The sequence below is a fragment of the Pecten maximus genome, chromosome 2, assembly GCF_902652985.1.
Source record: "Pecten maximus chromosome 2, xPecMax1.1, whole genome shotgun sequence".
In the NCBI taxonomy this organism is placed as follows: domain Eukaryota; kingdom Metazoa; phylum Mollusca; class Bivalvia; order Pectinida; family Pectinidae; genus Pecten; species Pecten maximus.
Window position 1 is genome coordinate 40164486 of NC_047016.1, and position 144179 is coordinate 40308664.

Below are 144179 nucleotides of genomic sequence, written 5' to 3' on the forward strand. Positions count from 1 at the left end.
AAAATTTACTTTTACGTCAAGAAATCAAGATTACAGATGGAGAAACAGATGAAAATACAGACGAAAAAGGAAAAGAAGAAAACTAAAAGGCAACGAGATAACGTCAACTTAGCTAGGACATTTTTCATCGTTTTTCTCACTTTCCTCATCTGCTGGACACCTTACGACTTGACATTATTTTTCGACAGGGATGATCGCTGGCCATCTTGGCTATATACCGTTTTTCTTCAGATTGGTCATTTTAATAGCTCGCTGAACAGCATTCTTTACGGCGCCACCAACAGAAACTTCCGTGAAGGCTACAAACAATTCCTGAAAAAGATTTGTTGTAGTTGTAAGCTCGGCGTAGTGGTTAAGATCAGCGGTGATAAGAACTCGATGACTGACTCCAGTTCAGGATATTCCAGTACAACTGATAACACGCATCACAAAGTACATCCTGCATCACACTACGTCTGAATGTCTATCTCAATGAATTACGGATATACATTGTAACTGGTCTTATCTACATAATATTTGTAATACATTTTATATATATATATATATATATTTGAACCGAGTAAATTTGAAAAATATGGAGATATCTGACCCAAAAAAAAATAGATTTATTTTTTCTTTATTTATTTATTTTCGTTTGTTATATATTTGCATCTGGTCAGTTTGAAAAATACAATGATATCTGATAAAAAATGATTTTTTTTTCAATTTTAATTTGTTATACAAATGTATATTTGAATCTAGTCAGTTATACGGTGATGTCTGACAACAATATAAACATATTTCTTTTATTTCTTTTCATTTGTTTCATATGTTATATGTATGGTGATATCTGACATTAGTCATTATTCATTAATGAAATTGTTTTCAAATTTATGTTCATGTAAAGAGTTGCTTGATACCTGTATGTGATATACCTGTACACTGTATATATTAATAACTAAATATTATTTTATACTTTGACTTTTGCCTAACTTTCCAGCATGACGATGTAGATCAGAGAAGGACTTCCGTTGATATTTGTGAAATGGAGCATTTTCCGGAACCCAGTGTAGCTTGGAATTTAATCAGAGATTCAATTTCAACCGAGAACAATGACATTTGCTTCAGGCGTGACCATGCGCCTTTAACAAACACGTCTATTCCATTGTTTGTCAATCTTATTAAAATCATCCATTTATAAGCATCCTTCAGACAAAGTAGTAAATGAGGCCATGAATCGATGATTTAAGTCAAATGAGTAGAGGAACTTTTCCGACAGCTTTCATAAATCTTAAATCAACATCACAAATGATGAAGATTCGAAAAGTAAAACAGGAAAGCAATGTACATGTATTTACCACGTGCTCACTACAAATTAGTCAGGATTAATATTGTTTATTATTACAATCATATTGTTTTGACACTGAATTTGGACCAGTTTCATCATTATTCCTTAAGGAAATCCTTTAACTTTTAACTTAGAATTGTCCATATGTATTATGCATTACAGAATTTACGGAAGGTTCCCTGACTAAGATATTTTTCTTAACATTTTGTAATGCCTTCCTAAGTTTTATGTTATGGAATTCCCTAAAATCGTTGATAAACTCCCAGCCACAGGAGCTAGACACGTTCCTATAACAAGAATGAAACTTTCACCCGTCGGTCAGGCAACCCTATATCACTTATTATTTACATTTAAAAAAAAAAAGTGATATAAGGGTCGGACCCTACGGTTTATCTTTCATTCTGGGTGAAAAGAACGTTTCTACGGAAGGCGGTTTGTGCCATATGAAGTAAACTTTTACGTCGTAATTACGACTAAGCTATCTCGTAATTACGACTTAGTTTGTCGTAATTACGACAGCTGTCTCGTCATTACGACTGAATATGTCGTAATTACGACATGAAAAGTCGTAATTACGACATACTGTCATGATTACGACATGAAAAGTCTACTTCATGTGGCACTAACCGGCTTCCGTGCGTTTCAAGCCCATGTGTAATGTTATATAGAGTTTTATATATAATTGCCTTCCATACTATCCTCGGTCCAAGATAATAGCTCTACCGCTTATTAAGTGCGACTTTCACATGGGTCCGATCATGTTTTATCAGTGCGTTTCTGAGATATATTATTTTTTACAGAATTTTAATCTAGACCCCCCCCCCCAAAAAAAAAAAACGTCCGAAAATGTGCTATACACCAAAAGGGTAGGTCCAATTACACGTAGACTGTAACAAATTACCAGGTCCCTGTGCTATACACCAATGGGGTAGGTCCAATTACACTAGACCGTAACAATTTACCAGGTCCCTGTGCTATACACCAATAGGGTAGGTCCAATTACACGTAGACTGTAACAATTTACCAGGTCCCTGTGCTATACACCAATAGGGTAGGTCCAATTACACGTAGACCGTAACAATTTACCAGGTCCCTGTGCTATACACCAATAGGGTAGGTCCAATTACACGTAGACTGTAACAATTTACCAGGTCCCTGTGCTATACACCAATAGGGTAGGTCCAATTACACGTAGACTGTAACAATTTACCAGGTCCCTGTGCTATACACCAATAGGGTAGGTATCGCCACTGATGAAGATTAAAATTCGCTAGAAATACACCCCACCTCTTTCCTTCTTAAATAATCACCGGACTCTGTAGCAACTTCTCAGATCCCAACCTGTGGTACAGTTCACTAAAAGATTGCAAATAAATATTCATAAGAGAAATTATGGCGCGGGAAAGATGTTATAATTAAATATTTTTGCCTAGCCAAATTATTTTTGCCTAGGCAGAAATCGAATTTTGCCTAGGCAAATATATTTCTGCCTAAGCAAGAATAGTTTTGCCTCGATTTCTGCCTAGGCAAAATTCGATTTTTGCCTAGGCAATAATCGAAACAAAATTATTTTTGCCTAGGCAAATATCGAATATTGCCTAGACTGAAATATTTTTGCCTAAGCAATATTCGATTTTCGCCTAGGCAAGAAATAATTTTGCCTAGGCAATGATATCTACCGTTTCAATATTTAGAGTGTGTGACGATAGTCGAATTTTAGTTATTTCTCTCAAGTATTCAACTGATATGGACTTTTTCAGATAATTCTGTAAACTATAATTGTTGTAAACATGTTGATATAAAATTCCTTTAGAGGACAATATTTTTTTTTTCTACACACTCTTTCATATAAATCAAAACGTCTTTCCTTTGTCATTTGAAGATCATTAATGTCAACCTTTTGTGATTCCCATTTATATCCGAAACCTATTCTATGTAATTCTGCCTTGATATTCAACATCCATCTATCATTATTTTCTAACATGTCGTCATAGCAAGACTGTGAAATATAATTTCGGGAGTTTCTCAGTTTCATCCAATATTTCATAATTCTAATTTTTCGTAGCACTCTTAATGGATACCTACCTACTTCAAGATAAACCACATCGTTACTTTTACTTTTACGTACACCAAGCAATTTATTACAAAAAGTAATATGTACTTAAAATGCTATTAATATATGTAGCAAATACAGTTGTGTTCCAACGTTGAAATATTTTTTTCGGCATAGCCGTATAATATTCTTTTGTCCCCGGAAATGACGCGACAGGTAGCGTTACTGGTCAAGATGAAGTATGTGATTGGTCAATGTAGCGGTAAATGCAAAATGCAGATATGCAGTTAAAAACGGAACAAAGTTAAGATTGAATGCAAGCTGAATAAGTGGATGCATCTTTTCAAATGACACATTAATAAAATTATATTCCTGATTGAAATGCAGCCGTATTCAGTTTTCAACAAAAAAAAAAAAAAAACACACAAAAAAAAACAACAAAAAAACAAACAAAGAGAAAAAAATATGTTCTCTCATATCTCGCCATGTTGGATAGAGTTTGCCCATGTAAGATAGCTATGTAAGATAAATCTATCTTACATAGCATTTCACGCGCGCGGAGTAATCTGCTAGCAAGGGGGACAACTCTCACAACGTCGTCTGCTTGTGTTTACATCCGACAGTCCTTATCGTCGGTGTCGGTTTTGAAACGTTGGACTTAACTATAAAAATACATACATTCTTAGATAAATATATATCATATCAGCAGTAAATAAATAGGGCTACACGGTTAAACGATTAGACATTTCATCTGAGCGAACATATAACTCCGTTACTGTAACAAACAGTAACACTTACAGTACAATACAGACTTGCCTACCCGACAGATTTGTCATTTGTCATTAAAAACATGTAAACACACACAATCACCTGGCAATGACAGGAAGTAAAATAAAAGCCATACATAAAAAATATAAAAAAGAAAATGTCAAACGTCACAACCTATGAAATGGTTCCGTTTGCGTCAGCAGGGGGCCCTGGAATTTGTTTACTCTACTGTACTGTCAGTAACTGTTAGGCCTACTCAGTAACCTGTGTATTTGGAAGTTGGGAATTGGCTCTTAAATGAACGAACATTCGGTAAAAATGACACCCCTCGATGTTCATATAAAAATATTTATTTTAATTGTAACTCAGAGTCTATATTTGTGTAGAGTAACCATGAAAACTAACTGCCATCCTAGCCTTTCAATATGATCATCGTTAGCCTATCGACTGACCTACCTTCGTCATTCCATCAAGACAACCGGTTAAACACATATAATCCTATGTCACAGAAAAGATCGAATATTCGTATAGAGTCACTGTTCGCTGGTTCACACACGAAGTTGCCAAAATCACAGTGCATTTAAAATTACCAGCCACGAAACATCGCCGCGTCATGGCGATAACTCTCAATATCCTTGAACTATAAATGGAATTCCAATGACAGTCGTGACGTCATGCAGTGACGTAGTATTTTATAAAAAAAAATTGACTTGACATTTAAAAGTACAGTGTGTTCTGTGAAATGATTAAATATGTCGAGGTGCAAATCAAATTATATGTGAAGTTGGAAAACTCATTTCAGCGTTGGCTTTCAGTATTGTTGATAGAACTTCTTTTTCTCGGATGTTGACAATTTGATCACGGCCACGTAAAAGTCGGTCAAGTTACGGTTATTTTTATCGGCGAATTGTTCATTCGTTAATCACTTAACCACAAAATGAATGAAATTTGTGCGCAAACATAGTTTGGCAAAATAGGGTATGATCTTTCAGAATATCACAAGTATATTTCGCCAGAAATTCGGTAATGATATGAGAGAAAAAGACTCTTTCATTATGTGTGTATGTAGGATAGGGATATTCCACCCTCGGGATCACAAAATGTGGTAAAACCCTCGGCAAGCCTCGGGTTTCACCACATTTTGTGACCCCTCGGGTGGAATATCCCTATCCTACATATACACATATGAAAGAGTCTTATATTATTTATATGAGCTTATCTATACACAAACTATGAATGCTGTCCCTAGTTGATGGTTTTAGTCAAACCCACTAATTGATATAACTAGTCATTACGTGGTAGGGAACGCAATCAATCGGTCGGTTAAAGTGGGACAAAGAAAAATCCGAAGACCTGTTTCTTAAGAAGAAATTTCAGCTCGCCCCGCAGGAACCATCAGCATCAGAAACAAGTCAAAATGGTACACCTGATGTAACAAAGTTCTCTGGTGGCGCTAACATTTTAGAGCATTCAGGACATAAAAGATCAATACCAAATGTATGCATTTTATATACAAAATTTGCAAGATATATGTATTACATGAGAGGTTGAAGCAAATTCTAAATAGCACACAAAACTTATTTTCAATATAATTTCAAAATTAGTTGTCAAATAAAAAAGATGCCAGATACATATACTAATATAGACTTAAAAACTTAATATAGACTTAAAAGTGTTTCGATAAGTTTAAAATGAGCTTTGATACAAAAACGCTAAGTCCTAAACATAGGAAACTTAAATTAAAAGAAAACAAAATAGAATAATTCAATAATATTTTTTTGTAACTTTACTCCACCTCTCTTGTCTTGAACAATCAGTCTATTTGGTATTGTACCTTCAAAATAGAGCAAATTATTTTCTAAATTCTCCTAATTTTCTTCTGTTTATCTCTCCTACCATTCCCTTTTACAATACATATTTATTTTATACAATTCAGATTATCTTTTTTATACTAAACAGATTATATTTTTAAATATGTCTCAAGTACACGTATTGGCTTTTTTGCAGTTAGACGTACATGTAAAACCATTTCAGGTAAAAGTAGATTTCAATTGATTCCACGAGGAAAAGGAGTATCTGAAAGCTCTTTTACACATGTCAGACAATCTAACAGCTATATTCAGATAGGTGCTGAATGTAATCTATATAGCATTGTTATATCTCCTATCCCTTAAAAATGTATTCATTATCTTATATAAGATATGTTATCACGATAATATGCCGAAACACAATACAAAATAGAATTATAATTTAACTCATTCCATTATAACAATTATACACAACGAGAAAAACTTTTTTTCCAAAAGATTTTTGTATGTGTGTCTGTGTATTTCGGCACAAATTGCACGAAACTTGTAGAAAAAATAATCTGATACTTTCTCAATTAAGAAAAGTAAAATAAGCGCCTATATCATCTATTGTTAAACGTACATGTAGTGAATGAGCGAATATTAAAAAAATTGAGAAAATATCTCATTTACATATTTAAATTGCTCATTTAAATATGATTTAAAATTTGGGCATAGTAACTTTATTTTTTTCTGGGGTCTGATCTAGCCCACCATCCTCCCTTTGATGCCACTACTTACAACCGGAAACCAGGGTGAAGTCTGATTTACATATTTGTTACTGCTAATCTTAAAATGAATAATAAAACATTAACCAAAAGAACAGGTCCGGAGTCATATATGCGCATAGAGTACAAAATTCACTATTGGAATTTTCCTCACTACATGGCAGTTGGCAAAATGCAGAAATGAATCAATACTTTTAAGGAAATCGTTTGCTTTCAAACGTTAGGTGAACGTTACTATACATATGCTTAGGAATGTTATTGAATATAATGAAACACAGCTTTCTGAACGCAGATAGACACAGAAATCTAATTTTCAAATGTACAGATTTTGATATTATATATGTACCCTTTGTCTGATCTTCAATGAAATTGGTAAATTAATGTATTTGTAAATCATTAGGTTTGCACACCAACGCTGTCACGAATGTTTTGCCTTATATATGAAGGCTGCTAAATAGTGGGATTAACGTCTTCAAACGAGACCAAGTGTGGTTTTCCTGGCTTGCCTGGGTTGTCACATGAACACAGTTCCCTGGTAGTTAAGCTTCTGAACTCTGACCCCTATCAGAGAGAGTGTCCTAGGCTCGGCTATAACCGGAACAAGGACATTAATCCTCGTCAATCAACCCCTATACGAGTATAATGATAATCGTTATAATTCCAACTTTTAACTTAACTCTAGAACAGTAAAATAATCAACATTAATTTTAGGAATTACCAAGAAAAATGTGCTAAAGAACTAAGGACACTTTCCAAAGGTAATCCCAAGGCTTTTTGGAAACCACTTAATAAGTTCAGCCCAACAAAAAAGAAGAACCCGTGTGTACCTTTAGATATTTTTCATAGTTACTTTAAAAAAATCAATAATGGTAGAGACGACGACGATGATGACGACGACGACGACGACGACGATGATGATGATGATGATGGTGGTGATGATGATGATGATGATGGTGGTGATGATGATGATGATGATGATGATGATGGTGGTGATGATGATGATGATGACGACGACGATGATGATGATGATGTATTAAATAGTGATATTACGGAAGCTGAAGTATTGACTGCAGTTAAACAGTTAACAAGGGCCCAATGGGCCCAAATCGCTCACCTGCAATGCAGTGATCTTTTCATATATGGATCCTGCAGTTATTTGAAAGCATGCTACAGGACCAATATAATGTCTCTCTGCACTTTGGCTTTTCACTAAAAGTCATTTAAAGATTTAAGCATACTTGATCGACGTGACCTTGAATGAAGGTCAAGGTCATTCATTTGAACAAACTTGGTAGCCCTTCACCCCAGCATGCTACAGACCCAATATCAACTCCCTGGGACTCTTGGTTATTGAGAAGAAGTTGTTTAAAGATTTTAGCCTTTTTGACCCCTGTGACCTTGAATGAAGGTCAAGGTCATTCATTTGAACAAACTTGGTAGCCCTTTACCCCAGCATGCTACAGACCCAATATCAACTCTCTGGGACTCTTGGTTATTGAGAAGAAGTCGTTTAAAGATTTTAGCCTTTTTGACCACTGTGACCTTGAATGAAGGTCAAGGTCATTCATTTGAACAAACTTGGTAGCCCTTCACCTCAGCATGCTACAGGCCAAATATTAGGTCTCTGGGACTCTTGGTTATTGAGAAGAAGTCGTTTAAAGATTTCAGCCTTTCACCCCAGCATGCTACAGACCAAATATCAACTCCCTGGGACTCTTGGTTATTGAGAAGAAGTTGTTTAAAGATTTTAGCCTTTTTGACCCCTGTGACCTTGAATGAAGGTCAAGGTCATTCATTTGAACAAACTTGGTAGCCCTTCACCCGAGCATGCTACAGACCCAATATCAACTCCCTGGGACTCTTGGTTATTGAGAAGAAGTCGTTTAAAGATTTTAGCCTTTTTGACTCCTGTGACCTTGAATGAAAGTCAAGGTCATTCATTTGAACAAACTTGGTAGCCCTTCACCCCAGCATGCTACAGACCCAATATCAACTCCCTGGGACTCTTGGTTATTGAGAAGAAGTCGTTTGAAGATTTTAGCCTTTTTGACTCCTGTGACCTTGAATGAAAGTCAAGGTCATTCATTTGAACAAACTTGGGAGCCCTTCACCCCAGCATGCTACAGGCCAAATATTAGGCCTCTGGGACTCTTGGTTATTGAGAAGAAGTCGTTTAAAGATTTTAGCCTTTTTGACTCCTGTGACCTTGAATGAAAGTCAAGGTCATTCATTTGAACAAACTTGGGAGCCCTTCACCCCAGCATGCTACAGGCCAAATATTAGGCCTCTGGGACTCTTGGTTATTGAGAAGAAGTCGTTTAAAGATTTTAGCCTTTTTGACTCCTGTGACCTTGAATGACGGTCAAGGTCATTCATTTGAACAAACTTGGTAGCCCTTCACCCCAGCATGCTACAGACCCAATATCAACTCCCTGGGACTCTTGGTTATTGAGAAGAAGTCGTTTAAAGATTTTAGCCTTTTTGACCCCTGTGACCTTGAATGAAAGTCAAGGTCATTCATTTGAACAAACTTGGTAGCCCTTCACCCGAGCATGCTACAGACCCAATATCAACTCCCTGGGACTCTTGGTTATTGAGAAGAAGTCGTTTAAAGATTTTAGCCTTTTTGACTCCTGTGACCTTGAATGAAAGTCAAGGTCATTCATTTGAACAAACTTGGTAGCCCTTCACCCCAGCATGCTACAGACCCAATATCAAGTCCCTGGGACTCTTGGTTATTGAGAAGAAGTCGTTTAAAGATTTTAGCCTTTTTGACTCCTGTGACCTTGAATGAAAGTCAAGGTCATTCATTTGAACAAACTTGGGAGCCCTTCACCCCAGCATGCTACAGACCCAATATCAAGTCCCTGGGTCTTTTGGCTATTTAGAAGAAGTCATCTAATTTTTTTTTAGCCTTTTTGACTCCTGTGACCTTGAATGAAAGTCAAGGTCATTCATTTGAACAAACTTGGTAGCCCTTTACCCCAGCATGCTACAGACCCAATATCAACTCCCTGGGACTGTTGGTTGTTGAGAAGAAGTCGTTTGAAGATTTTAGCCTTTTTGACTCCTGTGACCTTGAATGAAGGTCAAGGTCATTCATTTGAACAAACTTGGTAGCCCTTCACCCCAGCATGCTACAGGCCCAATATTAGGTCTCTAGGCCTTTTGGTTATTGAGAAGAAGTTGCTTGAATGGAAAGTTGACGCCGGACGGACGGCCGGACGGACGGACGACGGACGCCGCGCCACGGCATAAGCTCACTTGCCCTTCGGGCAGGTGAGCTAAAAAACAGCAAAGCCCCTGGTGTTGATACAATTTTAAATGAATATTTTAAAAATCTCACCACCTGAAATGATAAATATATATTGCAAACTTTTCAATTTTATTTTCAACACAGGTAAAATACCTGACAGTTGGACTATCGGTGTTATCAATTAAACCTATGTACATTTGTATAAAAACAAGGGTAACGAGGAAGATCCCGATAACTATAGAGCAATAACCCTTATCAGCTGCCTAGGCAAACTGTTTACTTCGATATTAAATTCTAGATTAAATGCATTTAAAAAAAAATCTTATCTAAAAAAAACAAGCAGGATTTCTAAAAAATTACTCTACGACGGATAACATATTTATAATGCATATATTGATATCAATATACCTTGCTAATAATAAGAAATTATACTGTACTTTTGTTGATTTTCGGAAAGCATTTGATACAGAGTGGCGTATAGGTTTATGGGATAAAATGAGAAAGAGTAACATCAAAGGAACATGTTTTAGAGTTATTCATAACATGTATGGTAATATAAAATCTTGTGTACAATATAACGCACAAACATCCGATTATGTTCCGTGTTAAGTTGGCGTTCGCCAGGGCGAAAATCTCTCACCGTTTCTTTTTTTCAGTATTTTTAAATGACTTGGAAGAATATCTGGCATCAGAAGGAGTTAACTCCCCTGAAACCATTACGCATAAATTATTTGATAATCTACAAATATCTATGAAAATCTTTAAACTTCTGTATGCGGACGATATCGTTTTTTTTCTGAAACACCAGAGGACATGCAAAAGGCTCTAGACATATCTCAGAAATACTGTGATACATGGAAACTTCAGGTAAATATAAACAAAACAAAAGTTCTAGTTTTTAGTAAAAGGAAAAACCGACGAGTTTTTAACTTTGTATTAAATGGGCAACTTTTAGAAATAACAGATACTTAGCATGTTGTCACCTTGAGATACAACGAAAATTTGTCATCCGCAATAAAGAGATTGGTTGACCAAGCCCAGAAGTCTATATACTCTATTTATAATAAAAAAAAGTACGCAATAATGCAATACCTATAGATTTACAATTGAAATTATTTGACTCGTTAGTTGAGCCGATATTGTTATACGGTTCTGAGGTGTAGGGATATGAAAATACCAGTCAAATAGAACAAACACATTTGAAATTCTGTAAACGAATATTAAAAGACCGAAGTAGTACACCAAATTTTATGATTTATGGTGAATTAGGAATATTTCCACTTGTAGTGAATGTTAAATTGAGAAAGTTGTCTTTTTGGAATACACTTATACAGAATGAGAAAAAAATAAGTACTGTAGTATGTTATATAAACTTATCTCAAAGTTACATAACGAAGGTGGTCATATATTTAAATGGTATCGTTTATTAAAAATATTTTTGATGAATCTGGTTACTCAAACATTTTTATGAATAATATACAAATGACTGATGGTTTCTATAAATACTTAATGAAGCAACGTATCCAAGACCAGTTTATACAGCAATGGTATTCAAATCATATGTAGGTTCCCCTTGGTCCCTCGTATTGCATTTTGGGACCAATTTGCCCTGAAAACAACCTGGCCAACAAACAGCCATTATCGCTAAATCTCAAATTTCATATATAGCTAGGATTCCCTTGTTTGAAAAGTACTTGAGGGATGTCTCAATTTGCACAGATTAGTAAAAGGAAGGGAAAAATAGAGAGAAGATCAATCTGACATAGAACCTATAAAGATCATTCAATGGTGGGCGGCTAAGATCCCTCTGGGGTCTCTTGTTAATTTCTTATTAGTTTCTATGCAATTTCAAATTTGAAGATACCATAAATATTTATATCATTGTTGCAATGATGCTTTTATTGTGTTATTGAAGAAAAATATATATGTTTAGAAGTCTTTCTGTCAATTCAATTTTAGTAATAATAGCGATAAATGTAATGTCAATATTTTCATTTGTCCATCTTGCCATGGATTGTATAGTATTTGGAAATCCATGTAACACATTTTAATGTGTCTGGGTGACTAATTAAATCTTTATTATTATTAGTAGTAGTATCTATACACTTCTGCCAGTGGTGTTTAAGGGCCTCAATGCCACTTTTATAGAACTCGTTTTCCTTCCCTGTTCATAAAGTCATCCACTGCATGTATGACATCATCATCGGACTTAAAGTGGGTGCCTGAAATATCTGTTTTCAGTTTTGGAAATACATGTAGATGAAAGTCTGATGGAGGAGATCAGGTGAATGAACCCAACTTCATACCATGGTCCCTGTAAATGGCTTCTGTGGGGTTTTACTGGACATGGAGGGGAACTAACACATCAAGTGTTCGAATATTTAAAATGGCCGTCTGTCACCTACTTCATCCTGATCAGACTCAAAATTGAATGAACACAAACCTTAGTTCCTGACCCCAAGTACTTGTGGCTCACAATAATCAAGTGGATCGCTTTTCAAATAAGATATATATATTTGATCAAAGTACACCAGTATTAATTCAAATTTGGCTCAACTCCATAAAACTTTTTTCTGTTTCCATGGAAAGTAAAAATCAGAAAATCACTGTTTACATTCCTTTCCAGGCTTCATCTTCAAAACTCCTCATTTAGTGTATATATTAGGTTGGTTCCTTTTTCTATGTGATGACCTTTCACTTTCCATTTTTCCTGTTACCACAGTAACATAGTCAATGACACAAAATTACTGTTGACTTTCCTTGCCAGGCTACAACTTCAAAACCGTTCCATTAAACTCCACAAAACTTTCTGTTTATAAAAAGTTTAGTGCCCTAGTTGTGCCTTTTTAAGTGAAACACACAAAGGATCTCGTCAGATATAAATTCTTCTATAGATCATATTTTGGTTTACATCCCAACAACTGGGCTTAGTTACGGGACAATGCCATGCTTTGTGACTCCTCGTTGTAATATATTTCGGTCGATGGACGTTTCATTGAAATATAAGACCTGGAATGGTTTCTCCCCTTCTTATTCATTTTTACATGAACAAGTAAAAGCAGAAAATATTTCATTCAATAAGACAACAAACAATCTATATGAATATGTATTTATTTATTGTTCTGAAATTTTGATCTTTGTTGATGTATATATATCTTTCTGGATTTCTAATGCTTGGTTTGTTAATTAAAACTCTTCTTTTTACTGTAACAATCCATTGAGAATATTTCACTGTGAAATGAAATGTATTGCCAAAAACCTTATAAACTTATTAATCCTTTTTTCATTTTGATGGACCACATACTGGTAGTGTACCTCCACATCAAAATCTTATGATAACAGCTGTTAAGTGATAGTCAATACTTAAATTGACCAAATAAATATATGAATAAGTATTTTTTTCCTAGGAAAGTTTTGACACATCAGTTTGTTTTCCTGGTTTAATTGATGTCACAACCAGCTCGATCCATGCTATTAAATTTTTAAACATCTTTTCCATTTTGATCTCCTAGCTTCGGGCTGCAGCTTTTACTTGGGCTTGTTGAAGTTGCTGTTGATATTTTGCTAAACTTTCACGGCATGTTTCTTGTTTTTTCTCAAAATCTTTAATAGAAACTTCGTGTCTTTTTCTGAAAAAAAAAGTTGAAATTATCAGTAAACAATCTCTAAATCATGTTACACTGATTCTTTTTTATGATGAAAATGTATTTTTAGACATATTTAGATTTAATTTTAATGTTTTGTTGTGTTTATTGCCTGGTAAATAGACTTTCACAAACATACTTTGAAGCATGGCTGAGGAGAAGTAAAGAAAACTGAGCAGACAGACTAACGGATGGATGTAGAGAAAACCTATAGTAGCCCTGGTTTCACTGGTAGGGTAGCACACCACAGTAAGACAGCCTGGCCATGGGCAATTTTTTTGTTAAGCAAATAACTCCTGTATTATGATATGCATAAAAAATGAAAAAATAAATGTACACTATAATTGGTATATTCAGTATGAAGTAGTACATACAGGCTTCACATTTATTAAAACAAAAATCAATAAATTGGTTCCGGATTTTAAATATCCGGATTTTCCGAACGTGTGTTTACACAGGAAATTTAGTTTTGCCTACAGCGCAAAATGGCAGCCCACAGAAAAGGTAAGATAGCGGAAAAACTTAATTTACAACATATGTCCAAACAAGATTAATTCTGTCTTTGGGATAGAGATATTTAATTTTAAATAGGTTTCAGAAAAAAAATTGTGTAGAGAATTGTGCCATTTTGGGTCAAATATCATAATATTTTGCAATTTTTGAGAATTTTTTAAGCTGTTACCATGGTATTCACAGCTCTAAAAATCACAGAAAATATCAGTTTACTTATCCTTCAGAGCTCTATTAAAATTGCAAATGTTGTACAGATTTCAAATATATATACTTTATTGGAGGTTATATGTAAGGTTAACTGGCAATGTTTACATATCTAAAACATGTGCCATATTTTTCAGAATTTGGCATTTTTACTGTACACTGCTACCTTATAAGGGCTGAAAAATGTTATTTTTTGGAAATTGTGCTTAATTATGCTTGATTAAGCTTCATTTTAATTCATTATTGCTCAAAAATGCATAAAAACAATCTAAAACTTGTTTATTATCTGGCTTGTCATATTAGAGGAATCAAGGGAGGTAACTTGCATATCTACCCATTTTAAGGGTGGGTTAATTAAGCATAATGTTAACGAGTCAGTGTAAATTGAAAAGACATTCTATGTTTTATAACAAACCCAATATAACTTATTGGGTATCTAACAAACCATATAGACTGAATTCTGGTTAGTTTTACCTGATTTATTACTCCGTATCCATGGAAACTAATACAGTAAGTGTTATTTTTTGAAATATTTGGTGAAACCATTATTTTCAGTTTATTTATACAATGGTAAGCATGTAATTTCAATGGCTTGAGTGTACGGTTGATGCAATATTGTCAATTATGGTCATTCACTTAGGTAAAGCAGAAAAAATAGCATTTTCCGCATAAAATGGGATCAGCGGACACTTTCATATGATCATTGGTACATATCTGAATAACCGGGGTGGAAACAGATGATTGTGATGTCATAGGCATGACATTTTGAAATCTTGGATGTCATGCCATGATTTATCAGTTAGAATATTGCATGTGTTGCTAAGCTGAGGTTTGGAAAGGAATTTGGTTATTTATTATGACACCATTGAGTATTTATGACGTCATAGATACCATCTGATGACGTCATAGTTACTGATGACGTCATGGTAACTATGACGTCATATTACAAGGCTAAATTTGATAGTTGTATAGTATTTTTTGCTTGATTACATGCACAGAGACTCAAAGTACCACATTCAACTCAAAACACAACTTTATTCAAGAGATATACAGAATTATGGGAGTTTTCATCTTTAAAATTACCTCCCCTTATTACTGGATTGGGAGAAAAAGTTGTCAAAATACACCTCTCAGGGAAATCAGCAATACTCGGTGACTATTAAAGATACACAGTAACCGGATATGTCATTTTGTTCGTCGGAACATGTTCTAGACATTCATGGGTTTTTTAGTAAAATTAGAATTTAAAAAAGTGATGTATAAGGTAGCACACCACAGTAAGACAGCCTGGCCATGGGCAATTTTTTTGTTAAGCAAATAACTCCTGTATTATGATATGCATAAAAAATGAAAAAATAAATGTACACTATAATTGGTATATTCAGTATGAAGTAGTACATACAGGCTTCACATTTATTAAAACAAAAATCAATAAATTGGTTCCGGATTTTAAATATCCGGATTTTCCGAACGTGTGTTTACACAGGAAATTTAGTTTTGCCTACAGCGCAAAATGGCAGCCCACAGAAAAGGTAAGATAGCGGAAAAACTTAATTTACAACATATGTCCAAACAAGATTAATTCTGTCTTTGGGATAGAGATATTTAATTTTAAATAGGTTTCAGAAAAAAATTGTGTAGAGAATTGTGCCATTTTGGGTCAAATATCATAATATTTTGCAATTTTTGAGAATTTTTTAAGCTGTTACCATGGTATTCACAGCTCTAAAAATCACAGAAAATATCAGTTTACTTATCCTTCAGAGCTCTATTAAAATTGCAAATGTTGTACAGATTTCAAATATATATACTTTATTGGAGGTTATATGTAAGGTTAACTGGCAATGTTTACATATCTAAAACATGTGCCATATTTTTCAGAATTTGGCATTTTTACTGTACACTGCTACCTAGGGGACTAGCAAGTTTTGATCTGTAACTAATACTGAAGTTACATACCAAGTGACCAACTTTCACCAACATACACCTTGAAGCGGGGCTGAGAAAAGTGCAGAAAACTGAAGTGGAAAGACTGGCAGACGGACGGATGGAAGGACGGACGGACAGGGAGGAAAGCTATAGTTCCCCCGGTTTCACCAGTAGGGGACTAATAACAACACATGGTCAGGACTTATCTTGGAATAATTTCTTACAGGTTTCGTTTAAATTGATACACATACTACTAAAGAAGAAGTTTAAAATGTGTTTCTTTACAAAATACAAGATTGTGCAATCATGTTATACAATGGCTGCTGTAGAATTTATGTTGGAATTTAGTCCACTAATGAAACTTTAAAAGAAGTTGATGAAATATGTATTTTAAAGATAGGGCCTGTGACACAACTACAACCAGTTACACTGTAAGTTATTTAAAAACAGTGATGAGAAAAATTATTTATGAAACAGGGAGACCATGGAGGAAAATATATTTGAAAATCTGGGTATCATTACGATGAGTCAAAGCTGAGTTGCAGCTGACCGGAAATGGAAAAAAAAAAGGGTCGTTTTAACAAAGTGAGTTAAAAAGCTATATGACTCACTGGTTGAACATGAACCCTGGTTTTATTTGTTCGGGCAATTCATTTCAAACTTAAGATGTGTTTTTCAATCTAATCATAATTTTAGTTATATTGACAAGACAATTTACAGGGATTTTGGGGGCTGTTAATAGGTCCCTTATTTGAAATTACTTCATATTTAAGCCAAATTCCAAAATTTGTCGTTTACTACTGAAATATCTTTTCCAATTCACCAATTTTCAGAGATGAAAGCAGCTGAATGAAAAAAGTCTAAAATCCCAATCTGTAGTGCGTTTTCTATGATGAAATATCAAAATTATAGCCTACATGGGGAAAAAAGTCTGAAATCAGACTTCTATCTGAAAATTCTCATGCCTGAATTCTTTTGCCAAAATGAGGCAAAAAGGCTGCATCCCAAACCAGTGAAAAAAGGCCCAGATTTATTATAGAAAAATTACATTATAAAACTAGTCCTAAATGAATTAAACCTTTCTGAAAACTGATCAAATGTTTAAGTTCCCAAGAGGGTCGGTCAGTCAAGTTTAGATCGAGTCTAGTTTTATGTGTCTTTCTATTTATGTAAAGACTTACATTTCACCCGCGATGTAGTCTATTCGTTTCTGTACATTTTGCTTTGCTTCTGGTATGCATTGTTTAACCAGAACAGGACCGATCATCTTGTACACATTTGCACCCTCTTCTAAACGAGCAAATTCCTGAAAACAAATTAAATTATCAATGAAAATTCATATGTTATTTGTATAATATCAGGATTTTTTTTTTTTTAATTTTAGATGTCATAAGGAAAGTTTTTTATATGTATGATTATATTAAGATATGATCAAAATGTGTAAACATTTCAATAAGTACAATGTACAATGTACCTGGTAGTTTTCACCTTAAAACAAATTTAAATGACAAAAAGGGAAATACACTTATGTCTGAAATAAAACGGAATTCTAATATTTACTAAATGTGAAGCTACTTGTAACTGAACTCACCTCCTTTACTAATGTGTTCTCATTCAGTTGGCCATCAAGCTGCTGTCTCTGACTTACAACTTTCTGATAATCTGAAAAAAAATCATAGTACGTATGTTAGACCAACATTCTCATTTATCAATCAAGTAAACAGAAAATGATTTCTCAAAAATTATATATCATCCTCTTTTTAAATATCGATCAGTATTTTGGTTCTGATGAAAATTTCATCACCTTAGCTTCTTGACTGCTTTTAATTATTTTATCATAATTGATGCAAAAGTTATTATTGCTTGTGCATAGGGGACAAACACAAACTTTGACTCAAATAGTGAATGGGCTTTATTGCGTAGCACAAAGAAATTGACTATTTAAACATTTTTTAAACTTTAATAGAAATAAGTCAGCTAATTACCGGATTGGGAAGAATATGGTTAATGTCATTGGAACATGGTTTAATATGTATCACGAATGTGAACAAAATAAGAAGTTGCCAAAGAAAATCTCATCCATTCTTTTAGCCTGAATCAATACCATTCTTTTTGTGGAACTTATTGTTTTTTTATTGTTGTATATATTCCTATCTAGGCATCATTTTCATTTACTATCTGAAATATACATATCAGTGCATCATTCTACCGATCAAGCTGAAGGGAAATTCTCACTAGACTGGAAAGCGACTGCATTTATGTATACTAGGCATATATGTATATGTACACTAGACTAAACTTGTTGATGTACTCAGTCAGGTAAAACACATGTTAATTTGTCCCTATTATACTTATATTGTTAAATAGCTATACCAAACTGGCGAAAGCAAGTTTTTTTTATTATCTATTATTTATAACGATTTAGTGATACATTATTATATTATTAAGGTGGAGCATGATACTTGTATTTACTACCTATAGTACGCAGCATAAATTTTGATAATGCTGTAACGGAATCCTAAAAGAATATATAATTATAACATTAATGCAAATTAGTTGATATCAATATATGACTGGTGTTGATCACTGATCAGTGATTGGCGAAAAGGTTTTGTTTGAAAAAATTATCACGAAGTTAACAAGCCGACAAACGCTTGGTCTGGATGGCAAACCTCCTGCACATGTAGTCAGGTTGTCTGTGTCAAGACAATTTCAATAACATCCTTACATTAGGGTTTATCTAAGTTGTGCCAAGTTTTTTTTTGTAAATGTAAAAAACATTGTGAAAAAGCTCAAATTACTAGACAGTTAAATAAGAAATTATGAATACAAATTAGTTTTATCATTTCTTATCATTTGAACAAAAGCAAGCCTGGCATAGGCAAATACTGATGATATAATTATTGTAACTAATCCACAAATTTTTTTTTAGATAAGCTCTCTGTTTTTTATTCTGTAGATTATATAGAGGTTACACAACGAGTGGTTGTTGGATATGGAATTTATTTCACACGAATAAGTTATTTTTGAAAAGTTACAAAAGACACGAGCTTTAGCGAGTGTTTTTTGCAACTTTTAAAAAATAACTTACTCGTGTGAAATAAATTCCATATCCAACAATTTCGAGTCGTGTGACCTGTTTCTACCACAATAATATCGGCTTGAATCAAAGGGAAACATGGCCAAGTATAATTTCGCATATGCAAATAAAGTAATTTCGCATATGCAAATAAAGTGTACCGGTGACGTCCGGGACCCGGTGATGTGACGTCATTAGATTATTGATGACGTCAATAACAATTGCAGCTTGGGTCAAAGTTCACCGTGTTAGCCAATCAAAATGCGTACAGAGTTTATACCACGTGTGGTATAATTATAAACAGATTGTTAATCAACGGCTGTAATGATTAACTGATGGTCTGAGAGTTGAATAACACAGGGTATTGTGGTAGAAATTCTTATTATAAACTAGGCTATTTCATATGATTCAAATATTTTTTTTTATATACTGTGAAATATAATGTGTTTATAATGTTTCTGTAAGTTCTATATTTATATTATATCGATCCTTTAAACAAATATACCACATCAAAACACTTTGGGGGGGGGGGGGGGGGGGGTCATCATTGATACAGTTTGGTTATTTCTCAAATCTTGGCATGGATCGGCATATATATAAGTCTACCAATGTAAAGCACCTGGTAACAATAATTGTAATAAACATAAGGAATATTTTAATATAACGTTATGTAGACATGTAAATATGGGTCTCTCATTTTTAATTAACAACTTGCGATGGTACAGCACGTCATACCTAATGCGGGTACATGCTGTTGCGTTTGAAACCATTGTTTATTTGGAATCTAACAGTAACACGAATATTTACCCCGTTTACGCACGAGGTACACACACGTTTCAACAAGTTTACACTACAAGAGGATTATGAAGATTTTACGAAAGTAAACTCGGTTTAAGAGCAATACAAGTATTAAGATTGGTTTTATCTTCAAAAATAACTTACATATAGAACACTTTGAATATTACCTTTCTGTAATTGTTGATATTTTTCTATGTCAGCCTGAAGTTTCTTCTGAACGTCAGCCATCTTGAAGCCGTCTATGTCGTTCTGTGTGACAACGTCTGATTGGTGGATATCATTACGGTACCCCAATGAAAAGCCGTGTAACAGTTTTGCGTTGCTTGCTATACTAATCGCACCTTAATTTTAAAGAGTTACAACTTAGAGGTAACCGGTCGTCTGAGGGATCCCGTCGTCTGAGTATCAACACAGTTTCATCAACACAAGGAAAAACGATGAACAGACATCGCATCATTCGTTATCTGGTAGGCAATTCTGAAGAGTGAAATATATCATTAGCCAAGAGATATTCTGAAACCCATTTGTTTTTTTATATGCTCTAAATTAATTCTAGTAAATACTCAAAATAGCCCGAAAAACATTCGGACAGATGAGGTAAATCAGCTGTAAATTACTGATAATAAATGCTCGTGGTAGACCCAAAGCAAACTTGCCAAATATATATCCAATACTGGGGTATTGCTTTGTTACTAAAAATAGCCAAAATCACTTAAAGCTTAAATAAAAAAATATTTTGCATATTGGAAAGTACCAAAAATTGATGCAATACTTCCACTAGGCTACAAATTTCTAAGTAGACAACACTTTCAGGAAACATCTTTAGTAAAGTTTTATTTACCTTGTCATCAATTGCATGTTTAAGCGTTTTTGGCCATGTTTACTAATAACAAATCTATACTCAAACTGGCGTATGATATATGCAAGTTTGTGTATAATAATATTAATATGCAAGTTGGTGGTTTTCACCAACTTGATAATAAGGATCAGTTGGATCACCTGTATATATTTGAAGATAATGTCATGTCATAATGGGTGCTAGGCAAATAGAAAAGATTTAGTGAAGGGAATGTAGAAAGTATGGAAGTTAATTGTTTTTTGTTGAGGGACAATTTGAAGTGTAAAAGTTCAAGGAGTAGTAGTGTTCAGCCAGCCGGGATTGAACCCGCGACCCACGGCTTACTGGTCTGCCGGTCTACCGACTGAGCTAAAGGGAAATTCCCCCTAGCCGGAAGCTAGGAGGCGACCATACAACTATGTACAGTATTTACAATTAAAACCCGGCCTGCTACACTACTCCCTCCTTCAAACATGTTCGCCCCCGAACACACCAACCCAGGTTCTCTCTCCAAGGGAAGCCTCTTGCTTTCACTTGGAGTGGTCTGTGGCACCAATGTAAAAGTTCAAGGAGTAGTAGTGTGCAGCCAGCAGGGATCGAACCCGCGACCCTCGCCTTACTGGTCCGCCGCTCTACCGACTGAGCTAAAGGGAAATTTCCCCAGCTGGAAGCCAGAAGGTGACCATACAACTATGTACAGTATTTACAATTAAAACCAGGTCTGCTACAGAAGCAATCAGAAGAGGTTTTAGAGGTAATATATCTGGAGACAGGTTATTCCAATTTACTATGCTGTGAGGGGAAAAAGGATTGTTGTCATACCTCTGTTCTACAGGAGATCTAGAGTGTTTGATATGAGCTCTGGTGTGTGTGTCTTGTGTGGCGGGATGGAGGTATGAGGTGGTATTTTCTAATATTGACTTTATCATGTATAGTTGTATGTGGTGTTGCCAGTCACATGACTCTCCTTCTGTCTTCAAGCGATTCCTAGTAAAGGTATTGAAGCCTGTCACTAACACCTGGGGCATATCTAAAGTGTGGGTGAATAATCTGGCTACTCTACACATCGCCATTTCTATTTTGTTTATGTCTGTTATTTACTGTTTAGTGTAAGGGTCTAAAACTGAGCACTCATATTCTAGGGCTGGACTGACAAGTGTTTCTTGACAGTTGTAGAAGTTATCTTCAGATTGCACCTGAGAAGGCCTAAGGCGGAATTGGCTTCACCACAGATGTAATTTATATGATGTTACCACTAATTAGTGACACCTAAGTATTTTATCTACCAAGATTGTTCTAATTCTCAATAACCAGGGTCATGATATTGAAACAGTTGTATGCTATATGATGAAAAACTATCACCTTTGTTCAAATGAATGAATTGACTTACATGTAGAGAAGATGAAAGTTGGATTTCTAACAGGTTGAGGATATACAGACCCTTTGGACCTCTTGTCTGAAAGTTGGATTTCTAACAGGTTAAGGATATACAGGCCCTTTGGACCTCTTGTCTGTTCAAAAGATGGTGTGGTTTCCAATTACTTCTGCTGATTAAATATCATCAAAATATCATTGAACTTTAACCAAATTAATTGATGTAAAACATTATGATAGTGAGTTGAGCTGTCTGGAGTAATTCTGGCATTGGCATGCATGCTGTAGCATCAGATTTATTGAAATGTAAGCATTGAATGATCAGTAACCTTAAATAGTAAAATAAACAATAATATATTTTAAGGATGTACTGTTTCTTTCAGTGGAAGAGTCTTCAGAATCGACCAAAACTGGATAGTATGAGAAGTTTGAAAAGTATCCCAAGAAAAACTCCATCAAATATGAGAATGCAGTTTGTTATAACAGACGCATCAATTGTAGTAAGTATGATAATATGTATATGTATGTATTCACAGATGTGAAAGGCTTAAAGAACTATTTTATTTTGTATGAGCAATGGAATTAAAAGAATCAATATGCAGTTCATTTCATGGCATCTGTGATTATTCAGAAAATTATCCCAAATCCTTCTGTAGCAATATACCTCAAATTACCTTGACAAAAGTGTTGAAAATGATATTCAAATATTATATGGTCAGTATCAAAATATGACCTGAAATGTGATGGCTTTCATTCAATAATATGATAATATTTATCATGAACTTATAACAGCATATACATATTGGAGGTTGAAACTTATATCATACCATTGTAACATTTTGTTTACTGGTAATTTTCTTTCTTTCTTTCTTTCTTTCTTTCTTTCTTTCTTTCTTTCTTAAAGTTTACATATACATGTATTTACATATACTGGTATCTGAACAGTTTGAAATATAATCAAAACTCCATTAACATTTTGTGAATAGTTTATTAAAGAGGCTTACCTGCAGACGGACCGGTAAACGGCACATCTCCGATCACTAAATAAACTTCAGTACACGTTTCTATGTGACAAAATTAGAGGCTTTCCGACTTTATTTCTTGAAAACAATTACAGAATATGTATTTAAAAGACGTTTTAAAATTCAACCTGAGAGGGAAATGTATGGAATATAACGGCAAATCTTCTTTGTAAATCGCCGCTGCCTTTGAAGTTATCACTGTGCAGCACTGTGCACGTGCTTGTTTCTTTGATGTGTCAATCAAATTAGACTTATTGCGGGTTGCGATTAAATAAATAATATTTAAAAATGAGGTTTTAATATCACTTTTCAGCATTTTATAAGGAAAATAAAATGAAAAACTCAACAATTCCAACAATCTGTCATGTGTAAAAAATCTTTTTCTATTAGCCAATTTTTCTGATCTCTCTGTGGGCAAGCCTCTTTAACTTATCTTTACTCATAAAGTAAAATCATTGCATTTTAGGCAGTTCCTGCTGTGCTGTGTCTGGGAACGTTTTGTTTTTATATGGACCTACAAAAAGAAGAAACGTTTTTAGAGGAGCAATCGAAACATGAACCTATTCCATTACCTTCAAAGTAAGTTTTGCTTATCGTTTTTTTTTTTTTTTGATAATGGCCTTTGTTATAAACTCAAACCAATTCAGCAATCTTTATCTAGATTCTGTGTAAAAGTTTCGTATTAAAGATATGGATTTGCTTTGGATGGCATGCGACAGCTTCTTGTATGTTGGTTAGTGAGGTAGTCACCAACTACTACAAGGAGACCCCACACCTCAAAATGACCCCGGCTGTTCATGGGGTGGTAAACCCAGCAAAACAAATAGAAAGAGGTCAGAGGAGCTTCATAAATGCTTGTTTTCATATTTCAGCATTAAGAATCTTGAAAACAAAGAAATGAAATACAGACCTATACAAGTAATTGGGGAATTTGATCACATGATGGAAAGATACATCGGACCTAGGAGGTTTCTTAAAACAATGAAGCGAGATGCCAGGATCTTTACGCCTTCTGAAAAACTAGGAATGTTGGTTATTACACCATTCACTATTAAAGACACAGGGTAAGTTTGTATCTATAATGTTAATTAGACACTGCATATTGTTACAACGTAGGCAGGGTTAATTAATAGTTGACACAGAATAAATTTAACCCAGAAACATTGGAGTGTCACACCAAAAATAGGTCACTGTTACCTACATTTTGACTTAACATATAACCATATTCATAATGACAGGAAACTGTATGTTTATTTAGGTTAATTATATATAATCATAGTATCAGAATTTAATTAAACACTTTTAATGCTGACCCTATCTGATGGGAAAGAAATCTACTTTAGTAGGAGGAATATTTAACACTCTTTAAAGCATTGAACTCCAACCTTCAGGTGTAAAGTATACAAGATTGAAATGAAATATTGCCAGGTCTTTTTGGCTTCTGCTGAATCCATTTTTTTACTTTTTACCTAACTTTATAAAACTTAGTTTACATTAACAATGTACATCAGATTACACGGCTATCCATAAATTTCTACCAGACACTTTACAGAAAATATTTTGAAATTCAGTAAACTGATATACACAATTTATTAATAGTTGAATATTGTATTTTTGACTGATAACTTCTTATCATAATTATAGATTATTAATAGTTGATATGGATGTTAAAAATCTACAAAAACTCAAAATACAGCATTTTTGCAACATAATTTATTTTTAGAAATATTGTTAAATTTAGAGCATATTTTCAGAGATTAACATAACTTTTTGATGGGGAGCCAATCATTCGTAGAGTGAAATGTTACAGTACGTAGTTGAAAAAAGGTTTTTTATTCATTTTTTGGAATATCTTGAAAATTAGATTCCTCCCTTGACTTTCCCTGAAACTTCATTGAGTTGATTATTTTCATAATGAATAATCTTCAAGAAATTGTGAAGTTACAGTTTCTGATGCACTTATAATATTTCAGAAAGTCAAAAAACTGTGCATAGTTTTTTGTATGGATGGAAGTGTATATTGCAGCCAAAAAGACTTGTCAATCTGATTGCAATCTCAATACACATCATACCTCAGTGGACATATACTTTACTGGTTGTTTGTTTGATGAAGGTGGCAGAGTGTTGTCACTAAAATGTCTCGCTGAAAATTCTAATACTGATCGTGACATACTGTTAAGATATTGAATAAACTGACTGTATTTTCAGACAGAGAATACTAATAAACAGAGGCTGGATACCAGTGACCCAACAGGATCCAAACTCACGGTTAAAGGGGCAGGTAATTATTTTATTATTAAAGTGGGAAAAATGGTTTTAATATTTTATTATCTGAGGGCTTTTTGGGGCCGTTAATGGGCCCCATTCCCAATTGAAATTATTTCATATTTAAGCCACATTCCTAAAATTTGCTGTTTACTCCAATATTTCCCAATATTCATCCAAATGAGACAAAAAGGCCTCTTCTCAAACCAGTGAGAAAAAGCCCTGATTATTAAAGAGGGAAAAAATGGTTTTCAAATTACCTATAAAGAGACTAAAAGAGACGTTAGGTTATCTATGCCCCTACCACAAAGTGATTGGAGGTATATAGAGTTACCCCTTTGTCCAGTCATCCACAGTTCTGTTACAAATTAAGTTTTTTAGAGTTTGTTATTCTCTCAGAGATACATGTAGGATGCTGACATTTTGGGTAAAATTTATTTTTGGATGACATATCATTATTGTTCAGTCAAATTTGAAAATTGTAATAATTTATTTTTTCGAGCTTCTAAAGAAACTTAATTGTCACAAATTTGTTTTAATTAATTGCTAGTGATAGGATGATGATATCTTACATGAAAACTCTTCTTTTTTTTTTCTTTTTTTTTTTTGATAAAACGTTATCTGTGTTGCCAACTTCAGAAAAAAAATTATCCCAACATTTGAATTTGAATATTTTTTTAATGTTAGTTAAATTTTATGTTCATCTCCATTTCCATCGAAGTCGTAGCAGGGATTTGCATGTTTTACAAGCATTCTCTTGTTTGGATTATCTTCTTTTTGATATTTGAATTATAGGATTAGGAAATGTTTTTATTTCTTTGATTATAGCTGTCCGAAACATGGATATAAAACTTCTATGCTACCTTTACACATTAGGCTTATACATCATACATCTTTCAAATTGATACAATGAATAATTATCCAACCTCCTATTTAGATGCTCCTAGATGCTGAAAATTGAATATAATATACTGAAACATCTAAAATTTGATAAATGAAGGCAGTGATATTAATGACATATTAATTTTCTTGTCAGATTAAAGGTGAAGTGAAACTTGTCGGAATTAATATTCAACATTCTGAGCAGGTGAGTTGGAAATTTGTTTCTTTGAATATATTTACCAGTAATTATGCCTTTTTTTGATAATGATATGATATAAAGATATTGTAGATCACTCATATTTCGCGTAGGATATATTTTCAAATCCTTTACGATTATTTGAACGAAAATTACATCTATGGATGGTGGCCAAACTATTGGTTACCGATATCAGAATCTTGCCGAGTCCATGACTCTAATACCTCATAATTTGCGAGCTTAAAGTCATTTCTAGATCTAAATCATGTATTAGCAAATATATCTGAAGAGGTAAGTTCGCGAAATGAAGTAATTGCAAAATCTAAGTGATTTAAAGTGTGCTTAAAACAGAATGAGGTAGAGTAAATCTCTATAATGGCCCTATATTATCAAAAGTTGGATTAAATACATGACAACATTTTGAGAGCAAGACTATAATAACCTATATAGATATACATCTGATGGATATCCATTGAAATTTTGAACAATAAAACTGAAACTGATGTGGTCCAAAATCTGATGAAACCTGATTGTAAAATATATCTATTGAGTTTATGAACTTGGCCGAAGTCAAATCAGAAATACACTGTAAACGAGAATTTGTTGATAAGTTAACCACCTAGGGACCAGAGAATTCATTACAATCTTTATATACAGGCTTTAAACAGAATAATAAGCTTACGATTAGTCAAATTGTGCATTCTATTTTGTAGGACAGTTTAACTTCTTCATCAAGTGAAAATCCCAATGTGTTTTCTAAAAGAGACTTGGAAAGCCTAGCTCAATCTACCAATAGCCTACCCATCTACCTGGATGCTGATGTTGGTATGTAACTGTGTGATGGATATTATACCATATTTTAGCTCTGTGAAGTTCATGAGTTAGAAATGATTGTTATTCATATTTTTCTGACGAAATGGCAAGATTTCATTTGTGGATTGTTTTACGGCCAGTCGACAACTGGATTCATTAAGGGCAAAATAGCAAAGAATACTGGTATCTGGGCTGTGAAGTGTTGATGCCCAATCTTCTAGCCATCCATCCATACCATAATAATGTTTTTCTACACAAGATGTTCATATGAAAATAGGTAACCATTAAGCCTCTTTTATATTCAAAGTCATAATCATAAGAATCAGTTGTGCTACAAAAATTGATCAAATCTGCCCTCATCCTTTTGTCATTTTGATGTTTGGTGAATATATGATGTCACAGATGATTAGTGGTGGGCCGATTATCGATTATAATCGAAAATTAATCGAAATTACCAAAATACAGCGATAATCGATTGTTAAATTCAATAATCGATTAGTGAAATTTCCATTGAAAATATCTCCGGTAAAAAAAGCGGCGTTTCCGGAATAAGTGCCCTGTGTTGGTTTCTTTGTTAGTCACTGTTCCGGTCACAAAAACGCTTCACGCACTCATATACAGTTATAAAGCGTCTGTTTAACTCATACGCTTGAACAAAATGGAGGCACTTGGCCTCAGACCACAATTAATTTCCCTCTTTGTTCTACCAAAGAAAAATCGAAATTAAAATATTTCAGAAGTTTGCAAAAAATATGGCTTTCACATCACGTGTAGAACTATTCAAGCTGAACATACAGTGAGCTGGAAAGTACCCCATGACCGGCATTTAACAAAGTTATTAATATTTAAGTGTAACCACCCTATTATATTGTAGGAAAATCCGGAAAATCACAAAATATTACTACTCAAGCCTTATAACTCCCCGTGTCCTGCCTCACAAACAAACATGGAAATGGTGTCAAAACAAAATTCTGCCACTAGATTAAATATTGCACTATAAATATATGCTAAAATTATGTCCATATATGTAACAGCTACGTCAGGAAAAAATATTTAGCAACAGTCCTGAAATTTCAATATGTACTACATTCGTGTACAACGACCCGGAAGTATAATTGTGGTCTGAGGCCACTTGAGACGGTGACATATGAGGCGGAATTATTCCACCATCCAGGCGCGAGTACCTAATTTAGTATGGAAATATTTTGGATTTGGAAAAGTAAAAAAGGGCCTCCAAATAAAGAAAACCTCGATATGAAGGCGGCAGGTTGTCGCCTTCACTGATATGTTAATAAAGATAAGTTGACGTATTTTTTTTCTCCCGTATGATGGCGTATCAAGTGACTTGTTTCAGTTTCAATTTGAATTTCAACGTTTGCCGGTGATATTCATGCTAAAGTAAACGAAACCAAAAGTTACATACTAACTGGTCTGTTACGTTACAACTTTGAACAATGGCTTTAGTTTTGGATTACGTTGACATGTTTCAAATACTGGATTTCTGTACCAATTAATATGAGTATTATACAGATTGTGGATGGGAAATAATAACAACGTCTCGTATGACTTCTTATATTTCTATTAATCTGGTATGTTCATTGGAAACTTGTTAATATTGTTTTAAACTTTTAATCATGAATTCACAATACATTTTTTCAAATATTCCTAATACATTTAATAAATAACTCTGATTTACATACTATCCGATTATAATCGATAATCAATCGGGAGGGGCTCTCCGATTATGCCGATTAATCGATTAGGAAATCACATCCGATTCCCAACACTACACCATTAAACATTTTGTTTTAGCGTATAGTTTATTTTAACAGCTAGCACCGTGGAAGGTGGACCAGTAGGGGGTCAGACAGCTACGGATGTCAAACCCTACTCTTCATACTGTCTTGCCTTGTTGTAAGTATAAACTTATTTCAGGTATCTCCGATTCTGTGGTTAAATGGATTGACAGTACTGTGTAAACTTGTTATATAATATTCCTAAATACATTTTAAGATCCAAGTCCAGTCATGTCATGGTGTGTCATCCATGCACCAGGGTTATTTCACTTTTTCTCAGTGGTAGCAAGATATAATTACGATCATTACCATGATGGAATGTTAGATGTCAAGTTAATTCGGTTAAATGAAGGTTATATAACCCATGGTCACAAAGGACAAACACGCAAAAATGTTTGAACAACTTCTCTTGAATAACCAACATGGCCATATGTGTCCAGTCGCTGGAGAATGTTAAGTAAAAGGAACCTCTTATTTTGAAAAAAAAAAAAAGAAAAGAAAAAAAAAATTGATGAGCTTCAACCCACTTACAAACTTTAGTCAATACTTTTGACCTTTGACCTTTCTTGAAGTTCAGAAATGAAATGAATAAGTTTAACAGGTTTGCAAAACAGGCCCATTGGTCAGTTTATCTATGTATTCAAGGCTTTCGGATGAAGTAGTAGACATGATTTGTATTGATTTATAAATTGAAAAAAAAAAACTAAAAAAAAACTGTACTTGTATCATCAATCAAATGTAAAGCTTCTAAATTTGCTTGTATGAAATAACATGTAATTTCCTCTGTATATTTATCATTATTATTTTCATTTCAGGTATGCTGTCTGTTTATTGTTTTATATGGGTCAACTGAAGAAACGGAAATCTGCCAATTCAAACAATAAAATAAACAGTTTATTTACCTGAATTGATTTAATTCAAACACAATAATTGTACCTGTATTAACCTTATTGATGTACATAGATGCAAGCAATATTTTACCTTTTCTTCCTTTTATTTGACCTTATATGAACACATCAACAATGTTTTTTGTCGAAATGTCAATGTTTTAATAAAAGATCTAGAAATCAGCTTATTAAGAAATATTGTTCCAAAACTCTTTGTTTGTTTGAATATATTCAATTGATAGAACAAATAACAAAAAAAATGTCAAATTTTGCAAAGTTATCAGATTAAGTAACAAAAAGTGAGAGTTTACTTAATGCAAGCATCAATGTCAAGTGCAGCATCTAGTGTAGCAAAATCAACCATGGGTATCCCATGATGTGTGAGAATATGCAAGAGCCACAAGTGAAATAGATAAATATTATGAGCATCATATGTAATCTGAGAATGACAGATGTAATGTGAGCATAATACAGATGTAATGTGAGAATAGTACAGATGTAATGTGAGAATAGACGTAATGTGAGAATACAGATCTAATGTGAGAATACAGATGTAATGTGAGAATACAGATGTAATATGAGAATAATACAGATGTAATGTGAGAATAATACAGATGTAATGTGAGAATAGTACAGATGTAATGTGACAATAATACAGATGTAATGTGAGAATAGATGTAATGTGAGAATAATACAGATGTAATGTGAGAATGACAGACGTAATGTGAGAATAGTACAGATGTAATGTGAGAATAGTACAGATGTAATGTGAGAATAGTACAGATGTAATGTGAGAACAGTACAGATGTAATGTGAGAATAGTACAGATGTAATGTGAGAATGACAGATGTAATGTGAGAATGACAGATGTAATGTGAGAATAGTACAGATGTAATGTGAGAATAGTAGATGTAATGTGAGAATAGTACAGATGTAATATGAGAATACAGATGTAATATGAGAATAGTACAGATGTAATGTGAGAATAGTACAGATGTAATGTGAGAATAGTACAGATGTAATGTGAGAATACAGATGTAATATGAGAATACAGATGTAATATGAGAATAGTACAGATGTAATGTGACAATAGTATAGAGATGTAATGTGAGAATATAGTACAGATGTAATGTGACAATAGTACAGATGTAATGTGAGAATACAGATGTAATGTGGCAATAGTACAGATGTAATGTGACAATAGTACAGATGTAATGTGACAATAATACAGATGTAATGTGACAATAGTACAGATGTAATGTGACAATAGTACAGATGTAATGTGACAATAGTACAGATGTAATGTGACAATAGTACAGATGTAATATGAGAATACAGATGTAATGTGACAATAGTACAGATGTTATGTGACAATAGTACAGATGTAATGTGACAATAGTACAGATGTAATGTGACAATTGAATAATACAGATGTAATGTGACAATAGTACAGATGTAATGTGACAATAGTACAGATGTAATGTGACAATAGTACAGACGTAATGTGACAATAATACAGATGTAATGTGACAATAGTACAGATGTAATGTGACAATAGTACAGATGTAATGTGAGAATACAGATGTAATGTGAGAATAATACAGATGTAATGTGAGAATAATACAGATGTAATATGAGAATAGTACAGATGTAATGTGATAATAGTACAGATGTAATGTGAGAATAATACAGATGTATTGTGAGAATACAGATGTAATGTGACAATAGTACAGATGTAATGTGACAATAGTATAGTACAGATGTAATGTGAGAATACAGATGTAATGTGAGAATAGTACAGATGTAATGTGAGAATAGTACAGATGTAATGTGACAATAGTACAGATGTAATGTTACAATAGTATAGAGATGTAATGTGAGAATACAGATGTAATGTGACAATAGTACAGATGTAATGTGACAATAGTATAGAGATGTAATGTGAGAATAATACAGATGTAATGTGACAATAGTACAGATGTAATGTGACAATAGTACAGATGTAATGTGAGAATAGTACAGATGTAATGTGACAATAGTACAGATGTAATGTGACAATTGAATAATACAGATGTAATGTGACAATAGTACAGATGTAATGTGACAATAGTACAGATGTAATGTGACAATAGTACAGACGTAATGTGACAATAATACAGATGTAATGTGACAATAGTACAGATGTAATGTGACAATAGTACAGATGTAATGTGAGAATACAGATGTAATGTGAGAACAGTACAGATGTAATGTGAGAATAATACAGATGTAATATGAGAATACAGATGTAATGTGAGAATAGTACAGATGTAATGTGAGAATAGTACAGATGTAATGTGACAATAGTACAGATGTAATGTTACAATAGTATAGAGATGTAATGTGAGAATACAGATGTAATGTGACAATAGTACAGATGTAATGTGACAATAGTATAGAGATGTAATGTGAGAATACAGATGTAATGTGACAATAGTACAGATGTAATGTTACAATAGTACAGATGTAATGTGACAATAATACAGATGTAATGTGAGAATAATACAGATGTAATGTGACAATAGTACAGATGTAATGTGACAATAGTACATATGTAATGTGACAATAATACAGATGTAATGTGAGAATAGTACAGATGTAATGTGAGAATACATATGTGATGTGAGAATAAGACAGATGTGATGTGAGAATATCGGGTGTAATACAAGAGTAATAGATAAATATCAATGAGAGTTTTAAGATAATGTGCTGCAGTGAGAATTGTGCTTCAAGAAAAATTATGAAATGATTTTGAATGGGCACAATAAGGTTTTTTATTGTAGATGAATACAATATGGGATGTTTATCTACATACGCTGCAAGTATGATGTGTCTAGCTATATATTTATATATATTGTATTGGTTTGCTTGTTTACTGTACTGATGAACTGAATGGTTTTAAGTGATTTTAAAGAACTATTATACTGAAGTGATTTGTGATAAGCCTGAAGAAATGTGAGGATGGAAACATCATACTGAACTGTTATTAAGATAAAATACTTGTGAATTATTAGTTGTTTTCTGGTTTTATTTATTTTTAGTAACTTGCAATGGTAATGAAAAAATATCATTTAGTTACATCTCAGTTTTTCTTCTGGCAATGACAGGGATGAACAACAGTTTTTTTGTATTTATTCACTAATGAATATATGATACTACATATCCCTTATTACTAAGTGTGTATGGGGGTTACCTAATATATGAATTGAGTTTTAGTTGAGTCTGTGGCAAACATTTAATAATACCCCTCCACCATTACATGTTGTAAGAGAAAGTACTCTAAGACTTACAACCTTGTCAAACTATGGAAATTATTACCCAACACAATTATATCGGATGTATCCATCTCTAAGCAACCAGAATCACAAGAGATCCCAGAGGGATCTAGGTACTCCCCATAGAAAATTCTTTATTGGTTCTATTAGAGATTGATTTTTTCGCTTTCCTCATAAAATGACCATATTGTGTGGACTGTTCTTTACTTTGTTAATCCGTCTCAATACTGAACATGTACAATTCTCAATAAAGAAGAAACCACAAATGACTGGATTAATATCCATTAATTACTCAGAAATGTATGGTAATAATCAACTTCCTTCTGTCAAAATCAAACATGGCAGTCTGTTGGCCATAGTGTTTCCTGATTTGTTTCAAAATTAAGTGTGCCAAAATTAACTATGGAGAAAGGGGAACATATACATGACTATGAAATTCGAGGAAAATCCATTTGGTATTTTCTGATATAATGTTAACAAGGATTGTTTATGGACGGACTACAGACGAGGGCCATTTTATCAGCTTATCATAATCAGCCAAATATACACAAACATCTTATCAAGTGTTATAACAAAGACAGTAGTTTTGTTCATACAAGTGTTTTATTTTATTTCCTTGACACATGGAAAATATATATTGAATTGACCCTCTTCAGCTGAAATGCTGCAAACACTACTGATAATTTGACCCCAAAAAAAGTCATAATGGCACATATTCTAGCAGATAACCATTATATAATTGCACATTTACATTATGTAATAAGAAAATAGCAAGATGGTACATCTCCAAAATGTTTATAATGATGTGGTCTAAAATTGGTAGGTAAACAGTAGATACAATCTACAGGTAATTCTCTATTATGACCAGAAAATCATAAGTGAAATACATGTACATGTTTTTTGCCAGTAAATACAAGCAGTATATATGGGTGAATTCCATTTATAATGTGATGGTATGCTATTCTTACATTAATCTTGCGTACATTCTTACAACCTCTATCTTCACATACATGAAAGAATATATACAACAATGAAGTGATTCTTTACAGTTTATTTAGCCAATATTTTAAATTACTGAATTAAATGCCACGAACAGATCTGTTTAGTTTAATTTGTTTTTCACCGATAATTAGTTTATACTTATGGATGAAAATGGACCACTTACAAAATATATTTATGCTGATCTTCCATCAAAACATACTTTTAAACAAAAGCATTATACATGTACTTTAAATTGGTATAACATATTTGCATATAATTTTACCATGAAATGAAATCATCTTGTTACAGGCATAACTTGCTCACTCACAGCGTCATAACCAAATACATTTTACGATAATGCTTAATCTGTACATATTATATGGTGCATGTTTATTAAAATTGCTGATAAAATACTGTGCAAATGATAACAAAAATACGCCTAATTTAAGCTTCGTTATTGATAATAGAAGAAACGCAAATCATACAAAAAATAAATCTAATGTTATAATCTTTATTTTTTTATTACGAAAAAAGTTCAACAAAAGAAACCCCCATGAATTGAACTTATTAATTGAATGATGATCAAATGATTCATTAAGTTCACCACATAGTGATCAGATGGCACCGTGCATCACATGCTTTGTATCTTATATGACAAATCAATGTAAATATATAACCTAAAGTAAAACACAAATAGAAAATTACAAAAATCATTACAAACTAGTGATGGATTAATATGGGAAAGCAGACACTGATATATGTATGATGAATGTAGTCTGATATTGAATGTATTCACGTTCATTGTCATACGATTTGGCCCGTACGGTGATTTTGTAAAGTTCGGTCTCCTCCAGGCGAGACAACGGATACACAATACCTGTTCCATCCTCAAGTCTTATTTCAAAGTTGACATTAATGTCATTTCTGAGAATTGTAAAGTCCGTCTTGGGAAGCTGTACATCATTTTGATCAAACGCAATCAGACGAATTAGATCCTGGTATGCTAAAATACCACTAGGAAGAGCAACTGTCCTAAACTCGATCACGTCAGCATATCTTGCTCCAGGAGGACACGGAACATCTGACATGGAACATTCTAACACACAGTAGCTGCAACAGGAAAAAGAACAATTTAGAACATGTTTGTATTAAGCCAAATCTTCAATATGAGGATTCCTTGTTTTAATTTGATTCTAATTAAGCAATCTAGACCTTCATCTTCAGACTACACACATCTTACTGGTACATATGAATACTATATCGAAGCCATGTTGATGTTAAGAGTTTAAGACATGTTGATGGCTACTTACCCTGACTGTGGGTTACGTTTGTAGTTCAGGGGGCAGGGTGTCTGTATACAATGGTGACTACCACGAGTATTGAAGCACATCTGGTCAGGTCCACAGTCAATTCTCAATTCGGAACACTCATTCACATCTGCAATAAAGAATAGTGTAGTCTAATAAGGTATGGATGTCCCCACCAGTAACCAAAGAGAAAAAGAATTTTTGGCTTTGTTGATAAGTGAACTTTCGTGACTTTTCAGATCATATTATGTATTGTTTGACCAATGGTGGTTGTAGTGATTAAGTAAATTACTAGCTGGCCTGGTTTACATTTCATCTAAGGTGAAGTCACTTTGAGATGCACTCAAGATTGTATAGTGCTCCCTTGATCTATATTGTATTTTCCTTTGTATACTGGGGGTTAGTGCACCAAAAATGGGCAAAAGTGGGGGATGGGCTTATCCCTGAATAAGACCCGATGCAAAAGGGAAAATTTCGGCTGTCATCTTGGATTATGATATGGAAGAGTAGCCCAATCTACATCACTTATCTATGACTGAAATATTAAAAATAAATAATGCTAAAATCATCATGGTATGATTTGGTGTACTTTTTATTACTAAGATAACATACCTATACACTTGCGTCCATTGCGTGAGACCTTGTAGCCCTTAGGACATGTACACTTGAAGCTGCCTTCAGTATTTATACACTTGTGTTGACATATGCCAGGATCCTCTGTACACTCATCAACATCTGTAAAGGAAGAGACGCAATACACTAGCCTTCATTTAAAATATAACATTTTAATATACAAAATAAATCTCACTCACATAAATATAACTCTGAATTAATATAATTTGGTAGAAATAATTTACTTTTTGTTGTAAAATCACGGCTTGGTTGTTTCATTTTAAAACCTTTGAAACTCCTATGACCTTCAGACATGTGCTGGTGCTTACCTAAACAGGTGTGTTGTGAAGGGACGTAACGCATCCCTAAAGGACATACTCCACATTTGTGCTTACCTAAACAGGTGTGTTGTGAAGGGACGTAACGCATCCCTAAAGGACATACTCCACGTTTGTGACGCTGTCGCAGGGCATGTCTATACAAGGTGGAACAGTGGTAGCCAATGCGACAGGGTGGGACCCCCGTCCTTGGTGCCCCCATATCATTTTGAGGCTGCCACCTTTGTTGGGTGGGGATATTGACAGAGAACACCTGACTTGGTTCTATGAATTCTAAGCCTAAAAGACAAAAAGAAAATAGCTATTCATGATTGAAAGCTTTCATTTTGTCCAAAAAATTTAGTAGCTTAATATGCTTTTGCAACAAAATTCAAAGCTATTTTTTCCAATTGCATTTTTCCATTCTTAGATTTGTTAGTATAATTAGAATAATCTTGATGCATTAGTGCAAGTTAATTTTGAGATAAAATGTGTGGCAAGTATGAGGCATTGGATCACTTCCAGTTATATTTAGATTGCGGTGCTCTGCAGTTACTAGTTAGTATAGGTTCATTTCATTTATCTACTATTGGGAAGCTTTAAGCAAAAGTAAAGGTATGTACCAGCACATGATTTTCTGTCGGCCAATCGGATTTGTCCCGGAGGACAGATGCATTCAAATCCACCAAAGGTGTTCTGACATCTGAATGTACAAACCCCTGGTTGATCAACACATTCGTCCACATCTGAAACAAATGCTTCCATCTTCAGCTCTGCTGAATTTTTCTTCAACATTCTTCCTTTCATTTAAGGAAGTGTGATAAATTACAAAGACAGCCTATATCAAAAAAAATTCTTGGGGGTATTTCAGCTGTGGTCCATCTTCAATTTGGGCATTTTACATCATTTGTAATTCGTAAGTCCCCCAAGAATTCGTTTATATCTACTAATAAGTTCACTCGACTCAGTTACATGGCCTGGCCAACAGGAACAGCTTTTCTATATATATAGCTACATATACAGTCTACGCTAGCTTAAATTCAGTTTTAGTGTAAATGTATCTATTATAATTATATTGGCCAGGTCATCTACAAGAGAGAGTTAAGCACCACAGCTGTTATAGCCCTTTAGCCCAATGTATTAGTATAATAAATAGTCGTATAACTTCAGTCTGTGTTTGAGTTCTTTGTTCATAAATATAAATTTATGTGTTATACATAAATGCTGTTTATGAACTAAGACGATCTGTTGCTAATATCTACGATCCTTGTATCATGTATGTATAGTAGTAAGATAGTTAGTAGTAATAGCAGAGGATACATAGTGATTGGTCAGCTTGATAGCAAGTACGTGATTGGTCAGTCCAGTCACGTGATTGGTCATTCTCTTCAGCAGTTTTTTCGGTGAAGATAGAAGTTTTGCAAAAAAATTATTACCGCCACCTCCCCACCACACGACCATTTCAGGTGATGCCTGGGGTTATAGCAGCTGTTTTTCTATTCGAAATTCATAAGGCAGTCTAAGTGAGTAAACACTTGCCAGCTGTTTCCGAGCATGGACAAATCGTACCGTTTTTCCCCCTTCCTTATTAAGGGAGTTAGGGTTTATGGCACCCCGCTCTGCAGCAATTAATGATTACCGAGTGGGGCATTTTACATCATTTGTAATTCGTAAGTCCCCCAAGAATTCGTTTATATCTACTAATAAGTTCACTCGACTCAGTTACATGGCCTGGCCAACAGGAACAGCTTTTCTATATATATAGCTACATATACAGTCTACGCTAGCTTAAATTCAGTTTTAGTGTAAATGTATCTATTATAATTATATTGGCCAGGTCATCTACAAGAGAGAGTTAAGCACCACAGCTGTTATAGCCCTTTAGCCCAATGTATTAGTATAATAAATAGTCGTATAACTTCAGTCTGTGTTTGAGTTCTTTGTTCATAAACTGATACTAATCACCCTTTTTACCCGGAAGCAGATTTAAATTGTGATAAAGACTGAAAAAAAACAAGATTACTGTCTGGAATTTTTAGGTACTTTGCATTTGACAACAAGCTAGGCAGTCCATCAATTACCATTAATTATATACAGATCTGAGGAATAACTAACGAGCCTAGTATGATGAAAAAGGCATGTAAAACGTACAATTATAATCAAAGTACTACATGTATGATCATAGAAGTTATATGATACAACCAGTATGATATTTAAGAGTGTGACGTTTTGATGACTACACTGTCACGTGCACCTTCATCAGACTACTGGCCAATGTTAAGCGTACTAGCATTGTACACATAAGACAGTGCTAGTACGCTTCACATTGGTCATTAGTCTGATGAAGGTGACAGTGTAGTCATCCAAATGTCACACTCTTAAATGTCATATTGGTTGTGTTATATAACTTCTATCATATTAACTTTACCAACCTGAAGAAAATGTTCCAGAAAGTACTACATGTATCGTAAAATGATACCTTTATATCCAAAACATCCCTCACATTATTACACCAATCCCAAGATGTATTTGTTTACAAATCTTGAAATTCATATGAAACACTATACATCAGATAATCCCTAAATAAATCTTTTCAGGGAGAGTGTTAAGAGGTCAAAATATAGGTCACCACAACCTACTTTAGTTAAGCAATAGTAAATCTTAAGAGGATTTACGTTGTACCCGTATTCTGAATTTGATCACACCAGGAGAAATAAGACTGCCATAGGCCTATCTTGTTTTTTTCCTTCATAAATGAGGTCAAAGGTCAAAGGTAAAAGCATTATTACAATGTCCAAATTCTTTTCAATGATATAATGACCCCAATGACTATAACAACTGTCTTGTAATAGTCCCAAGAATTTTTTTCGCTATATATATATAATGGCACCATATATAACGACCACCTGCACAATAAAACCAACATCTGGTCGTTTGAGTCCCCAGAATCGATCATGGGAGTTGCTTCTCCTTTGACCGTGATTTTTTTTTTGATTTTCGGAACTAGCTCGGGCTGTATAACATTTGGTCACTTGTGCCAGAAGACATTTGTGATTGAAGGATGGTTTTGGAGTACAAATCTATACTATACATCATATCTATACATGCACTTAATAAGGCTCAAATATCTTTTTATTGAATTGGTAGTATATGTGATAATGACATTGGTAACATGGACCATAAAGCGACAACCATGATCCTGCATGTGTTATCTAGATCACAGTAACACTGATAGATGAAGCTAGATCACAGTAACACTGATAGATGAACTACATATACAGGGACATCATCCTGTCAAGTGAAAGTGTAATCAAGGTTAATGACATTTGATGTAAGACTGCATATGTAATACAGAGGACACAGTGACACAGTACATGACCTTACCCTCTGGATGTGTAATCTAGGTCACTTTTACACTGATGCATGACCTAAATATGCAAGGATGACCTAATTGCCCTCTAGACGTGTAATCTAGTCCATAGAGACACTAATACATGACCTAACTATACAGAAATAACCAAATTACCCTCTGGACATGTAATCTAGGTCACTGTGACACTGATACATTACTTACCTATACATGGATGGCCTTGACCCCTGGATGTGAAGCCTGGATCACAAGTACACTGGTAGCTACCCTCTGTGTTTACACATCTTTGGTTAGCATAGCACTGATGTAGATTTCCCCTGCACTCATCAATATCTGTCAAATAAAGATATATATCACAAATTACCCCAAATAAAACAAGAGGCCCCAAGGGCCTTAACGGTCACCTGAGATTTGAAATATTTCGGCCAACTAAATTGACCCTTTTTGACCCCACCCATCAGTCCTAATGGGGTCAGTCTATGAAGAGTATTTGATTCTAACATATAGTAGATAAGAAGATTTTTGAAATTTCAGTCAATTTGACCCTTTTTGGCCCCGCCCACCAGCCCCTGGGGGTCAACTAGGGCCAACATGTACATAACATCAAACTGTAATCCCATGCTGATAATTTGAACCAAGTTAGAATGAATTCCAATACAAATCCAACAAATAATAGTCAAAAATGTGACTTCCCTATATGAACTATAGTAAAGTTTACCCCCTCCCCAGGGGCAAACGTGAGACCCCAGGGTCATGAAATTCACAATTTTGATAAAGCACCATAAGACCCCTTCATCTATGCAGAGTATTTGATTCTAACATATCTGAGAGTATAGAGAAAGATTTTTGAAATTTCAGTCAATTTGACCCTTTTTGGCCCCGCCCACCAGCCCCTGGGGGTCAACCAGGGCCAACATGTACATAACATCAAACTGTTATCCAATGCTGATAATTTGAACCAAGTTAGAATGAATTCCAATACAAATCCAACAAATAATAGTCAAAAATGTGATTTCCCTATATAAACTATAGTAAAGTTTCCCCCCTCCCCAGGGGCAAACGTGAGACCCCAGGGTCATGAAATTCACAATTTTGGTAAAGCACCTGAAGAGCCTTCCATCTATGAAGAGTATTTGATTCTAACATATCTGAGAGTAGAGAAGAAGATTTTTGAAATTTCAGTCAATTTGACCCTTTTTGGCCCTGCCCACCAGCCCCTGGGGGTCGACCAGGGCCAACATGTACATACCATCAAACTGTAATCCCATGCTGATAATTTGAACCAAGTTAGAATGAATTCCAATACAAATCCAACAAATAATAGTCAAAAATGTGATTTCCCTATATAAACTATAGTAAAGTTTCCCCCCTCCCCAGGGGCAAACGTGAGACCCCAGGGTCATGAAATTCACAATTTTGGTAAAGCACCTTAAGACCCTTCCATCTATGAAGAGTATTTGATTCTACCATATCTGAGAGTAGAGAAGAAGATTTTTGAAATTTCAGTCAATTTGACCCTTTTTGGCCCCGCCCACCAGCCCCTGGGGGTCAACCAGGGCCAACATGTATATACCATCAAACTGTAATCCCATGCTGATAATTTGATACAAGTTAGAAAGAATTCCAATAGAAATCCAACAAATAATAGTCAAAAATGTGATTTCCCTATATAAACTATAGTAAAGTTTACCCCCTCCCCAAGGGCAAACGTGAGACCCCAGGGTCATGAAATTCACAATTTTGGTAAAGCACCTTAAGACCCTTCCATCTATGAAGAGTATTTGATTCTACCATATCTGAGAGTAGAGAAGAAGATTTTTGAAGTTTTAGTCAATTTGACCCTTTTTGGCCCCACCCCTCAGGCCCCTGGGGGCTGGGGACCATATAATTCACAATTTTGGTTGACCTTCAGCCATAGAAACTTTCTGCTAAATTTCATTGAATTTTGTTAAGTGGTTTTGGAGAAGAAGTCGAAAATGTAAAAAGTTTACGGACGCACGACGGACGACGGACGACGACGGACAAAAGGCGATTAGAATAGGTCACTTGAGACTTCGTCTCAGGTGACCTAAAAAAAACCATAAAATTTATGTATGCATAAAAAATTCCTTTGTGTATACATGCATTAATTTTTCTGGTTTTATTTTAATTTTTTATTTTACAGTTTCACACTGCTTTTAATTTCCAATAAATGCATCGTACAAACAACTTAAGAATCTTGCCAATATCAAAAGTTATACTGCCTACCACGACATTGTCCAGGAGCAAAGGGTTCATAGCCATCAGGACAAAGCCTTATACAATTGTAGCTGCCATCAGAGTTAACACACTTCTCATCATTCCTACATCTACTGACACCTTCACTGCATTCATTAATGTCTGTAACAAATAAAACAGCACAGTTAAAGATTACAGTTTATATATAGGACGACTACAGACTACAACACAAAGGAAAATTAAACATAGCTTAAATTACAAAATATAAATATGGTTTAGAGCTTATCAAATACATACAGCAAATGTTAGCTGTAGGTTTTATCATTTTGAATTGTCTTGAGAGCTCAATTACTCTATAGATATCTATGTGCATGTAAAACTTACCAATCAAGCTCTTAATTAACACCAAGCAGGTATTTGGAATACATGTTTTAGGATGAAAATGTGTTGCATCCATACTGACTGCCTTGTACCGCATGTTTATGCCTTTGATTTTAGACAGGTTCTACTGTGTTTGGTTTTAGACAGGTTCTACTGTATTTGGTTTTAGACAGGTTCTACTGTATTTGGTTTTAGACAGGTTCTACCGTGTTTGGTTTTAGACAGGTTCTACTGTATTTGGTTTTAGACAGGTTCTACTGTATTTGGTTTTAGACAGGTTCTACTGTGTTTGGTTTTAGACAGGTTCTACTGTGTTTGGTTTTAGACAGGTTCTACTGTATTTGGTTTTAGACAGGTTCTACTGTGTTTGGTTTTAGACAGGTTCTACTGTATTTGGTTTTAGACAGGTTCTACTGTGTTTGGTTTTAGACAGGTTCTACTGTGTTTGGTTTTAGACAGGTTCTACTGTGTTTGGTTTTAGACAGGTTCTACTGTGTTTGGTTTTAGACAGGTTCTACTGTGTTTGATTTTAGACAGGTTCTACTGTGTTTGGTTTTAGACAGGTTCTACTGTATTTGGTTTTAGACAGGTTCTACTGTGTTTGGTTTTAGACAGGTTCTACTGTATTTGGTTTTAGACAGGTTCTACTGTGTTTGGTTTTAGACAGGTTCTACCGTGTTTGGTTTTAGACAGGTTCTACCGTGTTTGGTTTTAGACAGGTTCTACTGTGTTTGGTTTTAGACAGGTTCTACTGTATGGTAACTATGAAGACTCACCTATACATGTGTGTAGGTCTTGTAACCTAAACCCTGAGGGACATGCACACTTGTAGCTGCCAATGGAGTTTTTACAATTGTGAGAACAGCCAGATGTCCCATGGGTACACTCATTTACATCTGAAACACACAAGCAATGTACACTCGAGAATAAAAAAATAAAATATTTCAAAAGATCACTCCATATCTGATAAGTTTTGTAACCAGATATCCCTCCTTCCAAGCTCAGTGTCTATCATCAGGCTCTCATGTCTTTCATTATATATATTTACTGGTAGCAAGAAATGCATCACAGATGACTACCAATATCCCAACAGAACCATGATTGTAGATATTCAATGCATATATAGTGTTGAATGAGAGCCCTTTTGCAAGAGGGTATAATTTTTACGAATAAGGAGTACAGGGTCCAAACTATGGCAGCTTTTAATTTAAGTCATGAAACTTAATAGATTAGCCATAATTTGCTCATTTAGCATAGTCAGTTTTTTGGTTTATTTTGTTTTACATCCTAATAAGAGCCAGGGTCATTTAAGGTCATGCCACATTTTGGAAGCTGGAGTCCCCAAATCTGGAGTCCCAAGAGAAAAAAACACCAGCCTATGGTCAGTACCAAGCAACTGCCCCACGTGGGTTTCGAACTCGCAACCCAGAGGTGGTGGGCTAGTGATGAAGTGTTGGGACACCTTAACCACTTGGCCATCGCAGTCTCTATATAAGCATAGTTAGAACATAGTTACTGGTAGGCTGACATAGAGAACTTTCACGAGAAATATAGCATACTGATAATTGCTAAAAAAATATCTATCTATTATGGTTCATAATACATCATATGACAAAATACTGACTTCCCATTGGCTAAAACATGGGTACTAGCTATGAGATGATAGTGCCCGCTTCTTTGGGCACTGCGGCACTATCAAATTTGGCATGAGATTGAACGTGCATCGATTGTGACGTCATTGTAATAAACATCATCTCAATGGCTGAGAATAGCTGAAAGAAAATTATGCCTTCAAAATATTTATTTCAATAAATGTCTGCAACTGATATCAAAAGAGAGGCTGCAGTGACCTAATTCTGATACAAACCATGCACCCTGATATACCTGCAAACAATGTCTGAACTCCATTCAAGGAACAGTAGTTAAAGATCAATACAGTCAAACCTACATGTCTATAAAGACCGCCCAAGGGGTGGCAGAAAAACGGTCACTATAGACAGGTTGCCTTTATAGACAGGTCGAAAGTATCGCACCAAACAATTTACATGAAACTGCCATAAATAACTTGTCACTGAACAGGGCATTCAGAAGAACAGTTATAAATCATACTTATTAATCTTGTATTTGGCTGAATCCCAATATACTGAGGTCAAATGTTTATTCCATTCTTACAATCATATATACATTGATGTAGAATGTTTTACCTGTACATCTGCCATTTTCCACTAACATAAAGCCACGAGAGCAGGAACACTGGTATCCACCAGGAATGTTGTCACAGTTCTGTCCACAAACCTCTGGAGTCTCATGACACTCGTCAATATCTAAACAACAAAAGTACAGAATATTAAGTTAACTAAGAGTCACATATACGTTTTAACTGGTTTTGACAGAATTTCCTCAGAAGTTTCCTTAATGGTTTATAACACAACTAAAAGGTCAAATGACCAATTATATATTACTTGATCAAGCCGTTCATTATAGCTTCAATCATGCATAACATCTAGGAGTATAATGTAAAACCATGTTGTATATTTAATTTCACGTGAAATGCAAAGGAAAAGAGGAAATGAAAAAAGATTTAAATGTGAAAAATGCAAGTATAATTTGGAATTTTCTATTTTAAAACGGTTGACAAAATTTTTTGTTTAATATGAATCAGATTAGGTGACTGCAAATGTACAAACCATCACAAAACTGATCGTCAAGTGAGCGCCGGAAGCCATTGTCGCAGTACACAGCACAATGAAACGACCCCAATGTATTAATACATTCCTGTTCTACAGAACAGCCTCCATTATTATTGGCACATTCATTTATGTCTGTAAAGAAATAAAACATGTAGTTAGTGAGGAGTTTCTTCTCCTGTACTAGGAAACAGAACATTCCTTAATAAGCGGCTAAATGAATGTCAAAATCAAAATGGACACCTGGCAGCCATGTTTTTTATCTAGAGCCTGTTCGTTTATGCGGACAAAACAGTTCGTCTGTTTTCAAATGCAATATTTCAGGTATATATATTGACAGACCTGTAGATATTTATCTTTGTCAAAGCTCATCTAGTCAATCTCAAATAACACATACTATAAAGGCAATCTGAACAGTGCTAAGAGCACGGTATCATAAAGGTTAAACAAATCTGCTTTACTCATAAGATTTATAATGTACTCCTTGATAGTTGTCTCCCTTTGTTAAGAACTTCAGCAACTGCCCACGTGGTTTCAACCGCACCGAGTGGTGGCTAGTGATGAAGTGTTGGGACACCTTAACCACTTGGCCATCGCAGTCTCTATATAAGCATAGTTAGAACATAGTTACTGGTAGGCTGACATAGAGAACTTTCACGAGAAATATAGCATACTGATAATTGCTAAAAAAAATATCTATCTATTATGGTTCATAATACATCATATGATAAAATACTGACTTCCCATTGGCTAACACATGGGTACTAGCTATGAGATGATAGTGCCTGCTCCTTTGGGCACTGTGGGCACTATCAAATTTGGCATGAGATTGAACGTGCATCGATTGTGACGTCATTGTAATTAACATCATCTCAATGGCTGAGAAAAGCTGAAAAAATTATACCTGCAAAATATTTATTTAAATAAATGTCAGCAAATGTTATAAAAAGAGAGTCTGCCCCAGCTAGCAGACACATGTTGCAGAAACGTCATAGATGGTTGCAAGCGTTGCAGTTGCATTTCAACGTTTCTACAACGTTCGTTTAACGTTACATTTCTGTAATGCCAAACGCAGTTTCTAATGGTTAAACTGCAACGTACAATAAACGTGATTAAAACGCTGTCGTTTTCCGTAAATTTTCCAGTTCTTCAGTTGAAAGTTAAACGTTAATGAAACGTTTGTCCAACGTGTAATCTTTTAGCATAGAAATTCCATGTTTTACGTTAAAACATAACGTTTTTCAGACGTTGTTGAAACGATTGTTTTCCCACTAAAAGTCGAATATTAACCGTGTTAGTTGTAACGTCTACTTAACGTTTTCTTAACGTTGCAAATCAATACGATTATTTTGTTACAAAAGATAAAAAGAAACGTTTCACATGCGTTGTTAAAACGTGTCGTTTTCGAAATAAGTATTATATCTAACGTATATGTCCTACCCTGCAATCGAGTTTTTTTTAAAATCATACAAGGCATCAAGATATATATTTAACATCCTGGCAAGATGGGCATATAGGTATGCAACTGATTTATGTTATTTTTTTTATCAAAATTATTAAGTATAAATTTAACGTCTATGCTACGTTTGGCCAACGTAACATTTTTTTGTGATTTCTCCTGTATTACTGGTGCCAGATTAACGTTTTTCTAACGTTTAGGAAACGATTTATTCTCAAAATAAACCGTTTTAAAATGATTTAATTGTGTCGTCTTAATTAAACTTGTATAGTTTGCGTCGGTAATTTTATTTACAATAGTCCTTCCGATACATATATTATATATATATATATGGTCACGGAAGATTATAAAAATAATTCTATAACGTAATCCAGGAATGGCATTTACCACATTTTCAGTGAAATGATATCATAATCATCATAAATGTTTTCCTTTCAAAAAGACTCTTTAGAGTTAATTTTTTCCACATTTCGTGTTGTTATATATACGGCGTACAAATAATTGCTATACTAGTACGTATTATCACCCGGGCCATCACAAACCATCAATGTATTAGTGTAAGGTCCGGAGGCTGACCACATGTGTGTCAGTGATATGTCGGTCAGCTGATTATATAAGCTTTGGCCGCAAATTCCCGCTCCTAAAATTTCTTTGTCTACTCACTCCATCTTTAACTGAGCAGTACACAGCGGACTCACGTACGTCACTAAAAGAACTCGGTAAGTACATATAAGTGTTTCATTCATATTTTTGACATCTATCGGTTTGAGGAACATATTTAGCATGATGCTAATTTTAACTTGTTAATTAATTCTACGTGCGGATACTTCGTAAAAAGTTTACTATAATGTGTGATGAGCTAGGTTGGTGTGGGTGTACACACGTGTTTTACCGTAGCTATTCGAACTGTAAATACTTATACATGTTCATTAAAATTGACTATGCTATATCAAATGCCATACAAGTGTTTCGAAATATCCTTTCCGTGTATTGAATTATTAAAAATGCTACAAAACCATTTCAATATACACGTACAATTAAGGCACGTGACTTAGATCATGTGACTAAGCACAAAATGGCAGCGCCCATCAAATGCATACCTCACTTGTATTCACAAAATTGTACGATCTAATCAATCATATTACCTTACAAAGAATTCTTGAGTGTAAGTTGATAATCATTCTAGACAAACTATTAAAACGATAGTTCCGGGTCTATCCCTCTGAATAAGAACGGGAACTATAGATTTTATTTATTTAAAATGCGAAACAAAAAACAAAAACAAAAAAACAAGAAAAATTGTAAGGTATCGATGTTTATAATTTTTGTTTCAGAGGAAATCCACGACAGTGTGACGAGCAGTGAAGACGAGTCTGTGTGAAACGAGGAAAATACTGGATATCAAATAATAAATAAAGTGTTGTCACTAAAATATATAGCATGTCATGTTTTGTATAAAAGGTTACATTGGTGTACACTGAAAAACGTAGCACAGCGTGAAAAAAGACGTGAAGTGAAATACAACGTGGCGATCCATTCATTTCACCAGAATTGAAGAAAGATTTCATTTCATGACGATTTTTTTCTGTTTGAAGTCTAATTTCAACTAAATGACGTTTATGCAATGTTGCCGAAACGTCGAATAAATGTCAGATAAACGTTGCAGAAAAGTTACATTAACGTTTCATAGAAATTACAAAACGTTGCCTAAACGTTTTACTACGTTACGAAATAACAAGTTATATTAACGTTACATAAATGTTGCAGAAATGTTATATTAACGTTACATAAATGTTGCAGAAACGTTATATTAACGTTACATAAATGTTGCAGAAATGTTATATTAACGTTACATAAATGTTGCAGAAACGTTATATTAACGTTGCATTAATGTTGTAGAAACGTAATTGAAGAATAATAACGTTACTTAATCGTTTGAGAAACGTCAACTGCACATTCAATCACGTTTGTGCAACGTTCCAATCACGGAAAAAATACGTGTATATAACGTGAGAAAAACGTTTAAGTAACGTGTTTGTGTAACGTTAGGATGACGTCTTTCCAATGGACAAACTTACGTGAATCAAACGTTTGTATGAAACGTTTGTGCAACGATTCGTGGTACGTTTAAGAAACGTTTTTTCAACGTATGTCTGCCAGCTGGGCAGTGACCTAATTCTGATACAAACCATGCACCCTGATATACCTGCAAACAATGTCTGAACTCCATTCAAGGAACAGTAGTTAAAGATCAATACAGTCAAACCTGTCTATAGCGACCGCCCAAGGGGAGGCAGAAAAACGGTCACTATAGACAGGTTGCCTTTATAGACAGGTCAAAAGTATCGCGCCAAACAATTTACATGAAACTGCCATAAATAACTTGTCACTGAACAGGGCATTCAGAAGAACAGTAATAAATCATACTTATTAATCTTGTATTTGGCTGAATCCCAATATACTGAGGTCATATGTTTATTCCATACTTGTCATTACCAAAGCTTTTCTTTACATCCATTCTAACAATCATATATGTACATAGATGTAGTATGTTTTACCTGTACATCTGCCATTTTCCACTAACATAAAGCCACGAGAGCAGGAACACTGGTATCCACCAGGAATGTTGTCACAGTTCTGTCCACAAACCTCCGGAGTCTCATGACACTCATCAATATCTAAACAACAAAAGTACAGAATATTAAGTTAACTAAGAGTCACATATACGTTTTAACTGGTTTTGACAGAATTTCCTCAGTAGTTTCCTTAATGGTTTATAACACAACTAAAAGGTCAAATGACCAATTATATATTACTTGATCAAGCCGTTCATTATAGCTTCAATCATGCATAACATCTAGGGGTATAATGTAAAACCATGTTGTATATTTAATTTCACGTGAAATGCAAAGGAAAAGAGGAAATGAAAAAAGATTTAAATGTGAAAAATGCACGTATAATTTGGAATTTTCTATTTTAAAACGGTTGACAAAATTTTTTGTTTAATATGAATCAGATTAGGTGACTGCAAATGTACAAACCATCACAAAACTGATTGTCAAGTGAGCGCCGGAAGCCATTGTCGCAGTACACAGCACAATGAAACGACCCCAATGTATTAATACATTCCTGTTCTACAGAACAGCCTCCATTATTATTGGCACATTCATTTATGTCTGTAAAGAAATAAAACATGTAGTTAGTGAGGAGTTTCTTCTCCTGTACTAGGAAACAGAACATTCCTTAATAAGCGGCTAAATGAATGTCAAAATCAAAATGGACACCTGGCAGCCATGTTTTTTTATCTAGAGCCTGTTCGTTTATGCGGACAAAACAGTTCGTCTGTTTTCAAATGCAATATTTCAGGTATATATATATTGACGGACCTGTAGATATTTATCTTTGTCAAAGCTCGTCTAGTCAATCTCAAATAACACATACTATAAAGTCAATCTGAACAGTGCTAAGAGCACGGTATCATAAAGGTTAAACAAATCTGCTTTACTCATAAGATTTATAATGTACTCCTTGATAGTTGTCTCCCTTTGTTAACCAACCTTGGCAATTTGAACCATCCCTGTCGAGTACATAGCCAAATGGACAGGAGCAGGCATAGGTCCCCGGGGAATTGTGACAGTAACTAGAACAGGGTCTGGTAGTCGTACACTCATCAATATCTGTAAAGTAAGGTGGAAATAACTCTGTACAATTCGAACAAAAATTAAATGTATATATAAAATTCTCATCAAGACATATTTGTGGTTCCTTGAAAGCAAGTCTCACAAATATGAAACTTCAGAAAAATTCTTTCTACCATAGTTCAGTGTCTCTTGCAAGTTGTGCTTTACCGAATAAAAACTTCACTTAAAACAAATTGAGAGTACTTACACTTTTCTGACAACTGAACAAATATTATCATGAAGAAAACTTAATTCCGATGAATGGAAGATATACTTAGGAAGTGAATATTGATAGTCCTTAAAGCCAGTTACTTACCCCTACAATACTGGCCGTCTGTGTCTAAATAGAACCCATCTGGACACTGGTTACTAGGAGTGCCTGAAATAAAAAGAAAATAATCGAAATGGAGATTAGATAATAAATTTGAGCAAACTTGATAGCCTTACAAAGACATAAACTAAATACCAACAACCAATCTTGGTATTGCTTAATGACTAATGATTTCAACATGTGACCCAGGTTGAGAATATAAAAGTAATTTGTTTGAACCACCTAGGCAAGCTACAATATCATTATTTTAGTTGTTTGAAGATTCAAGCACATCTTACAAATTTAAATTAGGACAAGGATATTAATTTAAGTTAATTTTCATATTAACTGACCTCTGTGACCTTGTGGCTATTTTAAGAAAAGTTCACAAATGGACAGAAACTGTCGTAAAACAAGATAGATTTCTTTTAAAACAAGTGTGTTAAATATAATTGTGCACTTACCTGGACTGATGCTAGTTGAAATACGGAATTCAACCTCAGTGGGGGTTGGGGAGAAAGTGGAAATGTCACGGACATACATGTCTTGTACCAAGTAGGGCATCATACCCAAGTCCTCATTGTAGGTAATAGTGTGGTTCCAGGCATATGGCAACGTTAGTCCATCCACCCGAAACACGCGTGTTGAGTGGGCGTACATGGAGTCTGCAAACCAATCAAATAAAAACTTCTTAAATGCAGACCTCAACAATCCAAAGCTGGATTACAGGGTGAAAAATGTAATTGGAGTTTACCTCTGATCAATTATCAATACATTCACTTGTAATCAAATTCAACAATATCATAAAGCAGAGATGTAAAGCAATTGATTTTCATTTCTCTAGATATCAATGGATATCAAAAGCAGAAGTTCAACTTAGTTGAAACTGAATCAGTAGTAGATATTTGGAGAGTTTCCAGATTACGGACAAAGAGGGTTTAGTCCAGCATACCCACAAACTTTGTTGAAGGTGTATAATAAAGTAAGGAAAGATTCAGGATACAGAATGAAGCCTTACCATGTCCAGTCTGAATATACTGTTCGTGGTAGGGGAGTAAGTACACATCTCCCACAGATGTTAGGTTTGGAGCATTACCCCTCAGCATCACATCCACCTGTAGAATCCCATTATCGTCCACACCTCGTCCAAACTGTGACATCGTCAATGTTTCACCTAGCGTAACATATCATACAGGATAGAGCTATATCTTTGGCCTTCCTACATCTTTCTGGTATGTTGTAACCTGTTGAATTTTGTATCACTTCCATTCAAATCAAGAACAGATTTTTCAATTTCTTAAAAGGTAAAAAAGGCCAATAAAAGGCCAACATGTTCGCTCCTATATGGAGGCAAATGAGCAGCCATTAAAGTCATCTTTGTTCACAGAAAAGTATCATTAGATATTAACATATCCCCTAAGGAATGGATAGTGACTAGTAAACTGTTGTAACACATGAAGCCATGAACTCTGCAAATATATTGCACAGTATCAGAAAATACATTGGCAGCTGTCAAATAATTAGTATCAAATGCCAGTACACATACTTTCCAATCAAATGATATATATCTTATGAATCAAAAGAAAACTTAACAACATACAATACATATTACGATAACTTTCAAATTGTGTAATCTCTTAACAGTAGCACCTCAATACCTATACTACCCGTTCTAACCAAAATTTACCTGTGACATACTGCACCTGGACCTCACGAACAAAGTGACCATTGGCTAGTGTAAGTCCATTCTTTGCCCCATCTACCTCCAACGCTGTGGTCCAGAACACAGGATTCAATATATCAACAAGGTGACGCAAATGACCAGCTGAAACAAATTGAGGAACAGAATAACTCTTTATACTTGGAGAAGTGTGTTCAAAGGCTTATGATTCAAAGACTCGGACAATTTCAACAATTCATTTTGGGGTATAATTTTGGCTGCATAGGACCTGATTTTCTAACAAATATTGATGTTTATCATCAAGAATAGGTTCTCTGATGGAGAATTTTTACACATTTTAGTACTCTTAAGAATCATGACAGGTGTTGCATAAGGAGCCATAGATCTATTCTATATATTTAGATCTGTGTTAAAAAGACAATTCCACAGTAATTACTTGAAAAGCAACACCATGTTTTAGAGGGTCAGAGTTCTGACATATCGCTGCCAGACTGATATAAAAAAAGAGTTGTCAGAAGACAACATAGCTTACTGTGTGGATTGAAATTCAGAATTAGCTTTTTAAAAAACAAAAAAAAATGGGGAAAAGGTCAAGGGCAACAACAGACTTGCAAAGTTAGTACCAATAGACAGGTCTTGTGACAAGGGAAACATATCAAATGTGAAAGCCATATCTTGTGTGGTTTATATACTATGGCCAAGGTTTAAGTTTTTTAAAGTAGGTCAAAGGTCACTGTCAAGGTCAGCAGGTCCTCAAATGTAGAACCAATGGAAAGGTCTTGTGACAAGGAATACATATGTCAAGTCTGTCAGCCCTATCCCTTAGCTGTACTGCTATAAAAACTTCAACCTAAAGTCTGTCAGCCCTATCCTTTAGCTGTACTTCTATAAAAACTTCAACCTAACTGTCTACCAATGTCTACACCAATGCAAGGGGTATAGAAATAGCTCCTCTGGACATCATCCCAGCTAAAATATCAATAAAACATCAGCATAATTTGATTTATGTACTGTGAGCATAGCTTACCAATAGATTGTGGCACATTATGCAGTGTAGCCTCTACCAAGGTGGTGCCGCTGTCAGTAGGAATAATGGTGGCACTCAAAGTGGCATCAGGCAAGTCAATGTTGTTAATGTAACCTACCAAGTTACCCTCGGCCCGTCGTGGAAAATCTGGAACAAAATAAACATTATTTCTGTGTGAAGTTTAACGAAGAACAATAATCCTGTAAGGAAGGGGTGGGATTATGGGCCTTGAATCTAGAATACTGCACATCACCTAAGTCACACAAGTTTCATTATCTGTGCATAACTTTGGGCAAAGATATGTTCTGGACACAAAACCCACGGACAGATGGACCATGTGACAACTACATTATAAGCTTAAGACAAGTAGGACACTTCTTATGTCATGAATGATCTGGAATGGATGTAAGAAATAGGCATTGTACTAGGGGTTGGGGAAAGGGGGAGCTGCACTGTTTACAACATGTAATAAGATTATATATCATTTAGTATGTACAAGTACATCTAACACATAACACATACTAGAACATGCAGGCAGGACACAGTCGTCCCTCTGTATGGTATTGCCCTGACAGGAGCTGCCCCCATGACGAGGATTACTACATTGGCGTTGTCTCTCCCGGTACCCCTCTCCACATGTCACAGAACATGGTGTCCAGTTTGACCAGTCTCTCCACTCACCATTCACTGTCACAGAAACAAAGGGACATAGTTCATATACTGTCAGAAAAGACAATGGCTTTACAGGTTTATTACTAGTAATATATTAATATAAGTATCAAATCTGTTCTGCAATTATATTTGTTCGGCTAGGGAAATAAACTTGATTTACTGAGATTCCTGTATTGATCATGATCATAAAAGGAAATTGTACATTATTTTTTCAACAATTGATTAGATACTTGAAATACTAGAAATTAAAACTATAAGGAGTTAATTAACATCAAATTGGTCACCATATGCTTATGACTTTTTAAACAACAAAGTAATAATCATATACTAAAAACTGAAATTCATTTGATCTGTTTACCAGGACAGAGAATTGTGTTGCAGGTTTTGGTCATCTCGCCTGATCCAAGACATGGACGGCCATTGCGACTGGGTGGAGGGTTGGTACAAGTGCGGAACCTCTTCATCAATCCTGTTCCACAACTGGCAGAACAGGCCCCCCAGCTCTCCCATTGTTCCCAGTTCCCATGCCCTGCAACACATTGTTCATACTGTTCAATTGTTTTGATATATTGTGGTGATGTAACAATGTAAGAACGATAAATTATTTTCTAAATTTTTAATTTATGAACTAGAACTACTGAAAATATGCTAATCAATATAATCCTGCATCATTTGCTGAACTATTTTAAATTGTAATGTACACATAAATTACATTCAATGATGACAATTAAGGAACAAGAAGCAAATTAGTAAAGAAAAGAAAGATTTTGTTTTATGGGCCCTATTCAAGATATACTAGGTACATGATAATCCATCAGATGGACATTCATGAAATTCAGATAAAAATCAGTTTCCTAAATAAAATCTAGTTCAAATTTTCTGTCAAATGGTGTTATTCTCAAAACAAGAATGTCACAATATTGGCAGATTTGATTCCTGTGACTTTGAGGCTAATTTCATTCTCCCCAGCATGCTACAGACCAAATATCAGGCTTCTAAGTGTGTTGGTTCTCGAGAAGAAGATTTAAAAAAGATTATAGCATATTTGAGCCTGGTGGCTCTGAATGAAGGTCAAGGTCATTCACTTGACCAAACTTTGTCGCCCTTCACCCCAGCATGCTAAAAGCCCAATATCGGGCATCTGGGCCTCTTAGTTAATGAGAAAATTTCCCTCTAAGATTTTAGCCTATTTAACCCCTTCGACCTTGAGTGAAGGTCAAGGTCATTCATTTCAACAATCTTGATAGCCCTTTGCCCCAGCATGCTACAGGCCCAATATAAAGTATCTGGATCGCTTGCTTATGAGAAGAAGTCATTTAAAGATTTTAGCATATTTGACACCTGTGACCTTGAATGAAGGTCTAGGTCATTCATTTGAAATATCTTGATAGCCCTTAATTCATAATGCTCAATAGGGCCAATATCAGGTCCCTAGTCTTCTTTCTTGGTTATTGAGAGACGTTGAAAATGTAAATTGTGTAAAAACAGACAACAGCTACACACTGTAGACGACCACGACGGACAAAAGGCGATTAGAATAGGTCACCTGAGACCTAAAAATAGCGGAGCAAAAAGAAGTGAACTCAAGAAAATAAGTACAGTGACTAGAGAATTAAAGGTTTATAAGCCTTCAAAGGATGGAATCCTACTAACTTGGACATTTTTCTGGATTACAATAATCCACTTGGCGGTCTCTTCCCCAGCAGAACATTCCTCCAAACTGTGGAGCTGGACTATCACATGATCGCTGTCGTGTCCTGGTCCCGCCTCCACAGGACTGGGAACATCCAGACCACAAGGCCCACAGACCCCAGTTTCCATCCACTGTAAGTAATATCAGAAACATCTTAATCCATACAGATTGAACATTATACAATGTAAAAATAATTTTACTAGTTTCTAAGGTTAAACAAATTAGAGTCAGGTATCACCAATATGATCCATTACAATAGTATGTAATCTCTTGACTATTTCCATTTACAATGACCTTGACTATACACATACCTTCACAGGTGGGGGCGGTACAGGGCCGCCTGTCGAGTGTCTCGCCAGGGCATGGCTGCCCTCTGTAGGCAGGGCTGGGACTGTCACACCTTCTAGTTCTCTCCTGAGAACCCACACCACATGTTACAGAGCATGGACGCCATCCTGACCATTCACCCCACTGACCATCCACTTAAACCAAAACATAATGTAAAGCACATAACAAGGTAAAATTAACATTGTTTAAATTCAAAAATTTTCAAAGTTACTTAGACCTAATCCAGTAATATCCATATGTATATCCCATATGTAAGGCTCCAGAAATGAAGAAATTCTATGCATGGTGAGCTAGAGAAAATACAGTCCATTATATAGTACTGTTTTAATTAAATCACCTCTATGGGTGGTTCCTGTTTGACAAACCCAGACTCTTTCCATTTTCTGAATTTTTAAAATATTTTTTTCTTTCACTTGTCAACATTTCTGCTTATCTTGAAATATTCCTAAATGGAAATGTTACAAAATGTTTGAGCTTAAATAGCTGAATGTGGGAAACTATATCAATAATCAGCTATTTTGAATCAAATTATAAAATATTCATGGAAATATTTGATACATAACTTTCAGTGTTCGGAAAAATTCACTAACTCCAGAGCTTGAGTGGTATTTTTATTCTATTTGAATGATAGTGTCAGTACAAAGTGGTGACATACATGGACAAGGGCGGGATCCACATACGTCATACTGAATATCATCACCCTGACAGTTAAGGCCACCATCCCTTGGGGTTGGGTTGTCACAGAACCTTGTCCTGAATCTCTCCCCTTCTCCACAGGTAGCACTGCACTCGGTCCAGCCCTGCCAATTACCCCACTCGCCATTTACTACAAGTGTAAAATACATGGAAACTGAAAGTGGAAGCTAAGCTTTTCAAAACATGTGTATAAACGTTTCTATCTAAATATATTCTTAGAATCAATAAATGAAAATATGTCCAACTTGATTAATAGAAAAATAGTCATATTAATTCTTGAGGAGAATATAAAATAATGTAACTGCCTTAAAATTTCTCAATTCGTTGAAAGAATTTGAGTAAGATTTACCTGGACAGCTAGCCATGATACAAGTCCTGGAGTCGAGTGAGGAACCAATACACTTCCTACCACCATTGACAGGTTCAGGGTCGGTACAGGTGCGAGCGCGGAATTGGATTCCTATTCCACAGGTAGAGCTGCACATACCCCATTCTGACCACTCCGAGTATCGCCCATGTACTGAAATGTGACAGAAACTTCCGATAAATTACAAGGTCTTTGAGTCAACAGCACATTAAAACCTACAATTATAGCCCCACATACAAGTACTGAACAAGGATGTATGAAATTTGGTCTTTACCCTTTATGAATGTGTTTAAAATTGCAAATTATCTGAAGAATAGTAAAATATGTCCTGACATCTTTAGACTTTGTGTTAGATTATAAGGTATACAATATCAAATTTATATGCTCATAACTATATACATCCTAGCTAAGTGTAAAAGTATAAGTGTGCTATTCTGTGTACACCACAGCCGAGTGTTAAAGTATGAGTGTGACTATGTACACCTAAGTATGAGTGTGACTGTGTACACCTAAGTATGAGTGTGACTGTGTACACCTAAGTATGAGTGTGACTATGTACACCTAAGTATGAGTGTGACTGTGTACACCTAAGTATGAGTGTGACTGTGTACACCTAAGTATGAGTGTGACTGTGTACACCTAAGTATGAGTGTGACTATGTACACCTAAGTATGAGTGTGACTATGTACACCTAAGTATGAGTGTTACTAAGTATGAGTGTGACTATGTACACCTAAGTATGAGTGTGACTATGTACACCTAAGTATGAGTGTGACTATGTACACCTAAGTATGAGTGTGACTATGTACACCTAAGTATGAGTGTGACTGTGTACACCTAAGTATGAGTGTGACTATGTACACCTAAGTATGAGTGTGACTGTGTACACCTAAGTATGAGTGTGACTATGTACACCTAAGTATGAGTGTGACTGTGTACACCTAAGTATGAGTGTGACTAAGTATGAGTGTGACTATGTACACCTAAGTATGAGTGTGACTATGTACACCTAAGTATGAGTGTGACTATGTACACCTAAGTATGAGTGTGACTATGTACACCTAAGTATGAGTGTGACTGTGTACACCTAAGTATGAATGTGACTGTGTACACCTAAGTATGAGTGTGACTATGTACACCTAAGTATGAGTGTGACTATGTACACCTAAGTATGAGTGTGACTGTGTACACCTAAGTATGAGTGTGACTATGTACACCTAAGTATGAGTGTGACTATGTACACCTAAGTATGAGTATGCTATAATATGTACACCACAGCCAAGTGCAATAAAGTACATATCCACAATAAATAGGTGTATGTACATCCTAGCCAAGTTGCACTTTTATATGTAGACCCTAACCAACCATACAATACTTTATAGTATACTGTATTATACTCACCAACAACAGTAATGTAAGCCTCCACAACAGTGATTCCTTCACGGTTACTGGCCTTACATTGTACCTTCCCTGAATCCAACACCTGGGCAGCAATTATTCTGAAAATTAACAGCGAGTGTAAAAGTTTTTACCTTTTTTTCCTTATTTCATTATTCATTTTGAAATAAGGTCTTCAAAGGTTAGAAGAGACCCAGAAAATGAATTACTATTAATATATAAAGTAAATCTGAGCATTTGCCACCTCTTGACGTCATCATGGTAGCTTTGTTATATCAGAAGTTGTTGCAGCTTTTCAGCACATTTGAACCAAGTGACTTTGAAAGTTTTAGTCCCTTGTTTCAGCATGATAAATGTGTAACATAAATATTATAACCTTAGGATTCCTTGTAGATAGAAGAAGTTGTTTAAAGATTCAACACAAAATATCTGGTCAAGGCTGTTCATTTAAGCAACTTTTGATAAATTGATTGACTTCACTCCAGCATATGCTACACATCAGATGCGAATTAAGACTATAGACATCATATCAATTAAAGAATACTTATAACATTGTGATGTATGAATACCTGAGGGAGTTGTTAGGTAGTATAGTGAGAATACCTGAGTGAGTTCACCGAGTTGTTAGGTAGTATAGTGAGAATACCTGAGTGAGTTGTTAGGTAGTATAGTGAGAATACCTGAGTGAGTTGTTAGGTAGTATAGTGAGAATACCTGAGTGAGTTGTTAGGTAGTATAGTGAGAATACCTGAGGGAGTTGTTAGGTAGTATAGTGAGAATACCTGAGGGAGTTGTTAGGTAGTATAGTGAGAATACCTGAGGGAGTTGTTAGGTAGTATAGTGAGAATACCTGAGGGAGTTGTTAGGTAGTATAGTGAGAATACCTGAGTGAGTTGTTAGGTAGTATAGTGAGAATACCTGAGTGAGTTGTTAGGTAGTATAGTGAGAATACCTGAGGGAGTTGTTAGGTAGTATAGTGAGAATACCTGAGTGAGTTGTTAGGTAGTATAGTGAGAATACCTGAGTGAGTTGTTAGGTAGTATAGTGAGAATACCTGAGTGAGTTGTTAGGTAGTATAGTGAGAATACCTGAGTGAGTTGTTAGGTAGTATAGTGAGAATACCTGAGTGAGTTGTTAGGTAGTATAGTGAGAATACCTGAGGGAGTTGTTAGGTAGTATAGTGAGAATACCTGAGGGAGTTGTTAGGTAGTATTGTGAGAATACCTGAGGGAGTTGTTAGGAAGTATAGTGAGAATACCTGAGGGAGTTGTTAGGTAGTATAGTGAGAATACCTGAGTGAGTTGTTAAGTAGTATTGTGGGAATACTTGAGGGAGTTGTATGGTAGTATAGTGAGAATACCTGAGGGAGTTGTTAGGTAGTATAGTGAGAATACCTGAGTGAGTTGTTAGGTAGTATACTATAGTGAGAATACCTGAGGGAGTTGTTAGGTAGTATAGTGAGAATACCTGAGGGAGTTGTTAGGAAGTATAGTGAGAATACCTGAGTGAGTTGTTAGGTAGTATAGTGAGAATACCTGAGGGAGTTGTTTTGTAGTATAGTGAGAATACCTGAGGGAGTTGTTAGGAAGTATAGTGAGAATACCTGAGGGAGTTGTTAGGTAGTATAGTGAGAATACCTGAGGGAGTTGTTAGGTAGTATAGAGAGAATACCTGAGTGAGTTGTTAGGAAGTATAGTGAGAATACCTGAGGGAGTTGTTAGGTAGTATAGTGAGTCTTTCGTCCGGTTCAATATCCTGCCATGATCGCTGCCAGGCAATGAGAGGTTCTGGTTCCCCTTCTGCTACACAGTTCATCACAATTGTGTCCCCCATACTGACGGTAGTGTTCTTAGGCTCAATCTTAAACTGTGGAGGTTCTGAAACGGAAATCATTTACTTAACATGTATTAAATTAAATATCTTATTCAATATTACAATTACGTTATGTCATCCTCTGAAAGTACTGTTCCAAGTCAACACTTATGGAAGGAGATTCCATGAAAAAAAAAAAACATAAATTACCATGACAATCCCATGATTCCATGAAAACATGCCATAAAAAGACACAGTTTAGAGAAAACTAGAAAATGTCTGTAAGATGTAATGCCCCCGATACCACTTGACACCCTGAAACACAGTTTGGTGAGATTTCCTGAGATTTATAGCTAGTTACATTGCATCGGGATGAGATAGGACAGGACGGATATGGGTAACACTATACACATCACGGCGAGGCATAATGAGATGAGTTCCAGACTTAACAAGAGATCCCAGAGGGATCTTAGCGCCCACCATTGAATGATCTTTATAGGTTCCATGTCAGATTGATCTTTTCTCTACTTTTCCCTTCCTCTAAGTCTTACCAATCTGTGTAAATTCAGAAACAGCCCTCTAGTACTTTTCAAACAAGGGGAACCTATATATAAAATTGAAGATTTAGCGATAAAGGCTGTCTGTCGGCCATGTTGTTTTCGGATTGGTCCCAAAATGCAATACTAGGGACCAAGGGGAACCTACATATGAAACTTGAGAAAGATCCCTTCAGTACCTTCTGTAAAATAGCGATAACAAATTTCAATTGTCAAAATACAAGATGGCTGCCTGTGGGCCAGGTTGTTTTCTGACTGGTCTCAAAATCAGATATGCATAACTAGGCACAGAGGGCAACCTACAAATGAAATTTCAGAAAGATGCTTTCAGCAATTTATGATAAATAGCGATAACAAACTTCAAGTGTCAAAATCAAAGATGGCTGCCTGTCGGCCATGTTGTTTTCCTATTGGTCCCAAGATGCAATATGCAGAACTACAGACCAAGGGGAACTTACAAAAAAGTTTGAGAAAGATCCCTTCTGTACTTTCTGAAAAAAAAGCGATAACAAACTTCCAATTGTCAAAATCCAAGATGGCTGCCTGTCGGCCATGTTGTTTTCCGATTGGTCCCAAAATGCAATATGCATAACTAGGCACAGAGGGCAACCTACATATGAAATTGGAGAAAGATCCCTTCATTACTTTCTGAGAAATAGCGATAACAAACTTCAATTGTCAAAATCCAAGATGGCTGCCTGTCGGCCATGTTGTTTTCTGACTGGTCTCAAAATGCAATATGCATAACTACGCACTGAGGGGAACCTACATATGAAATTTCAGAAAGATCTCTTTTACTTTCTGAGAAATAGCGATAACAAACTTCAATTGTCAAATTCCAAGATGGCTGCCTGTCGGCCATGTTGTTTTCCGATTGGTCCCAAAATGCAATATGCATAACTAGGCACAGAGGGCAACCTATTATATAAAATTGGAGAAAGATCCCTTCATTACTTTTTGAGAAATAGCGATAACAAACTTCAATTGTCAAAATCCAAGATGGCTGCCTGTCGGCCATGTTGTTTTCCGACTGGTCTCAAAATGCAATATGCATAATTACGCACTGAGGGGAACCTACATATGAAATTTCAGAAAGATCTCTTCAAAACTTTCTGAGAAATAACGATAATAAACTTCAATTGTCAAATTCCAAGATGGCTACCTGTCGGCCATGTTGTTATCTGACTGGTCTCAAAATGCAATATGCATAACTACACACTGAGGGAAACCTACATATGAAATTTGAGAAAGATCCCATCAGTACTTTCTGAGAAATAGCGATAACAAGATGGACGGACGGACGACGGACCACGGACGCAGGGCGATTTGAATAAAAAGTATAAGTGATGTCATTATAATGAAGCATCTTTGAAGGTGCCTACAGAACTGAGAGAGTAAGACAAATTGTTGGGTGAAAGAAAGACAAGGGAAAAACAAGTACAGGTAAAGAACAAAGACATAATTATAGATGTAAATTATATGTAAAATTCTCCTCCACAGATGGCATTATCACAAATCTTACTAGAAACTCTATAACGGGACTAGATTATGGATATACTGTAAGAGAGGCTGATTTTAATATTACTACAACTGGTCATAAAATGTTAAAATATTTCACTAACTATTCATAAATTGATCAGTCTATGAAAATATTGGAAATGTAATGTGCACTCACCATTAACGATCAACATAGCCACACCGGTAGACGTTCCAGCATCATTTGTTGCTACACACTTGTATTCTCCAGCATCAGAACTCTGTTACAGTACGGAAAAAATTTACTTTATCATTTTGATTGGGACAATCAGTATTAACAATTATAGACCAATTATCCTTTGCCTATTAGAACAAAAATTCAATAAATTCCAATTCATCAGTCATACATCACAAAATGAACTAGGAAAACTTTGAATTCCAATTGAACAATATCACAATTAATTGTGTTCAAAATAATTTTTAATCCAAAGCTCTACAAAGGTTTTCACCAACAAGCCATTATACAGCTGTCATGTTTTTAATTTTATAAGTTCTAATTTTTCTGTGAAATTATGTATAAACCTCTTTATTTAAGGACATATACCAATATACCAAGAGTGTTTAAATGCTGGAATGATCTAAACAACAATGAAGTCTCCACAACTTACCGTGGCCTGATAAATAACCAGCGAGCCATTTAAAAGCAGTATGATGCGTTCGTTGTATATGACAGGACGTCCATTCTTTGTCCAGTAGATGTTGGGTTGAGGATCACCCCCCACAGAACAGGTCAACATGACTTTCTCTGCTATACTGACCACTGCGTTACCATCAGGGACGGTCACTCTGGGTGGCACTGTGAACAAGTCCATCAACATTACATTAATTTTATCAAGATACAATATGCAGAGTCTTTCAAAATTCAATCTTGTCAATTTTCCTTGCCTCCGACGCATCATGGAATTTTGGTAAATTTGTACACGAGAATTATAGCAGAATAACCAGCGACAGAAGTCAGACATTACACCTCTATCTTACAGTATTACTAAATCATTACTGCATTCAGCTTTGTTAATATTTCATCCTTCTTTTAACAATTTGGAGTTCAGGTTGTTTGTTTGCTGGGTCTATCACCCAATCAACAGTCAGGGTTATTTTGAGACGGGGTCTACTTGTAGTAGTTGGTAATTACCTCACTGAACAACATCCCCTTCACATGTCAACCAGAGCAATTAGGCTGAAGCGTCTTGCCTAAGGACAAAACTATGACAGCACAGATTTGCCTTTTTCTCAGTTTCCCAAGAAACACAATCTGACACAGGTATGGAGTGCGGAACCATGCACCTGATATCTTCTACCTGAGGTTATGCACTAACCAACTAACTATCACAGCCTTTGGTTTGGAGTTAGAATTAGTTGTATTTGTCAGTATTTTCTGTTTGTTTTCATAAAGGGAAATTCCACTGACATTGTATATATAGACTTACGTCAGAAAAGGCAGACTTCTATGCTGTAGTAACTATAACGGCAGACGTACCTGACATAAGGACGGTTGCTGAGGCTGTGTCGATCCCGGCTGGATTTTCAGCAATACACGTATACAGACCTCCATCTTCTCTCCTAGCACTGTTAACTATCAGCAAACTCCGGCCACCAATGTTTTGTTTGTCTGTTATTGTGCAATGACAAAACACACAAAAAACAAAAACATTAATCTGCAATTTTCTGGACTATAAACTATATTAAAAGATACAAACAATATTAATACATTTTCCGAATTTTAGTTTTTGGCATTTCCATCAGCATAGACAAAGTCAAGGCATGTACATTAAAATAAAATCATTTGGACTTGCTTATTCTTTATAGTCTTATCTTTGAAAACATGAGTGGAAAGACTAACCATTTGGAATTTTTTAATGAAGAAAGAACAGGTATTTCTTAGAAAATGCAGAAAAATGAGAGAGAAAAAGGAAATACACAAAGAAAAGACATCAAGAGTGGATATTTCATTTAGTTACTAATTATTTTGAATTTCTATATTAAATTTCATCTCAGAAAAATCCTGACATCAAATATACAGGGCTGTCATAATAGTGTAACTATTAATGTCATGAACTTTTAAATATAAACCAGCACTGTTGATATAAAAATTTCAATAAAAAGTTGGCAGCATTTTGAGTTATTTCTAATGAAAGCTATTAATCAATGTTCTGATAATCCAGGCAATCTACAAAAATATAATATCTGGATAAGTGTTTCTTATTTTTATGCAAAATTTCTTTGAGCTATTTATCACCTTCAACGGGTAGTCCATTTTTCTCCCAGCGTATGATGGGCGAAGGGACACCGTTGGCCCCACACAAAAGCTGTATGCTGCCGCCAACTGCCACTTCCAGGCCTTGTGGTCGTAGAGTGATAATAGGAGCCTCTGTGTTAAAAAAAAACCCCATTATAATCATGAATATCATTGTAGGCAACTGTTGTGTAACAGAAATAATCATCAGCAGTAATTATAATTAATTAAAAACTACCATGAATAGCAAATTGTTCAAAATATCAATATGTACATTTACTTTTAACGATACTGCAGTGTTGAAAGCTATAAATAAATCCCAATCATCAATAAACTTCTGTATCAAAGTGAACTAGTTACAATTACAGTATGACACTGGTATATAGGTACAATAACAAATGACCACACTGACACACCCCACTAATACTGATGGACAGACTATGGAGTACATAATATCTATAAAATATCAATCATACATAAAAGTTCATTCAGTTTTTATTTTACCCCCAAATAGATTCCAAGTACTAACCTTGAATCCTGACAGTTGTCTCCCTTGATGAGTTACCAGCAGAGTTAATGGCATAACACCTGTAGATACCTGCATCTTGTCTCTGTAACAAACAATAGTATCGCATACAAGGAGTGATTCAACAGTTTATACAGTCCGTCCCTCCTAGTCTATACCCCCTTTATACTGGCTGATGATATGATTCAGTGTATTTAATGGATTACTGTTTGTAATAATGTGTAACAATTCATACTGGATTTACTGGTCGTCATAACTCTTGGATTACTGATTATTGCATAACTGTTGTGTGACTTTAATAAGAATCTGTATCTCATAAATTAGATATTCAATCATACAATTTCATGTAGTTAACTCCTACTACATGTACACTAAATTTCTTAACCATCTCCATTTTAGTATCTCCTTCCTCATAATATGATGCCATATTGGCCATTTGGCTGAGGGGTAAAAATAGGAACTTCAGCTCTTTTTTTTTAAATGAAGTGAAGAAAGAGGTTATGCATGGGTGCTCTGAAATATTTGTTTGGCAAAATACGGAAATAGACATGTATTTAGCACTCTTTACCTGTATTCCACTGGACAGGTAAAACAGGTAATTTTATCTTTTTGTTAAAATTTAACTTTAAAGTGACTAGCAGGACTCCAGATAGTAGTTTCATCCAGGTCATTGAATTGTGATAAATAACAGTGGGTATATGACTACAAACAATGTTTATCAAAGTTGCTAAAAGTGAGAAATGTATATTTTGTCAGAATTTTTGTCTTGTTGCATGTATATAGATATCTTTGGTTTGACATATGGCGTTTTTTCCAAATTTGCCAACATATACTTAGTGTGTTTAATGAAAACATAACTAGATTTACCTGTACACCTCTTATCATGAGAGAACCTGAGGTTTGAAATATGATTCTGTTGCGATCGTCCTCCAGTCTCCGTCCATCTTTATACCAACTGATGTCTGGTTCGGGATATCCAGTCACCTCACAGGGCACAATGAATGAAAGGTTTCCCAGGAATGCTGTGACCAGTCGACTGCTCTCCTTAATAAATGGTGGCACTGTGGAACACAGGTCAAAGGTCAATGAAGGATGCACCAAGTTAGTTACTTTCCTCAGTGAATGAAGACATGAAGAGAAACGGAGGCTGATATGTGATCATGCGAACTACAATATTACTGTCCATTAACATTTTTAGTTATTGTTTGTATTATGCCAATATATATATATATTTTAATGAATTGAACAGCTGAATTGATGAACACAAGATGTTCACTATATGAAAATCACATAGGTTGCTATATAATTTTATGATTTGCATGAATTATCTCCAATTCTAAGATTCCGTAATTTTAAAGGTATTTTGACAGATATAAGGAAATACAACACAATTATACCTCCTTAATTAAGAGCAGAATTTACCAACTAAATGTTAAACGAAATATCATAAATCACCACTAGCAAACACTTTTATCAGGATTTCAATCAAGTTGATATACTTCATGATAGAAATGATGAGGGTATAGTACACAGCAACATCTTAATGCTACGAAAATCATGAATGAAATTTTCATGAGATAGAGTAATATTTACCAATCACTGTGAGGTTTCTGTAGACAGTTGCAATGCCTGCCTGGTTGGCAGCTGTACATGTGTAGTTTCCAGAATCAACAGACCTGTAGGGTAAAATTGAGTGTTTTTTGTTATTTAAAACCATTCTTAGCAGCAAAATGTCTCATTTACTGTATCAATGACATTAATACACTTTTATTATCTGAAGTAGTTGCCTGATATGGAGAATTCTATGATGAAATTCTTTGTATATTAAAGGTGTGTAAAATGTTTTAATATATGTTGTATACTTTTCAAAATCCACTAAAAATTTCATTTTCAACATGAAATTGGATGCGATACAAATCTAATCCCGAATGTCTACTTACCTACGGTATATACAGTAAACTCACTTGTTTTGTTCGGTCCTGATTTTTTTCTCTTCTTTAGTAAATTAAACACGAGATGTTTCAACACTATTGAATTGAATACTGAGGTTGTGTCAAACATTTTTTGTTTTTCATCCCTTCTTAATTATACCAAAATTTCCTTTATGAATTGTGACAGGTCAGCCATGTACAAATGTGGGTGTAATCAACCCTATTGACATAGTTTAGGCCTATTGATAGTTCATTTATATTCTATTGATGTGTATCTGTTGTATCCTTTATTTGCATGTTCCTTAAATTGTTTTTTTTTTTAAAGCAAACATGACATGTCTTTTAAATCCTTACGATATAAATGCAAGTAGAATGTCTATCATTTCTATCTCTCAAATCCCCTATCTACAAGTTCATCATTTTGTGTATTACCAAGTGTATGTGTGCATTCATGTGTGTTGGATACATTTACAGTATTCTGTATTATGTGCAAATGAACGTTTAATCTTTATTTTATTTAATACAAAATAATTGTTACGGTATAAAATATAAATTGTTTCTAATCAATTGTTGCTTTGTCACACCATGTTATATAAGGTAGACAGCCCATGGATTCTGATTATCTATGTTATTGTATAATCGATACATAGAAACACAGTTTGGTTAAACCACCAGATAAGTCGAACATTATACTCGGTCCGGTCAATTTTGACTCATCTGTGTTTCACTGTACTAGATTTGGTTACATTTATAAGTACTTGATTAATATGATTAGAAACTGAGCTTAAAACATCTTCTTAACATTGAAATGGACAGAAAATTAACACCTTATAGTCTCACTACCACTTTTTCATTTTCTGTGAGACAATGATTTTACCTAGTGGAGGCTATGACAAGCCTATTGCCATGTTTGAAGAAACGAGACTGTGTGATGTCTATAAGTTGGCCATCCTTCCTCCAGACAATCTTTGCCCTGGGACTTGCTGTCACACGACAAGGAAGTACAACTTTGTCTCCAAGATGGGCGTTGTAGTACACTTGCCCAACAAGAATGGATGGGCGTACTGAAATGTTGATGTAGAAATATGAAAATTTTATTACAACAACTGGAAGTTTTAATTTGACACTTGACATCAGAAATATGAACTGAAATATAGTTTTGATAAACAGATATGGTGATTGGTTTCTATTTATAGAGTGACATCATGTAAACAAGCATTTTTCACTGAGCTGACCAATGGGTGGTTAGCGTAGGGTAGCACTGATCAATCATCCGTGGCTATCCAAAATTGTGCCAAATGATGCTCCAGAACAAATTACATCAAAATCCTTTTAGTTGATCAAGACTTGTAACAGCATAAAAGAAATATTGAAGGACGGAAGCCAAAGCATAAGCTCACCAGGCATTTGGGTTAGGTGAGCCAATACATTGTTCTGTATAGCACTTTTAATTAGCGGGATCATAGTTTTGGTATTTTCACCTTCTTAACATATTTAGAGGGGTTAAGTTAGAGCGCTGACAAACTTTGGCGTTTGCATACAAGACAGATGGAGAGAAAACCAATAGTCCCCTACGGTTTCACTGGTAGCGGACTTATAAGAGAGAGAGAATGTTTGGCATATAAATATATTGGTGTTTGGTTTGTATCAATATCTTACTTAGAGGCCTGAGTCTTACAATGCGATATGCAAGATCTACAGAATTTGCTGCAGTACACCGGTAAACGCCACCATCTTTTCTGGCTACACTTCTCACATGTAAGGTCCCATTGGCCAGAATGACTGTAGAGAAAATAAAGTTAGAATTTTTGTATTAATGAAATATTTGTACTTAAGTCTGTAAATGAGACAAAACATGTTAGATGATTTTAATACCACATTTACAAAGTGTTACTGACCTTGGTTTCGCTTGAGCTGTGTGTGAAATCCCTTGGACCAAGAGATCTCAGGTTCTGGTTGACCTACTGCATCACAGGGAAGGAAGGCGTCATTGCCAACTAAAACCTCTATACGCAGATCCCTTGGACCAATTATTCCAGGAGGCACTGCAGGGGATATAATATATACCATAACTGTTCTGTCATGTCATACAGCCATGTCATCAATAATTAAAGACACACATGTTAAAACATGATTGTGACGATTAATAAGGAATGTTGGGAGGACAATCATATGATTGTCTTGCTAGCGTTCCAGTCAAAATAAGCCTGTGTTGTAGGAAATTAATTTGTGAGGTTTCGTTTATTTTCTCATCAATTCCAGATACATATAAATAGAATCTTGTCAAATTCAATGTGAAATTTATTTAACTTGTCAAATAATTGGGTATTTAATATCAACTCTTGTAAGGCTCATGGCATATCAAATTATTGATCTCTAATAAATTCTGTATTACATTGACACATAGAACAGTCTATTATATAAAATGACTACTGAAATAGTTGTGCCACCATTTGGTTTTTTCCCCCTCAAATTTGGTTGTGACATTTTCCTAAAACTGACTGTGAATTCTGTTTGCAACAAGTCTGTTTTTATTTCTGACTTTAAAGTGCTTTTAGAGTGTTTTGTTCAAATAAGCAGTATAATTTCATTTCACCAGATGCCATATTGCAAGGATGGCAGGATGGATATGATGGATATGATATAAACATCACCATATCCTGTCTTGCTATGGGGATACCCATATAAGAGTTGTTAGAAGACAACATAGCTCACCGAGTGGGTTTTAATTTGAAATTAGCATTTAAATTAAAGCAGGTCAAAGTTCACCATCAAGGTCAGCAGGTACAAAAAAGTACTACTTATGGAAAGGTCTTATAACAAGGAGCATAAGTCAAATATATGAAAGTCCTATCTCATATGGTTAACATACTGTGGCCAAGATACAAAGTTTTCCAACAATAAGTCAAAGGTCAAGGTCAAGGTGTCCACAAATGTAATATCGATGTAAAGGCTTTATCACAAGGAAAACACACATTAAATATTTAAGCTGTATCCTCATTAGCAATGACACAACACTGTTTTATAAAAACTTAAATCTAGCTGTCAACAGAAGGAGCTGACACCGACACTCGGAATATAGCAACAGGTCCAGGTGAGCTAAACCGTTTACAAAAACAGCTATACTTACCCTGTAAGGTGAGGTTGATGCGCTTTGTATCATTGCCAACTAGGTTAGTAACCATACACTCATATATTCCCTGGTCCTCCAGACGAACACGGCTGAACTGGATGGCTCCGAACGACACCTGATGACGAAGACTGGAGAGGGGAAATGGGTAGCCATCCTTCTTCCATGTTACCTTAGGGTCAGGGTAGCCACCAAACTCACAGGGCAGGACAACCGATGTATCAACAACGCCGGTCACATCTGTCACAGAGTCTGTGATCATAGGGGGCACTGTGAACAGAATTTACACTATACAGAGACACTGTTAGGAAATCATGTCACTTAATTGTATCAACATCTTGTGTGTATATATATATCATGTTGTTTGAAGATAAGACATACCACCTACCCAGCACAGTGACAGTGAAGTTGAGACTTGTAGAGCCAGCAGGGTTGGTGGCAACACATGTATAGAAGCCCTCCTGGGGGCGGTCAGCATCATTCAACAGCAGTGTCTCTCCTCTATCCAAGATCTGGAAAAATCGACTCTCGTGAGCCACGAGGCCACCCTGCCAGTACCATGAAATTTCTGGGGGCGGGATTCCAAGAGTGGGGCAATGCAGAGAAAGGTCATTGCCTAAGATAACTGACTTCTCCTGAAGAACCTGGGAACCATTAATGCGTGGGCGCACTGAAAATAAATTTTAGAATGCATTTCAAATAAATACGGTAACAAGAAATAATCAAAAGAACCTAAATCTTTGAGATGTTATCAGTTATCTACCAGACAATCAGTTCTATGTTATGACACAAGGATAATTCACCAGGCGTAGGAGCCCAGGATCGAACCAGGTAGCATTAATGTTTTCCTCTATTCATGTTCAATAACTGCATTTTAATGTATTCTTTGACAAACATATGATCATAATAAAATATGATTCTCGACTATATCTAGGTAATGACCCAGGAACCAAAATCTAGTTAACATAATGCATTGTTATTATTCTTATCTATGGACGGTGGGATTTCAGAGGTTTACATTGTAGAGAGGCATAATTCCATTGGACAATTATTGTTTTCTTGGCACAAGGACAATAATGTTGTAGATATTTCTTAACCTCGATGTAGCACGGGTACTTAAGGAAAACAGATTAATACTTCTATTTCCTCCATTGTGCCCCACTCCTCTGCCTCAAGAGAACATATTACACACGTCCAAGATCAATGTTTGCTAAAATCCCCGTATGAAACATTTTCCCTAATACGGCCTTACTCCTCTGCCCCCATGGGCAGCATCCCCTGTTTATATACATTTCCTTGAATTTCTGGAACGGGTACTTAAGGAAAACAGATTAATACTTCTATTTCCTCCATTGTGCCCCACTCCTCTGCCTCAAGAGAACATATTACACACGTCCAAGATCAATGTTTGCTAAAATCCCCGTATGAAACATTTTCCCTAATACGGCCTTACTCCTCTGCCCCCATGGGCAGCATCCCCTGTTTATATACATTTCCTTGAATTTCAGATGCTATATTTAGAAGTTACCATTGATGTTGACTTGGAAGAATTTCTCTGCAAATCCAGCTTCATTTTCAGCATGGCACATGTACTGGGCCGTGTCCCCTACCCTGGCACTGAGGATTCTAAGGACCTATATATTGAGAACAATATCTGAATGCTGAGTCTTATAATGAATACCCCTTCCAGAGTTAATGATTAATATCTTCCAATTGTAATTGATAACATTTTGGAGTGTAAATAAAAACTCTCCGTAGCGTAGATAATATCTGATAGCGTAACTAATAAAACTTTGGTGTAAAATATTTCAGAGTAAAGATTGTGAACTTTCTTGGTTATGAATCACTGTTTTAGGCAATGAATATGAAAATCTGCAAATCTTCAATGGAATCAAAAAATGTAAATCTGGAATGGGCAAATTCCCAATGTGTGCTTGCACTTTCTTTTCTCTAGAAGGACATAATGAATCTGAAATAATGAAATCTGTTTGTAATTTTTCTGATTTAATAAACACATCTGAACGTTTATAACTGCATGTCATCTTGTACCTGCCCTCCTGCTATGATGCTCATGTGTGAGTTCTGGGACAGCTCTATGACACGTCCATCCTTCTGCCACTGTATCCCTGGGTCAGGGATACCCGTCACAGGACACTCCAGTGTTACCTGCTCACCTTCCAACACTGTGAAGGTCGGTCTCTCTGATTCGTTTGTAATCGATGGCCTCACTGTTTAATGCAGGATTTGAATTTGTGAATACCAGGCGAAACTTGAAGTGACGGTTATGTTACACTATTAATACAAGATAATCTGAAGCTGACATTTATATATTGCATTATTGTTTTTTATTTTCTATTTCATGCAATTCCACCATATATTTTTCCAGCACCAACAGTCTAAAATAGATAAGAATTCTTACATATAAGCTTGTATTTTCTGTTTAAATCTTTCCCAAGAGACTAAATTTTTCCTAATTATGGAAGTGATACACTGCTACAAGCATGCATTATGGTCTGGTAAAAACAAAAGGAAACCCACCAAACACTCTAAGGTAGAAATTCATCGAGTCTTCCCCTGCAGAGTTGCGTGCTTGACAAGTATACTGGACAGCATCTACCACTTTAGCATTGCGGATCTCCAGTCGACGGTTACGGTTGGTCACATTCAGATTCTGGTAAGGAAAGTTATTGAGAGGAACACGATCCTTCAGCCAAAACACAGAGGGGTCAGGAATACCGCCCAACACAGGACACTGTATCACAATGTTTCCATTCTCTTTCACCGTGAAGTTAGTGTTCACCGACTTGTTAAGCAGAGGTGGTACTGTAAAATAAAGGAAAATATTCTTGGTCTCATATCAGAAAAAAATTACCATTTAAGATTCTAGATTAACTTTGAAACCTAAAAAAAACTTTCTTTAAGTTGCTCTTTTGTCACTAAAAGTGTTTCCCCCTTTTAATACATAATTGCCTTTGTCGTACTTGGTCAAATAACCTTGCTACCTACAAGCCGAATTATTTCTTCAGCGAACTATTGACTGGTTTACCCTCTATATTACTCTGCCTATTGCCAGGTTCCTTTCACTGACTACTGTCACTGTTCTATGAGGTTAAAAAATCCTAAATTTCAAAAGGATTTAATTCGTTACTCTTTCACAATCCAGAAAATGTATCATTCTCCATCCATTTTCTCTCAAAGAGCTTCAATTAGAAATGGCCTGAAGTCACTTTTTTATACCAATACCTAGAATCATGAGTTGGAAATTCTTGCGGAGTTGCCCGGCCTCGTTAGTGGCTTGACAAGTATAGGTATTACTATCACTAGTCTGAGCACGCTCAATCTGTAACTGTTTGTTGCTGGCTAGTAGTCTGATCCTGTTTGTCTGTCTGATAGGTCGGTCGTTAAGGAACCACTGGACAGTGGGTGTGGGTACTCCTGATACAGCACATTCCAATAGAACAGTCCGGTTGACAACAACACGGGGCGTGTACACAGTGTTGGACTCGTCAATGTCTGGAGGAACTGTAAAGACAGAAGGGACAACACAGTTAATAAGGCAAGGTCAGAAACTTTTAAGGTCTCTTAAAACCCTAAGTTATCAATATATATAGAGGACCATACATGATTGTTTATGTAATATGTAATTTATTAAAGCAAGTTCAGTAATTTGATAAGCCATAATGCTATAGTTCATTGACACAAGTTAGATTCTAATGCTCACATACCTTGGTAACTCATAGTTATGAAAGAAAACTCTTCCAATTGATTAGAATGACTAATTTTGACTTGAATGGTAGTTTTCCACAACCAAAACAAGCATATGTATGTGAAATCCTCACATCATTTATCTGTTACAATAGCAGGAAATTTTCTGAGGGCTTTTTGGGCCCATCTTTGGGACCATTAATGGGCCACATTCCCAATTGGAATTATTTCATTTTAAAGCCAAATTCCCAAAATTTGCAGTTTACTCCTGAAAAACTTGTTCCCAATTAACCAATTTTCTTTCTAAAATGAGACAAAAAGGCCCCATCCCAAACTAGTGAGAAAAAGCCCTGAATAGTCTCATTACACATCATTTTGGCATCACCATATGACACGACAGAACATGAAAGTTATGTGATATAATATGTTTATTATCACTTACCCAGTACCACCAGTTCCATGTCGGCTGCGTCGCGCCCAGCACGATTTGTTGCTATACATCTGTATAGGCCACGATCACTATCTGTAGAATTGGTGATCTTCAGCTGTCGTCCTCCATCCAGTACTACCACACGATCGGTGAAAATCATCACACGTCCATTCTTCTGCCATTCAATGTTTGGCAGAGGAATACCATTGGCTGGGCAGTTAAGGACAGTTGTTCGACCTCGAATGACCTTGGTGATTTCATCAAAAGTGTGATCGATTTGTGGTGGGACTGTAAGATTAAGAAGTGTATTGTTATCAGTACAAAACTCGCTTCACATTGTATATCAATATACCTCACACTAGAAATAGAGTGCAAGTTCATTAACTGAAATCTATATTGCGATTCATCTATGTAGATATTTTAACAAAAATACAAAATAAACATTGTTTAAATTAGGTTTTGCATTGTAGGAAGCATTGAAGTTCCCATTATTAGGAAACATGTTTGTCTCCAATTCCCTCAAACCAAATATATTAGAACCCTAGTGCAGTTATAAAGGAGTTTACTGATGCCTTTCTATACTTGCACCAAAATACCACTGAAGATTACGCCAGGGAGGGGGTTGAGGGTGGATAACATAAGCTCCCCATCTCTTGGAGAAGTGAGCTAAAAATTATTGCTTTGTTTAAATCTAACATTCAGTATCATTGTGTAAAAATGCTTTGTTAACAGGGTTAACAAATTTGACCTGTTACATGCACCAATCTACTCCATAGGAAATATTGGATTTGAATTTGATATTCTTAATAATCCCACTTCTGACACCATTTTCTTTTTTTTTGAATTTTGAATTTTTTTCCCACTAGTTGAAAATTCAGAACAAACTGACTCTTTCAATTACAGCTATCTTAAATTCATTACCAATCACTAACCAACCACTGAATCATAGACTCGTGTATAAAACTGGGAGAGTAAAGATAGTCTTAATGTTATAATGACCTTGTCTACGTATACACAAGTGTGTTGACCCTTTCAGTGCTTGCCTTTGACTACAAAATCATTTTCCATGCATATCAAAACTTCATCATGTAACAATTGTACCAACTTTTAGTCTTACCTTTGACATAAAGATAAATCTATCAATGTATTGGCTACAACATATTATTCTAAAACTAGAAATAACTAAATAAACATGTTAAAAACCACGAATGCATACCATACACTTCAAGATTAAATGTTTCTTCTGCCTCTCCAGCTTCGTTTGTGGCGACACATGTGTAGGATCCTGCGTCGTCCACCTCTGCTGCGAGTATATATAGTTCCCGCCCTCCAGCAGTCACTCTTATGTCCTGGCGATCCTCAGACAAAATGATAGGTGAGCCGTTTTTGAACCACCTGATCTTGGGAGCTGGTGTACCACTGGCAGGGCAGTAGATTGTGGCTGGTTCACCAATTATCACTCTGGGGTCTGTATCTACATCTGAACTTATTTTAGCAGGCACTGCAACACAAAGTTTAAGTCTTCAGCTAATAAATTTTGTTATGAAATTGCATTTGGTTTTAGCAGACATTGTCAGATGTTGATTTCCAAAAATGTTGGATTTTAAATAACAACTATACCACATTTTTGGTGGATAAAAGAGTCATGATGATAACAATTATCGAGTCAGGTTAACCAGTGGTGGCGTGTAAAGTCCTGCAAGGAGATAGAATTTTACTCCTAATTTGACAGGTCACAGGTTAGTGGAAGTGCATACTCTGATCAGTGTCGAATGACTGACACTTTACCTTGTAAACAAATGTTTATTACTACAAGCTTCAGTGATTTGTTTTGTTTTTTTGGATTGGTTTAGTTTGTTTTGTTTAACGTCCTAATTACAGCCAGGGTCATTTAAGGATGTGTCTGGTTTTGGAGGTGGAGGAAAGCCGGAGTGCCCGGAGAAAAATCATCGACCTACAGTCGGTACCAAGCAACTGCTCCACGTAGGTTTCGAACTCGCAACCCAGAGGTGGAGGGCTAGTGATAAAGTGTCGAGACACCTTAACCACTCGGCCACCGCAGAATGGGCAGGGGTATAAGTTGACTGTTTATAGGGAACAAGTACACATCTCCAACAAGTCTTGAAAGAAAAGTGTGTTGAATAACTGACACTGTACCTTGTATGTTAACATTGAGGACGAGTTCGCTCTGCCCTGCTGGATTGACTGCCCTACATCTGTAGGTTCCTGTGTTAGAAACCTGAGAATTGATAATCTCGAGTTGAAGTCCATTATTTTTAATACGAATGTTGGGGTAAAGTTCCGGAGTTATCTCCCTTCCATCCTTGAACCATGTTATTTCTGGTGTAGGTGTCCCTTTTGCTGGACAGTTCAAGGTCAGCGAACTGTTCACCACAGCCTTGGGATTGATGTTGATATTTGTAATCGGAATCTTCGATGGAACTGAACAAGCAATTGAACATAGTATTTTAGAAGATAATTTATTATAAATAGCTATCAAATAAATTAATTACAAACACATGCTAAAATGATTCTGTCAGATAAATATATATTTTAATATTAAAGGAATGTTTTGATAACATTTCTACTTTTTATAATTACAATTCTTGATTTCAACTGTACCTACCAAATATATCTGTGTTGAACTCAAATGAAGACTCTCCAGCTTTGTTGATGGCCTCACACCTGTATATGGCAGTGTCGGAGAGTCGGACTGCCTGGATACGGAGTTGGCGGCCCCCAGACAGAATGTCATATCGGGGATTGAGTGAGGTGTCCAAGATAAATCCATCTTTGTACCATGTGATCTCAGGGATAGGGTTACCTTCTGCAGGGCAGTTCAACAACAGTGTCCTATTTAGGACTACATCGGGTGTAGGGTCAAGGTTATCGCTGGAGATCCTGGCTGGCACTGTAAACATTAATCATCATTTTAAACCAGTGTTGTGGCTCATTTTTAATTAGCCCTTTGCAATACACAAAATGGACTGAAATGTTTGCACCACATTGATATATCAATTTCTTGTGTTAAAATCTGCTCATTATTTAACAAAAATGTTTATATTCTAATAATGACTGTCAACTTACAAAACTTATTATCAAGTAGTACAAGCAACATAGATATGTTACAATTAATTACCATCAATGAACATACAGTGTAAGTAAGGAGTAATGAAAAATATATCCTGACAGCACATGCATTCAAACTAGACCTTTCACTCTCTCGGCAGTCACCCTTCACTAGACTAAAGAGAATTTCCTGCTTGCCTGAACTAGTAAGGTGAACCTACCTAACACATCCACATCGAAAGCCTTTTCATTGGCTCCAGCCACATTTTCGGCTCGACAGATAAACCTTGTTGCATCGTCCTGCTGTGCATCTAGAATCTGCAATGTGAATCCATCATTCAGTAACAGATAGCGAGAAGAATTGAACTTGATTGGCTGATTCTCCCTGAACCATGTGATTTTTGGCGTTGGTTTTCCTGATGCAGGGCAATTCAGTTGTAGGTCTCCGTTCTCAACAACCTCAGGAATTACAAGGACATCGGAATGCTCTATCTGAGGAGGTACTGTTTAAATAACAAAATGGACAACACAATCACAAACATACCTAATACATGTTAATTGAGGATAAATATACCTGACATATATAGGAAAAAATCAAACAAGTAACATTGTTTCTTTTTCAATTTTAATTGTTTATAAAGGTGCTTCTTTGTCAATTTTCATTGTTTATAAAGGTGTTTCTTTGTCAATTTTCATTGTTTATAAAGGTGTTTCTTTGTCAATTTTCATTGTTTATAAAGGTGTTTCTTTGTCAATTTTCATTGTTTATAAAGGTGTTTCTTTGTCAATTTTCATTGTTTATAAAGGCTTTTGTGACAATAGAGAATTGTTTTCAAATTAAGTTTATAAAAGCTTTTGTGACAATAGAGAATTGTTTTCAAATTAAGTTATTTATATGATTAAACTTACCATTGACTTTGACATCAAACTCATGCTGTGTACTTCCTGCAATGTTTTCCCCAACACACTTGTACCGCCCAGCATCTGTGATTCTAGCATTGAGCACCTCTAACCTTCGACCTCCAGCATAGAGCTTGATGTTTGCGTCAAGTATTGGAGAGATGTACTGTTCATCCTTAAACCAGCTGATCTGAGGAAGAGGGATACCGTTCACTGGGCAGTTGATGGTCAAGGTCTGCTGAACCTTTACAGACAAGGTACCGTTGGACACTGTCCCGGGGTCAATCGTTGGGGGCACTGCCAAGGTCAACAGTGAAGACATATATTTCTCAGTAGATAACGCACAATGATTTGAATGTCTTGAATCTTGGATTCAACAAGAAAACTGACAGGGTTCAGCAAGGTCAACCATGTCTATTTATAGAACCCTGTATTTGACTATATTCCCATTTCAATTATACTAAGTGACCTTGGACTTATACAGTTGTGTACATGTATCATCTTGTCAAACAAGTATTTTTAGACATTTAGATTCTAAAATAATCTCAAGAATCAAGTGCTGACAAAGAGATGGACGGATGGGAGGATGATCCCATTGATTATTACACTCATATATGTGGGCACTAAAATAAATACTCATAAAACCAGCATACTTTTGTCTTAAATGTGATTTAAAGGAAAGAGACATCAATAAAAACTGGACAGGTGCATAATTATCATTTCATTACCATGGACATCAACATCAAATTCTTTCTGAGAAGATCCGGCAATGTTAGTGGCCACACAAGTATAGAGAGCAGTGTCTTCGACGGAGGCCCGAGGAATGACAAGTTCTTTGCCATTTAAGGAGATACGGACATGGGACAGCTCCTCCTCAGTGAATGGTTCACCGTTCTTCAGCCACTCAATCGTCGGGGCGGGATCTGCCTCCACAGTACAATACATGGTGAGTGTTTCGTTGGCCCTTACTGTGTGGCTCTCTGGGATGGGGATATCCCCACGGTCTCCACCGATCACCTTGGGTGCCACTGTCAATACCACGTAATTTGTTATCAGCAAACGATATAAACAAGCATTCTGAGTACTGCTAAAGCAATTTATATCCCCTACCACCTCCTACCATCCCCTGCTAGTGAATGGGTTTTACCCCTACCATCCCCTGCTAGTGAATGGGTTTTTACCCCTACCATCCCCTGCTAGTGAATGGTTTTTACCCCTACCATCCCCTGCTAGTGAATGGTTTTTACCCCTATTACCCCCTGATAGTGAATGGGTTTTTACCCCTACCATCCCCTGCTAGTGAATGGGTTTTTACCCCTACCACCCCCTGCTAGTGAATGGGTTTTTACCCCTACCACCCCCTGCTAGTGAATGGGTTTTTACCCCTACCACCCCCTGCTAGTGAATGGGTTTTACCCCTACCACTCCTTGCTAGTGAATGGGTTTTTACCCCTACCATCCCCTGCTAGTGAATGGGTTTTATCCCTACCACCCCCTGCTAGTGAATGGGTTTTACCCCTACCACCCCCTGCTAGTGAATGGGTTTTACCCCTACCACCCCCTGCTAGTGAATGGGTTTTACCCCTACCACCCCCTGCTAGTGAATGGGTTTTTATCCCTACCATCCCCTGCTAGTGAATGGGTTTTTACCCCTACCACCCCCTGCTAGTGAATGGGTTTTGCCCCTACCATCCCCTGCTAGTGAATGGGTTTTTACCCCTACCATCCCCTGCTAGTGAATGGGTTTTTACCCCTACCATCCCCTGCTAGTGAATGGGTTTTATCCCTACCACCCCCTGCTAGTGAATGGGTTTTACCCCTACCACCCCCTGCTAGTGAATGGGTTTTACCCCTACCACCCCCTGCTAGTGAATGGGTTTTTATCCCTACCATCCCCTGCTAGTGAATGGGTTTTTACCCCTACCACCCCCTGCTAGTGAATGGGTTTTGCCCCTACCATCCCCTGCTAGTGAATGGGTTTTTACCCCTACCATCCCCTGCTAGTGAATGGTTTTTACCCCTACCACCCCCTGCTAGTGAATGGGTTTTACCCCTACCACCCCCTGCTAGTGAATGGGTTTTTATCCCTACCATCCCCTGCTAGTGAATGGGTTTTTACCCCTACCACCCCCTGCTAGTGAATGGGTTTTGCCCCTACCATCCCCTGCTAGTGAATGGGTTTTTACCCCTACCATCCCCTGCTAGTGAATGGTTTTTACCCCTACCACCCCCTGCTAGTGAATGGTTTTTACCCCTACCATCCTCTGCTAGTGAATGGGTTTTTACCCCTACCATCCCCTGCTAGTGAATGGTTTTTACCCCTACCATCCTCTGCTAGTGAATGGTTTTTACCCCTACCATCCCCTGCTAGTGAATGGTTTTTACCCCTACCATCCCCTGCTAGTGAATGGGTTTTTACCCCTACCACCCCCTGCTAGTGAATGGTTTTTACCCCTACCATCCCCTGCTAGTGAATGGTTTTTACCCCTACCATCCCCTGCTAGTGAATGGTTTTTACCCCTACCATCCTCTGCTAGTGAATGGGTTTTTACCCCTACCATCCCCTGCTAGTGAATGGTTTTTACCCCTACCATCCTCTGCTAGTGAATGGTTTTTACCCCTACCATCCTCTGCTAGTGAATGTGTTTTTACAAGTGTCTAAGGTTTGATCAAAATCCCACAAGAGTGCTGACAAAGTATTTTCTAAAAATAGTTAACAGTGACCTTGACTATGACTCAACAACTGTGAAACTCGAACTTGTTAGAGACATTAAGGTCTTTTATAACTGTGGTAAGTTAGTGTTTCTTTGTTTGGTTTATTTTGTTATGCGTCCTATTAACAGTCAGGGTCATTTAAGGATGTGCCTGAATTTGGAGGTGGAGGAAAGCCGGAGTACCCGGAGAAAAACCACCGGCCTACAGTCAGTACCTGGCAACTGCCCCACTTGGGTTTCGAACCCACAACCCAGAGGTGGATTGCAAGTGATAAAGTGTCGAGACACCTTTACCACTCGGCCACCACTTCAAAGGTTCTCAAACACATGTATTGGTGTTATCATAGGTCAATATATGGCAAAACTGAACTCAAGCATATTTCAGTTAAATGAGACATGAGTACAGGGTATGTGGGAGCAGGGATCCAAACTTTTACTGGAGCTAATGTACAGAAATAGGTGATGGGTAAAATGAAGTATGAATATGATGTCCTCAGGGTTTATTATTTTGATGAAGTGATTATAATGAATCATAAGTTAAGTACATGTGAACGAGAGCTATTTCATGTAAAATACAGGAAATGAAGTATTCTGTATATTATAAATTAGAGGAAAGTTTTTACTGATCATGCAACATGATCTACCTTTTTCTCTGGACATCTTTTAAGGTGTACATGAATTAGCATTATGTATTTAGTTCTAAAGGTGCTAAAATTATACCTCCGCTAATAAATTAGCGCCTACAGTATTCTTACCAAGGACTTTTAGTTTCGTTGTATGGTCAACTTCTCCAGCAACATTGATTGCCAGGCAGCGATACTCCCCAGTGTCCTGAGCCGAGATGCTTTTGAGCTGAAGGGAACCATCAGGTAGGATATTCACGCCGAAGTCGTTGGAAGACAACTTGACATCGTCCTTGTACCAAGTGATCTCTGGAAATGGGGTACCTTTGGCTGGGCACTCGAGGATCACATCGCTGTTCTCAATAGCCGAGGTATTCTTCGGAAGGTTATTAGGCAGGGTAGGCAAAGCTAAACATAAAACAGTATTGTGAATTTGTGTTGAACATATTATAAACACAACTTAAGTGGATAAGGCCAAACTCACCTGACCAAGTAAAAATTGTGTTGACTCAAAAACCTACCCACTCGTCAGATAGAAATCAAATAAAAAGTGCAAACCTATACACTCAGGTACAATTTTTTTCATTTAACACAATTTGATATTCATCTAAAAGTTTTTTATCATTGTTGTAACTGTATATTGAATTGTGGGCTACACTATCCCCCCCTCCTTCCCCTCCTTTTTTTAAGAAAAGCAAGTTTAGAAAGTTGATCTCAAAAAGTAATACTAAATGTATCATACCATTGATTGTTACGAAGAATTCTTTGGTCTCTGTACCTGCCGTGTTGGTTACCACACACATATACAACCCACTATCTTCAAGACCAGCAGACAGTATACGCAAAGATCCATTGCCAATCAGCTGATAATAGCTGCTGTCCGATATATCAAGGGTAACTCCATCTTTGGTCCAGCGAACAACTGGGGTAGGGTTACCAGTCGCCTCACAGTTTAATGTCACACCTTCAGTTCTGAGGACGGTTATCTCATCATCACCCTCCAAACTTATCTGAGGAGGAACTGATAGAGAAAGATAGATACATGTATATTTAAAAAAGAAATCAAATGCATGCAAAACAAATTCTATACAACAGGCCCCATCCCCAATACATTAAAGTCTCCCCAACACAGGCCCCATCCCCAATTCATTAATTTAAAAGTTTATCCAAAACAGGCCCAATCCTCAATTCATTAAAGTTTATCCAAAACAGGCCCAATCCTCAATTCATTAAAGTTTATCCAAAACAGGCCCCATCCCCAATTCATTAAAGTCTCCCCAACACAGGCCCAATCCTCAATTCATTAAAGTTTATCCAAAACAGGCCCAATCCTCAATTCATTAAAGTTTATCCAAAACAGCCCCTATCCCCAATACATTAAAGTCTACCCAACAAAGGCCCCTTCCTCATTAAGTTTAAGTTTACTCAAAACAGGCTCCTCTCCCAATAAGTTTAAGTCAACTGAAAAGAGACCCTTTTCCCAATATCATGATGTTAAAATTGATCCAAACAGGCCCCTCCTGCAATATAATGTTAAAGTCAACCGAAAACAGGCCTATCCCCTATTTAATTGAAGTCTACTCAAAAAATGATATTGTCTACGGTATCCAAACAATGCCCCTCCCCCAATAAATTAGAGTCATCCAAAACGGGGTCCCTCCCCAAGTAAATATAATGATATGTTTTATTTAGAAGTTTTACATATGAAGCCATTAGTTTGTGTAACTGAGTATTTTATTTTTAGAAGCCTTACATTCTGCACACAGCTATTGTTTGAGTTATAGGTTGAGTACTTACTCTGAACAATAAGTGTGATGACCTTGGAGGCACTGCCAGCATCATTGGTAGCAACACATTCGTAGATAGCCTTATCTACAATCAGGGCTGGGGCGATATTCAGGCCCTGGTCACTGATTAAGAATCTCTCAGTGTCAGCGTAAAATGGGACGAAGTTACGCCTCCAGTTTACCTCAGGTTCAGGAACTCCACTGACCACACAGGGCAAGAGGACTACATCCCCTGCTTCTACCACATACTTCTCATTAAGCTGGCCTTCTATAGCAGGCGGTACTGGAACATTTAAAGTTTAGTCCAAAGTTAAGACTTCTGGATAAATAATACAAATATTTAATTTGTCATCATTCATATGTCTATTCACATTGTCAATATTTTTATATGTTCTAGTCATTCTGATGATCAAAACAATTACAACCGTTAAAGAAATGACTAAATGTAGTTTGTTTCATATTGTTTTGTTTGGTTTAGTATTGTTTAACAGCCTATCAAAACATTAAGGTCATTTAAGGACAGACTTGTATGGATTCATAAAATGATCACGAAAGCTTAAATACATTCATGTTTTCAACAAGATGCTCGAAAAAGTGAAGTGAAGATGTGATTTTCATGTTTAAAAACTTATTATCCACAAATTAGATAGCATGTCCAGTCATGTCTATCAATATCAGCTACAGAGAGTATGGTCAATATATCAGTATTGTCTGACCAGCAGGAATGTCAGACTACAACGTCGGAGTTGTGTAACTTAGAGTGATGACACTGTATTTGTACAAACTGTCATCATTTTGACTGCTGTGAGCATGTGAATCCTGTTACAGTTACACACCCTAAACAAAGGTATTTAACTTCTATGAGGATGTGAAGATACAAATCCCATACAAAGTTGTGACATCCACAGTAAAATCTCCGTTACTCACCCTCCACAAAGAGAGTGACAGTTTTCTCCACTTCCCCAGCTACATTGCTTGCTACACACGTGTATGTTCCTCTACTTGACGCCTCTGCCCCAAATATCTCCAAAGTGCCATCCTCTGTGATGTAGTAGGAGGGGTCTGTCAAAAGGATCTCACTACCATCCTTCAGCCATGTAAATGAGGGTGGTGGGTCTCCATCCACATTACAGGGCAGGAAGATGGAGTCTCCTTCAATCACACTAAATCTGTCCAGGACATCTGTTTCATCGTCTATCCGCAGCATCGGGGGAACTGCAAAATACATTTCCAATCACTGTAAAAGGTTTAAAACCTAAAAACCTTTATACAATCAAAAGAGAAATCTTGAATCAACTACACCATGAAGAAATGCCTTAGAAAAAAAGGTTTACAAGACCTTGCAATATAAACATGAAAAATGTAAGAAATGTTTACAAACAAGATCATACCAAGGACGTCGACAGTCACGGTATATGTAGAGTTGCCAGCCACATTGCTCGCCACACACTGATAATCCCCTTCCATGTCTCGCTGGATGTCCCCAATGAGGACAGTGCTGTTGAAGGGTCGTGTCACACGTGTCGATGGCTGTACAACCATTCCATCTTTGATCCAGTTGAGTAAAGGTTTGGGGTTTCCTCTCAGTAGCACACAGTTCAACTCCACCTCGTCACCCTCAATTACTTCTATGAATGGGTTGGTAAAGGCGATCACAGGGACGCACTAAAACAGAAGCAGTTTGATATCAAAACCTGTAGCCACTGTTGTGTTTTATACATGCTATAGCAGAATTCAAATCTGTTCAAAAGCATCTTAAATCACATTCCATATTTTCATATTTCAATCTGTTTAATGCATGTTTGATAATGTTTCATAGTGAGAAATTTATCATATTCAATTTTAATATTTGATCAATAAATGAGCTAAAATGTTACAAGAACACATCAGTATGAAATTAACAGCAGGTAAGATAAAACATTTGTACACTTCAATGTATCAATCATAACTTTGAGAACTAATTATTGATAATAATCATAAGGAACTTTACTGAATAAAAGATGTACAAGATCATTGTTCCAGAATTGTTTTCCTAAAGATACAAATTTCAAACTGTTAAGGTAAATAATTGTTTTGAATTATAAAATTGGAAGTTCGTGTAAGTTTGTTTGTGTACTGTAACAAATGCAGTTAGCATGGTAACATACCTATTCCAGTGACTGTAAGATAAGCCGATATGTCCCTCATACCAAACTGGTTCTGAACCACGCATGTGTACCGACCCTCATCACCAATCTTCAAATCTGGGGGAAAATCTCAACAGTTTAATAACATGATCATGTATACATTAATTATCATAACTAAATATGTTGCAATATTCCCAAAGTATGAGTTTAATTCAGAAACAATCTACTGTAAAGTTAATGTTTTGCGATTATTTCTTTGCCAAGAGAAACATTTGCTTAACTGAACTGTGTAAATTATAGAATTCAAAATTGATCATCCTATGAAATACCATATGCTAAATAACTTTAAGCTCCAATTTCAAAGTAAACCTGGTCCAGAATCTGATATGTAATATTATCTATGTACTGCACATTATAAAGCCTACAAATACATTGTTCATTATCAAATTCACTCTACACCTTACTTGTGATTGAGAGGGAGCCTGTCGGGAGTTGATTATATCGTCCACCATATGCGATGATTGTGCCTTCCTTATTCCTCCAGTAGATCTTCGGGGGCGGATGTCCGGCAGCCTCACAGTTTATTGTGACATTGGTTCCGATGTCTGCTCCAAGGTTAGTAGGTTGGGTGATGATGCGGGGCTCAGCTATAAAAGACAACCATTCTGACATACAACATTACAGAAAATGTGTGTTTATCATATGATCTTGTATTTTCCTTTCTCCACTCAAGATTAAAATATATTATTGATATGTAACCACTACAAAACAATTGAACAGAATCTGAAAACTTGCTTTCTGGTAGGTTAGGGCAATGCAAGTTAAAAACCAACCCCACTCGAGGACTTTAGGCTTGCCAAAAGGAACAACAATACATACAATGTAGTGATTTAACTAAACATTGACTCCATTAAACCACTATAAATAGAATTTCTGGAATCCCCTGGGAGGATAATTATATAATTTGTTGGAATAGTTCTGAACTAACATGCTTTTCAAAGGAGAATATTCATAAACATTGACAGGTCATCAATGTCCATACCATAACTGACCATTCATATCCCTACATCTTGGTTTTAGAAATACCATGAATAAGGGTGTTACATTTTATCTATCACACATCAATTAACAGTACCTCCATCTATGCATAAAACAAGACCAATATGGTTATAGCCCAGAAGTTCTAAACCAATCAGAAACTATGTTAGCTAGTTTGAGATTATGGGGCTATGATATTATGTCCCTATTCACCATGTCTACCATGGCAATTCATCAAGTACCACATAATACCACTGGATAGAGACTTACCAACCAAAACTTTTGAAATGCTACTTACATCCGACCTCGAGTGTGACATCAGCGGAGTCTGTCCCCGCCTCGTTGGTGGCCACACAGCGATACTGGCCACCATCCTGTTGCTGTGTACCCAGGATCATCAATACACCGTCATCAGTGATGTTCACGTACGACAACTGTCTTAACTGTACAACAACAAATTATACCAAATGAAATCTGTATAATCAGTGAAAAGGATATATTTCATGGACATAATGACTTGTTAAGCATTTCAGTTCCATTTCATAGTAAGAATACCTTTAGAAAAAACTTGCACCACTTTACATACACCAAAAAAGAGCCTATTTAGTGAATCATCCGGATGACCCATTGTGACAATGGGTAATTCGGATGATTCCCTAAATAGACTGTCAATTTTCCATTCAAATAAGTCAAATCTGAAAACTATACACATTTTTACCGTAAATTTTACAAAACATATTTTTACAACTGTATTGATATCTAACCTCCAGATTTCTTTTGTTTTTTTCCCTCTTCTTTCTTTCCATAATATGGAGCCTTGGTTTGAAAAAAGTTTACTGTTCAAAAATTGTTTTCTTATTTTCAGGCTTAAAATTAATTTCTGACCTGTTACTATACCAATTTTGTTTTCATTATTGAATTCCTCATCCCAAATAATTTCAAATCAGCAAATGTGCCCCACCTGAAGAACCTACCTGTACGTCCCCCCTGAACCATGTAATTTTAGGACTGGGTATACCATTGGCTGCACACACCAGCACAGCCATATCACCACTGGCAACCAACACCAGCTCATCAGATCTGTATATCTGGGGTGCCTCTGTCACAAAAACACAGCATTACTTAATCATTCTCATTTTTTATTAACACAGAACAATGAAAAACTGCTAAACCAAATTTACAATGAAATTTTGAAATATTCTTAATATACTGCTTAATCAAGGAATGCACAACTGACCCAATAACATATCAAAATCATTAAATGTTCTCACTGTCCAATAAACAAGCCATACAAAATTATTCACAAAATTCAATTTACTTTTCAGGACTAGAACAGAAATAACAGTCAATAGTGTGGTCTCTAATGATTGCCGGCTGCTTTATAGCAGTAATTCAGACGATAACCAGAAACACTGGTAAACGTGATCAGGCGACATTTTATTAACTGCTAGCCTCCGGGTTACAGAGGCGCTTGACATACTGACAGACAAAGGGGCATAACTCGTACGACCTTATACAATTATACTGACTAGTACTATACATTGTACATGTATATTACAGTCTCAATATTGTTTAATCTACAGAGTCTCCGATGTAGTTTGTGACAGATGGATTAATCTACATCTATTTCATAATGATATCAAATATCTTGCAACTGATATCAAACACATTCCTTTACAAAAGTCACAGGGACATTTCTTATATAAAGTACCTGTGTATTTCTCTTTAAGTTATTAATGGATCATTGATTGTTCAGGAAATATCATGATTGACCATGGATTTTGACAGATTTATACAAACAAGAGGCCCATGGGGCCTGCATCGCTCACTTGGTTGGATTAGGCCAAATGTCAAAATAATGTTCATATTCAATTTGTTTTATTTGTAAATCTCTAACAATGCTATATATGGTTATAGTGTGGTAATCCGAACTGCTTTAAAGATTAATGAAGTCCAGACTCTCTAAGGTCTGAAAGACCTCAAGAATTGCTTTTAGAACATGCATTCATCACTTTATGACTAGTAGCGATTCAAAGGAATTACCTCTATTTCACCTATTGGGCCCGGCCCCTTTGGCCCCTTTGGGGTCAGAGTCACCATTTATGCAAAATTTGTTCCCCTTCCCCAAGGATGTTTCTGACCAAATTGGGTTCAAATCCATTCATAACTTTATGACAAGTAGCGATTTAAAGGAATTACCCCTATTTCCCCTATTGGGCCCCGCCCCTTTGGCCCCTCGGGGGTCAGAGTCACCATTTATGCAAAATCTGTTTCCCTTCCCCCAAGGATGTTTCTAACCAAATTGGGTTCAAATCCATTCAAATCTGTATGACTAGTAGTGAATTAAAGGAATTACCTCTATTTCCCCTTTTGGGCCCCGCCCCTTTGGCCCTTTTGGGGTCAGAGTCACTATTTACACAAAATCTGTTCTTCTTCCCCCAAGGATGTTTCTGATTAAATTGGGTTCAAATCCATTCATAACTTTATGACTAGTAGCGTTTTAAAGGAATTATCTCTATTTCCCTATTGGGCCCCGCCCCTTTGGGGTCAGAGTCACCATTTATGCAATATCTGTTCCCCTTCCCCCAAGGATGTTTCTGACCAAATTGGGTTCAAATCCATTCATAACTTTATGGAAAGTAGCGATTTAAAGGAATTACCTCTATTTCCCCTATTGGGCCCCACCTCTTTGGCCCCTCGGGGGTCAGAGTCACCATTTATGCAAATCTGTTCCCCTTCCCCCAAGGATGTTTCTGACCAACTTGGGTTCAAATCCATTCAAATCTTTATGACTAGTAGCGATTTAAAGGAATTACCTCTATTTCCCCTATTGGGCCCCGCCCCTCTGGCCCATTTGGGGTCAGAATAGTCATTAACGCAAAATCAATTTCCTTCCCCCAAGGATGTTTCTGACCAAATTGGGTTCAAATCCATTCATAACTTTATGACTAGTAGTGATTCAAAGGAATTACCTCTATTTCCCCTATTGGGCCCCGCCCCTTTGGCCCCTCGGGGGTCAGAGTCACCATTTATGCAAAATCTGTTCCCCTTCCCCCAAGGATGTTTCTGACCAAATTGGGTTCAAATCCATTCATAACTTTATGACAAGTAGCGATTTAAAGGAATTACCCCTATTTCCCCTATTGGGCCCCGCCCCTTTGGCCCCTCGGGGGTCAGAGTCACCATTTATGCACAATCTGTTTCCCTTCCCCCAAGGATGTTTCTAACCAAATTGGGTTCAAATCCATTCAAATCTGTATGACTAGTAGTGATTTAAAGGAATTACCTCTATTTCCCCCTTTTGGGCCCCGCCCCTTTGGGGTCAGAGTCACTATTTACGCAAAATCTGTTCTTCTTCCCCCAAGGATGTTTCTGATTAAATTGGGTTCAAATCCAATCATAACTTTATGACTAGTAGCGATTTAAAGGAATTACCTCTATTTCCCCCTATTGGGCCCCACCCCTTTGGGGTCAGAGTCACCATTTATGCAATATCTGTTCCCCTTCCCCCAAGGATGTTTCTGACCAAATTGGGTTCAAATCCATTTATTACTTAATAACTAGTAGCGATTTAAAGGAATTACCTCTATTTCCCCTATTGGGCCCCGCCCCTTTGGCCCCTTTGGGGTCAGAGTCACCATTTATGCAAAATCTGTTCTTCTTCCCCCAAGGATGTTTCTGACCAAATTGGGTTCAAATCCATTCATAACTTTATGACTAGTAGCGATTCAAAGGAATTACCTCTATTTCACCTATTGGGCCCCGCCCCTTTGGCCCCTCGGGGGTCAGAGTCACCATTTATGCAAAATCTGTTCCCCTTCCACCAAGGATGTTTCTGACCAAATTGGGTTCAAATCCATTCATAATTTTATGACAAGTAGCGATTTAAAGGAATTACCTCTATTTCACCTATTGGGCCCCGCCCCTTTGGCCCCTCTGAGGTCAGAGCTACCATTTATGCAAAATCTGTTCCCCTTCCCCCAAGGATGTTTCTGACCAACTTGGGTTCAAATCCATTCAAATCTTTATGACTAGTAGCGATTTAAAGGAATTACCTCTATTTCACCTATTGGGCCCCGCCCCTTTGGCCCCTTTGGGGTCAGAGTCACCATTTATGCAAAATCTGTTCTTCTTCCCCCAAGGATGTTTCTGACCAAATTGGGTTCAAATCCATTCATAACTTTATGACTAGTAGTGATTCAAAGGAATTACCTCTATTTCACCTATTGGGCCCCGCCCTTTTGGCCCCTCTGGGGTCAGAGTCACCATTTATGCAAAATCTGTTCTTCTTCCCCCAAGGATGTTTCTGACCAAATTGGGTTCAAATCCATTCATAACTTTATGCCTAGTAGCGATTCAAAGGAATTACCTCCAGTTCCCCTATTGGGCCCCGTCCCTTTGGCCCCTCTGGGGTCAGAGCTACCATTTATGCAAAATCTGTTTCCCTTCCCCCAAGGATGTTTTTGACCAAATTGGGTTCAAATCCATTCATAACTTTATGACTAGTAGCGATTTAAAGGAATTACCTCTATTTCCCCTATTGGGCCCCGCCCCTTTGGCCCCTCGGGGGTCAGAGTCACCATTTATGCAAAATCTGTTCCCCTTCTGCCAAGGATGCTTCTGGCCAAATTTGGTCAAAATCCAAGAAGAACTTTTTGACAAGTAGCGATTTGAAGCAAATGTTGACGGACGACGGACGGACGGACGGACGACGGACGCTGCGCCATGACATAAGCTCACCGGACCTTCGGTCCAGGTAAGCTAAAAACAGCCAGATAGACAGTAAAATGACTGATGTATATACTCCATTCTCCTTGTAAATGAAAATGTTCATCAATTCAACTAGCATTAAACTTCATGTCACATCTCTTATATGACAACAAAATACCTGTACCTATACACAGATGTTTTTAAAGGAGATAATGTAACAGTTATATCCCCTTACCTATATATGTCAGAGTGGCCGTGACGGTATCCTCTCCTGCCAAATTTTCTGCCAAACACTGGTATTGACCCTGATCTCCCAGGAACATGTTAGCGAAGCTTATATAAGGACCATCAATATTGATTCTCTCGTTGGGAATCATTAGCTTATTGTCACGGAGCCAATAAAAGTTGGGAACAGGAAAGCCTTCAGCAGTACAGGTCAGGTTGACTGTCTGTCCGGTCTTAAAATTCTTCACAGCAGGAGTAACTACAGCCTTAGGTGGTACTGCAAACCAAATAATAATCTGTCATTAAAAGTTCAAAAAATTAGAAAAAAAAAGATTAAGAAATTTTACTTCAATCTAATTCCATCAATAAACTGTTAAATTCTGAATACAATGAATACAACTTCACCGACTTGTCGGTGGCACAGTGCCTTTCACCTATGTCGATTCTCAGATCAGACGTTAATAGGTACGGGGATCATTTGCCCGATTACATGGGTTTTCTCTGGGTAGTTTTTCACCCACTGTAAGACACCTCGCATACTTCCATCAGGGCCAACAATCTTGATTAATTTACGCTGATACAACTTGTTTCGCTATTGGTGTAAATTAAATAAGGTTTACATTTAACACTTATCTGAGTGATATGTCTAATACCTTGTACTCGAACATGAACAAGTGCCTCAGTGAATCCACCCTCATTGCCGGCCAGACACAGGTACCTTCCCTCATCCTCAATGCCAATGTTCCTGTAGAAGCAAGTAAATCAATACATGAAGAGCAACTTCATTTTCATTTTAGAAAGGATCAGACATCAAGTAGAGCCTATAATTAAGTCTATCAATACCAAGACTAGATTTTTTTCTGTACTTTTTTTGGGTTCTTTTTATTCTATTTATTTATTGTCTTTTAAAGCAAATGCTTAAACATTGATCAATGACACTTTCTCACTTGACGCAAGATATTATGCAATCCAAAATAACACTGATGTGTTCTGACACAAATCAAAATGAAAATTACTACATTTATGTGTATTTATATTACAACAGATTAAGTCCTGTATTCAAAGCTAGTACCAACAATGATTTATGAGGATATTGTTTTTGTATATTTTTCTAAGAGCTTCTATATATATCTTAAATATCATGCTCACTTACAAAACAAATCACCAAATTCCCACGACCCTAACAATGTAATCACACAGCAAAACAAGAGGCCCATGGGCCTTAACGGTCATCTGACAAACACTTACACTTACAGCAGGGACACACCCCTCAATCCAGCATTATTACCATAAATTATTTATCGCAGCCAGTTATGTTTTAGATCAAATTTGGTTTTTATCCATTTAGCTTGTCCAGGAAGAGCAGCATCATAAAGCAAAATTGTAGCCAAGTTCCCATTTTTGGGGCATGCCCCTCTGTCCCAATGGGTCAGACAAGACTCATTTATATCAATTAGGATTGCCTTTCCCCAATGATGTTTCATACTAAATATAGTTGTAATCAATTAAGGCATTAAGGAGGAATTGCATTTTAAAGAAATGTTTAACCTAAGCGCTCCTTTTGCCCCATCTTTTTTTCCCCAGGGGTCAAACCTGTCTCATTAAAAAATATGATTGCCGTCACCTTATGTTTCACATCAAATTAGGTTGTAATCCACCAAAAGGTTAGGGAGGATTAGGATTTAACAGCAAATATTCACCAAAGTTCCCCTTTTGGGGCCCTGCCCCTCAGGCCCCAGGGGTCACACTAGCCTCGTTTATATAAAATATGACCACCCTTCCCAAAGGATCTGTTTCACACCATATTTCATATTAATCCACCCAAGGGTTAGAGAGAAGTAGGATTTATAGCAAAAATTCACCAAAGTTCCCCTTTTGGGGCCCCGCCCCTCTGGCCCTAGGGGTCAAACCAGCCTCATTTATATAAAATATGATTGTCCTCCTCCAATGATGTTTCACACCAAATTTGGTAATAATTCACTATGGGGGTTAGGAGGAGTAGTATTTTAAAGCAAAATTTCATCAAAGTTCCCCATTTGGGGCCCTGCCCTTCTGGCCCCAGGGGCCACACCAGCCTAATTTATATAAAATATGACCGCCTTCCCCCAATGATGTTTCACACCATATCTTGTTGAAATCCACCAAAGGGTTAAGGAGGAGTAGGATTTTATAGCAAAATTTCATCAAAGTTCCCCTTTTGGGGCCCCGCCCCTCTGGCTCCAGGGGCCACACCAGCCTCATTTATATAAAATATGACCACCCTCCCCCAATGATGTTTCACACAATATCTGGTTGAAATCCACCAAAGGGTTAAGGAGGAGTAGGATTTTATAGCAAAATTTCATCAAAGTTCCCTTTTTTGGGCCCGTCACTCTGGCCCCAGGGCTCACACCAGCCTCATTTATATAAAATATGACCACCCTCCCCCAATGATGTTTCACACCAAATTTAGTTGTAATCCACCAAAGGGTAAAGGAGGAGTAGGATTTTATAGCAAATATCCACCAAAGTTCCCTATTTAGGGCCCGCGCGGCCCCTCTGGCCCTAGGGGTCAGACCAGCCTCGTTTATATAAAATATGATTGTCCTCCTCCAACGATGTTCCACACCAAATTTTGTAATAATCTACTTTTGGGTTTTGGAGGAGTAGTATTTTAAAGCAAAATTTCATCAAAGTTCCCCTTTTAGGGCCCCGTATCTCTGGCCCCAGGGGTCACACTAGCCTCATTTATATAAAATATGACCACCCTCCCCAAATGATTTTTCACAACATATCTCGTTGATATCTACTAAAGGGTTAAGGAGGAGTAGGATTTTACAGCAAAATTTCATAAAAGTTCCCCTTTTGGGGCCCCGCCCCTTAGGCCCCAGGGGTCACACTAGCCTCATTTATATAAAATATGACCGCCCTCCCCAAATGATGTTTCACACAATATCTGGTTGAAATCCACTAAAGGGTTAAGGAGGAGTAGGATTTTATAGCAAAATTTCATCAAAGTTCCCCTTTTGGGGCCCCGCCCCTCAGGCCCCAGGGGTCACACTAGCCTCATTTATATAAAATATGACCGCCCTCCCCAAATGATGTTTCACAACATATCTGGTTGAAATCCACTAAAGGGTTAAGGAGGAGTAGGATTTTATAGCAAAATTTTATCAAAGTTCCCCTTTTGGGGCCCCGCCCCTCAGGCCCTAGGGGTCACATCAGCTTCATTTATATAAAATATGATCACCCTCCCCAAATGATGTTTCACACAATATCTGGTTGAAATCCACCAAAGGGTTAAGGAGGAGTAGGATTTTATAGCAAAATTTCATCAAAGTTCCCCTTTTGGGGCCCCGCCCCTCAGGCCCAAGGGGTCACACCAGCCTCATTTATATAAAATATGATCACCCTCCCCAAATGATGTTTCACACAATATCTGGTTGAAATCCACCAAAGGGTTAAGGAGGAGTAGGATTTTATAGCAAAATTTCATCAAAGTTCCCCTTTTGGGGCCCCGCCCCTCAGGCCCCAGGAGTCACACCAGCCTCATTTATATAAAATATGATCACCCTCCCCAAATGATGTTTCACACAATATCTGGTTGAAATCCACCAAAGGGTTAAGGAGGAGTAGGATTTCATAGCAAAATTTCATCAAAGTTCCCCTTTTGGGGCCCCGCCCCTCAGGCCCCAGGAGTCACACCAACTTCATTTATATAAAATATGACCGCCCTCCCCCAATGATGTTTCACACCAAATTTAGTTGTAATCCACCCAAGGGTAAAGGAGGAGTAGGATTTTTTAGCAATATTCACCTAAGTTCCCTTTTCGGCGCCCCGCCCTTCTGGCCCCAGGGGTCAGACCAGCCTCATTTATATAAAATATGATTGCCCTCCCCCAATGATGCTTCAAACCAAATTTGGAAGTAATCCACCCAAGCGTTAAGGAGGAGTAGCGTTTTGAAAGAAAAAGTTTACGGACGGCGCACGGCGCACGGCGCACGACGACGGACGAAGCACGATGACTATAGGTCATCCTGACCCTTTGGGTCAGATGACCTAATAAAAGAGATTAAATCTCATGTAAGAGTTTTATAAACATGATTTTGTAGTGAATATTATTTGTGAAGCAACAATATACGATTTACCTGATCAAGAGTGATCCGTTATTAAATATCTGGTATTTATTGCTGTTGGAAAGAAACTCAACAGAGTTGGGTTGGTACCAGCTGATATTATACTCCACAGTACTCTGTACCAGGCAATGGAGTATGGCATCCTGTCCAGGCAACACAGAACTGTTCCTCATCGCATCAATCACAGGCGGTGGCTCTGATGTAAAACATTAATTCAAATTGTGATTTAAAACATTAATTCATATTGTGATGTAAAACATTTATTCATATTGTATATATCGGATTTCTTTAATTTCATAGTATTTCATTTTATTTTAAAATTTAAATGACGATGATCTCCACCTTGACCAATTACTGTAGGGTTACCTCTACTTATTGGAAAACTTATGGTAACATCTCTCTGCTTGAATTGCCAACTTTTCAAACATACCATGCTAGAGATTGTGCAAGTTCAAATCTAGACCTCCTTTTGACAAACTGAAAAGGACTAAAAGCTATATATTTGAAGCTGCACTTTCTTCTGAACAAAATTTTCAAATTAACACAAATTTTCAAAATCATAAAGAATAACACAGTTTTACAGATGACCTATTCGTTATATCTATATACTTAAGCTGATCCTTGTTCTGGTCCAGGACAATTCTGGACTGATTTTAAAAATAATAAAATATAAAGTTTTACAAAAGTTTCATATATATTTGGAGTTGCTCCTTCTTCTGTACTGATCTGGACTATTTTTCAAACTTCTAAAAATTGAAGGAGAAAATGGGGAATCAGCAAATATGGCTCTCGTGATTGGTTACTTTAAGACTTACCTTATCATATGTCACATAGGATTATGTAGGAATAAAGTTCATCATAAATTTCAGACCTAGTCTCCAGAAAACAATACATACCACTGACATCAAGATATGTGGTGCTTGCATTCCAGCCAGCCAAGTTAGTAGCATTACAAGTATAGCTCCCCTCCGAGTTACCATCCACATACGGTAACTCCAGCACCACGTTACTCGACTCCCTGTAAATCATAATATTAACACTGGTGCCAATGCTTCCCATCATTTCTTTATGAAACGCAAAATAGGAAAATTCAGTCTTTGAAGAACCTACCGAACCTGCCTCTATGTGCAATGAAATCGTAATATAATCTGGTAGAAATCCTGACAATTTTGCTAATATGTAGAAGAGAAACATAATCATAATAGATTTTCACTCATGTAAGAGCTGCATTGAATGTGAAATATAACTATTTCTCAACATTACAAGCATATAAATAATAATTACATGATAATAATTAATGAAAAGTTCGGTTCTTCAATAAGTGTCCATATATCATGGTGAAATTGTAGGTCACAACAATCAATTTTTGATGCAGTAAACATTCTGTTCCTAAAATGTTCTTTATGCTTATGTAAAAATCAAAAATTATCTTTGTGCTACAGTACTTTACCTGTAAAAGAGGGCATTCCCAATAGGCTGATTTCCCCTACTCCACTGGACATTATACTGTATAGGACTCTGTACTGAACACGTGATATAGGCTGTGGCATCGTAAAAGCCACGAGTGACTGGTGGCATGTATACGTTAGGACGGGGTGGAGGGACAGGACTGATGGCTGTGGGGGTCAACCGGTACATCGGGTTCCTTTTGTCATCTATTCCACTAAGCTAGAAAACAAAAAGTTAAAAGATAAAGTTGTGCACATGAGAAACTACCTACTGCAGTGTTGAGTGGTATCCAACATACATTGCCTAGGGATAGCATCAAGTTTTAGTGTCAAGTTCTTAACGCACAATGCCAAATATCAAGGTCACAGTTGCATAGAGATATGTAGATCATTGAAAATGATTCTGTTTAATAATGACCTGGCTGAGCTTATCAGAAATGTTTTGGATGTAGGAATGGTGAATGATTAAATGTAAGAAAAAGAAATATTTTCCCCGACTTAAATATCAGAACTCTTATTGATGTAGGAAGGGGTTGATTTTCTCTGAATTAAGGGAGCTGTTCTGGGTATGTAAGAAGAGGCTGATGATTCACCTTGACAGAAAAGGAATAATTTGGTTTAGTTTATTTGGTTTATTTAGTTTATCGTCCTATTAACAGCCAGGGTCATTTAAGGACGTGCCAGGTTTTTGAGGCGGAGGAAAGCCGGAGTACCTGGAGAAAAAACCACCGACCTACGGTCAGTACCAGGCAACTGCCCCACGTGGGTTTCGAACTCGCAACCCAGAGGTAGAGGGCAAGTGATAAAATGTCGGAACATCTCAAAAAGGAATAAAGAACACTTACTCTAACATAGAAGAACTGTTTTGGAGGCAGGAATGGGCTTAGTAAGTGTGTAAATGTATGGCCTGTCCTGATCTTGTACAAGGTCCTGAATTTTCAGGATGTTTCCTTGGAGATCGATCAGCTCCAGTCTGTTGAAGCGTCCGGGAGCTTCGAGGCTACTAGCATTGATTACCATAAATGTTGGCACACCTGAATAAAAACAACTTTTATATCAATACATAAACACAAATAATCTTACTGTTAAAAATTCTAATCAGATCAAAGAGTAAAAAAACAGAATTTTTAAACAGATTAAAGTCTAGAACATTTCTTTGTATATCTAGTATACAAAATCAGAATGCATAAAGATATTTGACACACCTTCTGTGAATCAGACATAATTATCACCATAACTAATGCTTTCAAGTTAGAATGATTAAAACATCCAACTTAGCACATATCCAATATATAAGAAAATAGGGCATAATCATAAGTACATATAAGGCACATACATGGGGTTAAAAATGTATACACTTATAAGCAGATTAAAGGCGAAAAAAAAGAAAGAAGAAATAAACCATTCAACCACAATTCAACATTTCATGGTCAACATGTACAGTTTGATACAAACCTCCCAGAGGCCGTAGTTCCGTTTCAGCAATCTCGTTTGTAGGGAAGCGGGAAAAGCCTGAGACAAAATCTGTGGTACTGAGACCAGTAACACGAATGGTGTGGGCACTGTTACTTGCTATGAAAAGCTTCCACTGTCCAGCAGTAGGCGCCTTGACATTTACAACCTTGGCATTCCTCAGATCCAATAGATCATTCAGGCCAGAAAACACTGTCAACTTTCGATCTGGTAACAAATAAAATTTCAAAGTCATTGAAAGAATAACCAACATACCATCTATCAAATGCAACATAGAACAGGTCATTGACTCCTGTTTTTAACACTTAATTGGTTGCCTTTCCTTGAAATTTCAAGACAGAGTGATTTAAACAAACTTTAACATAGCTATTACATAGTTTAAAGTATAAATTACCTGCATAAACCTTTTTCAACTCTTGGAAGTCACCTTAAGATGTTTGAAATAACGATCAGTCATAGAAAGCAATTATCAATTATAGAAAACAATGATCAGACATAGAAAACAATGATCAGTCATAGAAAACAATGATCAAATAGTCATAGGCAATTGTTCCCCTCTCTGTACAGTATATTAAGGTTGTTATCAGGCATTACATTTGACATCAATGTAATGGTTATCCAAACATGATACTACTGATTAATACAAATATTCCTTCACATTTAATGCTTTCACGTTCTCTAAAGACTCGTCAGTCAGGTGGATTTTTATACTGTTATGTAAACATGGAGATGCGGTGCCCCGGAGGCTGTCAATATCAGTGGATACTGTAGGTAGTGCACCTGTCCCTTGAATTCTGCTTCACTTGTGCTATCTCTGTATCTGACATATCCTGTAGCACTTCACAAGATTCAAGTGCCTATTTCACATGTCAGGATTTTAACAAGATACAAAATGGTTGTAAAAACCACATATCAAATAACAGTTTTAGAATTTTATTCTGGAATGTATTGTTGATATACTATATACTTACTCTACAGATATATATCATGCATTAATAATATTTTATGGGAGACCACAACTTTATTTCTACCACAGTACACCATTGAGAACTATGGGAAACCATAACGTCACCTTTTAAATTTGTCATACACTTAACCATAACCTTACCTTTGCCATACACTTAACCATAACCTTACCTTTGCCATACACATAACCTTACCTTTGCCATACACTTAACCATAACCTTACCTTTGCCATACACATAACCTTACCTTTGCCATACACTTAACCATAACCTTACCTTTGCCATACACTTAACCATAACCTTACCGTTGCCATACACTTAACCATAACCTTACCGTTGCCATACACTTAACCATCACCTCACCGTTGCCATACACTTAACCATCACCTCACCGTTGCCATACACTTAACCATAACCTCACCGTTGCCATACACTTAACCATAACCTTACCGTTGCCATACACTTAACCATAACCTTACCGTTGCCATACACTTAACCATAACCTCACCGTTGCCATACACTTAACCATAACCTTACCTTTGCCATACACTTAACCATAACCTTACCTTTGTCATACACTTAACCATAACCTTACCTTTGTCATACACTTAACCATAACCTTACCTTTGCCATACACTTAACCATATATAACCTTACCTTTTATATCGCTCACCTTTGCCACACACTTTAGCAATTTCAAATAATTTTACAGACGAAGGTACATGGAATAAATTAACATGTAGAGCTTTAATTAGTTTTCTCTTACAGGTGTAAGCCATTGAATATGAAAGACCCAGAGAAAAATCAGAAGAATGAGACAAGTTGGTTTACATAATCATGTACCACAATACTTGCATTTCTCATTACCTATTCAACCTTCATGTCATAATGTTTTTAAAAAAAATTGTAAGAAACTTGTTGATCTAATGTTTTAAAAAAGAAGTAAAGAGTTGTTTTGTTCACAAAAACATACATCTGTCTTCTCACATATAAGGCATTGAATATTTTTGCACTCAATTGTCCTTTGACCTGAAAAAGAAGGTCGCAATGACTCGATCATAGTTCACCACATTTTGCCTTTGGGTGATGAATATATCTTTGAAGTTTTAAGATATTTTGAACACCTTAAAAGTTATGCCCCTAACAAGACTCTATTAGATCAACAAAGAAATTATTAAAAGCAGCAGAAGTATTAATGATACAAGTGGTCTCAAAGTAATGTAATGACCAAACAACAGAGCACATCGTCTGTGAGTGAAAAAGGTATACAGTAACTTTTATTAAGGGTTCTTAAGCATTTTTAAAGATATCGCCTGGACACGTAAACTACTGATAAAATTTGAATTTGACCTTTGACCTTGATGTCAATGGTCACAGTAACCTAACAGCAGTACAGTGCATTGTACATTGCCTTCAAGTGATGCAAGTATACTCAAAGTTTTGTCAAGATATCTTAATGGTTTAGAAGTTATGTTCTGAACAAAATATGCACTTATTTGACATTTGACTTTCAGGTCAAGGTCGCAATGATCCAATGACACAGTTCTGCATTTCGTCAGTGGGTGATGAAGATGTGTATAGAGCAACTTTCATTAAGATATCTTTAATGGTTTAAAACTTATTGCACGGAGAAGAAATAATTGGGAAAATTCACACTCATTTGACCTTTGACCTTCACTAACCTTCACTGCACTGCCAACGGCTTTAGGTGATGCAAATATACTGCAATACAATGTTCTAATTTGTTCATAAGGGAGACATATTCAGTAAATGTTTTTCTTGATGATGCTATTAAAATGGACTTGAAACAGGAAACGTTGTTTTAAGTTGATCAATTGTCTTATCAAAATGTAAATACTCATCATTTGGGAATGTTCTGATCCTTGACAATATTTAAGACAGCAATTCAGCAAAATGAAATATTAAAGGAAATGTTAGTAAATCAAATAAGATATGGTTTGCAGTAACTACACCAGCAAATAACACTTTGTAAAACAAATGTAAATTAGTCAATTCCACAACCAATTACCAGACACCAAGTTAATGTTTATATATGTATATATATATAGGGTGTTCCATCAAGTGTACATGTGTGTGAAGTAATGGTATAAAAAACCAATTCACCAGGATCTATACTCTAAAACGAAAACAAAAATAGCATATAGAGTAGATTGAAATAAGTCTAGTGAGATAGTCAAGTAAAAGACCAAATATAACATTTGATAAAATATTTTCTTGTTACCCACGCATCTTGGCTAAAGAGCGATGGAGAGCACCCATGCACATGGGCAACATGTTCAGGTCCACCACTGTAGATAAAAATAATGTTGTAACTTCTCTGTATAACTGATTGTTTCAATTCAGCAATCGAGCAATTTTCTGGAACATGAACACAAATATACACCAACTCTAAATACTGTACCAAACTGTTTTTCCTGGGCATTTTTATAGTTTCCCCTTAAAGACGAGAGGCCCATTAGGCCTGTACTGCTTACCTGTTATTCATCAAGTTTATGAAGGTGGTGCATCCCACACCTAGATATTCAACAACCGTGGCTAAACATTTGCATGGTTATACATGTAGTTGTACAAAAATCACAAATACTTTCCCTTTATGGGATCCTCTTTTGCTCTATTGCCTTACAGGGTCCCATCCCTCTGTCCTAAATAGGGGACAAGACCTTCACTTTAATCAAATGTGACTCCCCTTAACTTAAGGATGCAGACCGAATTTTACAGCAGTTCTCTTATTTGAACAGAAATCCGATGGACCATGACTGGACTATAGTTGGTGGCTATGGATACTGCATGATTCATACTAACTTATAGCCTATAACTACCTACCATCAGGTCCCCGAAGTTCTATTTCTGGTGTCTCCCCACTGACTGATACTGTAATCTCTTGTAGTTTGGAGTCAATTGGCAATTCATACATCTGTGCTGTGGCTTCAGGAACATCTATGGACATCAGGTTAACCTTACGCGCCTGCACTGCCACTTTCACAAAGTTCAGCACCTTTGAAAGGGATGAACAAATAAGTACAGTTATTATAGTAATCAAATCTGGATGAACTAGAACAGTGACAGGTCAGCAAGGGACCCATATTGTGGCAATATGTCCCCAATAATCATCATAAGACATCTGCCTGTATAGCTGAAGTTGACATTTGACATTTGGACTTCAAAAACAATATCTAGAAGCAAAATATACATTTCTCATTTATTATGATGTGATTCTTATTTCCCCTCCACCTCCATATTTGCTGTGCTAACAGAAATGTAAATACTGGTGTAATCTTCATTTGTTTGTTTTGATTTGTTTTATTTCAAACTCCATCATCAAGAGCCAGGGTCATAGTCATAGATCCACTTTGTCTTTGACCTTTGGACCGTAAATACCTTGATTTTAATTCAGCAAGGGGCTGCGATAGCTTAGTTGGTTAGAGTGTCAGCCACATAACCTCAGGTGAAGATCCAAGGGAGTTGTTCGATACCATTTGATCCTTTGTTTAATCCTGACCAACAATGCTTCAAAATGTCATAACAAGTGGCATTGCCCTTTTACCCAGTGACCTTGAATTTGACATTTAATTTGGTCCAATGATCTTTATCTTTGGTCATTTGAGTCCTGATTTAATTCTGAACATCTTTGCTTCATCATGTCATGACAAAATATTCATCAAAGTTTAACCTAGACCTTTCACTCAGTGATCTTGACCTTTAGTGAAAAGTTGACTCCATCTTTCATTCTATCCCACATTTCTTCGAAGCGTCATAACAAAATGTTTATCACTTAAAAGATATTATTAAACCTTGACAAAATTCGACCTTGACCTTTGATCATGTGACCTTGACCATTGGTAAGTAGAGTCCTTGTTTAATTTTGAACAACTTTGCTTCATAATGTCATAACAAAATTTTCATCAGTGACAAAAATGCCAAATTTGACCTTAACCATTGAACCTGATGACCTGGACCTTTGACCTTGACATTTTACCTGAGTGTGTACTGAAATGAACATCTTGACAAAGTTTCATGTGAATTGATAAATAAATACTAAAGTTACATGCAGCCAGGAGTAAAACTTGTGGGCAGAAGGACAGGCAGACAATGATTACTATGGGGCACCCATATCTTCAATACAGGGCCTAATCATAACATTTCATGGCTGATATAACCTCTATAATAAAACATTAAACTTTATATATATGTCATGCAATGTGCATTGTTCTACAGTTACTATACTAGTACTATGCAAATGAGTCCTTCATAAGTTACAAATATCTTTCTGTTGTATTTTTCATTTTACAAACACCACAATAACATTGTTGATTACTAAGAATCTATTACAATGCATTTATTTTATATTCAATATTTCAGAATAAACCAAAACCTTTAATAATACTTTTTATCATATAAACTTGATGCTTATATCAGAACACACCTGAGCTAATTCACTAAGTATGATTGGGGCTCTGCGTTTCTCTCGCTGACCATCTTGTACCTTATAATTTGAAGCCAAAGGCAAATGTATATCAAGTAGTAACAATGGAAAAGTAAAATGTTATGTAAGCTTTAATATATATATATAAGCATGATGCAAGTTCCTTTTAATATTCTAATCTACAATCCAATCTCAGATTTAATAAATTCAAGCAGTTTTTCAATTAAATATTTAGAAGGTTATCCATTTTATCACCCCCTATCAACTCTGAATCTTGACAACAAATATCAGGTCTGGTCTGCAGAAAACCGTTTGCGCTTATATAGACACAAATTGCTCGAAGGTTACAAAGTACATTTTGTTTATAACAACAGAGAGGAAGAAACATGGATTTTTTTCTCAACAAACATTCATTTAATGGAAAAAGATCTAAAATGTTTTATCTATCGCTGTGAGGTTTTTTAGAGTAAGGATCAGTATGCATTAGACATTACATTTCACCTTTAACAAGAGGCCCAGGGGCCTTATAACGATCACATGTCAGATATTTATCCAGTGTTTTGTTACTGCCATTTTACAGCCACCTGTGGGATGCAGCAGACCAAATTTGATCCCAATCCCTTCATCCATACAGAAGTAAAACTTCAATAATTCCCCTATGGGCCCCACCCCTGCACTCCTCTCCTATAGAGCCAATCAAAATCCATTAAGTCACTATAAATTCTTGTATACAGACAAAAAAGGACAATCAAATTTGGTTAAAAACTGGACAATCAGAGGTAATGACATCATTCAAGATTGTATAATTATACATTGATTTCAAAAAAAGTTCTCAAACAAGACGAAGGTAGAATCTCTATTTGAGGGACTTCATTAATATCCGAGGCTTGATTCATCCCACCAAATGCTTGTTTGGCTAATGCGCATAACATTACATAAACATAGATAATTTTCTATCTACTTCCCATTTGATGAACAACTTCTTGTTTTCAAGTAGACCACTCATAATTGATTAGATATGACGGTAAAACTCTCAACGATAACTTCCCCAATATTAAGTCACATAATTTGGAATAAATTATAGCCATCATTGATATCAACATACATATTTTTGCGTACTATGGTTCCATTTTAACAGGTGGTCTCATGAATTTTACACTGACTGATAAACGTATGTAACTGCTAAAACATTTCTGTACGGTCAATGGAACAAATTTGTGATAAATCAGATTATCACAAGAAGCCATGAAATGTTATCAACAGTAATAATGATAACATTCTTTTGGGAGATATGAGGAACACTATTAGCATCCACTTCCTGTACGCTGTAACAACGGGTTTCAGATAAAGCATGTAGTCCCAGGGAAAAGGAATTACACAGCGTAGTGTAGGTGGCAAATGTCAATGACCTGCATCAACTCGTCAGCATTTTATAAAAATGTATACCACATCACTAGGAAAAGTACTGTTGACATTGGAAGGATATAAAATAACCCTATGGCTTGATTACCTTACAGATGTAACTATATAGGCTAAAAAAAACACTACAGGATTTCCATAATGATCTATCTACCAAATTCAGTTTCTATAATATTTCATACCGTACTTCAATATGCTTTCTGAGAAACTGAGAGAATGGAACTGTAAAATACTGATGTGGAGACTGACATCAACAGAAAAATAACACTTTCCTTCCATTCTTTTTGAGAATAACAAGAAACATGGATTTCAAAACTATACCGCCTTCATGTACATAGATACATACTTGCTGTATAATGAGGTTATTGCATTTCTGAAAGAAGAAATAGTTTACCTGGTTAACTTGATTTTTACGGAGTAAGAAGACTTGTCCAGAGCTTGTTGAGGCAATTTTCTCATAAGCTTTGTAACCCTCATGTGTAGGATCGCCACAGTCACCGGTCAAAACAAATACAACCTGTAAACAAAACAGCAGGGTTAGTGAAAAATGTATAGGTCATTAAAACCACTACAGGGTAAAATGGAAACTGTACAGATCTACTTCAGGGTCAGGTATAACTTTACAGGTCATTAAAACTACTGCAGTATGAGTAAAAACTGTTGAGGTCATTAAAAGTCATTAAAACTACCGCTGGGTCAGGTTAAACTGTTGAGGTCATTAAACTACAGCAAGGTGAAGTAAAACTTTTGAGGTAATTAAAACTACTGCAGGGTAAGGTTAAACTGTTCAGGTGATTAATCCACTGAAGAGTAATTGGTAAAACTCAACAGGTCATTTAAACTACTGCAGCATGAGATAAAACTGTATATATCATTAAAACTACCTCAGGGTGAAGGGAAATAGTATGGGTTATTTAAACTACTACAGTATGAGATAAAACTGTATATATCATTAAAACTACCTCAGGGTGAGGGGAAATAGTATGGGTTATTTAAACTACTGCAGTATGAGATAAAACTGTATATATCATTAAAACTACCTCAGGGTGAGGGGAAATCGTATGGGTTATTTAAACTCCTGCAGGATGAAATCATCAAACAGTGCAATACAATGTTGTTTATTTCTGTAAAATGCAGTTAATATATCCTGAAACAATTATTATAAAACAAGAGATGCTTAAAAGATTATTTTTACAACAGTTTTTTCTTTGTATTTATTTTATTTTTGCAAGAATTGTTTTACATATTACATAATAATGAGAATTACAATAGTTATAATACGCTAAGATATATTGTCATGGGATACAGACCACAGAGCAGGTGATTAGGACCACCCCTACCTAATTACAGTAACAAGTTCTCTGGCTGCAGTACACAATGGTACATAATCTAAATTACATACTACATGTACATCTCAAAAGATGTCTTACAGTGGTATATGTTTTTTTAATTAAATAACATCTTGTAATTTTTTATCCTTTCTTTTTAAAACTATTTCTTTCCAATAATTTCCAAATATCTAGTATTTCATTCAATTGGCAATGGTACGTATCATCTGATACCACTACTTAAGATGTTTATCAACAGACAGCTCGAAATTCTATACATGATAAATGCCCAGGAGGAGCAGTATATATAATATGCGTTAGAATTGTCTGAGCAACCAACTTTTTTCTCGATTCAAATAAAAGTTAACTGAATATGGCCTGCAAGCAGTCAGACTTTCATTAGAGGAATCTGGAACACATTTAACATAGCCATGGGTGGCCATAATACTACAAACAAATATTATCCAAATGATAACACCAGTCAGCATTCATATCATTAATTCTACAAATCTAACTGGCTTTGCCAACATTCTATATTTCAATTTTCCCCAAAAACTGTCAACGTCTGCATTTTCTGAGTATTAAGCATAATAGCAGCTGATAAAACACACCCTATTTTATTGCCCTATGTTCATAACAACTACAACTTCACTTTACATAAATTCCCATACACTTAATAGTGACTTATTACATAATCAAATAAGACAAACTCTCTGGAGACTCTTGAATGAAAAATAAACACATCTAGCGTCAATTTGTCCATAATAAATGTAAACTTATGTGGTTCCAACCACATGCCCCAGTCTAGTTTGGAATATTCTCTGAACTGTGATAACCAGCCTGCCTATCCAAATTACGAATGTCTATATAGAGATCCTGGGTCACCTACCCCCAATATGTAGTGGTACAAAAAACTAGTGCTGTTTCTTCATTAGAAATACATACTACAACACAAAATAAACAACTACAGCCAAGTTTTACCATACCTCATTGGACTGGGTGTCACAACAGTTGAATAAATTTGATTCTGTAAAACGATGTTTAATTTTAAAAATAACTCAATTTCCCTGAACAATTTGTGCACATGCACTTTATGGTTTACCGGTGGAAAAAGACTTAAGAGTTCATTATGCATTACAACAAGTCATACTCTTGGTGTTTGGTAACTGAACAGATCTTGTGTTTCTGAATAATGTATAAGTATCATCTTTTATTTGAAATAGATGAATGTTACTATTACTAGAATGTATTAACAAAACAGAATAACAAACGGGTACCAGTCATTGATATTGGCGATAAATAAACTAGACAATGTCTGTAAGATATGAATGCCCCCTACTCCTCTAAACATGCAATACCAATGCCTCCAGTGCAGAAGGGGGTCTAAGGTTACTTTGATCCTTTAACCTTGACCGCTGACCATGGCCACTAGAATGTGATATCATGCAGTGTAGACCTTTATGTTAACCATATACAGTGGAACTTCGTTAACTCGAACTCGGATAACTCGAATACCCCGCTTAACTCGAAGTACCTCGCCGGTCCCGGCCGAATTCTCTCTTTATCTTAGTAAAAAAAACTCGGAAAATTCGAATTCGGATAACTCGAAAAACTCGGATAATACGAAGTAAACATTTGGTCCCAACAATAAAAATCCTACTTGAAATGTTCGAATAACTCGAAGTATAATTTTCGTCGATCGGTGGCAAACGCCGACATTTTTTAAGAGCTAAATTCCGTTTGTAATACTGAACATATCGGCACTACTAACCTACATGCTATTATAAGTGTTTCATAAATTCATAAAAGAAATTGTCGGTTGAATCTTATAACAACAAGTCTTGGTGATAAAAAGTACTGCTTTACTTACATCAGGTAATTTCCCAAGGCGGTCGCGGATATCAGTACACACGATAGTCAACAACTCATCTACCCGTTCGCTCAAGCGGAACTAATCTCTGACACACCTGTAGATCTACCCGGCTGATGTTTTTACAGGTGTAGGAATGACACAGTCACCGGCGCCTATTAAATCTTTAAACTGCTGAAACAATAGCGTAATTACTGCCGAGGTGTTCAGAGTACAACTGTAACGGTCAGTGCTGTCTATTAAATCGGATAAAACGCCAACTCAGTTACAGTAACATTTTATACGCACATGCGCAGCCCAACTTCCGGTGCTAATACACATGGAAATGGCGTGGTTATCAATAAAAAGTAAGTAGGCCGATCAAACAGTATTTTATATATGTCCAATAAAAGGTAATGGTTCTGTTACGTTTTGTATGCAATCTGTGTTAAACTTAAACGGTTATTTGTTTTGACATTAATAACTTGTTATTTTGTGTCAAATTCCGTTTTATCGTTTACCTTTTGCAAACATGACTTGCACATCAGATCGTTATTGAAGTGACTAAGTGAAAGAAACTTTATCGTGACTGTATATCGGCAAAACTACACCAAATTACAAGTGACATAACGAAACATAACATATATATTTACATGTATTGACCAGTCTTCACACTAAACTGATGAGCGACAGAGCGAAGTTATAATGATTATATAATGTTGACAAATATTGACCAAACTTTTCACCAAAAACGATAACTCGCTTAATTCATGGTCCCGTCGACTTCGAGTTAACGAAGTTCCACTGTACATAACAAGAGGGACTCACCTGGATATGGCAGTAAATATGGAGAAACACTTTGCATTATAGAAGGATTTTGAAGAATTTGCTATGTTTCCCCTATATTGGAGCCTTAGCCCTCAGGGCCCTTGGGGCAGACCCACAGCTTTAACAACATTGGTTCCCTTTCATCTAAGGATGCTCCATACCAAACTTGGTTGAAATCTGTTCATGACAAGTCAAGTTGATGGGTGACAGACGCTGCCCCACAATGGGGACTGTATATTTATCAGGTAATTACTGGATTTCATGTCCTTGCATAAATATTCCAGATTATGAAAATTTTGATGACTTCATTAACAAGAGATCCCAGAGGGATCTTGGCGCCCACCATTGAATGATCTTCATAGGTTCCATGTCAGATTGATCTTTTCTCTACTTTTCCCTTCATTTTACTAATCTGTGCAAATTGAGACATCCCTCCAGTACTTTTCAAACAAGGGAATCCTAGCTATATAAGAAATTTGAGATTTAACAATAATGGCTGTTTGTTTGCCAGGTTGTTTTCAGGACAGACTGGTCCAAAAATGCAATACAAGGGACCAAGGGGAACCTACTTATGAAATTTGAGAAAGATCCATTCAGTACTTTGAGAAATAGAGATAACAAACTTCAATTGTAAAAATCCAAGATGGCGGTCTGTCGGCCATATTGTTTTCCAATTGATCTCAAAATGCAATTAGCATAACGAGGCACCAAGGGGAACCTCCATATGAAATTTGAGAAAGATCCCTTCAGTACTTTCTCAAAAATAGCGATAACAAACTTCAATTGTAAAAATTCAAGATGGCTGCCTGTCGGCCATGTTGTTTTCCGATTGGTCTCAAAACGCAATATGCATAACTAGGCACCAAGGGAAACCTACATATGAAATTTGAGAAAGATCCCTTCAGTACTTTCTGAGAAATAGCGATAACAAGAATTGTTTACGGACGGAGGGACGGAGGGATGGAGGGACGGACCACGGACGCAGGGCGATTTGAATAGCCCACCATCTGATGATGGTGGGCTAAAAAGATAAACAAAATACACAATTGGGAATGGATAGTACCTAAATTACATACAAAAAAAAGTCACCTTGAAGGTCACACAGGAAGGTCGCTTTGAAGTAAAAGTATGATATCTTTTTCAAGTAAATGTGATCATAAAGGCATGATGAGCACAAGAAAAGATACAGTGAATGTCTTTTATTAGTTTGTTTTTATTTCATCTGTTTCACCAATGTTCAAAATGTATACACCAATTTCAAAATAGAGCATGTAATACACCTTTTTGCAGGTGGTGTACCAATTTGTTGATATATGTCTTAAACACGTCTTGAACAGTATGCTAGTTACACCATCAGTCAACCTAATTTTTTTTAAGAAGTGTCATAGAGTGTCAATGCTCGATGTATAATGCCAATCAATCTATGTAAAAGTGAAACAAAAGAAAGATCTGGAAATTCCCTTACACCTTGGTTAAACTAGCATACTGAATATTGCTGAAACTATGCATGCCCCCTATACCGGCCCCTGCCAAAAATATTAAGAGACTATGACCCAAAACACTGAAACTCGAACTTGTCCGAGATATTATAGTTCTTTTATCATTGTGAGAATTTGATCAAACTCCTCCAAGAAATGAAGCTGCTTTAGCATTGACAATATTTGGCATTATGTACATACACACAAGACGCAGTACGGAGAGGGACCAAAGTTACACTAATTAATATCAGAAATGTAAAACAGACTGTAACTTTCAGATTTTTGTATCATCAATTTTGTTTTTTTAATATAACTGTCAAGGCCTTGAATGGCTGTTGACAATACTGTGCCAATTACAAAACATCTATATAGATGATGTAGCATAGTGATGTCTTTTGTAAATTCTAGACACTTGACTGTGAAGAGAAGAGGCAACACATAGCTACAACATAATAGCATCAGCCCAAATCAGTCAGAAATCTTAGTCTTAATCTATGTTCCTGCAGCTGTAATACAATACTTTCTTTCGCATGTGGGTTAATGTTGCATTTATAATTAAAAAGAACAAAAAACGTCATGTTTTAATATAAATTCAATATTTAATGATTTCCCGGTTAGTTCTGTTTGTTTTCTTGATCGGATTTTAATGTTAGGTGTCCAACGTCTTTATCGGGATGTTTTCGTCGTTCCTCGTGTTCTCGCGTGGTCACGTGACCGGCACGAAGGACTACATTAACACTTGGTCGGTAAATATGGCCAGAGCACCCGACCAACGTATTTTGTCGTACAAACAAATATGATACACTTATTCATCGTGCTAAGAAACCGAGAAAAAGTGCTGTACATTCTTCTATTTATTCAAGTATGGTTACATAAAGGCGTTATAAACTGGTGTTAATTGAAGAAGTGCCGATTAATTGACTACTTTTTAAGTAATTTTGACGATGTTTGTCATTTTCGTAAGAATGTACAGCACTTTTCGTTGTTCTCATACAATTACCTTCACGCTCTTACCTGTTTCATAAGTATTGATTTAGGGTAGTCGGGTGCTCTAGGACGATTCATAGAGCAAGTGTTAATGTTCATTCTCCAATATTGGAACTCTTCAGTGTTTTAAGTATCGAAATCGGCATATAGAAACGAACAAACGTTAATAAACGAATGCAATGGATCGTAATTAATTCAATTAATTATTTACAGATGATTTCCAAAGACATAAGGTATAGTTAGAGGTTTTCGGCTGTACACATGCAAGTTTGTAAATTCGTCACTATGATAAAACCACCGTCCTCGTCGTTGCCATGACAGCCGATCGAAGCTGCGATCACGAATGCACTGACAAAGTGAAAGTTGAAGTATTTTTCGCAACATGCCGTTTAAACTTAAAATTACATTCACAACTCATATTGATTGGGGTTGTTTAATCATACCTGATCAATTGAATTATCAGAAAACTAACAAAAACACTAAAAAACACAGAATGAAGCCTTCGTGTCAGGCAGTTCAGACACAACGCGGGATCTGTAAACACTGTGACGTCATTGGAATGTACAAGTTGCAACAATGTACAACAATGTATATTTTACATGAATACACTAATGAGCAACAAAACGGGACGCAACATTAACCCACATGCGTTGGTAGATCTTTGCACATTATTTCTAATTTCACAAGTGTGTCAATGTCTCTTCCATCATTGCATTACTGAAGTAGAGCAGCTATTTCTGTCTTAATTATTCGTTTGTACTAGCTACACTGACCTTTAGACATGTGTGTAGGTGACCTTGAGAACTCATCAGCTCTGAAGGGAAAGATTTCAAGCCTCATTTAACCTTAATTGAGCTTAGACAGCCAACCAAACTTAACAAGTCAAATACAACCTTGTAGAAGAAAGGCACTTCACAGAATTCCTCAGATTCCCTCAGAACTTAGGTATACACATCTAAGATACAATGCTATTAAGTTTTATAGGACTTTTTTGTGTGTTGAATATGTCAGAGCTATCAAATTCAGAGTTGTGATAACATTGCACAAATCATAATCATATGTTGATTATGGCTGCAGCAACATGTCAAAGGCTAAGCCACTCAATTTTTAGACATATTGTGAAACATAGGTTGCAGTAAGTAACCTATTATTCATTCAGAAGTGAAAATACACAAGATCAATCCACATCTCCAGTTTGATGATTGACTGTATACAGTTCCTACAAATCACATATTACAACAGAAAAAGAATTATATATGCAAAATCTAATTTAGTATTACAGGCATTCAGACAGGAAAGGAATATGTTACAGTGACCTGATTTTGAAGTTCAATGATGATCTGACCAAAACTTCAACCTCTCAAATTTTAACCAAAGAAGGAAAAGTTCCAAATATTAAAGAAATTTGAAATAACTAATTATTCCTATGTTTGATGAGCAGATCATGATCAGTAACTGACAGGGTGAACATGATACCTTCTGGCCACTTTAAGAGTGGCAGAATAAAAGTAGGTTTGGAAGATACTTTCTCAATTTTAAAACTTCTGTCAAACAGTTTCAGGTACTACCATAGTCACACAAGTTTTTTGAATGGAGATAAATATATAACCTACCTGAGATTGTTTTTCTTGTATCTGTGCCAGTACAATGTCAGTAAGATTGAAGTCACGTGCCCGAGCATCTGTGAAAACATAGATGAAGGAGTTTGGAAGGGACACATCCAGCGCCTCGCTGATGGCAGTGATGGACATCTCAGGACAGTCCCCACCTCCTTGGACATACAAGTCTTTGAGAGTTTCTTTGAAATACTCTGGATTTGTGGTGACCAGTACTGGGCCAACCTCTGAAAAACAATAAAGGAAGGACATTTGTTTTAGTCTCGCCCATTAAAATTTATCAAAATTTGTGAATTCCACAGTTATTGGGATCATATAAGGGTCAACATAAAATAAACGGACTAAAAAATTCTGATATAAATAATGTCTATTATTGCTATTGTATGTAACTGTTTTTTAAATCAACCATTTTTTGGAACAAGCTTTTTGACAACGAAATTTCTAGAATAACAGCGTTTTCTAATTTTTGTAAAATAGGAAACCAGTATTATTTACACACTGTTATTCTTAAGGCACATGCCTCATTTACCAAAGACAAAAAAATGTTGTCCATAAGTCTTCTAACAGTACATGTAGTAATAAAATGTTGAATATGGTCTCTGTCACTCAGCTACAGAGCATGTTTCTTTGGTTCAGTTGAAAGATTATATATAATTATCACACCCTGACAGACTTATTTTGGATTCCTGTAGTGGCACTCTGCAGGAGTATGTTTTTCTCTGCTCTTTTACAACGACAACAGGTATAACACACTGGTCTCAGACCATTAATAATTTCAGACTCAGCAAGATACCCTGTCAGTACTTTTATTTATTTCATCTATACCTGTTACTCTACTTATAATAATTTAGTAAGTAATGTCCATGATTAATAGTACTCAACATGTTTAAGATAAACACGTCTGTCTCAGCTGTTAGTAATACATATCCCAGTCTAACAGTGTCTGTCATTGTAATCTATAAATATGTTACCAGTATGATTAACAGATTAGTGAAAAAGGAAGATATCAATCTTAGTTGTCACTTTAGGTGATATGTTTTAAACCCGAAAAGCCCCATGGGCCTTTATATACCCAAACCATCAAACTGCCATCCCAAACTGATAACTCTAACCAAGTTTGAATTATTTCCAATTCAACAAATAATGCTCAAAATGTGATTTTTTTATATACCGGTACATGTACACTATAATAATGTATACCCCCTCCCCAGGAGGAAACGTGTGACCCTAGGGTTGTGAAATTTACGATTTTGATAAAGCACCTACCGTATACATGTATATAGCTAAGACTTTCAACCAACAAAGACATTTTGATTAATATTTGGGTCTTGAGAACATTTTTGATATTTCAGTCCATTTAACACTTTCTGCCTCGACCCTCAGGCTCATGTGGGTTGGGAATGGGGACCATATATAACTCAAAATGTTGGTTGACTTTTGGCCACAGGTTTCTGCAAAATTTCATTGAAATTGGTCCAGGTGTTTCTGTGACATCAAGAATTTTGTAAGACTTTAATTGTTTTTAAATAAATTAGACATTTGTATATTGATTAAAACATCTGCAAGCTTTATATTTTAAGGGTACCCCATTCCTATCTGAGAAACTTTTTTTTTCTTTGAGTTTTTTTTTTTTTTTTAAGCTGTACAGTATATCCTTGTAAACCTCCCATATCTGTGCTAGCTGCTCTACTCTGACATCTAATTCAGTATACAACCGAACCAAGAGCCAAAGCTCTGCACAAACTTGTATCATCTTCATTATGTATTCTCAATTTAGTTTAATAAAACAAAAATATTGAGAATATGTGTTATGTTCATCCAAGTTTTCGGCATATCATATGTGCCAGTGCATAAATTTACATGTATAACTATATAGCATTTTCAGGCCTGATTACAAGGAACAAGAAAGAGATGATGAAAGAGTTCCAATGTCTGAAGTAGTGTTTTACAACTGTATCACCTCAGCATGACTTAACACAATCCACATCTGATACAACTTAAAGAGATGTATCCTGTAGCAGATCCTAAAATTTGGGGCTCAACATGCATGTGTGCTGTTCTGAAATTTACACTTTCACATCACAGTGATTTTCCAAGTCTGGTTTTGTCATGTATAGAGATTAAAACCACAGGATAGCATCTGAATGGTTGGTGCAGATTTTTAATTACAAGCTAGCCTGGTTAAGTATGTTTTCCCCCATTTTGCATGTTGTTTTTAATTTAATATTACCAGTGATTGACATTTGAATTTGTCATCTTGAGCTGGAGGGTACATGTGATACCATCTCATGATCTGTAATTTAAGTTCTTTTAAAGTTAAACTTAACAGAAAGTAATCAGGACTAATAGATATATATAGGTATTACACTATTTCTATTCTACACAATTAAAGTGACCTTCACATTTAAGCCCATATATTATTCAAACTTTTGCAATTACATTGCATAAATGATACTGACCTATAATAAAGGCCATGCTTGAGGCCATTAGATTTGGTCTGTGGGCAAGTAACTTTCTACCTCTCCCATTTAAAATTGGACCAGTGTTTCAAATTAGGGTCAGTATTTTGAGAACAAACTTGCCAGACAGAACTGCAATGCTGAAATTTTATGTATCTACCTGTATGTTATTTTGCCCACATTATAACTTTTCCAGTGTACATATAAACAAGATTCTACTAGCACCTTTGTCTGCCTCTATACCTATCAAACAAGCCTTGGTTACAAGGTAATATCATAGAAGCAAGGTTACAAATGTTTTCCCATCCAGTATTCAGTTATATTGGTATAGTACTGCTCTTCACTGTTTCCAATTGATGACCCCCAGGAAGAGGGTTTTTACAGGCATTAGCCTATACTGCCAAATACCCAGTGGATTTGTGAATTCAATAAAATCTTTGTGAAATGTTATGGTCCACCACCTTGTACTATGTCCCCAGGGTGGTGTATGTTTAACAATGGAGCTGATCCAAGCAGCATGTTGGCTGTGCATATATGGATCTCATCGAGTCTTAACGAATTGCATGCAAGGTAAGAGTAAGTTGTTATAGGATGGGGAAATAAACAATATCTATATCATGTCCCAATGACCATGTCCCCAGGGGTGGGAATAGACTCAGCTAGGAGAATCCTAGTAGCATGTGTACAGGGACCAAATACATGTATGCCCAAGCAAAATTTGGCCACAATCCATTCAGTAATTTTTAGTTGTATAAAGAAATATTTGACAATGGACACCATGTCACAGCTTAAAAACTCATTAATTTTTTGGTTCAGGTGTGTAAAAATTCTGTTTAGAAATTCAATTTTAGTAACCATGACCATGACCTTTGACCTACAATCACACCAACATTCCAAGCTTAAACTGCCCAATGCATGTCAAAGGCAACATACACTGCACATATTAAGTTCCATCCAAATCTGTAAAGAAATGAAGTCTTTGTATGTGGTAACAAGGAATATAGGGAAACTCCAAAAATATTCCAAAGTTTGTCCATTGCAATACCAGAGAATTTTCATTGAAGTCTGCAGAGAAACATATATGATATCACAATTTAATATATATGCTTGTGTAAAATAAACAGTTGCTACATTTCAAAATACCTGGTAGTTATTGTGTCTACCGTTAGATTTTACAATTTATTTCTTGTTCATATGATAGTAAAATACAAAATCATAAGAGGTTATTTAGGCTTTAGATTATTTTTTTGCAGGGAATATTAAAATCACACTTACGTGGGTCGTGAAATGGTACAAGGACATAGTCGTACAAGGGTTTTTCTCTTCGCTTCTGGGTCTCTTTAAGGATGTTTTCAGCACCAACAATAACTTGTACCAGGTCATCGTACATGGACCCTGTGATATCAAAGACAAACGCTAGTGAGGCTGCACCATTAGGCACCTGTCCTCTTGTCACTGGCTGTGAATTCACATCGTGTACAGAGATGATGGACAGAATGGCGAGTAAAGAAATCCAACACTTACAACATTTTAACACACTCATTTTGACACAAAGAAATCACAGAAATGCTCACTGGAATATTTACGACACGGTTTTCTGTATAAGAGTTTTTTTCTCCTTGCTTGCAATTTAAAAAGATCATTAGCAGTTTATGAATGAAGACAGATACAATCTGTTGATATTATCAGTTCCGTGACATTTCGACAGAAGAACTTCCACTTTTTCTAAGTTCACATTGTATACCAAAGAAACAAGAAATATTCCCACGTATTGACAAGTTTTTTCATGTAGATTTTTCAAGAAGAGCTTTCATAAAACACAACAAGGAAAGTCCTGTTATCTTCTCACAAAACCTTTCACAGGCAGGTCAGGATATGACCTCTCCTGCAGATGTGAGAATCTCCAAACTTTCTTTCCTTTTTATAGTAATATTCCAAACAAAGAGGTAAAGTGTGGAGAAGTGTGAGTCACAAACTGTAGGCCTGTGTGCCCATAGCGATCTAGTATAGACACTGGGCTGCAGTGCTTCTCCCGGTCTAACCTCTACAACTGTGGGAGTATGGGACTCTCCGCACAAACTTTTTCATCTAATTTGCCGTAATACTCACAATTGATACACCCCGATGTTAACATATGTTTACATACTTAAGCCTTAAAACCTATCTGGTACAGGACAAGATTGCAGCAGGGGAATCATCTTAAATTTACAGCATCAAATGTCCCACTACAGATAAGGATGCTGAATGAAGTACCCCCTATCTCAAAACCAGCAGGAAACTCTACTGTAGCAGCAATGATAAATGTTTACAGTCTATTTAAATACTGGCAGATTTGTATCTTTTGACAGAACTTTACATACACATTTTTATTAAAAAAGTTTATTTTAGTGAAAACAAATTCCAATCAAAATAACCACACACACCAACCCATGAAATGCTACACAAACTCGAGCGAATTGTTAGTTTAACAAATAAAATATTAATTTCACAAATGAAATATTATGTATTATATTACCATTAATTTACACAAAATTTTTAAAAAATTCATGTATTATCCTAAAATTATTTTGACACATATGTTATGCAGGTAGAATATAAATAAAAAAAAAAATGATAATGTGGCCATTTGGAAATGTTAACAAAATATTGAAATATATACAGCCTCAAAAAATAAGTATGTATTTTTGATTTGCCTTTCATTTTCTTCTCTTTGTACATCATGCATGCAGACATTTTTCATAGCTATATATATTATTAAGGCTAAAATCTTGTATAATTCTACCAGCCCCCCTGAAACTTATAACTTTTAAAGCGTCATGGCTTCAGAAAAAAAAATCCACATTTACTATGAATACACACAGATTAGATAAGATATTTTAATCTGCCTTTAGGCTAGTACTGCTAAAAAGGAAACTGTACACCCTGAGACTCAGGATGTTCCCTTCATGTTTAAGACTAGGTCAAAAATACTTTCCTATATAGCTATAGCTGAAACTCAACATGTAGAAAAACGTGATTTAAGTATTAATCAAAGTACTGAAAGTACTGTAGGAGGCGTTAGTCAGATGTAAAAGGAGATATTTGAAATAAAGCAAGAATACAGATTAAACTGATATCAACATGACTAAACATTTCCACTTAAGTGTGTCAAACCAACCGGACATAATGGTTTTCACAGTCCTGATGAATGTAATGGTTTAGACTGTTCCGATGTACATAATGGTTTTAACCATCTTAAAAGTTGCAAACCTACTTCTAAAAGTAGTTAAACATTTCTTATTTCAATCAAACCTTTACTTAAAAAGTCGAACATTTTATTTTTTTTCAAATCAACTTCTACTTAGGTACATGTCATTAACATTCATACTTTAAACCATCTTTTATACTTAAGTAGTTCAAAATTTTCATTTATGTGTTTAAAACAAACTTATATTTTATAGGCCTGGGTATTAGAAATGTCGAAACAATATGATATGCATTTCGATAAGTTATAACAATACACGATATGTATTGAAAATACAGGGAGTGTCTGCTACTTTTTTGTTGAAAGTGTGCAATGTCTTTCAATATCTTGTAAACAAAATTGTTTATTCCTTTCTATTTTGATCTTAGAATAATATCAAAATTAGATTGACGGCTTTTAAAAGTTATTACACTTTTTTTTCAACAAAGACCTCATTTTTAAGGACAATTATTTCAAAATTAGATATCAATTCCATCTATTTTAATAGATCCAAGGGCAATATTAACAATAAACTGTGATTTGTGATTTGTTGCTTTTTAATTTACCACCAAGATGTAGATAATAGCCTAGTAGCTATAGGTACTGTATATAAATATACAGCGTTTTACATGCAAAATATTGAAGAAAACTTTCATATTTGATATCAATTCAATATGATTGTATAAGGCCCTTGGGGTGGGGAAAGAACCCTGGGCCTATTTTTACATCAGGATTGTGTTCATCTCTTGGTGTCCAGCAAGATTATGGAGTTGGGATCTGAATGGTTTCACAGATAAAACAAGAGGCCCAGAGGGCCTGTATCGCTCACCTGGTTTTATGAGATATGAAACAAGAATGATGCTTAAGTTTATTTGTCAATATATCATAAGCATTTTATATGGGTACATGTACATTGGTTTATTGTTATTCTAAAAATGTCAATTTAGCGAAATTGACCTATTTTGGTCCCATCCTTCAGCCCCCGGGAGGTTAACCCCAACATTCGTACAATTTTGAATACCCACCCCATAACCATGCTACCATACGAATGTAGGCTTTATACCAAATTGTGCAATTAATCCATGAAATGAAATTGACTTTGGGTACAACCCCATAGGGATTGCTACCATACCAATGTGAGTTATATCCATAACTTAGTTTCAGAGAAACCAATTGACCCCTTTTGACCCTGCCCCCGGGGGTCAACCCCACCAATTTTTACAATTTTGAATCCCTACCCAAAAGGATGCTACCAGTCAAGTATGAGCTATATCGATTGCTTAGTTTCAGAGAAGAAGTTATTTCTGTCAATTGAGCCAAATTGATCCCTTTTGAGTCAACAATTGAATTGCAATTTATGGATAATTTTTGATTTTGGCAAGAAAACATTCTTTAAAGGGCATGTCTGCATCATTTTTAATAATTTGCCCTTGAAACTTCGCACACACCTTCATAAGAGCCGGTTCTTTAAAATGTGAATGAAGGTCAAGGTCAGAGATAAACTCAATATTTGTAGCCAGTCACACATGTTACATGTATCTGTTTGCCAAATATCTAGCCTTCGTGTGTATGTGCAGTTTTGGGTCATTTTTTTCATTTTGGTAGGAATTTCTTTTTAAAAGTGCCATATCTGCGTCATTTTGATTATTTGATCTTGATACATTGCACACACCTTTAAAAGGGCTGATTCTTTAAAATGTGACCCAAATTAATAATTTTGAAAGAACTTTGAATTTTCTTCATCATCTGACCCCCGTGACCTTGAATGAAGGTCAAGGTCAAATATAAGTATACCATTTGTAGCCAGCCATACGTTATCTATGCGCCAAACATCAAGCCTTCATGTATATATTATAGATAAAAGAGCAGAAACCTTTATTCTGCAATTCTGGATTATTTTTTAATTTTGGCTGGAGAAAATAGCTTTATGATTCTTTTCCAAGTGCCATATCTTTCTGACATATTTTTATCTGATGACAATAAAATATGCACATTCTGTTTCAGTGGACTATGTTCTTTCATACGAAATGAAAAAAAAAATCAATATAAGATTTTTATTTTTAACATTCGAACCCATAACAAGTCGTTGGCCTCGACATTCTCTGACAATATATCATTGAGAAAAGTTTGCCCTAACCACGTGCTAACCAATTTCCAATGAAAATGAAACAAATTATGCTAAAATATGTGTGATGAGTTTCCTACATAAACTATAGTAAAATGTATCCTCTCCCCAGGGAGAATGCGACACATAGGGGGCCATGAAATTAACAATTTTGATAAAAACAGCTTAAGAATCTTTTGTACACCATTCTGCGATATCTTGGTCTTAAGAAGAAGACCGACGCATGACGACAGATCAAATTATAATGGTGTATATTATGAGCTGAATGTCAAAGGATTGTAAACTCTGTACAAATTGTATTATATTATCAGGCAGTCAGCCTAAATGTATGTTTCATATCTACCATATTAGAAGTTTGATGTTTTGTACGATATACACGTATATATATACTTAATTTTTACACATACATTAAAGGAGTTAGCTACTTTCATAAATTAAGATGTTTTTTCTAGAGTTTACTAGGCCGGATGAAATATGATCATGAGCAATCAGTATGGTAAATATGAGATTTGATAAAATGCCTCTCGTAGTCAACCAATCATGATCACTCAACTTCTTTTTGTAGGAGTCAATATTATATGTAGGAGAATTAAACTCTCGCGATGTCTGTTGCACATAAGTACAAAGAAATACATTATCACTTAAGCCGAAAAAATTCACTTAAGTAGCAATAACACATAATAGTCAAATACCCAATATATGTGATCAGTGATAAGAAACAGTACTTATAAGCATTTTTGGCAATTTATCCTGAAACAGCTATAGCCTTCCATATTTGACATCCCACAGATTGTTGCTTGTATATATATATAGTTTTAAAGGTCAACATTGGAAAAAAAACCTAAATGGTTATACATGAATTCATAATGAATAGAATTATTGACGAAAAAGTTTCATTTATTTTTACACTTTCTGGAGACCAATAAGGAGATTGATGATCATTTTAAGGGATTTGTTCGTGACATGAAAATCAAACATTTTTAATGAAATTTCAAAAGCAAATAAAGACTTATTTTGAAAGTTATGAGGAATATTGATATTTGAGAAAGTCTTATATTATATGGATTGTATATCGATTGCCAATAGATATACATGTATTTATCATTTTACATGAAAACAACAAAAAGTTATATTACATGAAAACAACAAAAAGTTTTACTAATACGTTATAATGCAATTGGTATACATTTTGTTAATAACTTAATCTACAATTACTTTGTATTGTTTAAATATTCTATGTAATACAAACATTTCACAGCTTGGTGCATACAAATGTATATATATATATTACATGAAAACATTTGAAAAGGTTGAATCGTGAGCTGAATAATATATAAATAAGACAAGCTGGTTCAATAATAATTTAGCATTTTCATATATATTACGAGTGCGAGTAGCTACTGCAGTAAACCTTATCACAAAAATCCAGATTCTGTATATTGTCTCTGTCGGGGAAGGTACAGCACAAATGACCACCACGACAGATATGTGCCAGTTTTCTTAGTTTTAAAAAATAAACGATCGAATTCCATCACGCCATCACGTAGGTCTACCGATTCATAGATTTGAAACACAGGGACTTCGATCAGTTATCGCAGTAATCCGAAGGGTTCTGGTGTTGATATCGCCCTAAAGCTGATTAAAGTCTGCATATAGTATATAGCAAGATCGTCAGAAAATTCGGACTATAATCGCAGTAGATATTGTGATTTTGTGGTCTGGCCAGGCTTGAACAACTTATCGTAAACAGTTTCGTCCTAAATAAACAAACGCTTATTTCAGTGGGTCAACAAACAGATTTAAACTTTGTAAGCAACTTGCCTTTAATTCATAATGATAGGTATTAATTTCTAGCGACAATCATCACACTTTGATGCTTCGTGTGAAGCCCGTGTCCACGTGCCTCCATTTTGACAGAGAGCTCGCTCACGTAAACAGACGGAACACGTGATCGCTAAATATCGGACCAAATCTCATAAAATCTCGTGAACAAACTACCAAGTTGTAAACAAAAGAAATGTTGTTAGCCAAAACCCGGAGGGTATTATGAAAATCGGGAATTTGTTTGCGCTTGGTTGTTATGCCGTCTTTATTCCTAGTAGTTAAACAAAGTAACGTCAGAATATCGCAGTTATCTCCCTTCAATCAGTATTTTCGATATAGATTTGCAAAAATCGATGCAGGTGTAGATATTTACAAGACATTATTCTTATTGTTTATTCAAAATAGTTCCTGAAATGTTCACAACATTATCAGCATAGTTAATACATTTCTGTGCATATATACTTTGAATGACGGACTACAATGACGTGCCTCACACTTGGACTAATAAGCGAATCATTACCCCTAGTTACAGAAATTACCACCAGAGGTCTCAAATTCCGGGCTTCCGCCGAAGAGAAATTTATACTGAATATACCTTTTTTCATGTAATAGCACTTTATTTGTAGTCTTGATAGTTTTCATAAATGTATATATAGTTCAACTACATCATATATGAACCGAAACTGAAACTACAAAATGAACTGTGAAAGGAAATATAACGAAAATGAAAGTGAGATATTGTGACGTCACAACTCGTAGGTGATTGTAATATGGCAGGCGTAAACGCCTCCATAAAAACCGAGTAAATTCTTTTATGAAAAAAAATCCAATTTAAGAGAAAAGGTTGTCCAGGTTGTGGCAAGTTGGCTATAGTGTTGCTGTGTTGGGGTAGACACATGGCTAACGGGAGATCTGGTGTACTTCTCCACGAGTATTTAATGACTAAAAAATGCCTTGGACCAATGTGCTTTCAAAACCAGAGCTATATCTTCTTCCTCTGGCGCTCATAAATCCTCAAAATGTGCAACTCTGGTTAACAAGCCAACACACAAGAATGGTGTTTTATACATTTCTTGTTAAGTTAATGATTATGTTACAAATATAAATATCTTGTTTCCAGTTAGTCTGCTAAACCCATTATATGTTTTCTTCCGTCACATTTGCTTTCTTCTTATAGGCATGCTGCACTATACAATATTTACATCTGCAAACAATATATTCTGGGATGTAATTTTGAAAACAAGTATAGTACAGTTGTACTTGAATGAAATGTCTATGCAGAATTTGCACACACATACATTTTATTTGTCTCTTCATTAAAATAACTAGAAACTAGCTAGAAATATACCGAAGTATTTGAGTTTTTTCCGATCAGAGATCTTGTATTAGCACGTTTGCCATGTACCTTACCCAATTGTCAAATTTAATAGTAGAATTACATTTTTATTAATAAATTCACTCCAACTTATACCTTTCTCTTCAAAGCATGGAAGAAACAATGAGAAGGCCTGGATACCAATGCTTAGCTATCAAATGGAGGTGCCATAAAAAGTGAATTATATGTAATGATCTAAATACAAGAGGCCGAGAGGGCCTGTATCGCTCACCTGGATGAATTTGACCAAAAGTCAAAATACGTTCATGTTTGATTTGTTAAACTGCTTCAAAGATAACCCCACCATTAGTATAACTTTGAATCCAGGTCAGTTAGGATTGATACCACTGAAATACAAATGACATACATTGCTTAGTTTCAGAGAAGTTGTTAATATCATTACTGCCAAACAGACCTCTTTGGCCTCTTTAGCCAAATTGACACCTTTTGGCCCCGCCCCTCAGCCCCCTAAGGGATCAGCCCCACCATTTGTACAATTTGGAATCTCCACCCCATAACAATGCTACCAATCAAATTTAGTTTAATTCCAATCAGCGGCTATGAAGAAGAAGTCAATTGTTGATGGACAGACGCCGAACACCACAGTATGGCATAAGCTCACCTTGGTCCTTCGGAGCAGGTGTGCTAATAAAAAGAAACTTAAAAAAAACCACATTAATACATGATATATTCAAAGTATATTCATGAGAGGTGGAGAAATCTAAATTGAGCAGATTTTTCTTAAAAAGTAAATGTTAAAACTCTTGGAAGTACTTGTATATATATCAGAAATTATACAAGTACCAAAACCTCTTGTCATAGGAAACCTGATTGCATGTATCCTGCAATGTGCATAATGTCTTGTTTTCAGAAAAATTATCCTGAAATGTAAAAGAAAAGAAACATACATAAATCTGCATGTATTTAATAACTCTGAAGTGCTTAATTATGTTAAATTTGAGATATGATGGCCAGATCTCTTAAAGCACTTATAATTTACATATCACAGAACAGTAATATGATAAACATCTGGAATTAACTTTGATTTCTCTCTATGACTAACATACAATAAGACATATACTCATGAACTGCACATGTGGACAAAGATATGTTAGAGTGATTATTTTTGTGTAAGTAACCTTTGCCGGATCAACATGTACATTTTGTGAGGCTGTGAAACTCCCTTCATTAGCTGTGCTAACTGAAGCAGGAAACAGATTTTATTTGCAGGGACGAGAAAAACACACACACGTGTAAATTCATAACAGGTGGGCTGTATGAAAAGTGTACTTGATGGCATAACATCATTAAAATCCTGAGGCATTAAATAACTCTCCAAACTCCTTTTAAAATCTCATTTATGCTAAAATATAAATTTCTGTGTTGTCTTTTTTTAAAGTTTTATTAATTTGTTATTCTGAGCTGTGATCTTTTACTTTTATTATTTTTTTATTTAGAGACTATAAAAATAATTTTTTGCCTGAGATTTTTTTTTTTTTTATTATTATTTTGAAATCAGTGGTATCTTCATAATGCTTCTCAATGTACATGTATATGCTCGACGATTTCTCAAAAGTTCACGCAGAAATCATCATTCATAATACAATATGACAAATCTACACATTTTGTCATAGTATTTTGATTAGCACTAGTTAAGTGTACAACGTGTCATGTGACTCACAGCATTGCAGTTGTTTGTTTATTTACATCATGGTTTATTTACAGCTCGGTGTATACATGGGCCAGTTAACCTCAAGTACTCTGGGGTTATTGAGGGTGAATTCAATTACAGTCATCTGTCTCCTTCAGGATAAAGTAGTTCAAAAGTCTGATCAACTTCCTAGGGATAGCTGTATTTATTCATATCCATGTATATGCCTCGGTGTGTAATTTATAACATTTGCAAAAACTGTATGATTTGATTTTTAACAGTGTAGAATGGGAAGTTTTCACTAAAGTCTTATTTTGACCCCTGACAACATGGCTGATGCAGCTGCTCAGATGAAGTGCAACATTTGTATGATGTAAAGTCTACAATGCATCGACCGTCTCATTCTACATTTTACAGAAGTAAGACAAGGCCAAATGGGTAAAAAAGAATCACTCACCTCTTCGGGGCGAGAATGTATAGGGTCTCAAGCTAAAAGGGTGATTTTCCAAGTTTGGCATTCCATAACCTCCATATAATACTAAGAAAACAAAAGATCCTGAATGTTTTAATAAATGGTGTTACATTTCACTAACACTACTAATTGTCCCAATAAAGATTCAAGTTTATGATTGGAACTGGTTATATATAGCCACTAACAAGTACAAGTAGTACAAACATATCGGAGAACAATATGATGCAACTAACATATCAAATCAGATGGCATATTACACCTGCTTGGTTTTTAACATACAAAGCATCAATTTAAAAAAAAAGCTTTTTGAAGAACAAAACACAAAATGACAATATACAATCATTCAGCCCCATTTGGAAGAGAAACTATTTTACCTAGCTGATATACCGGTAAGTAATTGATTATTCACCCAGCTAATGTCATCGTCAATGATCTTTATTGGGTCTATGTAAGACTAATCTTTTCTCTATTTTTCTCTTCTATCATCTTTTCCTCCTAATCATTTGAAAACAAGGAGAACCTATATATGAAATTTGCGAAAGATCCATAATGAACTTTCCGAAAACTTTTTACTGTCAATATTCAAAATGGCAGTCTGTCTGCCAGTTTTTTCTAGCCTTACTCAAAATTCAAAGACTATTGGGAACTGACCTAAATTTGAGAAAGATGGAAACAAAACTTCATCATTCATAATAATTTCAAAATGGCCACCTGTTGTTTTTAAATCAGTCTCAAAATTGATAGATCATATACAACTAGGGGACCAAGAGAACTTACTTACGAAATTCTGTCTGGTCCTTGTGAAGAAAGAGCTATAACAAACATCCAGTCAAAATTCTAAATGGCTACCTGTCAAAAAGTGATAATAAGGATTGTTTATGAATAGAAGAGACGAAAGGAGATGTGAATAGTCCACCATCTGGTGATGGTGAGCTAAAAATGGATTTTGCATGATGGTCAATCTGAATCATCTAGATTCCAAAATGTATACCTCCTCATTCCAATACACATCTAACTCTATTGGCTAAATATCTCTAATCACCGTCATGGTTCCTAAGATGCATATAATGAAGATAGTTTTTCACACATTTTATCATGATCACATTAAAATTGGATAAATTAAGGGCCTCTATTTAAACAAATATACTTGAAATCTCTTTATCCAACAATTAAAAGCTAATGACAAATATCCTAATATTGTAAGTATTGAATTGATGACTTGGTCAGATCACTTACTTAATGTTTGTTCCTCTTAGACTGGCAATATCAGACATTTAAAGTGCAACTGGTACACAATGATGAAGTGTACTGAAGAAATATTGAACAAACCATGATTATACTCAACATATCCAACATTTTTTTATTTAATCTTTTAATCGTTTAAAGTATACATACACACTGAATTAGTTATACATGTTTAATGTATATTTTACTTAAGTACCAATATAATTGAAGTGTGTTACTGTGTCAATAGCCTTGCTGTATTAAGAAAAGAATTACCACAGACTAGCTGTTTTGTAGACAGATTATACACATACACTGATACAGTTGTCTATCCCACTCCACTTCAAGTGATCTTGAGATATCAAACAGAGAAATAACTTGTGAGTGTATAAGTCAAAATTCATCCAGTCTTTCATGAATGTGTTATCACCAGTAATCTGAAGATACCACTTGACCACAGGCACTTCACTCAACACCATCCTCTGTTCCCATCATCCCATCAATAAAATAAATGTTGGCAGGTTCATAAGATACCTTGTTCACAAGATTTTTATTTTGAAAGTGGTCAAGTGCAACCTTTGGCTTTTAAACGTGACCACTGACCAACAGACATCTCATCATGTGTAAAGGTGTTAAACTGTGGATATGATCTAAGCCTGACCAGTTGGTTCATGAGATATGGATGACATACAGAGAAATGTTAGAGATTACTACATGTACATGTATTATCCCCCCTTTACTTGCAATTGGTTGGGCATCTTAAAAGACAAAGTGATATACATGTACTCCCCTTTTTCGAAGTCAGGGGTAGTGATATTTTATTACATATTGATGAGATGAAATTTTATTACATATTGATGAAGTGATATTTTATTACATATTGATGAAGTGATATTTTATTACATATTGATGAGGTGATATTTTATTACATATCGATGAGGTGATATTTTATTACATAGTATGAAGTGATATTTTATTACATATTGATGAAGTGATATTTTATCATATATTGATGAGGTGATATTTTATTACATATTGATGAAGTGATATTTTATTACATATCGATGAGGTGATATTTTATTACATAGTATGAAGTGATATTTTATTACATATCGATGAGGTGATATTTTTTTACATATTGATGAAGTGATATTTTATTACATATCGATGAGGTGATATTTTATCATATATTGATGAGGTGATATTTTATTACATATTGATGAAGTGATATTTTATTACATTTCATAGCCAACGATATTTAGTTTGTTTCTCTTAGCTTGAACCCAAAATAATGTAATCAGCAAAATATTATATCGTTTTCCCAAATGATGCAGATGTAGGCTGTAGAAAGACTTAGGCAGAAAATAACACTGGGTCAATAGGTTCATCTATTCATAGAGTGTCTTAGAAGATGGACCACCAATTCTTACAATGATTACTAATCAGCTGGAACAAAAGACAATGTCTAATATTTCTTAAATTATTTATATTAACTCAAATTAATTACTATTGTAATAAAACATTCTTGTGTTCAACTGATGAAAAACCACTTGAGTTATGCATATACAGCTATCTTATAATACACCGTTTTAAGCAAGAGGACCACTGGGCCTGTATTACAAACTACCGTATTACCATATTTATATGCAAATAAGCCCGTCTTCAGTTTTTGCAGAATCTGCAGTTTTAGAATAATAAAACTGAAAGTGGTTCACAAATATGCCCTCCCCAAAGTAAAACACTTAAATTTTACACATGGAGATATATGGATTTATTTGAGGATTAATACTGTAACTAAGTCATACACTGTAATTTCTTGCATAAATATGCAATGCAATAATGAATGTCTTAAGTTTGTATCACAGCAAAACAACTGATATAAAAACCAAATACAATGTATATGATATGCCCTCAAACAACTTGCCTCCAATTGTGCCATTTAGTTGAGCTCTCCAACTTCTACTCAAATCATGGGGCTGTTCAGTAGACCTTTAACCTGAAAAATGACCCAAAGGTCAGTGACCCTACAAGAGATATTACAAAAGGTTTTGATGGTATGAATAGTGTGAAAAGTACTAATTACTCAGGTTCTTATGTATTTGTAACATCAACAGAGGGTGAACATACATAGGACAATTTCAAAGATTCTGTCTTAAAATTAATAAGTAATAAAACTCCATTAGGTAAATTTCAAATGTTCATAACTATATAAATTTGACAAAAATGTCCTTGTATACTATTTCTAGCTTTCACTGATGGAGCCAATTTTATCATGTTGTTTATAAACTAAAATTCCTTACCAGTTATCACTGAAAGGAAGACGTCTCTCTCATCCTATAAGATCAAATTTAACGAACACAATCCCTTTTTATAAACCTTGAGGATCTGTGTAGTAAACAGGAGGGATGTGGGACATCTCAATATTTTGTACTTTGAGCCAGCATCCTCATTCAATTTCAAGACTAGTTTCGTCATTTTCATAAGCTCCAACCTGCTTTTCAATTTGCAGCTGGGCATCCTGGAGCTTTCTACACTTCTGGAGTGTTTCAGTTCAGGAGGAGACGTTGTCATATCTTACTGAAAAAAATATGGTAGTTGCTCTGAACTCACAAACTATCATTCAGATCTTTGCATATATACATGCATGGCTTTTTACTAGTGTAAATACTGCATTGTACATAGTGTGGATTACAGCGGAAATATGGATTGGCGACTCCCCCCCCCCCCCCCCCCCCCCCCCCCCCCCCCCTTCAATCACTTATCTAATTATAATGTCAGTTTATTACAATTCAGGTTGCAAATATAGTACCGATAAAAAGTTCTTGTTGTCAGGAACACATCTATATGACAAATATGAAAACACTCTCTCTTACAATTAACATATATACTGTACTGGCCAAGGTTAAATTTTCTAAATATATCTATAGATATAGCTATTTAGCTTCCCTTGACTTTGAATACCCTGTATACTATCAAAAAATCACACAGGAGTTAAATTTTCTATCAATAAGAATATTATAATACATATTCTTATTGACAGGCGTTATTTTATATGACATTCCATGCAATGACAACAAAAACGATAAAGATTTTTGTCCTGAGCATTGTCAAAATTAGTGAAAGGACGTTATCAATTATTGGGGAAAATTAACCGAGTACAAGTGGTTCAGAGGTTTTCTTAGCATCATCCAGACTTAGGTATTTCTGGCTATTTTTTTAAAACTAAACATAGAAAATACATGGTTAATGTCGTTAAAATATCAGCTGTATTTTGGCGAGGGTAAACAGTGTTCTCCAAGTTCCGAAATGCTGCAGATTTCCGTACAGTTTGTGATAGTTTAATGTTTAAAATAAAACAAGACATTTTGGAGAGAAATTCTTAATCTTTCAGCTATTATTATATTATAAAACATAAAAAAAATATGTTAAAAAAATAAGCATATGTTTTCCAGACAAAGAATTGCAAATAGGATATGTACATACACGACCATATAAATCAGGGTAAAAATGGGCCAATAAAAACAAAAATAAACTCAAAATCAGGCCAGAGTTTATTAAGTTAATGTTTCAATTGGAAGTACATGTAGCTAGAAACACAGCTGTTTTCCGTCACTGACGAATCACAGGGGCACGTTATAATAATAATGTATACATGAAATTAAACATTCATGTTTATGTACATTTTTAATCATTTCATGTATACATTATTATTGTATCTTGTATCTTGCCCCTGTGGACGGATACAGCAAAAATTTATGTGGTGATGCTATTGCCTAGTAGCATAACTGGCGAGTGAATCCTAAAATTAAATTTACAAAGAATATGACAACAGCTGACAATTTATTTGTTTGGTTGATTTTTTTAAGAAAACGTGATCGATTAACAGGAAGACTTTCCGTTTAAGAAATAGATCAAATAATTCTTTAACTTTAATAACGTTTATCAATGCAAAACACTGGTAGGCCTAGTCTAGAATAGCATATAGGATTTTTTGCTGGGGGACCTAGGCCTGGTCTATGCATGCCTATCTGTTTGTTCGTTCTGACAGTAGAACCTCTTACCAAATATAAATCTAGAGAACTTCACATGACGAAGTTTTATGAAACGCTTGGTACTTCATTTTCATAGTAAAGCGTGACTTTCCAAAATCACAGCCCGGAGATGTAGACGAAGCAAATCAACAGGATGACGAAATCAAAGATGGCGCGTTCTAGGAAATATGATGACTACGCATGCGTAAAAGAGCAGCATCTGAACCACTACTAGGCCTAGCATATTTGATTGACAGGCCGGCTTTAGGGTGTCCAGGTTGACTGGGAACTTACAAATAGTATACATCTACTTTGAGATCTATATATAAACAACTTACATGTCTCTGATTTACTATTTCTTTTTATCTCTTTGAATCGATTTCGAAGTTCTAATTCAAAAAGTCATTGAGGTTCTTACTAGTAGATCTATCAAAATTTCTTCGACCAGAGACGTATATAAATGGTGTCTTCTCACTTAGCCAACATTCTAGAGACACCGAAGAAGGTTACAAACGAGGACACCAAAAATAAGACACAAGCACTAAAAACTAACCACTAACCACTAACACCTAGTCCGTCGGACGGGACTTAAAACGGTGCCCCGTGTAAGAATGTCCAACTTACGCCGGCCCAGAGGATAGGTTTTTTTAGACCAATATCTTATTTTTCATATTATTTAATAGGTATTAATTAGACGGACATCAAAACTTCGATAAACCAAATTTATATATAGGGTAGGGTCCTCTCTCTTCTCCACTCATCTTCGATAGGGTAGGCGTAAATGCTACTAAACAGTGCCAGGTTATATTAGGACTCATTCGGACTCTGGGAGTCGTCTCAAAATTACCCATAAGTTCTCCAACCGACCCCCTTCTCTTCTTTCCCACTCTCTCCTTTCACTCCATACTGTACCCACTCTACTCAATTTCCTATCTGTTCTCGTCAGCTGAAAGGCCGTAAGGCCGTAATAGCGAACGTAAAACCCATAAATAAATAAATGAATAAATTAGCCAACATTCTGAATTTTGAGGTATACAGGTAAGGTATTTTGTTGGCCAAGTGAGACTAGGTGTGAAAGGTAGAACAATATATAGGAGATAATTACAGGTAAGGCTATAGACTGCTTCATAAAACTTCAAACTTTAATGAGTTTGTCATCGTATTCTATTTCTATTGAGTTATTTCTTATTTCAATTTCATCAGACCAAAAGGTCCAATTGCAGAATTGATAGAAAATTGATAAAATATATCATAAGAGTAAATAAAATGCATAGTAAGAACAAATACGGTATATAAAGAGCATACACATGTAAAATAGAATTGAGTTCTCTTAATAAATATCATCTAGACAATCATGTTATGAACAGCCAAAAACCTAATTCTAAAAACAAATCTCCAAGTCCAACTTACATCTTTCAAGTAAGACATTAAAATCCTGTCAGAAACATGCCCAAGGTAGTTAGAATTAATTTTGACATTTCATTTTCTTACATTAATCCGGCATTTACAGGGATAAAACAGAGTTGAGCTACTCAACCTTAAAAACCGATGTGGAACTAAAAAGTTAATTTCTCCTGTGCAAATAACTACAAATATAAATTACGCCTCTGGTTTGACCAAGGACATACAGATTTTGGTTTAAAACAATATAATAATTATTTATTTGTTTATTAATGTCGACAAATAGGTTTTAACTGATTTGTTCATAATGATTCTGACTGACCAATCTCTTTTGTTTTAACCAGGGACGTACATATAGATACAGGTAGTAGGTCCAGAGACGTACAATGTACATGTATGTAAGTATACGTCACTGCATGGTTTGACCAGAGACATACATAGAATATTCCATATAATTTGCATCAGAATAATTGTATCACATTTAGAGCATAACATAGTATAATTTGTATACAATATTTGTATTATTATTCGTGTTTACTACAAGTTGTGAGTGAAATATAACAGGAGATATATATCTTTAATTATCATTTAACTCCTAGTATTGTTGTCAAGGGAAATATCAGTTAAATGTGGAAATTAACAGATATCATGCAAGAATGTAAAATATAATCTGTCGAAACCAGATATTCATGGTTAGTAAATGGCAATATATGAAATATGAAGGTTTGCATCAAAATATTGTTACCGGTTCAAACCACAAACAAGTGTTAATACACTATTTACAGTTTCACCGGAGTGCGCACATAAACAAGTCCTAATCAAAACATCAGAACATCAAAACATACAAAACTTCGTACTATATGGTCACCAAATCAGAGACTCCATAACATGTATGTACACCTTAAACAGAAACACCAGCTCACCAAAACATCATTGTCTCCCACTCTCACGCCACCTAAAAACCTATTAATCTAAAATTTACTAAATCAACTGCCAGATTACTCTGGGTGTTAATCACACCAGGGCTGTTTAAATTGACCTTTAGTGACATAAACTCTCCCCTTACTCTGCCCCAGCGTTGACAGACACATACCAGCCAGGATACTGGAGCTGTACTTGTTTGGTTTGTTTTCAGATAAAACAATATGGCCTTAAAACTAATTAATTCCAAATCTGTATTTCGTCACTCTCACAATATACAGGATGAAAATGAGATGATATATACATAACAATCAATTATTTACAACAAATAACTAAAAAAAACAATCATGATCAGTTGGTGAAGTGGATATATCTGTTTCACATTCTCGAAATTATTATAAGAATGGAAGCTTAGGAAATGTTCATTTTGATTGTTGTTTGCCAAGTGAAATTAAGGATCAGAATGGACAGGTTACCGTTATATTAAGAAGAAATCATATATTTGAAATACTAATCACTTGAATATATTTCCCAATATGTCTCTGCTGGAATTTTGAATTTGAAGTCGAAATCACAAGAAATATATATATATACATGTATATATAAGGAAGACAATTTTATGACTCGTGAACTCGTGAGTTCGAGGCCTGCCTCGAACTCACGATCTACGGCACTCAATCGCCTAAGCCAGAAATACCCGCAGCTTATAGCGCTGCGTCACCTCGGCGTTCTTAAAAAAGAACGTTTCAACGGTATATTGTATATAAAACAAGAAATATCTTTAAAAAAAATATAAACGGCATAGTTTAAATACTGGTGTTTATAACATATAACTGCTGGTGAAATAAATGAACGAACTAGTGTGTGTTTCAGCACAGATAACAAAATGATATCAGTTTGAATCATTTTGGTGATAATACCATATGCGTATTTTGTATGTGTATACAGAGAAATGAAATGAAATGAAATAAGGGGTGAATGAGTTAAGTTAAGTGTTTGGACAACCGTCAGTTAACGATGTCCGAATAGTTACGTTGTCCTGTTTTCTTGAAACGACGAGCCTTGTACAGCATTTAGAACGATAATTTGTGTTGACTTTACCTTATTTTGCACGCTTGGAACACGTTTACATAATGTCCGAATATGTGTTCAATAACCATACGTACATAACCATAGTCCATTGGGCAAAGCAATACCTTTCCTGTGGGAAGGGCTGTAAAAGAAAGAAATCAAGACCAAAAACCTGAGATCAACCTTGTATTTAAGTCGCGTTACCGTAACACGACGTTTTGGGATGATCATTGCGACAATGGGTGATGTTTTCATGACGATATGTGTAGGTAAAATACATTTATATATAAAAATACAGTTGTAGTTATAAAAGTTCGATTCCAGTAAAGTCGAATTGAAATTAATATAAATGAAACTTTCAACAGTACCGGTGACCATAACATAGAGTTAAGTTAAAAGTTGGAATTATAACAATTATCATTATACTCAGATTTCCTGCTTTAGTACATATTGCAGGAAAATTCCAGTAATCATGATGGATTAATGCATTATCAAATCTTGACAAAGAAACATTCCTGCACAATTCCGTATTCTGTTACCAAGTATATCATTAGGCAAAATGGAAATTATGCGTGTTTTAGGTTATACAGGTAAAATAGAAGGGACGATCTAATTCTAACGGTGCTTCTATGGTAATTGCAATACAACTAAACAATTACAAAACACTATAACAAATAGATAGGGAAACAAACATGAAACACAACATGTTTGTTTGGCTTAATGTCTTTGATTTATGATGCTATATAATGTACGACAAAAAGCTCACCCGTTTATTCATGATCACGTCTCAGATCAGATACTTTGCATTTAAATGAACCAACCATTTAAATGTGCTGTCCAGGCTTCACGTCTTTCCTTGTTCCTGGCGTCTATCAGTTTGGTTACTTCCGGGCTCAATCGCTGCATCGGCATGAGCGTATGTGTTCCTACTGTATATTAAAAAGGGATGTGTTGTTTCAAGATAAATATTACAAGCTCTAGGAAGTTTTCATTTTAAAGAGTGACTTAAACTGGAAGGTATGCTCAATGCACAATAGACACATTTGAATAATACATTAAGTTATTTATTAGATATTCAAAAAAAAAAAAGAAAAAAAAAAAGACAAAACCGTTTATCAAGTCGCTTTTTATTGGCTAATACAATGGCGTAATAATTTCTAAAAGAGAAAGAAGTTCGTCAAAAATGTAGATTTCCACAGGGATTATTCATAGTAAATTAAACCATACGGACAAACCCTAACACAAAAACCGTCGACACAAACGCATAATTATATTCAATACATCCTTATTGTTATATGACTGGGGTCTTTACTTTTTTTCTGATTGGTGGATACCTCTCCGACAGGTCGTGGCAAAATGTAATATTAATTTAAAACTGGCAGGCAAATTCCTGCACCAGAGGTGAGTATCGCAAATCGTTAACCTCGGATTTACAAAGTAACGGGGATTTTTTTTAACAATCACAAAACAGAGATTTGTCGATCGTAGCGCTAGAACCTTTATGAATAAAACAGCAGAGGAAAGTATTGCCGGGCTTACATTTTGGACAATGGTCTACAAAATATAATGGTAAATATACAAATAGAATAACATCAAAACCGCCAATGAGATACAGAAAAGTTATTCCAGGATAATTGTTCGGGGGGAAAAATGATGTTCACTTTGAAAATACAGATGTTGATGTCCTTTCACGGAAGCTGAGGAATGTGAATGGCGGACCCTGCTGTTTATTTCTTTCCAGCATTCACTGTTTACACCAGCAAAACTGTTTTCGCACTATGTGAGATTCGGGGGCTTTACTTGGAAGCCTCGTTTACATACTATCTCGTCAACAGGGGGGTTTTAATCGGTCAGGGGTTTTCATCTATACTTATAACAATAATTTTACATTTTTTTCAGAACCAAGCGTTTCGTGATATTTGATTAGGAATATAGACGGTGTTTAAATCCCCACTCTGCAAAAAACATTCTTAGCAGTTTTTTGCTCACTTAGTATTAATGTGCTTGTAATTTACCCTAATTTGAGAATAAGCATGGCAGGGTGTTGGGGGTTCAAATTGTACAAATTTTGGGGCTTACTATCCACGGAGTTTGGGGGCGGGGTAGAAGGGGACAATTCAGCTACGGTAATATAAACGCTTTTTTCTCTAAAAAGATTAACAGATACCATTCATATCTTATTAGGAGCACCACCAGGTGGCGAGGATTTAACATTTTTGAAAATTATACAAATTTTGTTTTGGCTGACATCGCAGGGGGCTGGAGAAGAGGGCCAAAAGAGGGGATCTTGGCTATTTTGCTATTAAGTTTGAATTTTCCTCTTGAACTAAATTTAGTTCCCAGCTATCAATTGAATATATTCAATGACAGACTTACATTGAATTTTGTGAAGATGTTCAAATCACAAAAGTACATAATGAGGTCAATATTCAACGTCACTGCCATTTTGCTAAAAGGTTACTATCAAATTGTACCTTTTTCCGACAAACCATAGTTGACAAGGTCACTGGTTCAAAGGTAAAGGTCATTTTGGCCCAGCTGGAAGCATAATTACTGAAATATCCAGATGAGCGATACAGGCCCTCTGGAAATCTGAATTGAAAAAAACTGTTAAAATTCTACTGCAAATAGAATCTCAATAGATGATTTTTTTTATTTTAAGGTGTTACGTTTCATATAGAAATGGAAATTTTTTTGTTTTGTTTTATTTGTTTGTTTTTTTGTTTTTTTGTTTTTTAAGGAATATTGCCCTGTTACATCTGATTCCCTCTTATTATTGAACATGTTTGAGACTTTTACAAACAACAGACTGATCTGTTAGTAATGTAGTAGCCGAGGTACGGTTGCGGATACTTGTGACTTGTACATCTGTGTTTTCTACTTCCGGCAGCACACAATAGCCTCATGTGACGTAATATCCATGTCTATATATCATTTACTACTTACTTTCATATATTTTTTATATGACTAAAAAAAACAGCATCTCATTTTTAAAACTTTTATTACACATGAACATTTGAAGTATGTTTTCACTTCTATATAATAATAATGATCATTTACTACTTACATTCAATTTTTTAAAGTGACTGAAAAAACAGCATCCTATTTTTAGAACTGTTATTATACAAGAACATTTGAAATATGTAACCCTTTTTTCAAACTCATGATTGAGGGTATCTATGTTAAAGTTATTTAGGCCAAGAAATTTTAATAAGCAAGCACGGCAGCGGTTACATAAACTTCAAATGCACTGAACATTGATTGGGAGGCGGATGTATAATGCATTTGTTGGTGGTACTCTTAGCAATTAAAATCGTAATTGTGCAGAATTATTTTTAAACCGGTTTTTAGGTTATACATGAACTATCTACACTGTTCAGAAGAGTTAAGATAGATAACTGATAGATAAGTATTCAAGCTTATATAACAAGGTTTCTTGGATTTTTTTAGTACCAAATTCAGAATACATAAGAAGCATTCCTTCGTTTGAGTAACGTTTAAGTCGTCAACATTAAACTTACTAGAAATATGTATTTTTTCCAAGTAGTAAAAGTTATAATCTTTACATTAATACGGCAGTTTTACTCTCAAGATAAACCAAAGTTCTTCGAGTATTAAATCCTGAAAATTCTTAATTCGACCCGAAGTATCATAAATAAAGAGGTTAAGTACAAGATACATTGATTAAGATGACTCAACAAATTAAGATATTTACGATTATTTGTATCCGCAACACCAAAAATATGGAAAGTACACTGAATTGCAGATTATGATGTCAAAATGTGACGTCGTAAATAGAGCACGCAAAATATAGAGAAAGTTTTCATTTACTTCTTGTCAGATGTAGTCATTTCATATTATTTGAAAAAATACCGTTATTTGGAAGATACATTGACTTATCTATCTGTTTGAAGTTTTGGAAAATCTGAAGTGATTTATTTTCAGCATTCAGTATTTCAAAACCTGAAGATATGAAAGAAAAGAAACTATTTCACTACATAATGATACAGATATATTGTATCAACCAAAACAAATTGTACACTTGTCGTCCAAACTGACTAGATTATTAAAAAGAAGCAGCACTTTCATGCGATACAATTGTATATAATTATGAAACTATATGAAGACAATGGATATGAGTTTACAACAAAAAATATTGAATGAAATGATGGAGTAATCTTATATAGACAAACAAATTAAGCAAACAATACAATCATGAACTACTAATATAATCATGAACTACTGAAACATCTGACGATTATTTGTGTCCGCAACACGGAAATGATGGCAATTTCTTGTAATGAAATATGTTTAAACTAAACCAACAAATTATTAAGTTATAATTTTGGATTATTCCAAAAGTATAAGTATTTGGTTTTTAATATTCAACAACTTCTGTTATAAGTGTGACATCAAAATATTTACATGTACACACAAAATGCACTAATTTGACCTCCATTACCTTGACCTAGACCTTTGACCCCTGGAAAATGGTCAAAGTATTTGATGTTTAATATTGAACAACTTTTGTTATAGGTGGTATAGCAAGATATATATTATGCAGTAGTTTAAAAACTAAACGTATGAAAGAAAAGAGACTACTGTACTACGCATCTTCCAGTTACATGTATGCGCATGCGTAAACAAACGAATGTCTGGAAACCAGTCTAGCGAAAGCGACAAGGCTCGGTAGGGTAACATAAACAAAGCGAATGATCATTCACGCACTTCACTTAGGATACCAGCCAACGATAGCGACAAGGCTCGGCAGGGTCACATACACAAAGTGATACAAATTTTAGACTGGCGCGGTGACATTAAACAGATTCTGTCCACACACAGATAATACAGCAACAATATCCTTACACTCGCTTACACCATAAACATATGATAGCGACAACACTGGAAACGTCAGGCCACCCTCGGAAAATTAAACAGACCCTGTTGACCTCATCAACACGACATGCGCACTTCGTACTCTTGCCCAGTGCATCCGGCCAATTCCCTCTAATACTTACTGTGCGTGGACCTCAGGGTCCACGCAATAATGCTCATAGTAATATGAATCCAGAAAGTCTATAAACCTGAAAAAATACCTTCTCCTTTTTGTTATTTCAAACCATAAACCACTAAAATAAATAGATTATCCTAAAACTCAGCATCTTCTTTATTCCGAATCTTCTTGTAACACATGTGAATAGTCATAATGAGTCTTTTTGCAATATTTGTCATCGATGAAAGAGATGACGCTTACCATTCCAGAGCACTTAACCTTACACTCATAATACCTTTTTCTTTGTATCATTCTATATTTATTTTTCGTTCATTTTTTTTCTTGTTTTATTGACTTTACGTTAACAATACTTTTTACATGTTGGTAATCTTCTAATTTTGATATCTTTACTACTGCTGTCAATATCATTGTTGCATCACATTCAGTTTTTACAACTAACATACTCATCGTCATTATCAACAAAACGGCGCCCCATTTCAATCACGTGGCCGATTTACTCTGTTACTGACCAAAGTTGCGATATGAACCAGTGTTGAATATTTCACTGGCTTTTCTCTAAAAGCCCGACAGAGTACTGCAAAAGCCTTTTCGTACTCCTCTAGTTGGATGTGACAGTACGCCAGTAGGTTTAAGGCCACAGCTTTTTCTGATATGTTAGCCAGACTGCAGCACCACACCATATCGGCACGGGCCTTCAACTTCTCGATGTTTCGATCAAGCTTCATACTGCACCAGAATCGTAAGAAACACACGTATACGAGTGGGTCGACTAGGACAGTTCCTTTGTGTTGGCTTTGTATGAGAGGCTCTGTTATACTTATCAGAGGCGAATTGAGTTCAGTCTGGAGTGGTGTTGGAAGACTATCTCGTTCTATTTGCACAAAAATCATATCAGAGGTGAGAGGTGTTTTATCATCAGTAAAGGCTTTGAATACATTAAACATTAGCCTTGACACAAATACATCAGCTAATTCAAAAATATCTAGATTAATCATTTTTCTATAGGCTCTACATTTCTGAACCTCCAGGAACTTCATCAGCAAATCATTGCATCTGATGTAGTTCCTAGCCACCATTTGTAAGTGACAGGTGTTGGCGATACTATTTAAATCCTCTATATCTATATCATTGTCATCGGAGTCTTTCTTCCTGCAAATCTCTAGCAATCGCTCTGTGACGTCATGGACGCACTTTTGTATTATTTCCTTGTTTTCGAAGTATTCAAATTTGTTGATGACAGTATCGATCCGTTTTTGAACGGTTCTGCAGTACTTAGTTAATTCCTGTTTAGAATTAAAGCCTGATACTACCATTCTGAACACATAGTGTACACAAGCGTACATGACAGTTCCTTCTACTCTATTTTTCCTTTTCATCAACCCATCGGTGTTTTCGTAGGACGCTTTCTCTGGTCGCAATTCCCGTTGAAGTAACGGTGTTTTCAGCAAAAATTCCATTGGATTTCCCTTGGCCTCTAAACAAGTTTCCAACACCCTCTTCTTATCATCGGAAGAATATCTCCGGATGAGTAAGTTACAGGTCTTGATGAAGTAATGTGGACAGAAGTCATTCTGTATGAACGTGGTCAATCTGTCCAAACACGCTTTAACTGCCGTAAGAAGTTTGTGTGGCTGCCAAAGATCTGGAGGTGTTTCCTCAATAGTCCAGAAAAGTGTTGTCTTGATGATGTAGGAAGTGATAACGTTTGGTATTTTGACATCGAAAAATATTTTCTTCAGCTGTCGAAGCAAAATGAAACAACTGATATGATTTGCATTCATGTTGTGGACTAAGGCTTGTTCAATATGCGCAAAAGAAATCCTCCAGTCTAGACGTGTTTTATTGCATTCTTTACAGCCGACTGGAACTACATAACAGCCATTACGAATATGATGTTCAATGAATTCTTGCGATGGCCAACCGTTATTCCCATTACGTGATCCCCACTCGCTAGCAACGGACGGCCATTCAGGACACTTTATCCCTATGACAAAGTCAATCTCGTACAATGTACCTTTCCAGGGGCTCTGAAATAGCTGTCTGGCATTTGTACACGGTCCTGAATTAGTAATAAATAACTTCAGTGATTCCTTTGAGTGAAAGAACGGGAAAGGGTCAGCACGTTGCATCATCGAAGCAACCTGTTGGCTTAACGTATTTGATAAATAGTAAAATTTTGACGCCGAGTCATATTCCAATAATGACCCAATATCGGACACACCAAAACCAAAATATTTTTCCCTTCCCCGTTTTCTCATGATGAGCCGAACATACCCAGAATTTTTAGGACAAACTTGGATTTGAAACAGCCACGTTGTAATTGGAACATTATAGAGGTGATGTTCATACACTAGGGAATAATTGCTCACATCCATGATGTCCATGTCACTTTTGTCGACATTCAATAAGGCCAAACCTTCCGACATGCTACCAAGGAGCATTAGGTTACTCGCAAGTTCTTTATTGCTTGCAAGTGCAAAGAATACTCCAGCTAATAATGGAAATATGCCGGATACAATCTGCCACATCGGTACTTCGAAAGATGTAATATTCTCCAACGAAGCATGCAGATACCGACTATCCCTCTCGTCTTTGGTCGCCATTAGAGAAAACCTGAAGCAATATCGAACTAATTAGGAATTATTGAGCAAAAACATGGAATCAGAGCAAGAATTGTAATGCTTTCAGCGTTCTATGAACATACAATTCAAAATCAAATTATTTCAATCAACGAACCGTCTTTGAATACAAATAATAAACATTTTGGTTGGTGTTGATAAAATATTCCACAGAATTGCATTTAGTTTTGGAGAAGTTTCAATTAATGGAGATGCTAATTATTATAATTTAAATTATTTCAATCAACGAACCGTCTTTGAATACAAATAATAAACATTTTGGTTGGTGTTGATAAAATATTCCACAGAATTGCATTTAGTTTTGGAGAAGTTTCAATTAATGGAGATGCTAATTATTATAATTTAACAACGCTGTTAATTGCTAAAAATAACATTAAATAGTTATGACCTGACCCGGAACGTTTGAATGTTAAATATCAATATTATTCACAGAAAAAATTGAAATGAGTATTAATTATCAGAATTAACCGAGTGTTTGGCGTTATTTTTGACAAGCTTATCGGAACTGTATTTTGTATGAAACAGCATCGTAAAGTGTAAAGCGTCTGCTTGCAGCCTTATCACAACTCTCATCCGCCGTCCACGTGTTGTTGTTTACATACGTTTGGATTTGGTTCACACTACGATTGGAAAACAGGGTAAGAGAAAAATAATCATTCACCCCTTTTTGGGATGAGATAGGGGGATCTCAACCATCGGGGGAGGGGGGGGGGGGGGGGGGGGGGGGGGATTGTTAAGTCGGCATGCCTCGTGTTTAGGAATTTAACAATCTCCCCCCTCGGGTTGAGACCCCCTATCTCACCCCAAAAGGGATGAAAGATTCTATTAGTCTTGCATATCAGAACCTATGGATAATGCACCACTAAAACTCGTATAGACATGTGATATCGTATGTTAAAAGTATCAGATCAGATGGAGAGTACACTACCAAAACTCTGATCCTCCTCTCTCGTAACGACACCTGATATTGCATGCTACTCCGGGTATATTCCATATAACCAAATATTTAT

The 144179-nt window shown here is 35.7% G+C and overlaps 5 protein-coding genes across 6 annotated transcripts in view; 2 read left to right on the top strand and 3 right to left on the bottom strand.

The window, feature by feature from the left end:
• Nucleotides 1–960, top strand: part of LOC117322057 (melatonin receptor type 1A-like) — a 10026-nt gene extending 9066 nt beyond the window's left edge. The window contains exon 4 of the mRNA XM_033876786.1: nucleotides 1–960. This exon is cut by the window's left edge and continues 253 nt beyond it. Within this exon, the coding sequence (XP_033732677.1) occupies nucleotides 1–459 (459 nt within the window). The 3' untranslated portion in view covers nucleotides 460–960.
• A 12118-nt stretch (nucleotides 961–13078) lies between these two features.
• On the bottom strand, nucleotides 13079–20447 carry LOC117322065 (prefoldin subunit 6-like). The gene is made up of 4 exons (XM_033876798.1): nucleotides 20314–20447; nucleotides 17861–17931; nucleotides 17451–17575; nucleotides 13079–13608 (listed from the first exon to the last, which is right to left on the bottom strand). Exons 1-4 carry the CDS (start codon nucleotides 20372–20374, stop codon nucleotides 13488–13490), a joined length of 378 nt encoding a protein of 125 aa, XP_033732689.1. The 5' UTR covers nucleotides 20375–20447; the 3' UTR covers nucleotides 13079–13487.
• A 64-nt stretch (nucleotides 20448–20511) lies between these two features.
• LOC117322058 (surfeit locus protein 1-like) lies at nucleotides 20512–33271 on the top strand. Of its 2 annotated transcripts, none has more exons than XM_033876787.1 (9): nucleotides 20512–20613; nucleotides 22742–22858; nucleotides 23847–23959; nucleotides 24253–24444; nucleotides 25589–25661; nucleotides 26682–26732; nucleotides 27437–27548; nucleotides 29369–29450; nucleotides 30148–33271. In XM_033876787.1, the coding sequence occupies exons 1-9, from the start codon at nucleotides 20584–20586 to the stop codon at nucleotides 30236–30238; spliced, it is 861 nt and encodes a 286-aa protein (XP_033732678.1). In that variant the 5' UTR covers nucleotides 20512–20583; the 3' UTR covers nucleotides 30239–33271. The 2 variants fall into 2 exon arrangements, with proteins under 2 accessions (XP_033732678.1, XP_033732679.1); XM_033876788.1 differs by lacking the exon at nucleotides 20512–20613 and adding an exon at nucleotides 21626–22509.
• Nucleotides 33272–34117: 846 nt separating this feature from the next.
• Nucleotides 34118–118031, bottom strand: LOC117343028 (hemicentin-1-like). The gene is made up of 70 exons (XM_033905356.1): nucleotides 117474–118031; nucleotides 113737–113966; nucleotides 106048–106170; nucleotides 102635–102806; nucleotides 98808–99032; nucleotides 98214–98386; nucleotides 97355–97572; nucleotides 96801–96922; nucleotides 95917–96100; nucleotides 92442–92533; nucleotides 91799–92065; nucleotides 87828–87952; nucleotides 87152–87296; nucleotides 86280–86462; nucleotides 85837–85932; nucleotides 85344–85354; nucleotides 85081–85297; nucleotides 84617–84904; nucleotides 83700–83972; nucleotides 82645–82923; nucleotides 82035–82310; nucleotides 79294–79593; nucleotides 78575–78862; nucleotides 77887–78168; nucleotides 77223–77507; nucleotides 76754–77038; nucleotides 75813–76097; nucleotides 74609–74884; nucleotides 73705–73983; nucleotides 73000–73284; nucleotides 72511–72689; nucleotides 71990–72095; nucleotides 70850–71131; nucleotides 70462–70731; nucleotides 69230–69376; nucleotides 68991–69113; nucleotides 68209–68395; nucleotides 66994–67076; nucleotides 66268–66461; nucleotides 65404–65485; nucleotides 64878–65009; nucleotides 64119–64250; nucleotides 63250–63437; nucleotides 62781–62862; nucleotides 60442–60613; nucleotides 58740–58837; nucleotides 57321–57491; nucleotides 56931–57101; nucleotides 56239–56409; nucleotides 55888–56058; nucleotides 54593–54763; nucleotides 54085–54249; nucleotides 53563–53709; nucleotides 52542–52679; nucleotides 51873–52028; nucleotides 51319–51519; nucleotides 50861–50923; nucleotides 50422–50541; nucleotides 49906–50040; nucleotides 49423–49542; nucleotides 45406–45540; nucleotides 44923–45042; nucleotides 43495–43614; nucleotides 42368–42499; nucleotides 40325–40453; nucleotides 37374–37496; nucleotides 36829–37050; nucleotides 36434–36556; nucleotides 35825–35951; nucleotides 34118–35624 (listed from the first exon to the last, which is right to left on the bottom strand). Exons 1-70 carry the CDS (start codon nucleotides 117739–117741, stop codon nucleotides 35246–35248), a joined length of 12699 nt encoding a protein of 4232 aa, XP_033761247.1. The 5' UTR covers nucleotides 117742–118031; the 3' UTR covers nucleotides 34118–35245.
• A 22975-nt stretch (nucleotides 118032–141006) lies between these two features.
• On the bottom strand, nucleotides 141007–143133 carry LOC117343041. Its single transcript, XM_033905359.1, has one exon. The coding sequence runs from the start codon at nucleotides 143131–143133 to the stop codon at nucleotides 141007–141009; it is 2127 nt and encodes a 708-aa protein (XP_033761250.1).
• Nucleotides 143134–144179: the final 1046 nt, after the last annotated feature.

What these genes read in the sequence shown, in the direction of transcription:
- LOC117322065 (XM_033876798.1), bottom strand. Translation starts at nt 20,374, where the DNA reads ATGGCTGACGTTCAGAAGAAACTTCAGGCTGACATAGAAAAATATCAA. An exon ending in AGAACACATTAGTAAAGGAG is followed by an intron (nt 17,576 to 17,860) that starts GTGAGTTCAGTT and finishes ATTTGTTTTCAG; the next exon opens with GAATTTGCTCGTTTAGAAGA. An exon ending in GACTACATCGCGGGTGAAAT is followed by an intron (nt 13,609 to 17,450) that starts GTAAGTCTTTAC and finishes TTTTTTTTTCAG; the next exon opens with AAAAAGACACGAAGTTTCTA.
- LOC117322058 (XM_033876787.1), top strand. Translation starts at nt 20,584, where the DNA reads ATGAACAGACATCGCATCATTCGTTATCTG. An exon ending in ACTCACGGTTAAAGGGGCAG is followed by an intron (nt 25,662 to 26,681) that starts GTAATTATTTTA and finishes TTTTCTTGTCAG; the next exon opens with ATTAAAGGTGAAGTGAAACT. An exon ending in CTACCTGGATGCTGATGTTG is followed by an intron (nt 27,549 to 29,368) that starts GTATGTAACTGT and finishes TTATTTTAACAG; the next exon opens with CTAGCACCGTGGAAGGTGGA.
- LOC117343028 (XM_033905356.1), bottom strand. Translation starts at nt 117,741, where the DNA reads ATGAGTGTGTTAAAATGTTGTAAGTGTTGGATTTCTTTACTCGCCATT. An exon ending in GGAACTACGGCCTCTGGGAG is followed by an intron (nt 98,387 to 98,807) that starts GTTTGTATCAAA and finishes GTTTTTATTCAG; the next exon opens with GTGTGCCAACATTTATGGTA. An exon ending in AACGGATCACTCTTGATCAG is followed by an intron (nt 92,534 to 95,916) that starts GTAAATCGTATA and finishes TTGCTTCTACAG; the next exon opens with GAACATTGGCATTGAGGATG.
- LOC117343041 (XM_033905359.1), bottom strand. Translation starts at nt 143,133, where the DNA reads ATGGCGACCAAAGACGAGAGGGATAGTCGGTATCTGCATGCTTCGTTG.